Genomic DNA, 144,179 nt, shown 5'->3' with positions numbered 1-144,179 from the left:
GTGTTTAGAAGAGGACGTGGAACCAGGGATATCACTGTTGATGTTGTATAGATCCTGGCTGAAAGCAGAGAATACCAGAAAGATGTTTACCTGTGTTTTATTGACTACACTAAGGTATTCGACTGTGTGGATCCTAACAAATTATGGATAACATTGAGGAGAATGGGAATTCAGGAACAGTTAATATTGCCCATGAGGAATCTGTACATGGATCAAGAGGCAGTCATTAGAAGAGAACAAGGGGATACTACAGGTTTTAAAGTCCTTTCACCGTACCTATTCAATCTGTATGCTGAGGAAATAATCTGAAAAATCTGTATGCTGAGGAAATAATCTGAGAAACTGGACAGTGTGAAGAAGAAATGGGACATCAGGATTGGTGAATGGCATGGACTAGATTGTGTCTCCCCAAAATATCTCTCAACCTGGCTAGGTCATGATTTCCTTGTATGATTGTTAGCATTGTCTATCATTTTATCTTCTGATGTGATTTCCCTATATGTTGTAAATCGTAACGCTATGGTGTGATAAGATGAATTAGCTGCAGTTATGTTGATGAGGCCTACAAGATTAGGTAGTGTCTTAAAACAATGTCTTTTGAGGTATAAAAGAGAGAAGCAAGCAGAGAGACGGGAAATTCATACCCCCAAGAAAGCAGCACTGGGAGCACAGCGCATCTTTTGGGCTGAGGTTCCTGTGCTGAGATGCTCCCAGATCAAGGGAAGACTGGTGCATCCCAAGGACCTTCTTTCAGAGCCAACAGAGAGAGAGAAAGCTTTCTCCTGGAGCTGATGCCCTGAATTTGAACTTTTTGCCTACTGGACTGCTAGAGAATAAACTTCTCTTTGTTAAAGCCATTGGGATCTGGCATTTCTGTTATAGCAGCACTAGATGACTAAGACTGGGGAAGACTCATTAACAACCTGCATTATGCAGATGATACAACCTTGCTTGCTGAAAGTGAAGAGGACTTGAAGCATGTACCGATGAAGATCAACATAAAGAAAACAAAAATCCTCACAACTGGACCAGTAAGGAACATCATGATTAAGGGAGAAAAGATTGAGGGTGTCAAGGATTTCATTTTACTTGGAGTCACAATCAACACAGGTGGAAGCTGCAGTCAGGAAGTCACAAGATGCATTGCACTGGGCAACTCTGCTGAAACAGAGCTCTTTGAATTGTTGAAAAGTGAAGATGTCACCTTGAAGACTAAGGTGTGCCTGACCCAAGCCATGGTGTTTTCAATTACCTCATATGCATGTGAAAGCTGGAGAATGAATAAGGAAGACTGAAGAAGAATGGATGCCTTTGAATTGTGGTGATGGTGAAGAATGCTGAATATACCTGTGTTGTGTGTTGTCTGTCGAGTCTTCTAAAGTAGTTGTTATGCATTTTCTAATTAGTGAATACCCCTCTCCCACTCCCCCTCCCTCCCACCTCCTGTAACCATCAAAGGATATTTTACTCTCTGTTTAAACTGTTTCTCGAGTTCTTGTAATAGTTGTCTTGTATAATATTCGTCCTTTTGCATCTGACTAATTTCACTCAGCATAATGCCCAACAGATTCCTCCATGTTATGAAATGTTTCACAGATTCATCACTGTTCTTTATCGATGTGTAGTATTCCATTGTGTGAATATACCATAATTTATTGATCCATTCATCTGTTGATGGGCACCTTGCTTGCTTCCCTCTTTTTGCTATTGTAAAGGGTGCTGCAATGGACATGGATGTGCATATATCTGGTCCCATAAAGGCTCTTATTTCTCTAGGATATATTCCAAGGAGTGGGATTGCTGGATTATATGGTAATTGTATTTCTAGCTTTTTAAGGAAGCACCAAATCGATTTCCAAAGTGGTTGTACCATTTGACATCCCCCCGGCAATGTATAAGTGTCCCAATCTCTCCACAGCCTGTCCAACACTTACTGTTTTGTGGTTTTTGGTTTAATGCCAGGCTTGTTGGAGTGCGATGAAATCTCAGTGTAATTTTGATTTGCGTTTCTGCAATGGCTAATGATCATGAACAGTTCCTCGTGTATGTGTTAGCTACCTGAGTGTCTTCTTTAGTGAAGTGTCTGTTCATATCTTTTGCCTTTTTTAAAATTGGATTATTTGTCTTTTTGTAGTTGAGTTTTTGCAGTATCATGTAGATTTTAGAGATCAGGCACTGATCGGAAATGTCATAGCTAAAATGTTTTTCCCAGTCTGTAGGTAATCTTTTGACTCTATTGTTGAAGTCTTTGGATGAACATAGGTGTTTGATTTTTAGGAGCTCCCAGTTATCTAGATTTTCATCTGGGTTGTTAGCAATGTTTTGCATACTGTTTATGCTATGTAGTAGGTCTCCTAATGTTGTCCCTATTTTTCTTCCATGATGTTTATCGTTTTAGGTTTTATATTAGGCCTTTGACCCATTTTGAGTTCTTTTTTGAGCATGGTGTGAGGTATAGGTCTTATTTTATCTTTTGGAGATGGATTTCCCGTTATGCCAGCACCACTTGTTAAAAAGACTGCCTTTTCCCCAATTAACTGACTTTGGGCATTTGTCAAATACCAGCTGCTCATATGTGGATCAATTTATGTCCGGATTCTCAATTCTGTTCCACTGGTCTATGTATCTGTTGTACCAGTGCCAGGTTGTTTTGACTACTGTGGTAGTACAATAGGTTCTAAAATCAGGTAGAGTGAGGCCTCCCACTTTGTTCTTCTTTTTCAATGTTGCTTTACTTATCCAGGGCCTCTTTCCCTTCCATATGAAGTTGGTGATTTGTTTCTCCATTTCATTTAAAAATATTGCCGGAATTCAGATCAGAATTGTATTGTATCTATAGATGGCTTTTGGTAGAATAGACATTTTTACAAAATTAAGTCTTCCTATCTATGAGCAGAGTATGTTTTTCCAGTTTTGTAGTTCTGTTTTGGTTTCTTGCAGTAGAGTCTTGTAGTTTTCTTTGTATAAGTCTTTCACATCTTTGGTAAGATTTATTCCTATGTCTTTTATGTTCTTGGTGGGTACTGTAAATGGTATTGATTTGGTTTTTTCTTCCTCAATGTTCTTTTTGCTGGTGTAGAGGAATCCAACTGATTTTTGTATGATTACCTTGTATCCTGATACTCTGCTGAACTCCTCTATGAGTTTCAGTTGCTTCCTTGAGGATTCTTTAGGGTTTTCTGTGTATAAGATCATGTCATGTGCAAATAGAGATACTTTTACTTCTTCCTTGCCAATCTGGTTGCCCTTTATTTCTTTATCTAGCCTAATTGCTCTGGCTAGGACCTCCAGCACAATGTTGAATAACAACGGTGATAACGGGCATCCGTTTCTGGCTCCGGATCTCAAGGGGAATACTTTCAGGCTCTCTGTGTTTAGGATGATGTTTTCTATTAGCTTTGTATAAATGCCCTTTTTATGTTGAGGAATTTTCCTTCTATTCCTATTTTGCTGAGAGTTTTTATTATGAATGGGTGTTGAACTTTGCTAGAGGCCTTTTCTGCATCAATTGATAAAATCGTGATTCTTGTCTTCGGTTTTATTTACATGATAAAAAAAAAAGATTAATTGTTTTTCTGATGTTGAACCATCCCTGCAGAGCTGGTATGAATCCCATTTGGTCACGGTGAATTATTTGTTTGATATGTTGTTGAATTCTATTGGCTAGAATTTTGTTGTGGATTTTTGCAGACTTTCTTGATTTTGATTTTGGCCTTTTCTTCTTTTTGTATGTGTGCATTTATTGATATAAATCGACCTTGAGCACAGCTTTCGCTGTGTCCCAAAGATTCTATAGGAAATGTTTCATTCTCATTGGATTCTATGAATTTCTTTATTCCATCCTTAATGTCTTCTATAATCCAGTCTTTTTTGAGCAGGATATTGTTGAGTTTCCAAGTGTTTGATTTCTTTTCCCTGCTTTTTCTGTTATCAATTTCCAATTTAAGGCCTTATGGTCAGAGAAGGTGCTTTGTAGAATTTCAATGTTTTGGATTCTGCTAAGGCTTGTTTTATGCCCTAATATGTGCTCTATTCTGGAGAATGTTCCATGTGCACTAGAGAAGAAAGTGTACTCGGTTGTTGTTGGATGGAGTGTTCTGTATACGCCTCTGACATTGCTGATAGAAAGAAATTTTTGTTATTGATAGTTTAGAAAAGTCTTTGTTTTTTGAGCATCACAGCTTGATATTGGACATTGGTGGGTACATTCATAAGATGATATACCCTATACCCCAAAAAAATGAAATCCACATGCTGGTGACCCAGTCAAGGAAGATATTCCAGACCCTATTGCGATGTTGTAGGACAGAGGATGCTGTTTTCTTCCATTAGCTGGAGTTTGAATGCAGCCTCTGCTTCAACTCAATGTATTCTATCACCCCAACTCAGGTCCTGGGACTTGGGAGGCATCGGAAGGCTCAGAAAACACAGGTAGGTACCAGGGTTCTTGTGGATCCCGGGACTCTGTTGGGAATCCCTGGGACTGGGCACTAGACCCCTGGCAGCATATCTGGTCTGGGCACTGGCCAGCTCTGAGATATGGAGATGGTTCTGTTCTTTACAACTTGTCCTTCTCCTCGGTGAGGCATCACGGAGTTCGTATCAGCCCCCTTTATTCCTTCAGGTGTAAAGTCCAATGTGCAATATCTGAAGAGCACGGTAAGCTGCCTTTAAGTGGTTATCAATTCTCCAGCTAGACCATATGAACTTGGGTTATTCACTCCTTCGCTGGGCTTCAGTGTTTCTATGTATAAAATCAGGATATTGGGCCAAAATCATTCCAGCTCTGAAGTTGACACTATGAGTCTCCAGTCATGGTGGATGACTTGGGAAAATGGCTCCAATGTCAGCTGAGGACAAAGGCATCCCCAGGATAACCAGTGTCCACTTTATCCCATTGGCCACTAACTCTCCTTCGTCCTTGAATTTTATCAGCAATCTGGGCTTGAGGCTTCTCAAAATGTTCCCAGTGAAATACTTCAGGGATAAACCAATTAATCTTATATTCTGTCTTGCCTCTAGTTCTGGGTCTTTCTTACTCTTTTGCCTTGGCTACATTCGGCCTTGCTGAGAAGGATGGGGCCAGTCCACAGGCCTTTGAGGGCAAAGGCCCATTGCCCTATAAGCACAGATCTTCACTGTCCCCAGTGATCAAACCAGTCACATCACAATAGGGTCTGGAATGTCCTCCCTGACTGGGTTACCAGCATGTGAATTTCATTGTCTTTGGGTAGAAACATTTAGCTTGTTATCAACTGCCTACATTCATGACCTAGGTGAAGAGGGATTGCTATTTTAGTGAGGAGTTCTTGGTGATAAAGATGCCATTGTTCTTTTGCTTCAGTCCGGTGCCCAGTCCAGCACAAACCCTAAGCATCACTATGTGGCATAACTATGTGGGTACAGCTGTGTACCAACCCGCTTTCCTGAGTCCAGACATCGGTGACCAACTTGTTCCGGTTTGCTTGGGACTTTCCTGGGTTTAGCGCTGTATCCAGGAATTCCCTCAGTCCTTGGAAAACCATTACATGTTGCTTAACCTAGACTAGACCTTTTCAGGGCAGCTTAGGTATTGATTGGTTTGATTGAGAGGGGATCAGGGGTCAACAACCCACAACCCTGGATAATCCGAAGACCTCCTAACCTGCCACCAAATCAAGGAACTTGGCATGCATTTCTCCTGGTTTTCTACCTGGAGATATAACCTGTTTTTGTGAATGCTTCAGTGGATTTTTATTCCTGCTCACGCTTATCAATAGGAAGTGGCCTCTAAGTGCCCATTTTGTCAGTGTGGAGGCTGTACCAGAGTGTACTTTATGGCCATCGAGAGCCATCATCCTGGTGTGTGTGCATGTGTGCTGCTGGGGGGATGGGAAAGGATCCAGGACTCTGAGGGAGTCCTAGCTCCTGGACCTGTCCAGAGTGAAGCAAAATCAGATTCTTCAGGACTGCTTTCCTGCTGTGGACATCAGATCTTGGGCTGCCAACACACATGCCCTGATTTTCTATACCCTTTGTAAGGTTTTTTTTTTTTTTTTTAATAACTTTTATTAAGCTTCAAGTGAACGTTTACAAATCCAATCAGTCTGTCACATATAAGTTTACATACATCTCACTCTCTACTCCCACTTGCTCTCCCCCTCTTGAGTCAGCCCTTTCAGTCTCTCCTTTCTTGACAATTTTGCCGGCTTCCCTCTCTCTCTATCCTCCCATCCCCCCTCCAGACAAGAGTTGCCAACACAATCTCAAGTGTCCACCTGATATAATTAGCTCACTCTTCATCAGCGTCTCTCTCCCACCCGCTGACCAGTCCCTTTCATGTCTGATGAGTTGTCTTTGGGTATGGTTCCTGTCCTGTGTCAACAGAAGGTCTGGAGAGCATGGCCGCCGGGATTCCTCCAGTCTCAGTCAGACCATTAAGTTTGGTCTTTTTATGAGAATTTGGGGTCTGTATCCCACTGATCTCCTGCTCCCTCAGGGGTCCTCTGCTGTGCTCCCTGTCAGGGCAGTCATCGATTGTGGCCGGGCACCAACTAGTTCTTCTGGTCTCAGGATGATGTAGGTCTCTGGTTCATGTGGCCCTTTCTGTCTCTTGGACTCTTAGTTGTCGTGTGGCCTTGGTGTTCTTCATTTTCCTTTGCTCCAGGTGGGTTGAGACCAATTGATGCATCTTAGATGGCCACTTGTTAGCATTTAAGACCCCAGACGCCACATTTCAAAGTGGGATGCAGAATGATTTCATAATAGAATTATTTTGCCAATTGACTTAGAAGTCCCCGCAAACCATGTTCCCCAGACCCCCGCCCCTGCTCTGCTGACCTTTGAAGCATTCATTTTATCCCGGAACTTCTTTGCTTTTGGTCCAGTCCAATTGAGGTGACCTTCCATGTATTGAGTGTTGTCTTTCCCTTCACCTAAAGCAGTTCTTATCTACTGATTAATCAATAAAAAACCCTCTCCCATGCTCCCTCCCTCCCCGCCTCTTAACCACAAAAGTATGTGTTCTTCTCAGGTTTACTATTTCTCAAGATCTTAGAATAGTGGTCTTATACAATATTTGTCCTTTTGCCTCTGACTAATTTCGCTCAGCATAATGCCTTCCAGGTTCCTCCATGTTATGAAATGTTTCAGAGATTCGTCACTGTTCTTTATCGATGCGTAGTATTCCATTGTGTGAATATACCACAATTTATTTACCCATTCATCCGTTGATGGACACCTTGCTTGCTTCCAACTTTTTGCTATTGTAAACAGAGCTGCAATAAACATGGGTGTGCATATATCTGTTTGTATGAAGGCTCTTGTATCTCTAGGGTATATTCCGAGGAGTGGGATTTCTGGGTTGTATGGTAGTTCTATTTCTAACTGTTTAAGATAACGCCAGATAGATTTCCAAAGTGGTTGTACCATTTTACATTCCCACCAGCAGTGTATAAACGTTCCAATCTCTCCGCAGCCTCTCCAACATTTATTATTTTGTGTTTTTTGGATTAATGCCAGCCTTGCTGGTGTGAGATGGAATCTCATCGTACTTTTAATTTGCATTTCTCTAATGGCTAATGATCGAGAGCATTTTCTCATGTATCTGTTGGCTGCCTGAATATCTTCTTTAGTGAAATGTGTGTTCATATCCTTTGCCCACTTCTTGATTGGGTTGTTTGTCTTTTTGTGGTTGAGTTTTGACAGAACCATGTAGATTTTAGAGATCAGGCGCTGGTCGGAGATGTCATAGCTGAAAATTCTTTCCCAGTCTGTAGGTGGTCTTTTTACTCTTTTGGAGAACTCTTTAGATGAGCATAGGTGTTTGATTTTTAGGAGCTCCCAGTTATCGGGTTTCTCTTCATCATTTTTGGTAATGTTTTGTATTCTGTTTATACCTTGTATTAGGGCTCCTAACGTTGTCCCAATTTTTTCTTCCATGATCTTTATCGTTTTAGTCTTTATGTTTAGGTCTTTGATCCACTTGGAGTTAGTTTTTGTGCATGGTGTGAGGTATGGGTCCTGTTTCATTTTTTTGCAAATGGATATCCAGTTATGCCAGCACCATTTGTTAAAAAGGCTATCTTTTCCCCAGTTAATTGACACTGGTCCTTTGTCAAATATTAGCTGCTCATACGTGGATGGATCTATGTCTGGGTTCTCAATTCTGTTCCATTGGTCTATGTGTCTGTTGTTGTACCAATACCAGGCTGTTTTGACTACTGTGGCTGTATAATAGGTTCTGAAGTCAGGTAAAGTGAGGCCTCCCACTTTCTTCTTCTTTTTCAGTAGTGCTTTGCTTATCTGGGGCTTCTTTCCCTTCCATATGAAATTGGTGATTTGTTTCTCTATCTCCTTAAAATATGACATTGGAATTTGGATCGGAAGTGCGTTAAATGTATAGATGGCTTTTGGTAGAATAGATATTTTTACTATGTTAAGTCTTCCTATCCATGAGCAGGGTATGTTTTTCCACTTTAGCATGTCCTTTTGAATTTCTTGTAGTAGAGCTTTGTAGTTTTCTTTGTATAGGTCTTTTACATCCTTGGTAAGATTTATTCCTAAGTATCTTATCTTCTTGGGGGCTACTGTGAATGGTATTGATTTGGTTATTTCCTCTTCAGTGTTCTTTTTGTTGATGTAGAGGAATCCAAGTGATTTTTGTAGGTTTATTTTATAACCTGAGACTCTGCCAAACTCTTCTATTAGTTTCAGTAGTTTTCTGGAGGATTCCTTAGGGTTTTCTGTGTATATAATCATGTCATCTGCAAATAGTGATAACTTTACTTCTTCCTTGCCAATCCGGATACCTTTTATTTCTTTGTCTAGCCTAATTGCCCTGGCTAAGACTTCCAACTCGATGTTGAATAAGAGCGGTGATAAAGGGCATCCTTGTCTGGTTCCCGTTCTCAAGGGAAATGCTTTCAGGTTCTCTCCATTTAGAGTGATATTGGCTGTTGGCTTTGCATAGATGCCCTTTATTATGTTGAGGAATTTTCCTTCAATTCCTATTTTGGTAAGAGTTTTTATCATGAATGGGTGTTGGACTTTGTCAAATGCCTTTTCTGCATCAATTGATAAGATCATGTGGTTTTTGTCTTTTGTTTAATTTATGTGATGGATTACATTAATGGTTTTTCTGATATTAAACCAGCCTTGCATACCTGGTATAAATCCCACTTGATCAGGGTGAATTATTTTTTTGATGTGTTGTTGGATTCTATTGGCTAGAATTTTGTTGAGGATTTTTGCATCAATGTTCATGAGGGATATAGGTCTATAATTTTCTTTTTTTGTAATGTCTTTACCTGGTTTTGGTATCAGGGAGATGTTGTCTTCATAGAATGAGTTGGGTAGTATTCCGTCATTTTCTATGCTTTGGAATACCTTTAGTAGTAGTAGTGTTAATTCTTCTCTGAAAGTTTGGTAGAACTCTGCAGTGAAGCCATCCGGGCCAGGGCTTTTTTTTGTTGGGAGTTTCTTGATTACCGTTTCAATCTCTTTTTTTGTTATGGGTCTATGTAGTTGTTCTACTTCTAAATGTGTTAGTTCAGGTAGGTAGTGTTTTTCCAGGAATTCATCCATTTCTTCTAGGTTTTCAAATTTGTTAGAGTACAATTTTTCGTAATAATCTGAAATGATTCTTTTAATTTCATTTGGTTCTGTTGTGATGTGGTCCTTCTCATTTCTTATTCGGGTTATTTGTTTCCTTTCCTGTATTTCTTTAGTCAGTCTAGCCAATGGTTTATCAATTTTGTTAATTTTTTCAAAGAAGCAGCTTTTGGCTTTGTTAATTCTTTCAATTGTTTTTCTGTTCTCTAATTCATTTAGTTCAGCTCTAATTTTTATTATTTGTTTTCTTCTGGTGCCTGATGGATTCTTTTGTTGCTCAGTTTCTATTTGTTCAAGTTGTAGGGACAGTTCTCTGATTTTGGCTCTTTCTTCTTTTTGTATGTGTGCATTTATTGATATAAATTGGCCTCTGAGCCCTGCTTTTGCTGTGTCCCAGAGGTTTTGATAGGAAGTGTTTTCGTTCTCGTTGCATTCTATGAATTTCCTTATTCCCTCCTTGATGTCTTCTATAACCCAGTCTTTTTTCAGGAGGGTATTGTTCATTTTCCAAGTATTTGATTTCTTTTCCCTAGTTTTTCTGTTATTGATTTCTAGCTTCATTGCCTTGTGGTCTGAGAAGATGCTTTGTAATATTTCGATGTTTTGGATTCTGCAAAGGTTTGTTTTATGACCTAATATGTGGTCTATTCTAGAGAATGTTCCATGTGCGCTAGAAAAAAAAAGTATATTTTGCAGCAGTTGGGTGGAGAGTTCTGTATAAGTCAATGAGGTCAAGTTGGTTGATTGTTGTAATTAGATCTTCCGTGTCTCTGTTGAGCTTCTTACTGGATGTCCTGTCCTTCTCCGAAAGTGGTGTGTTGAAGTCTCCTACTATAATTGTGGAGGTATCTATCTCACTTTTCAATTCTGTTAAAATTTGATTTATGTATCTTGCAGCCCTGTCATTGGGTGCATAAATATTTAATATGGTTATGTCTTCCTGATCAATTGTCCCTTTTATCATTATGTAGTGTCCTTCTTTATCCTTTGTGGTGGATTTAAGTTTAAAGTCTATTTTCTCAGAAATTAATATTGCTACTCCTCTTCTTTTTTGCTTATTGTTTGCTTGATATACTTTTTTCCATCCTTTGAGTTTTAGTTTGTTTGTGTCTCTAAGTCTAAGGTGTGTCTCTTGTAGGCAGCATATAGATGGATCGTGTTTCTTTATCCAGTCTGTGACTCTCTGTCTCTTTATTGGTGCATTTAGTCCATTTACATTCAGGGTAATTATAGATAAATAAGTGTTTAGTGCTGTCATTTTGATGCCTTTTTATGTGTGTTGTTGACAATTTCATTTTTCCACATACTTTTTTGTGCTGAGGCGTTTTTCTTAGTAAATTGTGAGATCCTCATTTTCATAGTGCTTGACTTTATGTTAGTTGAGTCGTTACATTTTTCTTGGTTTTTATCTTGAGTTATAGAGTTGTTATACCTTTTTGTGGTTACCTTATTATTTACCCCTGTTTTTCTAAGTAAAAACCTAACTTGTATTGTTCTGTATCGCCTTGTATCACTTTCCATATGGCAGTTCAATGCCTCCTGTATTTAGTCCCTCTTTTTGATATTGTGATCTTTTACCTATTGACTTCCATGATTCCCTGTTATGTGTATTTTTTTTTAATTAATCTTAATTTGTTTGTTTTTGTGATTTCCCTATTTGAGTTGATATCAGGATGTTCTGTTCTGTGACCCTGTGTTGTGCTGATATCTGGTATTATTGGTTCTATGACCAAACAATATCCTTTAGTATTTCTTGTAGCTTTGGTTTGGTTTTTGCAAATTCTCTAAACTTGTGTTTGTCTGTAAATATCTTAATTTCGCCTTCATATTTCAGAGAGAGTTTTGCTGGATATATGATCCTTGGCTGGCAGTTTTTCTCCTTCAGTGTTCTGTATATGTCGTCCCATTCCCTTCTTGCCTGCATGGTTTCTGCTGAGTAGTCTGAACTGATTCTTATTGATTCTCCCTTGAAGGAAACCTTTCTTTTCTCCCTGGCTGCTTTTAAAATTTTCTGTTTATCTTTGGTTTTGGCGAGTTTGATGATAATATGTCTTGGTGTTTTTCTTTTTGGATCAGTCTTAAATGGGGTTCGATGAGCACCTTGGATAGATATCCTTTCGTCTTTCATGATGTCAGGGAAGTTTTGTGTCAGGAGTTCTTCAACTATTTTCTCTGTGTTTTCTGTCCCCCCTCCCTGTTCTGGGACTCCAATCACCCGCAGGTTATCCTTCTTGATAGAGTCCCACATAATTCTTAGGGTTTCTTCATTTTTTTAAATTCTTTTATCTGATTTTTTTTCAGCTATGTTGGTGTTGATTCCCTGGTCCTCCAGATGTCCCAGTCTGCATTCTAATTGCTCGAGTCTGCTCCTCTGACTTCCTAGTGTGTTGTCTAATTCTGTTATTTTATTGTTAATCTTTTGGATTTCTACATGCTGTCTCTCTATGGATTCTTGCAACTTATTAATTTTTCCAGTATGTTCTTGAATAATCTTTTTGAGTTCTTCAACAGTTTTATCAGTGTGTTCCTTGGCTTTTTTTGCAGTTATCCTAATTTCATTTGTGATATCATTAAGCATTATGTAAATTAGTTTTTTATATTCTGTATCTGATAATTCCAAGATTGTATCGTCATTTGGGAAAGATTTTGATTCTTTTGTTTGGGGGGTTGGAGAAGCTGTCACGGTATGCTTCTTTAAGTGGTTTGATATGGATTGTTGTCTCCGAGCCATCACTGGGAAACTAGTTTTTCCAGAAAATCCGCTAAAAAAAAATGCAATCAGATCCCTATTAGACTTCTCCCTCTGGCTCAGGCTATTCAGATGTTAATGAAGCCGCCTGGGGAGGGTGGGGGAGGGAACAGAGAGATAGGAGAGTAGCACCTCAGAATATAGCCAGAGTTGCTTGTCTTGCTTGGAATGACTATTATATCTGAGATTCCCGCGGGCGCGTCGCCTATGTGTGCTGGCTGTGTGGAGATTGCCCAGGGGGTCTGGCCCGCTGGAGTCACGGTCAGATCCTCCACTTCCAGCCCCACGCCCAACGTCAAGGCTCCCCTACTGGGACGGTGCACTCTCGACTCCAAAATCTGTCGCTGCCTCCCGGGGACTTCTCATCTCTCCAGCCGCGTGGCCGTGCCGCCTCCGAGAACCAGATAGGCCTCCTCCCGGGGTTAGTTCAGATGGGTGAAGCAGCTCCCTGTGCTTGTGCCGTGACCGAGTGTCCCGGCTGGGACGCTGTTCTCCCCACTCCAATACCAGTCGCTGCCTCCCGGGGACTTCTCCTACCAGCTGAGTCCCATGCTGCCCGCGCGACCCGGCTGGTCCCCTTCCCAGGGTTAGTTCAAGGGGGTGGAGCAACTCTCTGTGTTTATGCCGTACCTGCGTCCAGTCCAAATCCCTGCGGTACGGTTCCCCAGCTCGGATGCTGCTCTTTCTGCTCCAAGACCAGTCACTGCCTCCCGGGGACTTCTCCTACCGGCTGCATCCCACGCCGCCCGTGGAACCGGCTGGTCCCCCTCCCGGGGTTAGTTCAGGGGGGTGGAGCAGCTCTCTGTGCTTGTGCCGTACCTGACTGGTAAGCTGGCTCCAGGCTCTGGAAACAATGGCTGCTTCCCCGTATTAGTTCATTCTCCATCTCTAAATCTGTGTTTGTTGTTCAGGGTTCGTAGATTGTTATGTATGTGATCGATTCACTTGTTTTTCCGTGTCTTTGTTGTAAGAGGGATCCGAGGTAGCGTCTGCCTAGTCGGCCATCTTGGCTCCTCCCTCCCCTTGGTAAGGTTTTATGGCAAAGCTTGGGAGTTGAGGCAAAGAATATATGCAATGTTTGGCTGGAGAGCTTTGCAATGAGTGTGGTGCCCTTTATTGTTCACCCCTGTAATCTTCCAATAACCAGTATTTAGGGGTAGGCAGGCTCCTGAGAATGGAAGCTCAGCCCCCTCCCTTCTCTGTGTATAGCAAGCATCACAGCATTTCCCTGCATGGTCTCAGGGACCTCTCACGGCATGAGTGGTCCTAAATTCCAGAACACTGTCCTGCTGTTATGCCTCTCATGGAAGTATCTCATCCAAAGCTGACCATTACACAACTCCAGGGACACCACTCTGATTATATTCTCTGTGGAGTAGTCATAGAATACAACGTGAATGATGCTGTCTGTAATTTCACAATTACTTCATTTGGATCAGAATTAAAAATAAATTTAATTCTGCTCCAGTATAGCACTGCCTTCGCACTTTTTATATCCTCTTTCGTTCAGATCCTCTTCAACCCATCTTATCATCCATCAATCTTATTCCTCCCCTACAAATGCACACCTTGTGAGAAAGCACACAGCTTATTTTTTTCCAGCAGTCCTTCACAAACAAGGATGAGTAACACTGATGCTGTTAAGTTTGTAAGAGCCCAATGGATGTATTTTACAACAACACCCACGAGGTGGTGCACTGGCTAAGTCAGGTCTGGGGAAGATGATGTGGAATTTTCAAAAACCCTTGTGGGCTTTGTGATGCGACACTTGTTTGGTCTGAGAAGGGTGGTAGGAGGGGAAGAATCCATGGGTCCTGGTGTGGTTGAGAATGTACTTCAACAGACAACTCTGTGAGTAGATCCTAGTGGGCTGATCCTGAACTTCGTCCTCCTTTTATCACTTACCACCCTTCCTATGACATTATGTTGATGAACAAGAAGTGGCTATTATTCTGGAGATATTGGTGAGATACGTGCACTCCAGAGGGTGGGAGATAAACCCCACAAAGATTCAGGGACCTACTGCTTCAGTGAAGTTTTTAAATGTCCAGGGATCAGGTGTGACCTCGGAATTCTATCCAAAGTAAAAGGCAAATTGCTGTATCTTGTATCCCTACCACAAAGAAGGAAACAGAGCACCTGGTGGGCCTCACTGGGTTCTGGAAAGAATGTGTTCAACACCTAGGAATACTGCTCAGGCCTGTGCACTGGGTGACATCTCTGAGTCGGCAGGGGGTGGGAAAAGGCTGTGCAAGCAGGTTGAAGCTACACTGCTAGCAGCCCTCCTCCTTGGGCTATATGATCAGACCTGTGATGGTGGAAGGGTCAGTGGTGGGAAAACTCCAGTGGGAGAATCACAATGCAGATTTCTGGTATTCTGCAGCAAGACCATGTCCTCCACACCAGAGAATTAAATGCCTTTTGGGAAATAGCTCCTGATATGTAATTGGGCCGTGGTGGAGATGGAATATTTGACTAGGGGGCGTCAAGTGATTCCACATCTGTAGCTGTCCATTGTGAACTGGGTTTTGCGGGCCCTGTCAATTCATAAAATTATATGGGTCCAGAAATTCATCATATGATAGAAATGAGTCCTCTGGGAGTAAGCCTGAGCACAAATGGAGGGTGTGAGTAAGTTGCATGGACGCACAGCCCAGAACAATGTGTCACCTGTGGAAATTACACCAGCACCTCTCCCCCAGTTCAAATCTATTATTGTATGGGGATTATGAGCTGAAGGAGAAGGAAAATACCTGAGCTTTTTTTGTGGATAGTCAGCTTGGTAAAAATTGGAAATGGACAGCAGCTGTATTACAGCCACATTCTGAAAAGACAGTCAGAGGAAAATTCCTTCCCAGTGGATAAACTTTTGAGCACGTTGTCATTCCCTTTACTTGGAAGATAATTATCCTGAGGTGAGAATATATACAGATTCCCGGCAGAAGCTGATGACCTGGCTGTCTGGTCAGAGGCCTGGAGGGAAAGGAACTGGAAGATCAGATATAAGGAAGTAAGGGGTAGAGGCATGTGGGTTGATATACGGAGGTTAGCATGGAGTGTGAAGATTTTTATTTTACACTTTATCACTCACCAGAAAGCACCCTGTTCAAAAAAGTCACTGAACAACCAAGTAGACAAAATGATTTGGCCAACTGACATTAACTAGCTTTGCTTTGGCCACCCTGAACTGGATGGAGTGGCCAGAGTGGCAGAGATAGAGGCTAGAAGTGAATCCCACAACAAGGACTCTAACTTACCAAGACTTACCTAGCTACTGCTGTCTCTGAATATCCAACTTTTCATCAGCAGAAACCAGTGATGAGCTCCTGATCAGGAACTATTCCTTGAGGAGGCAAGCAGATACTTGGAGGCAAATGGACTACATACTGCCCCTTCTATCCTGAAAAGACAGGTGGTTTGTTCTCACAGGGATATACGTATTTTCTAGGTATGAATTTTTCTTTCCTGTCAACAGAGCCTCAACCAGGACTGCTATGTAGGGGTTTATGGAATGCCTGACCCATAGGGATGGATTCCATTCAGGGAACTAACATTACAGTGAAATAGGTGCAGGAGTGGGTCTAGAACATTGTAGTATCACACGCCACACTATCCCGAAAATCCAAGTTCACAGAGCACTGAAACAACCTTCCAAAGGCACAGCTGAAGCACCAGCTCAGAGACAATAATTTGAGTGAATGGAGTAGCACACTTCAGGTTGCAAAATATGCATTGAATCTTTCTCTTCCCTCAGCTAAGATTCATGGTTGTCCTTATCTGTCATCACTCCCAATGACCCATTTAGGTAGTTTGTGCTTCTTATTCCTGTAACTCTGGTTTCCTCAGGGTTAAACGTCCTGGTCCCAGAGGTGGAACGTACTTGCCATGGGACACAGCAAAGATTTCATTCAACTAAAAGCTAAAGCTGCCACCAAAGAAGCTCCTTGTGTTCGGGGACCAACAGGGAGAAGATAAGTCACCATCATGCAGAAGTAATTGATCCTGAGAAGCAGGAGGAAATAGGGCTGCTGTTGTACAAGAAAGGCAGGGAGGAGTTTGTGTAGAACCCAGGTGACTCACCTGGTCACCTCCTAGCCCCACTGTGAGCGTAAAGAGACATATGTAGCAACTCTAGACTGAGAACAATATGGTAGCCTAGGGCTCACACTCCTCAGAAATAAGGATTTGGGTCACACCATTAGGAAAGCCATCAAGACCTGCCAAGGTGATAAGTAAAGATAAGGAGAATTTAGAATGCATAGTGGAGAAATAAGAGAATATGTGTACAATCTGTGTCCCTGAGACTAGATACAGTGATGGGGGCTGTAATTCATTCACTCTTCTGAGTTTGTGCTTCAGGAAAAGAGGCCCATGGGAACCATGGAGGTCTTCTCCATTGACCAGTATGGAAGAGTAAATCTGTGTAGAGCAAGGGGTGGACTGTGGAGGTCATAACAAATATGCCAATTGGATCTCCTGCATAGTTGATTGACAATCCCAGCTGCTGCCCCTCCAAAACCACCAGTAAACTTGCACTGAGGCCATGCTTCCTGAAGGCTTTTCTCAGCCAATGACTGAGTGTGGCAAACATACTAAGGCAGGGCTTCGTGAAATATGTGGAATTCCTCACTGGACAGCTTTGGCTTGTGGACTCCCAATAGGCTTAGCTGAGCCTTTCTTGGAACTGTACTGCAGCCTGAGACCCTTCCTACCCAATCCTATTTCCTTCCCCCTTTCCTTCACAGGTGTCAAATCTGTATTGCAGTCTGAAGGATCTCCCTGCCTTCTCTTGATCACTCGCTGTGGAAATTTTGACTCTTACTACATTCAATGTGTAAATGAATTTGAAGAGAAATGTCATTTTTATAAGATAGAATCTTTAAAAAATTCATGAATATGGCATATTTCTTTATTTATCTAGGCCCTCTCTAACTTCTCTGAATAAAATTTGTCATTTTTAATATAGAGGTGTTGCACATACTTCATTGGATTCATACCTATATATTTATTGTTTTGGTATGATATTTAAAAATTACAGTGAAAAATAAAAACAGTTGTATTTTAAAATTATATTTCTCTGTTGCTTATATAGAGAAATACAATTTATGTGTATTGATCTTGTATTCAGTGTCTTTGCTAAATTAATTATGAATTCCGATAGTTTGCCTGTAGATTCTTTTAGATTTCCTTGTAGTCAGTTCACCTGAAAATAATGTCAGTTCTATTTTTCCCTTTCCAATGAATACACTTTAATTTTTCATCTTATTGCACTTTAAGACTCCTTCTCCCTCCCTCTCATATAAAATGGAATAAAGGTGCTCATAACATACACTCTCGAATCATGCTTGATCTCAGAGGGAAAGATTTGTTTGGTATAGGTTCTTTGTAGGTACTTTACATCAGATTAAAACAGTGTCCTTCTGTTTATAGTTTGTGTCTTAGTTATCCAGTGCTGCTACAATAGAAATACCACAAGTGGATGGTTTTAACAAAGAGATATTTATTTTCTCACAGTCTAGTAGGCTAGAAGCCCAAATTCAGTGCTTCAGGTCCAGAGGAAGGCTTTCTCTCTCTGTTGGCTCTCAAGGAAAGTCCTTCTCCTCAAACTTCCCCTGGTCAAGGAGCTTCTCTGCTCAGGGACCCTGGGTCCAAAGGACACAGTCTGCTTTCTTGGTGGTATGAGGTCCCCCAACTCTCTGCTTGCTTCCGTTTCATTTATCTCTTGTAAGATAAAAGGTGATGCAGGCCACACCCCAGGGAAACTCCCTTTACACTGGATCCGGGATGTGATTTGAGTGAGGGTGTTACATCCCACCCTGATCCTCTTTAGCCACAGACAGAGATTTACATAGGTAAATCACAAAATGAAAGACAACCACACAATACTGGAAATCATGGCCTAACCAAGTTGACATATATGTTTTGGGGGTCACAACTGAATCCATGACATTTTGCAAAGGTTTTTGTTAACATGATCAGATGTCGAATTTTTTTCAAATGCATATTTTGCATCTTTTGAGATGATCTTCTTTTTTTTTTTACTTCATTCTGTTGGTGTGGTGAATTACTCTGATTTGAAGATATTAAACTACTTCGAATTCCTGGAATAAACTCCACTTGGTCATGATAAGTTATCTTTTCTGTATATCTATGGACTCCGTTTTGTTCAGAGTTGCATCTAAGTTCATTAGAGAGATTATTTATTGCCGGTAATTTTCCATCACATCAACTTTGGTAGGAGGGAGCTGATGCTGTTGGGTCATACATATCCATTTGTGCCTTTAAAAAAAAAAAAAAAAGAAATATCAAAACAAAAAAACAAACTCTTTGCCATCTAGCCGATTCCGACTCATAGCAACCATGTAGAACAGAGTAGGACTGATCCATAGGGTTTCCAAGGGGTGGCTGGTGGATTTGAACTGCAAACTTTTGGTTATCAGTCGAGCTCTTAACCATTGCAGCACCAGGGCTGCATCTACCATGTTAACCACTACTTATTATGTCCCCCTTGATGGTTAAATTTTCCTTCCTGTCCTCTGCCATTCAGGAATTCCATCATCCACACTGATATTAAGAAGCCCAGTTCCATAGTAGCATTCTTCACTATTATTCCCAATTTGCAGTGGATAGCTCCCATTGAACTTGTCAAAGATGCTGTTGTCTCTCTCGAGTGTATTTCTTGTGGCCTTATGAGGGGAGTGTCCTCTGGCTCTCCTAAGGAACACGGTCAGGTGATGGGCTCTCAGTTATTGCCTGGTAAATTCATTCTAACCGAGCCTTCCAAGTCATTCTTGAATACTGTGCCCAGGAAGTTCTGACAACTCTAACTCATTTCTGAAGGTCATCAGTGTGTAGTAACCAAACATCAAGGAATCATTTTGGCAAACTGTTTGGACCAGCTCCAGATGTCCTTGCCTAAAATTGAATCCCAAGTCATGGACTAGTGCCCCCATGTCAGTGAAATCTCTTTTATTCAACCCTTTATCTCAGCTGCCTCGTCTAACGCTCCCCAAAGCCCCAGCGCCATCGAGTCGATTCCGACTCATAGTGACCCTACAGGATAGAGTAAAATCCTCAAATTCTCCATTTCTTCCTGCTGGTTCATGGTAATTAGGTTCTGAAATTCCTTTGGCATGCAAACTTTTTTTTTTTTTTTCAACCAGAGCAGGGCTTGTACTTCCAATTGTGTTCAGGCCTGCCTCTTGTTACTGTCTTGTAGCAACAAGGTGTAGTAAGATAAATTTCCTGGGGAACAAGCTTCTGGGAGGCACCTGCTTTAGATGAGGTCATTGCCTGGTTTTCAGGGAAGAGGAGGCTGTTCTTTTCTGGCAACAAGAAAAGCTAAGAGTAATTTGGGGGATACTAGTTTTTTTTTTTTTTTTTATCATCCAAATACCCAAGCCATGGTATTTTCAATCACATCATAAGCATGTGAAAGCTGGACAATGAATAAGGAAGACTGGAGAAGAATTCACGTCCTTGAATTGTGGTGTTGGTGGAGAATAGTGAACATACCATGGACTGCCAAAAGAACGAACCAATCTGTCTTGGAAGAAGTGTGGCCAGAATGCTCCTTAGAAGCAAGGATGGCGAGACTGCGTCTTACATACTTTGGACATGTTGTCAGGAGGGATTAGCTCCTGGAGAAGGACATTATGGTTGACAGAGTACAGGGTCAGTGGAAAAGAGGAGGACACTCAACCAGGTGGATTGACACAGTGGCTGGATCAATGAGCTCAAGCATAACAATGATTTTAAGGATGGCTCAGGACCACACAGTGTTTCGTTATGTTGTGCATAGGGTCGCTATGAGTTGGAACGAACACCACATCACCTAAGGAAAACAACATCATGCAAATGTCCCCATCCCAGCTCTCAGGTTCTAATCTTCCCTAATTAGGCCTCTGACCTTGGTAGAGAAGTCAAACACTATGCATTTAGTCTCCTTTACAGCTCTGTCACCATTATAATCAGGTACTGGGCCTCAGTTTTGTGCACAGTATGCCGTGGAGTTGTAGGAGATTAAAGTCTCCTTAAATGTTACCCTAGAAATGCTGTCTTTTGCTGCATGCCCATTATTTTCTTTTTTCAAAACCTCCAGTTATGTGGAAAGAAGCCTCCCCATGCTACTGTCTTTATAAGCATCATCGCCTCCATAGGGAGCGACTGTTGTAGCACTTGATCTCCCAGTGCTTTTCCTTCCACCTGCGTCTAATCCAGGTTGCCAGAGGGAGAACTTCAGTAATTATGCAGCCCCTGTATGCCAGAGGTTTGATCGCTTCATTTACCCCTGGTAATGGGGTTTCTATAGCCTTGAGAGAAGAGGAAGATCTATTCTAGATGCCATTTTGAGACTCTGATTTCAAGAGTCATTCCTGATACCAATTGTCTTAGTTCAGGGTTCTTGGAAAACAGAGTCTAAGGCAAAGCATATGTACCAATCCTTCATTTTGGTGTGTGGTGTGTGTGCATGCTTGTGTGTGTGTATGTATAATTCCAGGGAAACAAGGGAGAAGAGAACTGAAGTAAGGAGGTAAGAAGGGACAGCATAAATAGTGTAGTGCGTTACTGAGCTGACCACTGCTTCTTAAGAAAACAGAGCTGGGTGCTTGGTCACAGAGGATGTCTCCAGAGAGGTCATATGGGAGCACTACATCTTGGAACAATCTGTCAGGGATGGGTATGGGGAGGAAAGGTGAGCGAATTATCTGCCGATTCCTTCCTTCTCGTCTTTTGTCAGTTTATGTCTGCCCCGTAGGACTTTAACCCCCCCACACACACTTGCGCTTTGCAGAGATGGCTGCAAAGTCCCAACACACTTGAGTGTTTGCAGTACCTGGACCCCCGGCAACACTGCCCAGCCATCTGCTTTGTGGGCATGGGAGCTGTGGTTGTGCCAGGGTGGTAGCCGTCATAGAACCAGTTTCCTAAATTCTGGGTCACAACCAGGAGGCTTCACCTTGCAAGCAACAGTCTTGCAGTGGGTCTCTAACTTCCTCTCCTCCGGCCTTCGAAAGAGTTATAAGCCCTTGAGTCCCTTGATTCATTGTCCTTTTGCCTAAAATATAGGGAGTGGTTTCTCTCTTCTGCACTAAACCCTGACAGTTGCCAATATTGACTGCAGACTCCCAGGCTCTTAAATGCACCTGGAGACATGGGACTGGATGAGGTGACCTCCCAGCCCTGTGACTCTTGGGTCCATATGACGGAGAAGAGTGAAGAGAAGTCATAGAGTCTATAGCATCTCTCTCTCTTCCTCTATGCAAAGCATTTCCATGAGAGTCTGTGCAATGCCCTTGGGTCTGATGCGCTCCAGCCTGGTGCAGAAGAGCTGGAGCTGGAAGCAGGAGCTGGAGGTCAGGAGAGTCCCTGGGGGCACAGTAAGGAACAGCTGTGCTGAATCACTGCAGTTTACCTTTCTCCTGTTTGCAGTTCTACTTTTTCCCCTCCTGGGGTGACCACAGGAAACCCTGGTAGTATAGTGTTTAAGTGCTAACCAAAGGGTTGGTGGTTTGTAGCTGCCAGGTGCTCCTTGGAAGCCTATGGGGCAGTTCTACTCTGTCTTATAGGGTCGCTATGAGTTGGAATTGACTCAATGTCAGTGCGTTTGTGTTTTTTTGGTTTTGGGGCCACCACTAAGAAAACCAGAGCCTCTGTAGATCCAGCCTGGTCATACCTGGGCACTGAGGTTGGTGCAGCTCCCACCACATAGAGCATGATCAAGGCCATATTGAAAACCTGGCCACTGTGTTTCCAGGAGGCTGAGAAAATCAGTGCAGTTGCAAGAAGACCCAACAGTGGTAGCTGGGCTCTGGCAATGGCGTGAGCCCTCACTAGTACCATCCGGGCAAGGAAGAAAGGCACGCAGCCAAGGTGCGGCAGATGGGCATGGTTGAGGGGAGCTGTGTTGAAACATAACTTCTGTCTCATACAGTCTACAAGTGGCAACAGGGTGTATTAAAAAGAAACTATTGGGTGAATGAAAATAGAAACCAGAAAGATATAAAACACATCAGATATAATTTTCTTAATTTCATGCCAACTGAAATTCACACACAAAACAATACACATTAAGAAAACATGCAGAGAAATAGATACGTATTAAACATGATAAGTGTGTAGTGAGAGAGGGAATTGGGAATGGAGAAAAATTTAAAAAATAACGAAAACGAAGAACTTTCCTGTAGCAATATTGATAATACGCCCTAAACCAAGGGTGATTATCGGTCCATTCCTCCGTACCTGTGATTCAAAAAGAGCAAATGGCAATTAAAGTACAATGAAATCATATTGGTTATAACACAGTACTCAAGAAGCACAAAAGGTTTTTCAATGTAAAATTCAATCGTTTTTCCTCTTGTCCCCACCTACTCAGCCCTTCTCCCCATGGGCAACGATTATAACTAATTCTTGCATGTCCTTAAGTGATGGATTTAAAAACCCTAATTACTGGCTTTAACCGGTGATCAAGAGAGATCTGACATCAGTGGGAGGGTGGGTGGAGATGGAGGCAGAGACCAGACTGCAGCTGGTGGGGCTGGTGGGCCAGGCTGGCGAGAGATCCTGCTTGGGGTAGTAGCAGAAATGTGTAGGTACATTTTCAAGGAACGTTGTGGGGAATTTTTGGGTATGAGACAAGTGCGTGAGAGAAAGGGGTAAGTCCAGAAAGCTGGTAAGTTTCACTGAGGACTGAAAGAGGGGCTGACTGGGAAATGTGAAGAGCCTGGGAATAAGCCCTATCCTGAAACAAAAACAAACCTATTGTCATTGAGTGGATTGTGACTCATAGCAAGTAGAACTGCCCCACAGGGTTTCCAAGGAGTGCCTGGTGGATTTGAACTGCCCACCTTTTGGTTAGCAGCCATAGCTCTTAACCAGTACAACACTAGGGTTTCCTAGGAGCAGTATCAAGAGTCTCAGGGTGGCTCAAATGGTTAAGTTCTTGGCCACTAACTGAAGGATTGGAGATTAGAACCTTCCCAGAGAAACCTTGGAAGAAAAGTCTGGAGATCTTGCTCCAAACGGTCATAGCCATGAAACCGTACGGAGCAGTTCTACTCTGATGGACACGGGCTTGCCATGAGTCTGACTGAACTCGATGGAGCTTGTTTGTTTTTTCTGTGATGGTATTAGGAACAGTTGTGGGGAACAGTCTGAATGGTCTACGATCTCCTGTGGGGAATTTTAGGGGCAAGGGTAACAGGCAAAGAGCAAAGTTCAGTGATTTCACGCAGCTGTACCTCAGTGTGCCCCCAGGGACTCTCCTTCTGACCGCCAGCTCCTGCTTCCCACTCCAGCTCTTCTGTAGCTGGTAGGAACACATCAGGGCCAAAGGCGTTGCAGAGACATTCATGGGAATGTTTTGCATAAAGGAAAGAGGACAGATGCCAAAGACGCTATGACTTGTCTTCACTCCCTTCCTCCATAAGAAGCCAAGAGTCACAGGGTTGGGAGGCCACCTCTCTCAATGCCATGTCTCCAGGTGCATTTCAGGGCCTCGAAGCCTGCAGTCACCAGTGGCATCCGCCAGGGTATAGTGCAGAAGACAGAAATCATTCCCTACTGGTCTGGGTTTAAATATATATATTTATAATCAATTTTTATTTTGCTTTAATTGAAAGTCTACCAATCGAGTCAGTCTCTCACACAAGAATTTGTATACACCTTGCTTTACATTTCTAATTGCTCTCTCCCTATTGAGACAGCATGCTCCTTCCTTCTACTCTCTCTCCTTGTGTCCATTTGTCCAGCCTCTGGCCTCCTCTGGCCTCTCATCTCTCCTCCAGACAGGAGATGCCAGCATTGTCTCATGTGTCTACTTGATCCAAGAAGCTCATTGTTTACCAGCATCATTTTCTATCCCACAGTCCAGTCCAATCCCCATCTGAAGAGTTGGCTCTGGGAATGGTTCCTGTCTTGGGCTAACAGAAGGTCTGTGGACGATGACCTTTCGGATCCTTCTAATCTCAATCTGACCATTAAGCCCGGTCTTTTTACAAGAATTTGGAGTCTGCATCCCACTGCTCTTCTGCTCCCTCAGGGGTTCTCCGTTGTGTTTCCTATAGCAGTAGTTATTGGTTGTGGCTGGGCACCATCTATTTCCTCTGGCCTCAGGCTGATGTAGTCTCTGATTTATGTGGCCATTCCTCTCTCTTGGGCTCATAATTACCTCGTGTCTTTGGTGTTCTTCATTCTTCCTTGTTCCAGGTGGGTTGGCAATAATTGATGCATCTTAGATGGCTGCTTACTAGCGTTTAAGTCCCCAGATGCCACCCTCTAAAGTGGGATGCAGAATGTTCTCATAATAGATTGTGTTATGCCAATTGACTTAGACGTCCCCTGAAACCATGGTCCCAAAACCCCTGTCCCTGCTACGCTGGCCTTTGAGGTGTGCAGTTTATTCCGGAAACTTCTTTGCTTTTGGCTTAGTCCAGTTGTGTTGACCTCTCCTGTATTGTGTGTTGTTTTTCCCTTCACCTAAATTAAACTTATTATCTAATTAGTGAAAACCTCTCTCCCTTCTTCCCTCACTACGTCCTCTCGTAACCATCGAAGAATATTTTCTTCTGTGTTTAAACTATCTCCCCAGTTCTTATAATACTAGTGGTATACAATATTTGTACTTTTGCAACTGCTGGGTTTTTTTTTGTTTGTTTGTTTGTTTAATTTCACTCAGCATAATGTCTTCCAGGTTCCTCCATGTTATGAAATGTTTCATGGATTCCTCATTGTTCTTTACTGATCATAGCATTTCATTGAGTGAATATATCATAATTTTTTTATCCATTGATCTGTTGATGGGCACCTTGGTTGCTTCCGTCTTTTTGCTAATGTGAACAGTGCTGCAATGAACATGGGTGTGCATATATCTGTTCGTGTAAAGGCTCTTATTTCTCTAGGATATATTCCAAGGAGTGGAATTGCTGGTTCGTATGGTAGATCTATTTCTAGCTTTAAGGATAGGCCAAATCGTTTTCCAAAGTGGCTGTAGCATTTTACATTCCCACCTGCAGTGTATAAGTGTTCCAGTCTCTTCACAGTCTCTCCAACATTTATTATTTTGTGCTTTTTGAATTAATGCCAGCCTTTTTTATGTTGGAGTGAGATGGAATCTCCTTGTAGTTTTGATTTGCATTTCTCTAGTGGCTAATGATCATGAGCATTTCTTCATGTATCTGTTACCTACCTGAATGTCTTCTTTAGTGAAGTGCCTATTCATATCCTTTGTCCATTTTTTAATTAGGTTGTCTTTTTGTAGTTGAGTTTTTGCAGTATCATGTAGATTTTGGAGATCAGGCGCTGATCGGATATGTCACAGCTAAAAGCTTTTTTCCAGTCTTAGGTAGTCTTTTTGCTCTTTTGGTGAAGTCTTTGGATGAGCACAGGTGTTTGATTTTTAGGAGCTCCCAGTTTTCTAGTTATTCTTCTGCACTGTTATTAATGTTTTGTACAGTGTTTATGTCAGAACCGACTCACCAGCACTGGGTCTTGGAATACTGTTTATGCCATGTATTAGGATACCTAGCATTGTCCCTATTTTTTGTTCCACGATCTATCATTTTAGATTTTATATTTATGTCTTTGATCCAATTTGAGTCCTTTTCTGTGCATGGTGTGAGGTATGGGTCTTGTTTCAGTTTTTTGCAGATAGATATCCAGTTATGCCAGCATCACTTGTTAAAAAGACTGCCTTTTCCCTAATTAGCTGACTTTGGGCCTTCATCAAATATCAGCTGCTCATATGTGGAAGGATTTATGTTTGGATTCTCAATTCTGTCCCATTGGTCTATGGCAGTACCAGTACTAGGCTGTTTTGAGTACTGTGGCAGTATAATAGGTTCTAAAATCAGGTAGAGTGAGGCCTCCCACTTTGTTCTTCTTTTTCAGTGTTGCTTTATTTATCCAGGGCCTCTTTCCCTTCCCTAGGAAATTGGTGATTGTTTCTCCATTTCATTAAAAAATGCTTTTGGAATTTGGATCAGAATTGCATTGTATCTATAGATGCCTTTTGGTAGAAGAGACATTTTTACAACGTTAAGTCTTTCTATCCATGAGCAGAGTATGTTTTTCCACTTACGTAGGTCTCTTTTAGTTTCTTGCAGCAGAGCCTTGTAGTTTTCTTCATATAGGTCTTTTACATGTCTGGTAAGATTTATTCCTAAGTATTTTATCTTCTTGGGGGCTACTGTAAATTGTGTTGATTTGGTGATTTCCTCCTCAATGTTCTTTTTGTTGGTGTAGAGGAATCCAACTGATTTTTGTATGTTTATCTCGTATCATGATACTCTGCTGAACTCTTCTATTAGTTTCAGTAGCTTCCTTGAGGATTCTTAAGGGTTTTCTGCATATAAGATCATGTCATCTGCAAACAGAGATACTTTTACTTCTTTCTTGCCAATCTGGATGACCTTTATTTCTTTACGTAGCTTAATTTCTCTGGCTAGGATTCCAGCACAATGTTGAATATGAGTGGTGCTTAACGGCATCCTTCTCTGCTTCCCGATCTCAAGGGGAATGCTTTCAGAATCTCTGCATTTAGGGTGACGTTGTCTGTTTTTTTTTTTTTTTTTTTTTGCCCTTCTTTATGTTGAGGAATTTTCCTTCTATTTCTATTTTGCTGAGAGTTTTTATCATGAATGGATGTCGAACTTTGTGAAATGCATTTTCTGCATCACTTGATAAAATCATGTGGTTTTTGTCTTTTGTTTCATTTACATGATGAATTACATTAATTGTTTTTCTAATGTTGAACCACCGCTGGTATGAATCCCACTTGGTCATGGTGAATTATTTTTTTTGATAAGTTGTTAAATTCTATTAGCTAGAATTTTTTGAGGATGTTTGCATGTAAGTTCATGAGGGATATAGGTCTGTAATTTTCTTTTTTTGTGGTCTGTACCTTGTTTTGGTATCAGGGATATGCTGGCCTCCTAGAACGAGTTTGGCAGCATTCCATCCTTTCCTATGCTCTGAAATACCTATAGTAGTAGTGGTGTTAATTCTTCTCTGAATGTTTGGTAGAACTCTGCAGTGAAGCCCTCAGGGCCAGGGCTTTCTCTGTTGGCAGTTATTTGATTTCCTTTTCAATTTCCTATTTTGCTATGGGTGTATTTACTTGTTCTAATGCTGTTCATGTTAGTTTAGGTAGGTAGTGTGTTTCTAGGAATTCATCCATTTCTTCCTGGTTTTCCAATTTGTTAGAGTACAATTTTTCATAGTAATCTGATATGATTCTTTTAATTTCAGTTGGGTCTGCTGTGATATCACCCATCTCATTTCTTATTTGGGTTATTTCGTTCATCTCTTGTTTTTCTTTTTTCAGTCTGGCCAAAGGTTATCAGTTTTGTTAATTTTTTTCAAAGAAGAAGCTTTTGTCTTGATAACTCTTTCTATTGTTTTTCTCTTCTGTAATTCATTTAATTCTTCTCTAATTTTTATTATTTGTTTTCTTCTTGTGCCTGAGGGTTCACTCCCTCTATTTTCAGCAGAAAGACAATTAACCAAGAGTGTCAAGGGCTTATAACTCTTTGGAGGGTTATATCTGGGCCCTAGATGCAAAAAATCTCAGATGTGATTTTCCACTTTCAATCTCCAAGTAGGAGAGATTGAGAGAGTGATTACCATACTGACAACAGAGCTGAATCTGGATCTCGATAGTGGCTCCTGGTGTATACCTGGGGTACCCACGTGGTGTGTGGGAGAAGATACTGAAGTGTCTCACTGAGCATCATCTCTGGCTGAGTGTCAGTCCTTTCTCTGTTAGTAATCGCAGTCTCCGTCTGGGGATTCCTCTGAAGATCTGGCAAGATTATGTCAGTGAAGGTGTTTCTTAAAACATAGTGATCTTCCCTGATGGGAAAGGTATTGTTCCCAGGGATTGGTGGCCACAGACAGCTCTCACAGAGGGGCTCATAGCCTGAACAGTGTGACAACCAAGGCTTTGTGAATCACAGAGGCCCCACTCACTGCTGTCGTTACCCTGAAGCCCACATTTTCCTGGATGGAGGTACCTGTGGGATTCTTCTGTGCAGGGTCATCTGTCCTGGAGTGCGGGCTTCTGCAGGGCAGGCAATGGTATGACCCCTTGCCCAGTCCAGATGTTAACACCATCAGAGGCTCAGCAAGCTGTCAGTATGATTAGGAGAGGGCTTTGAAGTCTGAGAGATCTGGATTTGAATCCTGACTTTGTCATATTCTATCTGAGTAAGCTTGAGAAACCCAGACTTGGTCCCAATTTGCTCATCTGTAAATATAAAGAAAAAAAAAATCTGTAAGAAGGGAAAATACCTACCTCACAGTGGTAGAGAGCCCTATGTGAACTCACAGGGCTCTCAGGGACTCTGAGGTGATGTACATAAAAGAGTAACCCACTGCGTGGCTATCTACAGTACTTGGAAATTGAGGCAGTTATTACTAGCCATTGATAGAATGTTGTGGAATGACTGAATGAACAAACATGTGTTTCTTCCCTCCCAGATCCCTAGATTCCATCATCCTTGAGCTATGGCAATGTACTCAACTCTGTCCACACCTCTCTTGCATGGGGCCTCCTCCCACTGGCCAGGAGCCTGGGCTGGGCAGTATTGTGGTGATGTGGCCTGATAGTGGTAGGCACTGGAGACCCAGCATATCTAGAAGGAAGTTTTGAGGATAGCTTCTTCTGTGTATCTCCCCACCCAAAGTGGTGCAATGTTTGGAGAAACTAATGAAGACTGCCACAGGGCATCCAGCCTCTGTGACAATCTGAGGCCGAGCTGCATAAAGGGCCTGTGTTGTGCCCAGATGCACAATCTCACTAATTCTGCCCTCTGTGATTATCCTCAGCTCCAGTAAGTTTGCACCTGTCTCTGTTCTTTCCTAGGAGTCATGCCTGGTGCCCACCTGCTCTGCTGCCTGTAGCTGTGGGGGAATACTAACCTGGCCTGGGAGTCAGTGTGTGTGGGTTCTGCAACTAATAGAGTGGGACCTTGTGCTTCTCCGGGCAAATCCCATATCCCTTCTTCTCCACTGGTCTCAGTGGGGGGCTGGTGTGGCTAGATGATCTTGTTATTCCTTTTGGCTCAGTATTAGGTGCTTTTCTGAGAACTGTCAGGTAAAAAATATCTTCCTTCTGTAGCCCTTGGTTTTTTTACTCCCTGGTTTCAGTGCACTCTATTGGCACGAGGTCTTCCGAAATAACTCTGGGAAGGTCTTGGAGGGTGGAGGGGTCAGAATTGGTGGTGGCTGTGTACGAAGGTACATTGGTGGGGAATTGAATTTGGGTTTCCTGTTTGGAAGGTGGGAATTCTACCACTGAACTACCACTGCCTGTGGAAGCAGAGGTTAACATAGTGAGAATTATGCACCCTATAGACACGGCCACCATTCACATGGGCAAAGTGCATTCATAGCCCTAATTTCATTTAACTGTGAGAAGGAATCATTAGCACAGATTGAGACTAAGGAATAGAATAAATGGGGCTGAACTGATAGGTGTTGTTGGGAAAGAATTTAAGTGTGAAGAGCATTAGAGAATGAGGAGAGTAACTGGCTGGGTTGTATTGGTCCACTGGGGGAAGAATGAAGATAGTGCATCTGAAGTTAAGGTGGTGGACGAGCCTGAGTCCACTTGTCATTTACCAGTGTACTGCCCATGCAAGTTGCCATTTTTGGCTAGAAATCTCCAGTGAAGAGTGAGGGCTTGACTGCTTGACTCCAACTCCCCATCCCTTTAGCCTCTCCTGGCCACCACACCTTTGTTTCAGCCCTAGGTGTTGTCTCTTCATGTGTCTCTATTCTCTTCTTCCCCCTGGATAATATTTTTATGTTTGTTTGTATGTTTTTTAACCCCACAGGAAAGAAGGGGCAAAAAGTACTTATGCAATGTCTTTGATGAAAAAGACAAGAATAAGGATAAGAAGATTGACTTTTCCGAGTTTCTCTGTGTAGTGGGGGACATAGCCACTGACTACCACAAACAGAGCCATGGTGCACCACCCTGTTCCGGGGGATGCCAGTGATCCCTGGCCAGTCCAGCCTACAGGCCTCCAGACACCCCCAAAACAATAAATATCTCCTTTCACCTGATACTTGCATTACTCCTTCCTTCTCTTTTGGTGGTATTAGTGGACAAATGGACAAATACTGACTCTCGGCTTTGTAGACTTTCCACAAGGGGGGTCAACCCAGCTGACATTTGGTGCAGAGAGGCCTTCCTGGTCTTTCCCCAGGCCCACTTCTGCTCCTCAGGGCCCCAATGTAGCCCAACTGCTGGCATCGCAGGAGGGCCCTGCTAGTATGGCACATGTTCTTTTTTCTCCTGGGATAGAGCTGGGATCCTGGGATGTCCCTTTGTCTCCCAAGTGGTGCCTGCCTGTGCTTGAGTGTATAGGGGGTGGGGCATCTCAGGTGTGGCACTGAGATGTCCATCTCCCACCTGGCTGTTCAGGAAAGAGCAAGGAGGAGGAGCAGATGCTTATTTCTTAGTCCTTCAGTGAAGTTGCTTTTAAGAGCCATGGAGGAGTTGGATCTCTCCTTTGAGGTCAAAAGGACATCCTGGGCCAAAGTCATGCCATACCCTTGAGCCTGAGCGCCAGTGGGCATTTTCTTTATGGGTCATTGTCATGAACGGGAAGAGGCAGCAGGGTCCTGAGAAGCAGCTCCTCCTCCAGAAGTCCATGGATCTGATTTTTTTGTGCTTGTGTGTGTTAATCTGCAGAAAGTGTGTGTGTTTGTGTGTGTTTATGCATGTGTGTGTGTGTGTGTGAACGAGTGGGTACTTCTGCTCTGAGGTGTTTCTCCTTACTGCGGCATGAGACATGTGCACTGTGGAGACAGAAGTGAGGGAACAGTGAAGGTTTGAAGAGCTTGTTGTATAGTGGGGCAGTCCCACAGGAAGCAGGTAAAAGAATAGGGCTGGTTAAAGTCCACACTTGTTCTGTGTTCCCTTATAGGTGCTGGAAGGAGTCTTCCCTCAGTGGGATACTTGAAAAAGAAACTAACCTTTTGACCAGATAAAGTGGGAAGGGAGAAACCAACTCCCAGTGTGGATCCTCTGCTTGGATTCACACACTGCTGGGCACTTCGGACTCAGAAACCAACATGGCACAGGGGCTGCCTTTCCAGCCCTGGCTCTCTGGAGGACACCAATCCCCTTGTGACCTCTTCCCTGGGATGGCAGGGTCTGCTCACTCTGGACTTGCACAAGCCTGAAAGAGACAGGAGGCAGGAGGGGTCAGTATTTACTTCCATCTCCAGTGCCACTTCCAGGCCATGTCCCCTACATCTCCTCCTTGAGGTTCACTCCATCTCGTTCCTTCACTCCTATCTGCTTGGTCACAGTCGCCTATTAACGTATTGGTCACGCCCCTCTTTCAACCTGACCTGCTGTTTCCTTCTCTATCCTCACCCAGAGGGTACCCTTGAGATAAGATAATAATCCTTTACTAATTAACTATCTCACAAGTCCCTCCTCATCTATTGCTCCTCTCTAATTTGGGTCCCCTTCCTCTCTGGGCTTTGTCACAAATTGGCTGTACTCCTTTCTGACATTCTCCTCTCCACCTACTTCTGCTTAGCCTTTCTGTTCCTTTTCTCCCTCGCTTTCATTTCCCCTACTTTTCAAACAAATCAGGACCTTGGGTCTCTAAGCCTCTTCTTCTTCTCTCTACCTGTCAACCTTGACTGTTTTCACCTCCTTCCCTCAGCCTACCCTCCATGATTCACCGCGACAACTCAACGTGGCTTTTGTCTTTTCTTTACCCACACCTGTCTTGCAACATCCCAGTCTAGAATCATTCTCAACTTTCACCTCCTCTCTTCTTCTACTCGGGATGCTGATCTGTGATGGTTAATTTTGTGCCATGGCCCTGAAGCTGGTCTCCTGCCTCCCTCGTTGACAGCGTTTTTCTCTGAACTCGTCCTAACAGCTATGCTCTGGGTATAGATCCAAGTACTTGTGAATCCCCACAGCACTCCATGCTATTTCTTGCTTTCATTACATTTGCTGTCTCTGTTTCCTGTGCCTCTAATTTCTTTCTTAGTCTTGCCTGCCTTGGAACATCTTATCTTAATTCTGAGTTTAAGCGTCATCTTCTCTATAGTGGTTATACTCGGAGGTGACCCCAAAGATGTAATAACTTCCCCTTTTTTGTCTCTATTGTCCATTGTGCTTGTTTTTCCTTCTAGCATCCACAACACCTACTTCATTTATGTGATCTATTGTATAATATGAGCTTGTAGAGGGCAGAGAGTGTTGGCACCTCTGGATCCTCAACACCTGGCAGTGTACCTGGCACAGAGTAGATGTTTATAAACATTTGTTGACACAAAACTCCTCGGAAAATTGATTGAATTGAACCCCGAAGTTCTTCTGCCCTTTGTGATAAGGGCAGACTGCAAAGTGGCTCTGGCACCTGTCAGAATATTTACAGACCCTAGTAGGTAAGAATATTGTGTCAGGGTAATCAAGAGTCCAAACAGCTGTTGGGGTCATCTATAGAATCATGAAAATGGATTCTTGCAAAGGCAGGCATTGGAACCTGGGTGGTGTCTTAGGCTGGGGACTCTAGAGAAGTTTATGTGTTGCCGTCGAGTTGATTCCAAGTCATAGTGGCCCTATAGGATGGAGTAGAACTGCCCCATAGGATTTCCAAGGAGCACCTGGTGGATTTGACCTGAAAGCCTTTTGGTTAGTTGCGATAGCTGTTAGCCACAGTGCCATCAAAGAGGGGGTGTGGAGAGAGAGAGAGACTGGGAGAGAGGGAGGGAGAGAGATATTTATCTCAAGGAAATCGCTCATGCATTTGTAAGAGGCTTTGAAGTCCCCAGCCTGTGTGTCAGGTGTCAGGTGTCAGGTTGGAGAATTCTCCTGGCTCACACAGCAGCAGGGGCTGATGAATTGAAGATTGGCAAGTCAGAAGGCAGGCTGCTAGAGGTGGGTGAACCCAAGAGCAGAGGTGAGACAGCAGGCTGCTGCCTCACAGCCTGGAGAGGCCTACAACCCCCAAGATTGGCAGTCAATATGGCAGTCCGCTGGCTCAAATCCGAAGAACCAGAGTTCGGATGATGATGAGTGGGATGCAAGGTCAAGAGTGAGCAAAAGCCAGACAGCTTTGCCAGAACGTCTGCATATATTGGATGCAGGCCACACCCTTGAGGGGACCCCCTTCCAACAGGTTGGCTGATCATATCAGATCACATCATGGAAGTGATTACATTATATCACAAAATGAAGGATAAATACATGATTACATAACTGCCAAAACTATATCATTACACAATTGCCAAACTACATCATTACCTAACAGTCAAATCACTGAGGATCATGGCCCAGCCAAGTTGAAAATCAACCTTACCAATCACACTCCACCCCTTGTCAACCTGGCACCTGTACACATCTCATTAAACCATACATAATCTCTGAATAAAGACAATTATGGAGTCATACTTGCACCCAACATAACTATCATGCAAATAATCAAAAACCAGTTTACATCTATATTTTATAAATGACGAAAACAAAAATATTCAATTCACAAATGCTAAGAAGGAATACATATAACAATTAGAATCCTTGTTTCTGCAGCTGGGTATGTGGTTGTAACTGGTATTTAGAACTACCTTCTTCCACCACCTATTTTGCATTCCCTTTGCCCTCAGCAAGCACTTTAGCTGGTTGTGGTTCTTTGCTTGGTGGGGTGATGCAACCTTCATTCTTGAAGGATCTGGCCATTAGTAGTCATGTCTGAATTGGGCTGCCATAGTTTTCCATTGACTGTAATCACAGATAATGGCAGTACTTAGAGATGTCCTAAGGGATCTCGTGTATTCCAGACATACTCTTCATTACCTCCATTATGTAATATGAATTTTATTTCCACATGGTAAGCTGGGTCAATCACACCAGCCAATGTAGTAACTGTCTTATTCTTCTGTTGATCCAGAAACATGAGGAGTGGCCAGGAGGCATTCTTAACTTCCAGTTCAATGGAATAAGTGCTGTGTCTTCTCGTGGTTGCATTACTTCCTTTGGAACTAAGACCACTAGACCCACAAAGCATAGGGCACAGGAAACCAAAATTTCATGAGTGGGTGGCTAGGGGTAATAGTGAGTGGTGCCATTCCCATTTCCACCCCTTGATTCCTGGATCCATGAATCCTGGCTATGGGAGAAACAAAATCATATATCAGACCTTGGTTCAGAGTATATACAACTTTCTGGAGAACATTGCCCCAACCCTGCAAGGTATTGCCACCTACTTTGTGTTTTAATTGTCTTTAGAAGACCATTTCACTGCTTCAGAATGATGGAGAACATGGTAATACCAGTGAATTCCATGAGGGTGGGCCCATTGTTGCACTTCATTTGCTGTGAAGTGAGTGCCTTGTTTTGAGGCGATGCTGTGGGATACCATGATAGTGGAAAAAGCATTCTGTCAGCCCAAGGATGGTAGCTTTGGCAGAAACCTTGCATGTAGGGAAGGGAAATCTATATCGAGATTAAGTATCTGTCCTAGAAAGAACAAAACGCTGCCCTTTCCATGATGGAAGCAGTCCAATGTAATCAACCTGCTACCAGGCTGCTGGTTGATCACCTTGAGGAATGGTGTCATATCAGGGACTCAATGTTGGTCTCTTGTATTGGCAGATTGGGCACTCAGCAGTGGCTGTAGCCAAGTCAGCCGTGGTCAGTGGAAGTCCATTTTACTGAGCTCAAGGATAACCTCCATCCCTGCCACCATGGCCACTTCATTCATGAGCCCACTGAGCAATGGCCCGAGTGGCTGAGAGAGAGGATGACTTTTTTCGATGGAATGTGTCTTCCTATCCACTTGATTGTTAAAATACTCTTCTGCCAAGGGCATCCTTCAGTGCACATTCACATCAGAAACAAATATATTCGCTTCTCTAGTGCATTCAGAGAGGCCTATCCACATACTTCTTCCCTGTACCCCCTTATCTCCTATTTTCCAATTAAGTTCCTCCCAAGTCCCTCACCAATCAGCCAAAGCCCTGGCCACAGTCCGTGAATCAGTACAGAATTGCACATCTGGCCACTTCTCCTTCCAAACAAAATGAAGTGCCTGGTGCACTGCTTGAAATTCTGCCCATTGGGAGAATTGTCCCTCAGCACTGACCTTCAGGAAGAAAGGGCCTATAGTGCTGTCACTGTCCACTTTTGAGTGGTGCCTGCATATCGTGCAGAACCATCTGTAAGCCAGGCATGATTGTTTTCTTCCTGAGTCACCTGATCATAAGGAACTCCCCATGAGGCCTTAGTTGCATACTGGGAGAGGGTAGGTAATGTGACAGGAGTTGAGACCCTAGGTATTTGGGACTCTTCCTCATTCAACTTACTTGTACCTTTGGGCCCAGCTTGGGCCCAGTCTTATCCATGCCACTTCTGTTTAATGACGGAGTGCTGCTGTGCACGTCTGACTTTATGGTTCTGTCAGTCACACAACACCCAGTTACTGATAGGAACTTCAGGCCACACAGTCACTTGGTGGTCTATGACTATGACTAAGCACGGTTAAGTGTTCAGTCTCTACTAAGGCTCAGTAACAAGCGAAAAGCTGTTTTTCAAAAGGAGAGCAGTTATCTTCAGAGGATGACAGGGTTTTGCTCCAAAATCCTAAGGGCCTGCACTATGATTTACCAATAGTGGCTTGCCAAAGACTCCAAACAACATCTCTATCTGCCACTGACACTTCAAATACCATTGGATTATATGGGCCAAGTGGCAGAGCAGCTTGCAGAGCAGCCTGAAGGTGTTGAAGATCCTTCTGTTGTCCTGGGCCCCAATTCAAACTAGCAGTTTTCAAGTCACTTGATACACAGGCCAGAGTAACACAGCCAAATGATGGATATGTTGCCTCCAAAATGCAAAGAGATTCACAAGTCATTGTGTATCCTTTTTAGTTGTGAGAGGAGCCAGATGCAAGAACTTCTCTTTCATTTTAGAAGAAATGTCTCCACATGCCCCACACCACAAGACCCCTAGATATTTCACTGAGGTGGAAGGTGCCTAAATTTTTGTTGCTTTAATTTCCCACTTTCTAGCATGCAAATGTTTTACCTCTAAGTCCGGAGTCATTGACACTGCTTCCTTACTAAGTCCAATCAGCATAATGTCAGCAATGTAATGGAGGAGTGTGACATCTTGTGGAAAGTAAGGGTGATCAAGTACCCTGCAGACTAAATTAGGACATAGGGTTGGAGAGCTGAAATAGCTCTGATCTTGGACAGTGAAGATGTACTGCTGGCCTTGCTAGCTGGACTCAAAGTGCTTCTGGTGTGCATTCATAAACTAGAATTGAGAATAATGCATTGGCCAAATCACTAACTGAATACCTGGTACCAGGAGATGTATTAATTTGCTGATGCAGCGAAACCACATCTGGCATAGTAGCTGCAATTTTGGTCAGCACCTGGTGAAGTTTATGATGATGCACTCTTCTTTTCCAAGATCCATCTATTTTTTGCACAGGCCAAATAGGCAAGTTCAATAGGAATGTGGTAAGAATCACCACCTGTGGCTCCTTCAAGTCCTTGATTGTGGCAGTAATGTCTGCAATCCCTCCATGAATGTGGTATTGCTTTTGGCTTCCTATTTTCTTAGGTAGGGGTAGTTTTAATGGCTTCCATTTGGGTTTTCCTACCATAATAGCCTTTACTCCACTTCGGGGATCCAATGTGGGGGTGCTGAGTGTTGTTGGGTATATCTTTTCCAGTTAGGCATTCGGGATATGGGGAAATCACTAAAGAATGGATTTGGGGACCCAGTGTAACCTGAACCTGAGCTAAGACTCCATTAATACCTTGATCTCCCTATGCCCTCACTCTGACTGATGGGCCACAGTGTCATTTTTGGTTCTCCTGAAATTAGTGTCAGTTCAGAGCCACTATCCGGTAATACCCAGAAATTCTGATTATTTCCTTTTCCCCAGGGAACAGTTAGTGTCGTAAAAGGCTGTAGATCTCTTTGGGGATGGCTGGGAGAAAGATAAATAGTATAGATTTTTGGCAGTGCAGTGGGGTCCTTCATCAAGGGACTTGGCCTCCTCTTCATCCAGTGGATTTTCGGCCTGTAAACTCCCTGAAGTCTGGGATCATTGAGGGGCCGTGACTCTCTATCCTGGCAATTTGAGTTAGACTGCTGTTCATTTGACCTAGAATTTTTCTGCTTGTACATATCAAGTAAATATTTAGTAGATTTCCCATCTATTTCAGTCCTAGGGACACCATGACTAAGTTCCAACTCCATAAGTCCATATGAGTCAGACTGTTCTGATTACTGCTTTGACTCCACTGGCCATTATGGTAACCAAGCCCACCTTGTCTTTGTTGATTGAGTGCTACCACTTGGCCTCTACCACCACAGCGTTCAGTTAGCTGCATTGTATTTAGGTGTCTTAATTCAACAGAATTTTGGGGCTCAGTATCCACAGCTTCGTAATTATCTACCCATGTGTCCCCACCTCACGTTTAAGGGTCCTATATCTTCCCAAACCATACTCTCACTTTAACTTCAGAAACCATTAGAGGTTGGGAATTCAGCCACTCTTATGAGACTCTGGGTTTGTTTTTTGGCAATATCAGCTCATTTACCACAAGAATAAGTTTTTCTTTCAGGGCACAAGTGGCAACCTTGAGGTCATTTGTGTGGCACTTGAGCTGTGACTCTGAAGTTCTGAGCTCACCTCTTTCTTTTACCACTTTGTGTAGCAAAAGTATGACCAACAAGCCAGCTTCCTTATACTTCTCATTTTGACAAAATTGTGGAAAAATATGATACATACAATCATTACGAGCTTTGCTTCTCACCAATACTTCATCTATTGGTGGTGGCATTTTGAGTATTTCTATTGCCACCTCATGCCATGGATTAGCAATGCCCTCTTTACTACTGGAGGCTGAGTCATCAACATCTTTAAGATTAAGCAGACTTGAGAGCCAGTTTAGAAAACTCATCCTTTTAATTTTCTTTCCCTAGAACCACTCTTGGTATGAAATATATTAGCCTGGGTTCCCTAGAGAAGCAAAACCACGAAACAGGTGTATATCTCTCTGTATAAGTATCTCTCTCTCTCTATATATATATATGGAGAGAGATTTATCTCAAAGAAATGGCTCATGCAATTGCAGAGGCTGCAGATCCTTGGGTTAAGAATCAGGCTGGAGGCTTCTTCTGTCTCATGTAGCCACAAGGGCTGACAAATCCAAGACCAGGAGGTAAGACAGCAGGCTGCTGGCTCACAGGCTGTGGAGCCTGATGAATCCCAAGATCAACATGCAATGTGATAGGCTGCTGGCTCACGTGCCAAGACCCAGAAGTCAGATGATTATGAGTGTGATGCAGGATCCAGAGTGAGCAAAAGCCAGAGAGCCTTGCCAGAAAGTCCATAACCATTGGATGTAGGCCACAGCCCTGAGGCAACTCTTCTTACAACTGATTGGCTGCTCACATCAGATCCCATCATGGAGGTGATTACATTATATTACAAAATGGAAGATAACTACATAATTACATCACTGCCACATTACATCATTACATAACTGTCAGGCTATATCATTACATAATTGTCAAACGACTCAGAACCATGGCCCAGCCAAGTTGACACACAACCTTTAAATTCTCCACTTTCTGCATGGACCCACAATTGTTGCTTCAATTCTGAGCAGCACAGCTGACATGACGCTGGAACTTTAGACAGATCATTGCCAGAGGAGGGCCCCTAGATTTTGAACTTTCTACTCCCTTAACTCCACCTTCTAGCTTCAGTGCTGAGCTTCCTTCCACAAGCTGTGTTCACTTTCTACCTTCTGCTCAGACAGGTTTTAGGACTCAACAGTCTGTATTATGTTTTCTGTTTTTGTTTGTTTGTCTGCATCCAGAGATGTGAGCTTCTTGAAGCCAGGACCTTTGGAATTGACATATAACTAATGTGCGTTGGTCTGTAAATATTCTGACAGGTGTCAGAGGCACTTGGCTGTCTGTGTTATTCACTAGGGGAGAGGAGTTTGGGGCTAAATTGATTTAATTTTCAGAAGAGTTTAGTGTCAAGTCCATGGCTCAACTGTGAACAAGACAACTGGCACAGTGAACTCAGCCACATCCCTGAGCTCAAAATTTTAATTAGACAGTTCAACAAAAATTTCTTTGAAAAGGATCAGCATTGAGCTGGATCCTATGACGCAGAGGTTGAAGATGTCCTAAATGTCCAACTTTTCCAAACTGCTGTACCACTCCATCATCTCTAACATCAGCTAATCCCTCTCCCTTCAATACTCTCCCTCCCTTCTTTGGGTTCTGTAATTCACTGCATCTCACAGAACTCACGAACCATATAAACCATATAAATGGCTCATGAAGTTGTGGAGGCTGGCAAGTCCCAAATCTGAGTCAGGTGGAAGCTTCTGACCCACTTGGCTACAGGGGCTGATGAACCCCAACTGGCAGTTCAGACCACAGGCTGCGGGCTCACAAGGGTGCAGAATCAGGTCAGATGATAAGCTGCTAGCCCATGGGGTTTTGGAGGTCTGCGAATCCCATAATTGGTACGTCAGACAGCAGGCCTCTGGCTCAAGTCCCAAGAACTGGAGGTCAATTGATCATGAACTAGATTTCGGATTCAGATTCAGAGAGAGAGTATCCTGCCAGTTTATCCACACGGATACCTTACATGTAGGCCACACTGCAGGCAAGGGCTTAACTTGAGTAAGGGTGGGACTTGAGTCAAGCTCTCCTGCAAGGCTGCAATCCAAGACATACCCTACACCAATCCTGCCTCATCAACATTAGAGGTCAGGACCTGTGACCCAAAAAATGGAGGAAAACCATATAATATTGGGAATCGTGGTCTAACCAAGTGGGCACATAACCCTAACCATCACATGATCCATATACCTGATTTGCATAGTCCCACTCCATCATTGTGTCTGTCACAAAGACCATGGCTAGAAGGGGCATAGGAAGTAATTCATTACACCACACCTGTGTTTTAATTTTCATGGAATTCCAAGGAATTGGATGGGAACCTAATGTTACTGTTTGGACTGGTGAGGAAAGGGCAATACAGAGTAGTGTTTAAGAGTTTGAGTTTTGGAGTCAGAGTCATGTATGTTTGGGTGTTGTTTATGCCTTTGCTGCTGTATGAAGTCTTTCACTCAAAAGCAATTGGTAATTATTTCTGTTATTATTACTTTTTCTGTTGTTATTGTATTGGTTTGGAGATCTTCTTGGATAATTACCAATTCTCCCAAACTCAGGTCATAGTTGCTTTTCAGGGAGATGTTGCCACACCAAGAAGAACTAAAGAATCCTGTGTTCACACGAGATGCCATTACCTCTTGCCCAGAGGCATAAGCATGACCTGTTGGGGAATACTTTGTTTGAGACACTGAATGCTCCTGCCTTTCTCCTACCACCCACTCTGCCTCCTGCTTCCCATCTCTGGCTCACATCAGTAGACAATCCTTTGTAGGAATCCTTTCTTCTTGCCTTGAGGCAGTGGGACTTAGAGCTCTTTCGTGCTTATGATGATCCTTCTTTTTGTACAACCATTTTCCTAGCCATTCCTCCTGTGGTTTTTACAAAGATATACAAACAACAAAAGGATTTTTTTTAAAGATAATTTTTATTGTGCTTTAAGTGAAAATTTACAGATAAAGTTAGTCTCTTACACAAAAACCCATATACACCTTGCTACACACTCCCATTTACTCTCCCCCAAATGAGGCAGCCGGCTGTCTCCTTCCGCTCTCTCTTTTCATGCCCACTTCGCCAGCTTCTAACCCCCTGTACCCCCTCATCTCCCCTCCAGGAGGAGATGACAGCATAGTCTCAAGTGTCCACCTGATCCAAGAAGCTCACTCCTTAGCGACATCCTTCTCCAACCCATTGTCAAGTCCAATCCCTGTGTGAAGAGTTCGCTTTGGGAATGGTTCCTGTCCTGGGCTAACAGAAGGTCTAGGGGCCATGACCACTGGGGTCTTTCTAGTCTCAGTCAGACAATAAGTCTGGTCTTTTACGAGAATTTGGTGTCTGCATCCCACTGCTCTCCTGATCCCTCAGGGGTTCTCTGTTGTGTTCCCTGTCAGGGCAGTCATCGGTTGTATCCAGCCCCCATCTAGTTCTTCTGGTCTCAGGATGATGTAGTCGCTGGGTCATGTGGCCCTTTCTGTCTCTTGGTGTTGTAGTCGCCTTTTCTCCTTGGTGTTTTTCATTTTCCTTTGTTTCAGGTGGGTTGAGACCAATTGATGCATCTTAGATGGCTGCTTGCTAGCGTTTAAGACCCTAGACGCCACTCGTCAAAGTGGGATGCAGAATGTTTTCTTAATAGATTTTATTATGCCAATTGATTAGATGTCCCCTGAAACCATGGTCCCCAGACCCCTGCCCCTGCTATGGTGGCCTTTGAAGAATTCAGTTTATTCGGGAATTTTCTTTGCTTTTGGTTCAGTCCAATTGTGCTGACCTCCCCTGTATTGTGTACTGTCTTCCCTTCACCTAAATAGTTCTTATTATCTAATTAGTGAATGCCCCTCTCCTACCCTTTCTCCCTCCTCCCTCTCATAACCACAAAAGAATGTTTTCTTCTCAGTTTAAACTATTTATCAAGTTCTTATACTAGTGGTGCTATACAATAATTGTTCTTTGGGAACTAATTTCACTCAGCATAATGCCTTCCAGATTCCTCCATGTTATGAAATGTTTCAGATTCCTCACTGTTCTTTATCGATGCCTAGTATTTCATTGTGTGAATATACCATAATTTATCCATTCATCCGTTGATGGGCACCTTGGTTTCTTGCATGTTTTTGCCATTGTAATCAGTGCTGCAAGAAACATGGGTGTGCATATATTTGTTAGCATAAAGGCTCTTATTTCTCTAGGACATATTCCAAGGATTAGATTGCTGGATCATATAGTAGTTCTATTTCTAGCTTTTTAAGGAAGTGCCAAATTGATTTCCAAAGTGGTTGTACCACTTGACATTCCCACCACCAGTGTATAAATGTTCCAGTCTCTCCACAGCCTCTCCAACATTTATTATTTTGTGTTTTTTGGATTAATGCCAGCCTTGTTGGAGTGAGATGAAATCTCATTGTAGTTTTGATCTGCATTTCTCTAATGACTAATGATCGTGAACATTTCCTCATATATCTGTTAGCTATCTGAATGTCTTCTTTAGTGAAGTGTTTATTCATATCTTTTGCCCATTTTTTAATTGGGCTATTTGCCTTTGCAGTTGAGTTTTTGCAGTATCATGTAGATTTTAGAGATCAGGCGCTGATCAGAAATGTCATAGCTAAAACTTTTTCCCAGTCTGTAGGTAGTCTTTTTACTCTTTTGGTGAAGTCTTTGGATGAGCATAGGTGTTTGATTTTCAGGAGCTCCCAGTTATCTAGTTTTTTCTTGTACATTCTTTATAATATTTTGTATACTATGGGGCTCCTAATGTTGTCCCTCTTTTTCCTTCCATGAACTTTATCGTTTCAGGTTTTAATTTAGGTCTTTAACCCATTTTGAGTTAGTTTTTGTGCATGGAGTGAAGTATAGGGTCTCAACAAAAGGATTTTATTGCAGCATTTTTTTGTTCTAATAAAAAAGTCAGGAAATAAATGTTCGAGTTGAATAGATTTCAAAGAGCTGCTCGAAAAAACAAAGTAAAGTATTATGCTGACATGTGTAAAAACTGGAGATTGAAAACCAAAGGGGAAGGACATGGTCAGGATTTCTTGAGCTGAAAGAGCTGAAGAAAAAATTCAAGTCTTGAGTTGCAATACTCAAGGATTCTAGGGGGAAAATATTAAAAGATATAGAAAGCATACAAAGAAGATGGAAGGAATACACGGAGTCTCTATACCATAAAGAATTGGTCAGTGTTCACCCATTTCAGGAGGTAGCATATGATCAGGAACCAGTGGTACTGAAGGAAGAAGTCCAAGGTGCACTGAAGTGATTGGCAAAAAACAAGGCTCCAGGAATTGACGGAATATCAATTGAGATGTTTCAACAAATGGACACTGTGCTGGAACTGCTCACTCATCTATGCTAAGAAATTTGGACAGCAGCTACCTGGGCAATCAACTGGAAGACATCCATATTTATGCCTATTACCGAGAAAGTTGATCCAACTGAATGTGGAAATTATTGAACAATAGCATTAATATCACATGCAAGCAATATTTTGCTGGAGGTCATTCAAAAGTGGCTGCATAAGTATATCAACAGGAAACTGCCAGAAATTCAAGCTGTGTTTAGAAGAGGATGTGGAACCAGGGATATTATTGTTGATGTCATATGGATCCTGGCTGAAAGCAGAGAATACCAGAAAGATGTTTACCTGTGTTTTATTGACTACACTGAGGCATTCGACTGTGTGGATCACAACAAATTATGGATAACATTGCGGAGAATGGGATTTCAGGAATACTTAATATTGCTCATGAGGAATCTGTACATGGATCAAGAGGTAGTCAATATGAAACAGGCTGCTCAGCCATATTGAAAACCCCAATCAACACCCGTTCCCCCTCTCTTTGTCTTGCTCACCACAAGCTTGTTCTGAGCACCAAGTCTCAGCAGGTAGTGGCTCAGTCCACTGCCTAGCCCTAGTTACACCTTGAAGCATGCACAGATTGAAATCACATCCTTCAACTGACCCCCCCAAACTCCCAAATATAGGCACCAGAGGGCTAAAGGCAGAAAATTCCGGGTACCAATCCCAACCCCCTGACACCATTGGAAACAAAATTCCCCAGCCCCCTTAGTCAGCGAGCACGTGGCATTTAGGTCACTAGACCCCACGCGCTCCTTGTATGCGCGGACAATAAACTTTCCACTTTCTGTTTCGGTTGCTATCAGTGACCATCTTATTTCAATTGGCTAATAAGACACAAGAACTCCAGTGACCTTCAGTTACAAATTCTGGCGACTTCCGCCTGGACGGCTGACTGTGAAACCCGGGCGGTGAGTATCCGGACCCCTGATACCCCTTCAGGCGCGCCCACATCTCATTTGATCCGTAAGGGGTCTTGAGCGGCTACCGTGATTCCCGCTGGGGACAAAGTCCGCCAGGTCCCCACCTCAGCTCAGGAACAGTAACTGGACGGGAGAGGCCTCTAACTTCAGGTAAGCGCGCTCGACCAGGTTGTTCCACCGGTTTGGGGAATTAGGCAAGAATAGGTGGCCAAGTAGAGTCCTAAGACCAGGTCCCATAAAAACGAGGGAAATAGGGGTTGTGGCCCCCTGGGACCCACTCTCACCTAATTAAGGGGCCCTCGCCACATTGGCGGTTTGAGGGGTTCAAGTCCCTCTGCGGTTTTTCGGAACATTCTTCTCCTCTTTCTCATTTTAGTATCCACTCTGCTCTTTTCGCTCTCCGTGTTTTATTTTCTCTTTCTTTCTTTTCCATGTAGAAAAGGGTGGGTTTTTTTTTTTTTTTTTTTTTTTTTTTTTCCACCCCTGAGAAGACTGTAATCCCATGAATTACCAACCCTAGCTGTGGTTTGTAGATGCAGTTCTGGGTTTGAGAATAGCCTAAGAAAATAAGCTCGAGAGTCCCTCCGTGGCCTTAAAGTCTTTTTTTTTTCCCCTGTTTCTTAAACAAAAAAAAAAAAAAGGGAGAGATACTGGGCGAAAACAGATTTTCAACTAGACTGGGATCTGAATCACAATACAGAGAACACCCTGGGCACAGCGTTAAGATTTTCAAAAGAGGTTCTCTCCCAGAGCTGAGAAAACTCTTGGCTGCAGTGCATGAGACAAATAAATTCCTATTACGCTAAAAGAAAAGCTTCAAAAACTGAAAGAAGTATAGGGTTAAAAATCTCTTGGCTAATAGAACTGAGCTGCCAAGTTTATTCTGAGATACAAAGAAATAGTTTTGCCTTTCAAAATGCCTAGGTGCACCTAAACATATGGAAATGAATCAGGAGGACCTAATCTTGTCTTCAACCTGGATTTAAAAGGTAGGTAGGGCAGAACAAAATCAGGCTTCCTCAGCCCCCAACCCTCAGCCACCACCGTCAAATAAAAATCAGAATAACACACTCAAATTGGCCTAGAAAAATGTTTCCAACCCTAGCCAGAGATGTAAAGGTTATATCCATATCAATGAATTGGTCAATTAAACAGAGACTTTGTGATTTCCAAAGCCAGTTGATGAAATCTTTAAGGGCTAAAATTAGATTGGAAAATATATATATATATGAAACAGTAAAAGTTAAATGAAAACTTGGAATATTTAAAGGAACTTTATTTCAATTTTTTATGTTTTATGGTATACAGGCTTAAAATAATTTCTAATACCTTTTAGGTAACTTATTGATGTTGAATTGAGTTAATAGATATTTGTCGTAATTTAAGCTTATATACTTTTGCTTTTTATACCACAAGAGAAAGGATATATGTGTGTGTATATTTTGGGTCAGCTCATATGTGAGTTCATTTTTGCCATTTAAAGGGGTGTAGTACAACTTTTAAGACGTTCATTAAAAAGAAATTTATTTGATATGGTCAAAAGTTTTATCTGTCTGACTTAAGTTTAATGGTTTAATTTATGAGATTTTTAAGAGCTTTTATAGCACAGAAAACAAAGAATTAGGTTTCTCGCTGTTGAAATAACAAAATTTTCCTTCATTTCTGAGTTAAAGAGTTAATTTATTGATGTAACCTGCCACTAAAACAAAGGTTCGGTCTCATTAGAATAAGATACCTGAGTCAGAAACCAAGCCACATGGCTTTAAGAAGAAAAAAGGCTAAGGTTTTTATTTTGAGATCTTTGGTGAAATAACTTAAGTATTGTTTCACGGTAACTTCTGATAAACTGTTGACAAGTTTGAAACTTCATGGGAAGCCTCCAAATTTTTATAAAAGTGCTGAAAAGGTTTATTTAACATGTTATAAAATACATGGAACCTGTTGTTAAAAATCAAGAGAAGTGCTGATTCTTTCTCATTAGGTTAAAGTTTATATGTTAGTATTTCCTCTTATGTTTTTGCCTAATATTAGACAACAAATGCATAATATTATGTCATAATTTTATTATTTCTTTATTGGTAAGTTGGCTCAAACTTTAGTTTTTGAATCTAACATCATCAAAGCCAATAGTTTACTGGAGAATTCAAATCATTTTCCTATGAAGTTATTATTTTTTTTTATTACTATTTAGATATTTAGAGACTTGATAATCTTGGTATATTCTTAGACTCTACTGACTATATAGTTTTATGTCTCAAGATTATTATGTGTTATGTCTGAAGTTCTTTAAAAATATGGTTATTAGTGGGTATATTTAAAAATATTTTTATCTAAAGTGTTTTTTTAACTGATTTTACTTGGCCTTTACATTATGCTTGTAATTAATTTCTATCAGGTCCTTGACTATTAAGAGTTATGCTTATAAATTAATCGGGACCATAATAAGTTTTGTCATCTACAGATAAATTTTTACCTTGGCAATTTTCTGAAAACATTTGACCAGAATATCTCAACAAAAAATATGGACTGTATTGAACTTGCGAAAAGAGACTGTGACCAGACTCAATCAAGATTTCCAGAACTCTATACAGAAGCTGCTGGGTTTGCAAACTGCAGTCGATCCAGAATCATCTGCAACAGAAGTTAACTACATAAGACTGAGTAAATGAAATGATAGTATGGGTTTTATGTAAAAATATTTCTGATATTTTGAAGTCTTTCTTTCTGGAAATAATGCTTTAAGGTCCTACATTGTAGATATAAAAGATCATTTTCCTCTTTTCTCCTAAATTATCTACCTAATGGGTCTAATTATTTTAACTCTTGAATTAGAAGCTCCTTTTGGTAAACTTAGCAAAGTTGTAAATATCATAACCAGAAAGGTGCCGAAAATTTGGAGTATGATATTACAAATTAGAATAACATCAGATTTTCTATCTGTTCTCTCAAAGAATAGTTTGTTCCTTAACAGATAATTGTTGCTGTGTTTATATTAATACACAATCTTAGGTTTGAGAGAATGTAGTTGTTACTGAGACACATGAAAAACAGTTACTGATGCTACTTATGTGTAAACAAACACCTCATGAGATTTGTTTCCTTGGTTCAAAGACCTTGGAGTCATGGTTTCATTGATTATTTCAGACAATTAGCCTAGTGTTAGTGTTTCTATTCTACCTCCTGATTTACTGTATGGTGTCTGAGATCTTAAAAACCATAAAGTGACCCATGACTTAATAAGTAAACCAGTGGGACACAGCTTGCCCTCAGGGAAAACACTTAATATGCTTCAGACAGATTAACTAGAGAGCTCCAACAGGAGAAGTCCATCCTGTATTATCTTGCTAATCACATATTCTTTGATAGAAACTTGTTTGTCATATATAAATTCTTCTATGCCTTCTGTTTTCTCTAGACAAATTTTGTGTACTTTATAAATATGTTTTTGTGTGGTAGATCCAACTAAACAAATTTAGATGATCCCTTTCCAACTAATAGTGAGTTTACATAGACAATCTCTTGTTTAGATTCCTAGCTAATCTGGGCAATGAATACACTTTGAGAACTTTAAGATTATCTTCAGATATTCGTAGTAAATACTAGAAAGGTAATGTTAATTTGTTATCCTTTGTAAAACGAGAGTCAGAAGAAAGCCCATTGGTCTAACACTCAAGGTATGGTTGGTAAATTTAATTCCTACTTATGGTATATTTGAATTGGGGAAATCTTTTTAAGAAATTTATCAATCGCTATGTGAGAAATAACAAACACAGTGATGTTGCTAGTGACATAGATACACCACAGGGATCGCTACCTCATTAAGCCAAGGTGACATGAGATAACAAAATAGCCTTAGATTTTTTTTTTATTGGTCCAAGAAAGTGTAATATGTGCTGTAGCAAATACCTCTTGTTACTTTTAGATAAATAACATAGGAGAAATAGAACAGGATATACATAACATTGGATAGCAAGCTACTTGGTCACACACTGTAACACCCTTACAAACACCAGATTTATTTGTACTACTACAAGTAATATTCTTAGTCTACATCCTGGTAGTATTAGGTGTAATAAAAATTTATCCTATTGTCTTACACACCTAAAAGACAAAAGAAGGCCTCGGGCTAAAATGTTGATGTACATTGAGTCTGCTCACTTCAACAATACAATTAATGAGAACTTCGGTCTTAAGATCCTGGTGAAAAACCAGATGGTATCTGGTGGAAAACCAGCACCATGAGTTTAAAGAACCTGCCATGGTCGCCATCTAGGAGCTTGACAAAGTCCAGGTATTGATCACTGATGTGGTTTCTCCAATCTCCGACCAAAAAGAAGAAATGATTTAAGAAATAATATTAGAGTCATTATTACCTGTCCTTGAGCATAGAGAATGTGACCCAGCTAGAGCTGGACTCACAAGGACACCTCAACTGGGCCCTGAGGTGTAAAGACAATAGAAAGAATCATCTTAGAAAAGGTCTTGTAGGGAAACTTTCACATAAGCCAGAACAGAAAAGACTTTCCACTCTTATCTTTTTCTATTAACACCTAGTAAATAGAAATTTGTTGGACCAATGAAGACCCTCCTGACTGTCATTACTGACGCCTGTACCAATGGTCATTAAAAAAGACAATTCAGAATATAAGATCACAGGTTCTAGCCAATTTGTGAAAAGGTGAAGCTTTCAATGGCTTTGCTCATTTTATACTGCGTAAAAATTAATATTCTTAAGACTTGAAAAGACATGACTCTAACAACATGCTTGTCTACTTCCCACTTTTGCCTTTTTTAAAAAATGTGAGCCAGTGAAAAGACTTAAGTGGCTATTTAAGAGGTGAAACAAAGACCAGTAAATAAGTATCATAAAAATAAGTCCTATAAAAGTATTAAGAATTGTTTTTGCTCTAGCCATTTTACTGATTTCTATTTTAACCTTTGCTTGTGTTGTTTCTCTCTCTAGATAAGCTTATGTGTCTTGGTGTATGCCTTAATGAGTTGATGCCTTCTCCCCTGAAGAGTAGAGTCATTTCAAGTGATTCAAAAGTTCCAGGTCCAAATGATGGTTGCCCAGAAATTTTGACCCATCCCCCTATCAAGAAGCCTAAGAAAGGGCCACTATAGACACAAGAGAGATAAAACAGTTTAACTCAGACAACACAAAAGCTCCACTTTTCTAGCCCTTAGACCTCTACGCCCCCATCCAACAAGAAGCAGCTAGAGAGACATGGTGCTCTGTTTGCCAAAATTGAGAAACCTACAACAAAAACGGGGGATTGAAACAGGCTACTCAGCCATATTGAAAACCCCAATCAACACCCCTTCCCCCCTCTCTTTGTCTTGCTAACCAGAAGCTTGTCTTGAGCATGACATCCCAGCAGGTAGTGGCTCCCTCCAATGACAAGCCCTAGTTACACCTTGAAGCATACACAGACAGAAATCACATCCTTCAACTGACCCCTCCCACCCCCAAATATAGGCACGGGAGGGCTAAAGGCAGAATATTCCAGGTACCGAACCCAACCCCCTGACGCCATTGGAAACTAAAAGCTCCCCAGTCCCCTTAGTCAGCGAGCACGTGGCCTTAAGGTCACTAGGCCCCACGCGGTCCTTGTATGGGCAGACAATAAACTTTCCACTTTCTGTTTCCATTGCAATCAGTGCCTGTCTTATTTCTATTGGCTAATAGGACAAGAACCCAAGTGGCATTCAGGTACAATTAGAACAGAACAAGGGGATACTACATGGTTTAAAGACAGGAATGGTGTGCATCAGGGTTGTATCCTTTCAGCATGCCTGTTCAATCTGTATGCCGAGGAAATAATCCGAGAAGCTGGACTGTATGAAGAAGAATGGAAACTTCTTTGCTCTTGGTTTAGTCCAGTTGTGCTGACCTCACATGTATTGCGTGTTGTCTGTCCTGTCACCTAAAGTAGTTCTTATGTATTTTCTTAATTAGTGACTACCCCTCTCTGACTCTCCCTCCCTCCCCCCTCTTGTAACCATCAAAGAATATTTTATTCTCTGCTTAAACTATTTCTTGAATTCTTATGATAGTGTTCTTGTACAGTATTTGTCCTTTTGCATCTGACTAATTTCACTCTGCATAACGCCTTCCAGATTTCTCCATGTTATGAAATGTTTCTCAGATTCATCACTGTTCTTTATCGATGTGTAGTATTCTGTTGTGTGAATATACCATAATTTCTTTACCCATTCATCTGTTGATGGGCACCTTGTTTGCTTCCGTCTTTTTGCTATTGTAAAGGGTGCTGCAGTGGACATGGATGTGCATAGATCTGTTTGCGTAAAGGCTCTTATTTCTCTAGAATATACCCCAGGTAGTGGGATTGCTGGTTCTTATGGTAATTCTATTTCTAGGTTTTTTTTTTTTTTAATTATTTTTATTGTGCTTTAAGTGAAAGTTTACAAATCAAGTCAGTCTGTCACACAAAAACCCATATACACCTTGATACACACTCCCAATTACTCTCCCCATGATGAGACAGCCTGCTCTCTCCCTCTGCTCTCTCCTTTCGTGTCCACTTCACCGGCTTCTAACCCCCTCCACCTTTTCATCTCCCCTCTAGGCAGGAGATGCCAACATAGCCTCAAGTGTCCCCCTGATTCAAGAAGCTTACTCCTCATCAGCATCCCTCTCCAAGCCATTGTCCAGTCCAATCCATGTCTGAACAGTTGGCTTTGGGAATGGTTCCTGTCCTGGGCCAACAGAAGGTCTGGGGGCCATGACCACAGGGGTCCTTCCAGTCTCAGTGAGACCATTAAGTCTGGTCGTATGAGAATTTGGTGTCTGCATCCCACTGCTCTCCTGCTCCCTCAGGGGTTCTCTGTTATGTTCCCTGTCAGGGCACTCATCGGTTGTAGCCTGGCACCATCTAGTTCTTCTGGTCTCAGGATGGTGTAGTCACTGGTTCATGTGGCCCTTTCTATCTCTTAGGCTCGTAATCACCTTGTGTCCTTGGTGTTCTTCATTGTCCTTTGATCCAGGTGCGTTGAGACCAATTGATGCATATTAGATGGCTGCTTTCTAGCATTTAAGACCCTAGAGGCCAGTCTTCAAAGTGGGATGCAGAATGTTTTCTTAGTAGCTTTTATTATGCCAATTGACTTAGATGTCACTTGAGACCATGGTCCCCAGACCCCTGCCCCTGCTAAGCTGGCCTTCGAAGCATTCAGGTTATTCAGGAAACTTTGCTTTTGGTTCAGTCCAGTTGTGCTGACCTCCCCTGTATTGTGTGCTATCTTTCCCTTCACCTAAAGTAGTTCTTATCTACTATCTAACAGTGAATACTTCTGTCCCACCCTCCCTCCCTCCCTCCCCCCTCTTGTAACCACAAAAGAATGCTTTCTTCTCCGTTTAAACTATTTCTCAAGTTCTTATAATAGTGGTCTTATACAATATTTGTCCTTTTGCAACTGACTAATTTCACTCAGCATAATGCCTTCCAGGTTTCTCCATGTTATGAAATGTTTCAGATTCCTCACTGTTCTTTATTGATGTCTAGTATTCCATTGTGTGAATATAGCATAATTTCTTTATCCATTTATCCTATGATGGGCACCTTGGTTTCTTGCATGTTTTTGCTATTTTAAACAGTGCTGCAATAAACATGGGTGTGCATATATCTGTTCCTGTAAAGGCTCTTTTTTCTCTAGGATATATTCCATGGAGTGGGATTGCTGGATCTTATGGTCATTCTATTTCTAGCTTTTTAAGGAAGCCCCAAATCAATTTCCAAAGTGGTTGTACCATTTGACATTCCCCCCAGCAATGTATAAGTGTCCCAATCTCTCCACAGCCTCTCCGACATTTATTATTTTGTGTTTTTTGGTTTAATGCCAGGCTTGTTGGAGTGCGATGAAATCTCAGTGTAATTTTGATTTGCATTTCTCTAATGGCTAATGACCGTGAACATTTCCTCATGTATCTGTTAGGTACCTGAATGTCTTGTTTAGTGAAGTGTCTGTTCATATCTTTTGCCTTTTTTTAAATTGGGTTATTTGTCTTTTTGTAGTTGAGTTTTTGCAGTATCATGTAGATTTTAGAGATCAGGCACTGATTGGAAATGTCATAGCTAAAATGTTTTTCTCAGTCTGTAGGTAATAATTTTACTCTTTGTTGAAGTCTTTGGATGAGCATAGGTGTTTGATTTTTAGGAGCTTTTCAGTTATCTAGTTTTTCTTCTGCATTGTTAGTAATGTTTTGTATACCGTTTCTGCTATGTAGTAGGTTTCCTAATGTTTTCCCTATTTGTCTTCCATGATCTTTATTGTTTTAGATTTTATATTTATGTCTTTGATCCATTTTGAGTTTTTTTTTGTGCATGGTGTAAGGTATAGGTCTTGTTTTATTTTTTTTTTGCACATGGATATGCCGTTATGTCAGCACCAGTTGTTAAAAAGACTGCCTTTTGCCCAATTAACTGACTTTGGGCCTTTGTCAAATATCAGCTGCTCATATGTGGATCGATTTATGTCTGGATTCTCAATTCTGTTCCATTGGTCTATGTATCTGTTGTACCAGTGCCGCTGTTTTGACTCCTATGGCAGTATAATAGGTTCTGAAATCAGGTAGAGTGAGGCCTCCCATGTTGTTCTTCTTTTTATTGTTGCCTTACTTATCCAGGACCTCTTTTCCTTCCGTATGAAGTTGGTGATTTGTTTCTCCATCTCATTAAAAAATGTTGTTGGAATTTGGATCAGAATTGTATTGTATCTGCAGATGGCTTTGGCAGAATAGACTTTTTTACAAAGTTAAGTCTTCCTATCTATGAGCACAGTATGTTTTTCCACTTCTGTAGGTCTGTTTTGGTTTCTTGCAGTAGAGTCTTGTAGTTTTCTTTGTATAGGTCTTTTACATCTCTGGTAAGATTTATTCCTATGTATTTTATCTTCTTGGTGGGTACTGTAAATGGTATTGATTTGGTTTTTTTCCTCCTCAATGTTCTTTTTGCTGGTGTAGAGGAATCCAACTGATTTTTGTATGATTATCTTGTATCGTGTTACTCTGCTGAACTCCTCTATGAGTTTCAGTAGCTTCCTCGAGGATTCTTTAGCGTTTTCTGTGTGTAAGATCATGTCATGTGCAAATAGAGATACTTTTACTTCTTCCGTGCCAATCTGGTTGCCCTTTATTTCTTTAGCTAGCCTAATTGCTCTGGCTAGGACCTCCAGCCCAATGTTGAATAAGAACAGTGATAACTGGCATCTTTTTCTGGCTTCTGATCTCAAGGGGAATGCTTTCAGGCTCTCTCCATACAGGATGATGTTTTCTGTTAGCTTTGTATAAATGCCCTTTATTATGTTGAGGAATTTTCCTTCTATTCCTATTTTCTTGAGAGTTTTTATTATGAATGGGTGTTGAACTTTGCTAGAGGTGTTTTCTGCATCAATTGATAAGATCGTGATTCTTGTCTTTGGTTTTATTTATGTGATTTGATTTATGATAGAATACATTAATTGTTTTTCTGATGTTGAACCATTCCTGCATAGCTGGTATGAATCCCATTTGGTCACGGTGAATTATTTGTTTGATATGTTGTTGAATTCTATTGGCTAGAATGTTGTTGCGGATTTTTGCATCTAATTTCATAACAGATATAGGTCTGTAATTTTCTTTTTTGTGGTGTCTTTTACCTGGTGTTCGTATCAGGGATATGCTGGCTTCCTAGAATGAGTTTGGGAGTATTCCGTCCTTTTCTATGCTCAGAAATACCTTTAGTAGGAGTGGTGTTAACTCTTTTCTGAAAGTTTGGTAGAACTCTGCAGTGCAGTGGACCAGGCCAGGGCTTTATTTTTTGATTACCTTTTCAGTCTCTTCTTTTGTTATGGGTCTATTTAGTTGTTCTAGCTCTGTTTGTGTTAGTTTAAGTAGGTAGTGTGTTTCTAGGAATTCATCCATTTTCTAGGTTTTCAAATTTGTTAGAGGATATTTTTCATAGTAATCTGATATGATTGCTTTAATTTCAGTTGGGTCTGTTGTAATAGCCCCCATCTCATTTCTTATTTGGGGTATTTGCTTCCTCTCTTGTTTTTCTTTTGTCAGTTTGGCCAAGAGTTTATCAATTTTGTTGATTTTTTCAGAGAACGAGCTTTTGGTCTTGTTAATTCTTTCAATTGTTTTTCCATTTTCTATTTCTTTTAGTTCAGCTCTTTGTTAGTCCCTCTTTATTGCTCTAATGTTGTCTTCCTTCACCCAGTAACATTGCGGTTATCCTGTTTTGAGTGTTTTTTTTTAATTTTGATTTAGTTTTTTCATTTCCTTGTCTGGGTTGACTTCTGGTTGCTCTGCCAAGTGTTCTAGTCTTGGGTGATACCCAGTATTAGTGATTTTCTAACCAAAGAACTCCCTTTAGTATTTCTTGCAGTTTTGGTTTGGTTTTTACGAATTCCCTAAACTTCTGTTTATCTGGAAATGTCCTAATTACACATTCATATCTGAGAGACAGTTTTGCTGGATATAAGATTCTTGGTTGGCAATTTTTTTCCTTCAATTTCTTATATAAGTCATCCCACTGCCTTCTTGCCTGCATGGTTTCTGCTGAGTAGTCCGAGCTTATTCTTACTGGCTCTCCTTTATAGGTGACTTTTCATTTATCCCAAGCTGCTCTTAAAATTCTCTTGTTATCTTTGGTTTTGGCTAGTTTGATTATAATATGTCTTGGTGACTTTCTTTTAACGTCTACCTTATGTGGAGTTCAGTGAGCTTATTGGGTTAATATCTTCTCATCTTTCATGATATCAGGGAAATTTTCTGAGAAGAAATCTTCAACTGTTCTCTCTGTCTTTTCTGTTATCCCCGGATATGTCATCAGAAAACACCAATTGCTTGAAAAGGACATCATGTTTGGCAAAGTAGAGGGTCAGTGAGTATGAGGGAAACCCTTCACAAGGTGTATTGACATAATAGGTGCACTAGTGGGCTGAAGTATACCAGGGATTGTGAGGATGGCACAGGGCCAGACAAAGCTTTTCTGTGTTATACATAAGGTTGCCATGAATCAGAGCCAACTTGATGGCAACTAACAAGAACAACAACAACACAAACATGTTCCCTGGGAGCTACTGTTTCGGCATGGCAACATGGTAAGGAGATGATTAAGTCCAGTGTCTGTTGCTGGGAGCTTGCTGCCTAGCTGGGGGGAGGCTTCTGTACAGAGTAATTAGAGTGTCATGAGAGAGTGTTGAAAGAGTGGTAAGAAAGTGCTAAGGTATCCTGGAGACAGGAAGGAGAAGTCTACTTTCTTAAGCCTTCTGGGAAGGCTTTCTAGAAGAGGTGACCTTTGAGTCCAATCTCGAAGAACATTTAAGTTTTTTTTACGCAGAGAAGAGGCAGAAGGGGGTGCCAGGCAGAGATGTGGTGTGGGCAAATTTATGGGCAAAACGGACATGCATGCGAAGGCAGGATTCAGGTTTTGTGAGCCCTGAGACTTCAACTGTTTTGATTTCCTTTAAGAAAAAGTGTATAAACTTACAACAGCAAATTTTTATTTAGGAGGAAAGAAATCACTGCAAATTACAACATTACACAAGCCAGAAGAATGGCATAGTATTTTTTATTAACTGGTGACTCAACTGTACACTTTTTATTTGCCTGTGTTTTTTGGGTCTGTGATCTTTGATTGCATCATGTGACAGGTGTTTTGTAAAATCATTTACTATATAGAGATTGGAAAGATAATACAGTCTTTCCTCTGATATTGTTGATTGAAACAAATTATTGGTTGTTGACAGTTTAGAAAAGTTTTTGTTTTCAGCATTACAGCTTGATATTGGACATTGGTGGGTAGAATCATATGATGATATAACCTCTGACCCTGCACCTTTGTTTCGTGATGCTGGGTGAGTCAACACAGTGAGTGGTAGGAGTCCTAGAAGCCACTCCTTTACTGGAATGGCTAGCAATTACTTAACTATATACACGGAAGTGACCTTCAGTATACTAGTTTTCTATTGCTGCATAACAAATCAGCATAAATTTAGCAGCTTAAAACAAAACCTATTTGTTATCTCAGAGTTCTGTAGGTCAGAAATGTGGGCAGGGGCCTTGGATGAGTTCTTGGCTTAGGGTGTCACAAGACTGCAATCAAGGTGTGAGCCAGGTGGACTCTTGTGTGGAGACTCTGGGAAAGAATCTGCTTCCAGGATCAACCAGGTTGTGATAGAATTCACTTCTTTGATGTTGTAGGACTGAGGAGGCTGTTTTTTCTTTTTTTTATTAGCTGGAGTTTGAATGTAGCCTGTGCTTCAACTCAATGTATTCTATCACCCCCACCTCAGGTCCTGGGACTTGGGATGGATCAGAAGGCTCAGAAGACACACATAGGGCCCAGGGTTCTTCTGGATCCGAGGACTGTGTTGGGAATCCCTGGGACTGGGCACTAGACCCCTGCCAGCATGTCTGGTGTGGGCACTGGCCAGCTCTGAGAGATAGAGATTGTTCTGTTCTTTACAAGTTGTCCTTCACCTCAGTGATGCATCATGGAGTTCGCATCAGCCCCCTTTATTTCTTCAGGTGTAAAGCCCCAGGTGCAATATCTGGAGAGCAGGGTAAGCTGCCTTTAACTGGTTATCAATTCGCCAGCGAGACCACATGAACTTGGGTTAGTCACTTCTTCACTGGGCTTCAGTGTTTTTATTTATAAAATCAGGATATTATTCTTGAACGATTCCATCTCTGAAGTTGACACTATGACTCTCCAGTCATGGGGAACAACTGGGGAAAATGCCTCCAATGAGAGCTGAGGAAAAAGGCATCCCCAGGATAACCAGAGTCCACTTTATCCCCATGGCCACTACCTCTCCTTCCTCCTTGAATTTTATCAGCAATCTGGGCTTGAGGCTTTTCAAAATGTTCCTAGTGAAATACTTCCGGGATAAATGAATCAATCTTATATTCTGTCTTGCCTCTAGTTCTGGGTCTCTCATACTCTATTGCCTTGGGCATGTTCAGCCTTGCCTAGAAGACGAGATCAGTCCACAGGCTTATGAGGACAAAGCCCCATTGCCCTATAAGCACAGATCTTCACTGTCCCCAGTGACCAAACCAGTCACATCTCAATAGGATGTCTGGAATGTCTTCCCTGACTGGGTCACCAGCATATGGATTTCATTCTCTTTGGGTAGAAACGTTTAGCCTAATATCAACTGCCTACATTCATGACCTAGGTGAAGAGTGATTGATATTTTAGTGAGGAGTTCTTGGTGACAAAGATGCCATTGTTCTTTTGCTTCAGTCCTGTGCCCAGTCCAGCTCAAACCCTAAGCATCACTATGTGGCATAACCATGTGCGTACATCTGTGTAACAACCTGCTTTCCTGAGTCCAGACATTGGTGACCAACTTGTCCCTATTTGCTTGGCACTTTCCTGGGTTTAGCGCTATATCCAGGAATTCCCTCAGTCCAGGGCAAAGTAGGACTCGTTGCTTAACCTAGTCAAGATGTTTTTAAGACAGTTTTGGTATTGATTTGTTTGATTGAGAGGGGATCAGGGTCAACAACCCACAACTGTGGATAATCTAAAGACCTCCTATCCTGCCACCAAATCATGAAAGTTGGCATACATTTCTCCTGATTTCAACTTGGAGATATAACCTGTTTTTGCAAAGGCTTATCAGCAGGAAGTGGCCTCTTAGTGCCCATTTTTTCAGTGTGGAGGCGGCACCAGGGTGTACTCTATGACCATCAAGAGCCATCATCCTGGTGTGTGTGCATGTGTGTTGGTGGGGAGATTTGAAAAGGTTCAGGACTCTGAGGGGGTCCTAGCTCCGGGACCTGTCCAGAGTGAACCAAAATCATATTCTTCTGGACTGCTTTCCTGCTGTGGACATTAGGCCTTGGGCTGTCAGCAAACATGCCCTGATTTTCTATTCTCTTGGGAACATTTTGCAGCAAAGCCTGGGAGTTGAGGCAAAGAGAATATGCAATGCTTGACTGGAGAGCCTTGCAATGAGTGTGGTGCCGTTTATTGTTCACCACTGGAATCTCGCATTAACCAGCATTTAGGGGCAGGCAGCCTCCTGAGAATGGAAGCTCAGCCATCTCCCTTCCCTGTGCATAGCAAGCATCACACCATTTCCCTGCACGTTCTCAGGGACCTCACAGGGGCTGAGTGGTCCCAGCTTCCAGAACAGTATCCTGCTGTTATGCCTCTGATGGAGGTATCTCACCCAAAGCTGGACATTACACAACTCCAGGGATACCACTCAGATTTTATTCTCTGTGGAGTACTCATAGAATATACCGTGAATGATGTTGTCTGTAATTGTACAATTGCTTCATTTGGATCAGAATTAAAAATAAATTGAATTCTGCTCCAATATTGCATTGCCCTCACACTTTTTACATCCTCTTTCTTTCAGATCTTCTTCAACCCATCTTATCATCATCTATCAACCTAATTCCTCCCCCACAGATCCACGGCCTGTGACAAAACACACACCTTATTTTTTTTTTTCAAACAGTCCTTTGCAAACAAAGATCAGTAACACTTATGCTGGTAAGTTTATAATAACCCAATGGATGTATTTTACAACAATTCCCACGAGGTGGTGCACAGGTTAAGTCAGGTGTGTTGAAGATGATGGGGAATTTTCAAAAACCCTTGTGGGCTTTGTGAGGAGACGTTTGTTGGGTCTGAGGCTGGGAGGGTGGTAGGAGGGGAAGAATCCATGGGCCCTGGTGTGGGTGAGAATGTAATTCAACAGAGATCTCTGTATGTAGATCCTGGTGGGCTGATCCTGAACTTTGTCCTCTTTCTATCACTTACCACCCTCACTATGACATCATGTTGATGAACAAGAGGTGGCTATTACTCTGGAGATATTGGTGAGATACTAGCACTCCAGGGGGTGGGAGATAAGCCCCACAAAGATTCAGGGGCCTACTGCTTTAGTGACGTTTTTAGATGTTCATTGATCAAGGGTGACCTGGGAATTGTATCCAAAGTAAAAAGCAAATTGCTGTATCTTGTATTCCTACCACAAAGAAGGAAACAGAGCACTTGGTAGGCCTCACTGGGTTCTGGAAAGAACACGTTTAACACCTAGGAACACTGCTTAGGCCTATGCACTGGGGGACATCTTTGAGTCAGCAGGGGGTAGGGAAGGGCTGTGCAAGCAGCTCCAGGCTACACTGCTAGCAGCTCTGCTGCTTGGGCCATATGATCAGACCTATGATGTTGGAAAGGTCAATGATGGGAATGCCCCAGTGGGAGAATCACAGTGCAGAATTCTGGGATGCTGGAGCAAGGGTATGCCCTCCACACCAGAGAATTATATGCCTTTTGAGAATCAGCTCCTGATATGTTATTGGGCCGTGGTGGAGACTGAATGTTTGACCTGGGAGCATCAAGTGATTCCACAACTGTAGATGTGAACTGGTTTCTTCTGGACTTGTGAATTCATAAAATCATATGAGCTCAGAAGTTCATCATAAGATAGAAATGATACCTGCGGGATTATGCCTGAGCACAAATGGAGGGTGTGAGTAAGTTGCATGGATGCACAGCCCAGAACAATGTGTCACCTATCCAAGTTGCACCAGCATCTCTCCCCTAGCTCAAATCTATTGTTATATGGGGATTATCAATTGAAGGAGAAGGAAAATACCTGAGCTAGGTTTGTGGCTAGGTCAGCTTGGTGAAAACTGGAAATGGACAGCAGCTGTATTACAGCCACATTCTGAAAAGACAGAGCGAAATTCCTTCCCAGTGGATGAACTTTTGCGCACCTTCTCATTCACTTTACTTGGAAGATAATTATCCTGAGGTGAGAATATATACAGATTCCTAGCAGAAGCTGATGATCTGGCTGCCTGGTCAGAGGCCTGGAAGGAAAAGAACTACAAGATCAGATATAAGGAAGTATGGGGTAGAGGCATGTGGGTCGATATACGGAGGTCAGCACGGAGTGTGAAGATTTTTATAATACACTTTATTGCTCACCAGAAATCACCCAGTACAGAAAAGTCACTGAACAACCAAGGAGACAAAATGACTTGGCCAACTAACATTAACTAGCTTTGCCTTCGCCTCCCCCTGAACTGGATGGAGTGGCCAGAGTGGCAGAGATAGAGGCTACAAGTGAATCCCAGAACAAGGACTCTAACTTACCAAGACTTATCTAGCTTCTGCTGTCTCTGAATATCCAACTTTTCATCAGCAGAAACCAGTGATGAGCTCCTGATGAGGTGATATTCCTTGAGGAGACCAGCCAGCCACGTGGAGGCAAATGGAGTATATTGTGTCCCTTCTATCATGAAAGGGCCAGTGGTTCACTCTCAGAGGGATATACATATTTTCTAGGTATGACTTTTCCCTTCCTGTCTACAGAGTCTCAACCAGCACCACTATCTAGGGGCTTATGATAGGGATGGAATCCATTCAGGGGACTCAACATTACAGTGAAATAGGTGCAGGAGTGGGTCCAGAGCATGGCAGTATCACACGCCACACCATCCAGAAAATCCAGGTTCACAGAACACTGAAACAACCTTCTAAAGGCACAGCTGAAGCACCAGCTCAGAGACAAGAATCTGAAAGAATGGAGTACCATACTTCAGGATGGGAAAGATGCATTAAATCTCTGTCTTCCCTCAGCTACGATTCATGGTTCTCCCCAATGGTAATCACTCCCGATGACCCATTTAGAGAGTTTGTGCTTCGTATTCTTGTACCTCTGGGTTCTACAGGGTTAAAGGCCCTGGTTCCAGAGGTGGCACATGCTTGCCAGAGGACACAGCAAGGGTCTCATTCAACTACAAGCTAAAGCTGCCACCAAAGAAGATCCTTATGTCCAGGGACCAACAAGGGAGAAGATAAGTCACCACCATGGCAGGATTAGTTGATCCTGAGCAGCAGGAGGAAATAGGGATGCTGTTGTACAAGAAAGGCAGGGAGGAGTATGTGTGGAACCCAGGTGATTCACTTGGCCAGCTCCTAGCCCCAGTGTAGCTGTGAAGAGCCATATGTAGCAAGTCTAGTCTGAGAACAATGTCATAGCCTAGGGCTCACATTCGTCTGAAATAAGGATTTGGGTCACAGCATTAGGAAAACCACCAAGACCTGCCAAGGTAAGAACTAAAGATAAGGGGAATTCAGAATGCGTAGTGGAGAATTAAGAGAATATGTGTGCAATTTGTGTCCCTGAGACTAGATACAGTGATGGGGGCTGTAATTCACTCAATCTTCTGCGTTTGTGCTTTAGGAAAAGAGGCCTATGGGAACCATGGAGGTCTTCTCCATTGACCAGTATGGAAGAGTAAATCTGTGTAGGGCAAGGGGTGGACTGTGGAGGTCATAACAAATATGCCAATTTGATGTCCTGGATAGTTGATTGACAGTCCCAGCTGCTGCCCCTCCAAAACCACCACTACGCTTGCACTGAGGCTATGCTTCCTGAAGGCTTTTCTCAGCCAATGACTGAGTATGGCAAGCATACTAAGGCAGGGCTTTGTGAAAGATGTGGAATTCCTCACTGGATAGCTTTGGGTTGTGGACTCACAATAGGCTTGGCTAAGCCTTTATTGGAACTGTACTGGAGGCTGAGACCCTTTCTACCCAATCCTCCTTCCTTCCCCCTTTTCTTCACAGGTGTCAAATCTGTATTCCAGTCTGAAGGACCTCCCTGCCTTCTCTTGCTCCCTCCCTGTTGAAATTTTGACTGGTACTACATTCAATCTGCAAATCAATTTGAAGGGAACTGTCTTTTTTATAGAATCTTTAATCACTACAATGTATCTTTACTTATCGAGGTCCTCTCTAACTTCTTTGAATAAAATTTGTAGCTTTTAGTGTAGAGGAGTTTCATATATTTCATTGGATTTGTACCTATATATTTACTGTTTTGGTATCATATTTAAAAATTACAGTAAAAAATAAAACAGTGGTATTTAAAAATTATATTTCTCTATTTGTTGATTATTTAGAGAAATATAATTTATGTGTATTGATCTTGTATTTTGTGTCCTTGCTAAATTTAGTTATCAATTCTGGCAGTTTGTCTGTAGATTCTTTTAGGATTCCTTGCAAACAATCAGATCACCTGAAAATAATGTCAGTTCTATTTTTTTGCTTTCCAATAATTACACTTTAATTTTTCATCGTATTTCACTTTAAGACTCCTCCCCCCCCCACGTATAAAATGGAATAAATGTGCTGATAACATGCATTCTCAAATCACGCCTGATCTCAGAGGGAAAGATGTGTTTGCTATAGGTTCTTGTAGGTGCTTTGGATCAGATTAAAACAGTGTCCTTTTGTTTATAGTTTGTGTCTTAGTTATCTAGTGCTGCTACAACAGAAATACCACAAGTGGTGGGTTTAACAAAGAGATATTTATTTTCTCACAGTCTAGTAGGCTAGAAGCCCAAATTCAGTGATTTAGCTCCAGAGGAAGGCTTTCTCTCTCTGTTGGCTCTGGAGGAAGATCCTTCTCCTCAATCTTCCCTTGGTTTCCGTGCAGGGGTCCCAGGTCCAAAGGACTCGCTCTGCTTCCTTGGTGGTAGGAGGTCCCCCAACTCTCTGCTTGCTTCCCTTTCCTTTTAACTCTTGTAAGATAAGAGGTGATGCAGGCCACACCCCAGGGAAACTCCCTTTACACTGGATCAGGCATGTGACCTGAGCAAAGATGTTATATCTCACCCTAATCCTCTTTAACTACAGGCAGAGATTTACATAGGTAAATCACAAAATGGAGGACAATCACACAATACTGAAATCATGGCCTAACCAAGTTGACATGTATTTTTGGGGGGTCACAACTGAATCCATGACTGCAAAGGTGTTTATTTACATGATCAGATGATGAATTTTTTTCAAATGCATGATTTGTATCTATTGAGATAATCTTTTTTTTCTTTTACTTCATTCTGTTCATGTGGTGAATTACTTTGATTTAAAGATATTAAACTAACTTTGAATTACTGGAATAAACTCCACTTAGTCATGATGAGTTACCTTTTCCGTATTTCAGCAGACTCCATTTTTTTTAGAGTTGCATCTGTGCTCATTAGAGAGATTATTTATTGTCTGTAAGTTTCCATCAGATCAGCTTTGGTGAGAGGGAGCTGATGATTTTGAGTCCTTACATAGCCATTTCTGCCTTGGTAAAAAAAAAAAAAAAGGAAACCCCAAAACAAAAAAACAAACTCATTGCCATCTAGTCGATTCCAACTCATAGCAACCATGTAGAACAGAGTAGGACAGCTCCATATGGTTTCCAAGGAGTGGCTGGTGGATTTGAACCGCCGAACTTTTGGTTATCAGCCGAGCTCTTAACCATTGCGCCACCAGGGCTCCATGTACCCTGCTAACCACTACTTATTATGTCCCCCTTGATGGTTGAATTTTCCCTCCTTCCCTCTGCCATTCAGGAATTCCATCATCCACACTGATATTAAGAAGCCCAGTTCCATAGTAGCATTCTTCACTATTACTATTATTCCCAGTTTGCAGTGGATAGCTCCCATTGAACTTGTCAAAGATGCTGTTGTCTCTCTCGAGTGTATTTCTTGTGGCCTTATGAGGGGAGTGTCCTCTGGCTCTCCTAAGGAACACGGTCAGGTGATGGGTTCTCAGTTATTGCCTGGTAAATTCATTCTAACCGAGCCTTCCAAGTCATTCTTGAATACTGTGCCCAGGAAGTTCTGACAACTCTACCTCATTTTTGAAGGTCATCACTGCATTGTAACCAAACATCAAGGATTCATTCTAGCAAACTGTTTGGACCAGCTCCAGATGTCCTTGCCTAAATATTGAATCCCAGATCATAGACTAGTGACCCCATGTGAGTGAAACATCTTTTATTCAACCCTTTATCTCACCTGCCTCGTCTAACACTGTCAAGATCCTCATATGCTCCATTTCTTCCTGCTGGTTCTTGGTAATCAGGTTCCGAAATTCCTTTGGCATGCAGACTATTTTTTTTTAACCAGAGCAGGGCTTGTACTTCAGATTGTGTTTAGACCTGCCTCTGGTTATTGGCTTGCAGCACTGAAGTGTAGTAAGATAAATTTCCTGGGGAACAAGCGTCTGGGAGGCATCTGCTTTAGATGAGATCATTGCCTGGTTTTCAGGGAAGGGAAAGCAGTTCTCTTCTGGCAACAAGAAAGGCTCAGAGTAATTTGGGAGATCTATCATCCAAATACCCAAACCATGGTATTTTCAATCACATCATAAGCATATGAAAGCTGGACAATGAATAAAGAAGACAGAAGAAGAATTGATGTCTTTGAATTGTGGTGTTGGCGAAGAATATTGAACATACCACGGACTGGCAAAAGAACGAATAAACCTGTCTTGGAAGAAGTCCAATCAGAATGCTCCTTAGAAGCAAGGATGGCGAGACTGTGTCTTACATACTTTGGCCATGTTGTCAGGAGGAATCAGTTCCTGGAGAAGGACATTATGCTTGGCAGAGTACAGGGTCAGCGGAAAAGAAGACACTCAGTGAGGTGGATTGACACAAGGCTGCAACAATGAGCTCAAACATAACAACAATCCTATGGATGGCTCAGGACTGGGTGGTGTTTCGTTTTGTTGTACATACAGTCGGTATGAGTCAGAACCAACTCGATGGCACCTAAGAACAACAGAATCGTCACCCAAATGCCCCCATCCCAGCTCTCAGGGTTTTAATCTTCCCTAATCAGGCCCCTAATCTTCCCTAATCAGGCCTGTGACCTTGGTATAGAGGTCAAAGAGTTTGCATTTTGTCTCCTTTACAGCTCTGTCACCATTATAATCAGGTACTGGGCCTCAGTTTTGTGCACAGTATGCCCTGCAGTTTTAGGAGATTAAAGTCTATTTAAATGTTACCCCTAGCGGTGTTTGTCTTTTGCTGCATGCCTATTATTTTCTTTTATCAAACCCTCAATTATGTAAAAAGAAGCCTCCCCATGCTACTGTCTTTATAAGCATCATCACCTCCACACGGAGCAACTGTTGTAGCACTTGAACTCCCAGTGTGTGTGCGTGTGTGTGTATGTATCATTCCAGGGAAACAAGAGAGAAGAGAATAGAAGTAAGGAGGCAAGAAGGGACAGCATAAATAGTGTGGTGCATTACTGAGCTGACCACTCCTTCTAAGAAGACAGGGCTGGGTGCTTGGTCACAGAGGATGTCTCCAAAGAGGTCATATGGGAGCAGTGCATCTTGGAACCGTCTGTCAGGGATGGGTATGGGGAGGAAAAGTGAACCATTTATCTCCCAATTCCTTCCTTCTTGTCTCTTCTCGGTTTATGTCTGCCTTATAGGACTTTAACTCCCCCACATTCTGATTTGCAGAGGTGGTTGCAAAGCCCCAACACACATGAGTGTTTGCAGTATGTGGACCCCCAGCAACACTGCCCGGTCGTCTGCTTTGCGGGCATGGGAGCTTTGGTGATGCCATGGTGGTAGTCATCGTAGAACCAGTTTTCTAAATTCTGGGTCACAACCCAGAAGCTTCACCTTGCAAGCAACAGTCCTGCAGTGGGTCTCTAACTTCCTCACCTCCAGCCCTCCAAAGAGTTATAAGCCCTTGAGTCCCTTGTTTAATTGTCTTTCTGCTTAAGGTATAGGCAGTGGTTTCTGTCTTCTGCACTAAACCTGACAGTTGCCAGTGGTGACTGCAGACTCCCAGGCTCTTAAGTGCCCCTGGAGACATGGGACTGGATGAGGTGACCTCCCAGCTCTGTGACTCTTGGGTCCCTATGATGGAGAGGAGTGAAGAGAAGTCATAGTATCTATAGCATCCGTCCTTCTTCCTCTATACAAAGGATCCCCATGAGAGTCTGTGTAATGCCTTTTGGCTCTGAGGTGTTCCAGCCTGCTGTAGAAGAACTGGAGCTGGAAGCAGGAGCTGGCGGTCAGAAGGAGAGTCCCTGGGGGCACAGTGAGGAACAGCTGTGCTGAATCACTGCAGTTTACCTTTCTCCTGTACGCAGTTCTACTTTTTCCCCTCTTGGGGTGACCACAGGAAACCCTGGTGGCGTAGTGGTTAAGTGCTATGGCTGCTAACCAAAGGGTCGGCAGTTCGAATCTGCCAGGCGCTCCTTGGAAACTCTATGGGGCAGTTCTGCTCAGTTCCATAGGGTCACTGTGAGTCGGAATCGACTGGACGGTACTGGGTGTGTTTTTTTTTTTTTGGTTTGGGAGCAACCACTAAGAAAACCAGAGCCTTCGAAGATCCAGCCTGGTCATACCTGGGTACTGGGGTTGGTGCAGCTCCCACCACATAGAGCATGATCGAGGCCATATCGAATACCTGGCCATTGCCTTTCAGGGAGGCTGAGAAAATCAGTGCAGTTGCAAGAGGACGCAACAGTGGTAGCTGGGGTTTGGGAATGGTGTGAGCCATCACTAGTACCATCCAGGCCAGGAAGAAAGGCATGCGGCCATGGTGTGAGGGACGGGCATGGCTGAGGGGAGCTGGGTTGACACATAACTTGTGTCTCGTACGGTGTACAAGTGACAACAGGATGTATTAACAAGAAGCTCTTGGGTGAAAGAAAATAGAAACCAGAAAGATATAAAACACATTGGATATAATTTTCTTAATTTCACGCCAAATGGAATTCACCCATGAAACAACCATACACATTAAGTAAACATGCAGACAGATACATATTAAACGTGATAAGTGTGTAGTGAGAGAGGGAATTGGGAATGGAGAAAAATTTAAAAAATAACCAAAAGGTGGAGCTTTCGTATAGCGATATTGATAATACGCCAGAAACCGAGGGTGATTATCACTCCATTGCTCCGCACTTGTGATTCAAAAAGAGCAAATGTCAATTAAAATACAATGAAATCATATTGGTTATGATACAGCATTTAAAGAGCACAAAGAGTTTTTCAATGTAAAATTCAATCATTTTTTCTCTTGTCCCCACCTACTCAGCCCTTCTCCCCATGGGCAACGATTATAACTAATTCTTCCACGTCCTTAAATGATGGATTAAAAAGCCATAATGACTGGATTTAAGCAGAGATCAAGGGAGATCTGATGTCAGTCGGAGGGTGGGTGGAGATGGAGGCAGAGACCCAGAGTGCAGCTGGTGGGGCTGGTGGGCCAGGCTGCTGAGAGGTCCTGCTCGGGGCAGCAGCAGAAAGGTATAGGTACATTTTCAAGGAACGCCGTGGGGAATTTTTAGGTATGAGACAAGTGCATGAGAGAAAGGGGTAAGTCCAGAAAGCTGGTAAGTTTCACTGAAGACTGCAAGAGGGGATGACTGGGCAATGTGAAAAGCCTGGGAATAAGCCCCATCCTAAAACAAAAACAAACACAAACCCATTGCCATGGAGTCGATTTTGACTCATACTAAGTAGAACTGCCCCACAGGGTTACCAAGGAATACCTGGTGGATTTGAACTGCCCACCGTTTGGTTAGCAGCCATAGCTCTTAACTACTACACCACCAGGGTTTCCTGGGGAAGGTGTTAAGAGTCCCAAAACCAAAAACCAAACCTACTGCTGTCGAGTCGATTCCAACTCATAGCGACCCTACAGAATAGAGTAGAACTGCCCCATAGAGTTTCCAAGGAGCACCTGGCGGATTCGAACTGCTGACCCTTTGGTTAGCAGCCCTAGCACTGAACCACTACGCTGCCAGGGTTTCCATCAAGAGTCTCAGGGTGGCTCAAATGGTTAAGTTCTTGGCCACTAACTGAAGAATTGGAGATTAGAACCTTCCCAGAGACATCTTGGAAGAAAAGCCTGGAGATCTTGTTCCGAACGGTCATAGCCATGGAAACCCTACGGAGCAGTTCTACTCTGATGTACACGGGCTTGCCATGAGTCAGACTCAACTCGATGGAAACTGGTTCATTTTTTCTGCAATGGTACTAGGAACATTTGTGGGGAGCAGTCTGAATGGTCCAGGGTCTCCTGTGGGGAATTTTAGGGGCAGGGTAAGAGGCAAAGAGTAAACTTCAGTGATTTAGTGCAGCCTTTCCTCAGTGTGCCCCCAGGGACTCTCCTTCTGACCGCCAGCTCCTGCTTCCCACTCCAGCTCTTCTGCAGCAGGCAGGAGCAGATCAGTGCCAAAGGTGTTGCACAGACTTTCATGGGAATGCTTTGCATAGAGGAAGGAGGACAGGTGCTAAAGACTCTATAACTTGTCTTCACTCCCTTCCTCCATAGGAAGCCAAGAGTCACAGGGCTGGGAGGTCACCTCGATCAGTCCCATGTCTCCAGGTGCGTTGAAGAGTCTGGGAGTCTGCAGTAAGCATTGGCAACAGTCAGGGTTTAGAGGACAGAAATCACTCCCTATGTAATCAATTTTTATTGTGCTTTAAGTGAAAGGAAACCCTGGTGGTGTAGTGGTTAAGTGCTATGGCTGCTAACCAAAAGGATGGCAGTTCCAATCCGCCAAGCGCCTCTTGGAAACTCTACGGCGCAGTTCTACTCTGTCCTATAGGGTCTCTATGAGTCAGAATCGACTCTATGGCGGTGGGTTTTTAAGTGAAAGTTTGCAAATCAAGTCAGTCTCTCACACAAAAATTTGTATACACCTTGCTTTACATTCCTAATTGCTCTCTCCCTATTGAGACAGCACACTCCTTCCTTCTACTCTCTCTCCTTGTGTCCATTTGGCCACCTTCTGGCCTCCTCTGGCCTCTCATCTCTCCTCCAGACAGGAGATGCCAGCATTGTCTCAGGTGCCTGCTTGATACAAGAATCTCATTCTTTACCCACATCATTTTCCATCCCACAGTCCAGTCCAATCCCTGTCTGAAGAGTTGGCTTTTGGAAGGGTTCCTGCCTTGGGCCAACAAAAGGCCTGTGGACGATGACTTTTGGGATCCTTCTAATCTCAGTCTGACCATAAAGTCTGGTCTTTTTATGAGAATTTGGGGTCTGAATCTCACTGCTCTCCTGGTCCCGCAGGGGTTCTCTGTTGTGTTTCTTGTCAGGGCAGTCATCGGTTGTGGCTGGGCACCATCTAGTTTTTCTGGTTTATGTGGTCATTCCAGTCTCTTGGGTTCCTAATTACCCTGTGTCTTTGGTGTTCTTCATTCTTCCTTGTTCCAGGTGGGTTGAGACCAATTGATGCATCTTAGATGGCTGCTTGCTAGCGTTTAAGTCCCCAGATGCCACTCTTCAAAGCGGGATGCAGAATGTTTTCATAATGGATTTTTTTATGCCAATTGACTTAGATGTCTCCTGAAACCATGGTCCCAAACCCCCTTCCCTGCTACACTGGCCTTTGAAGTGTTCAGTTTATTCAGGAGACTTCTTTGCTTTTGGCTTAGTCTAGTTGTGTTGACCTCTCCGGTATTGTGTGTTGTCTTTCCCTTCACCTAAAATAAAACTTATCTACTGTCTAACTAGTTAAAACCTCTCTCCTCCTTCCCTCACTCCCCCCTCTCGTAACCATCAAAGAATATTTTCTCCTCTGTTTCAACTATCTCCCCAGTTCTTATAATACTGGTCTTATACAATATTTGTCCTTTTGCAACTGGCTAATTTCACTCAGCAGAATGTCTTCCAGGTTCCTCCATGTTATGAAATGTTTCATGGATTCATCATTGTTCTTTACCGATGTGTAGTATTCCATTGTGTGAATAGACCACAATTTATTCATGCATTCTTCAGTTGATGGGCACCTTGGTTGCTGCCATCCTTTTGGTATTGTAAACAGTGCTGCAATGAACATGGGTGTGAGTATATCTGTTCATGTAAAGGCTCTTATTTCTCTAGGATATATTCCAAGGAGTGGAATTGCTGGACCGTGCGGTAGTTGTATTTCTAGCTGTTTAAGGAGCCCCCAAATTGATTTCCAAAGTGGTTGTAGCATTTGACATTCCCACCAGCAGTGTATAAGTTTTCAAATCTCTATTCAGCCTCTCCAACATTTATTGTTTTGTGTTTTTTGGATTAATGCCAACCTTGTTGGAGTGAGATGGAATCTCATTGTAGTTTTGATCTGCACTTTAGAGGGGCTAATGATCATGAGCATTTCCTCATGTATCTGTTAGCTACCTGAAGGCTTTCTTTAGTGAAGTGTCTGTTCATATCTTTTGCCCACTTATTAATTGGGTTATTTGTCCTTTTGTAGTTGAGTTTTTGCAGTATCATGTAGACTTTAGAGATCAGGCGCTGATCAGAAATGTCATAGCTAAAAACTTCTTCCCAGTCTTTGGTAGTCATTTTACCCTTTTGGTGAAGTCTTTGAATGAACATAGGTGTTTGATTTTTAGGAGCTCCCAATTTTCTAGGTATTCTGCTGCATTGTTTTTAAAGTTTTGTGTACTGTTTATGCCATGTATTAGAGCTCCTAGGTTTGTACCTATTTTTTCTTCCCTGATCTTTAGTGTTTTAAATTTTATATTTTGGTCTGTGGTCCATTTTGAGTCCTTTTTTGTGCATGGTGTGAGGTATGGTTCTTGTTTCATTTTTTTGCCGATAGAGATCCAGTTATGCCAGCATCACTTGTTAAAAAGACTGCCTTTTCCCTAATCAGCTGACTTTGGGCCTTGGCCAAATATCATCTGCTCATATGTGGGCCAATTTACGTCTGGATTCTCAATTCTGTTCCATTGGTCTATATATCTGTTGTTGTACCAGTACCAGGATGTTTTGACTACTGTGGCAGTATATTAGGTTCTAAAATCAGGTAGAGTGAGGCCTCCCACTTTCTTGTTCTTTTTCAGTATTGCTTTACTTATCCAGGACCTCTTTCCCTTCCCTATGAAGTTGGTGATTTGTTTCTCTGTTTCATTAAAAAATGTCTTTGGAATTTGGATCAGAATTGCATTGTATCTATAGATGGCTCTCGGTAGCATAGACATTTTTACAATGTTAAGTCTTTCTATCCATGAGCAGAGTATGTTTTCCACTTATGTAGGTTTTTTTTTAGTTTCTTGCCGTAGAGTCCTGTAGCTTTCTTCATTAGGTCTTTTACATGTCTGGTAAGATTTATTCCTAAGTATTTTATCTTCTTGGGGGCTACTGAAAATTTATTGATTTGGTGATTTCCTCCTCAATGTTCTTTTTGTTGGTGTAGAGGAATCCAACTGTTTTTTCTTTGTTTATCTTGTATCGTGATACTCTGCTGAACTCTTCTATTAGTTCCAGTAGGTTCCTTGAGGATTCTTTAGGGTTTTCTGCATATAAGATCATGTTATCTGCAAACAGAGATACTTTTACTTCTTTCTCGCCAATCTGGATGACCTTTATTTCTTTACCTAGCTTAATTTCTCTGTGTTGAAGTCCATTACAATGTCGAATAAGAGTGGTGATAAAGGGCAAACTTGTCTGGTTCCCGTTCTCAAGGTGAATGTTTTCAGCATGTCTCCATTTAGGATGATGTTGCCTGTTGGCTTTGTATAAGTACCCTTCATTATGTTGAGGAATTTTCCTTCTATTTCTATTTTGCAGAGGGTTTTTATCATGAATGCATTTTAAAAATCATGTGGTTCTTTTGTGTTATTTACATGAGGAATTACATTAATTGTTTTTCTAATGTTGGACCATCTCTGCATACCTGATATGAATCCCACTTGGTTGTGGTGAATTATTTTTTTGATATATTGTTGAATTCTATTGGTTAGAATTTTGTGAGGATTTTTGCATGTAAGTTCATGAGGGATATAGGTCTGTAATTTTCTTTTTTGTGGTCTTTACCTGGTTTTGGTATCAGGGATATGGTGGCTTCCTGGAATGAGTTTTTCAGTATCCATCCTTTCCTATTCTCTAAAATGCCTTTAGTAGTAGTGATGTGAATTCTTCTCTGAAAGTTTGGTAGAAAACTGCAGTGAAGCCATCAGGGCCAGGGTTTTTTTTTTTTTTGGTTTGAGTTTTTAAATTTCTTTTTCAATTTCTTCTTTTGTTTTGGGTGTATTTAGTTGTTCTACCTCTGTTTCTGTTAGTTCAGGTATGCAGTATGTTTCTAGGAATTCATCCATTTCTTCTAGGTTTTCAAATTTGTTGGAGTCTAATTTTTCATAGTAATTTGATATCATTCTTTTAATTTCAGTTGGGTCTGCTGTGATAGTGCCAGTCTCATTTGTTATTTGGATTATTTGCTTCGTCTCTTTTTTTCTTTTGTCAGTCTGGCCAATGGTTTATCAGTTTTGTTATTTTTTTTCAAAGAACCAGCTTTTGGTCTTGTTAACTCTTTCAGTTGTTTTTCTGTTCTCTAATTCATTTAATTCTTCTCTAATTTTTACTATTTGCTTTCTTCTGGAGCCTGAGGGTTCACTCCCTGTATTTTAAGCAGAAAGACAATTAATCCAGGGTTTCAATGGCTTATAACTCTTTGGAGGGCTGGAGGAGAGGAAGTTAGAGAGCCACTGCAGAACTGTTGCTTGTAAGGTGAACCTTCTTTGCTATGACCCAGAATTTAGAAAACTAGTTCTAGGACGGCTACCAGCATGGCACCACCACAGCTCCCATGACTGGACAAAGCAGATGACTGGACAGTGTCACTGAGGGTACAGCTTCTGTGAACACTTACCTGTGTTGGAGCTGGCTTTGTAGCTGCCTCGGCTGCACCTTCTAAATCTCTCTGGAGATTCTCAACCTAATCATATCTGGGCCCTGGATGCAAAAGAACCTCAAAAATGTGACTTTCCACTTTCAATCTCCAAATAGGAGAGATTGAGAGAGTGATTACCGTACTGACCACATAGCCGAATTTGGAACTCGACAGTGGTCCCTGGCATACCCCCGGGATCCCCATGGGGCTGTGTGGTGAGATGATACTGAAGTGTCTAACTGACCATCTTTGGCTGAGTGTCAGTCCTTCCTCTGTCGGTAATCGCAGCCTCCCTCTGGGGATTCCTGTGAGGATCTGGCAAGATGATATCAGAGAAGGTGTTTTTTAAAACATAGTGAGCTTCCCTGACAGAAAAGGTTTTGATCCTGGGGCAATGGTGCCCACAGACAGCCCTTGCAGAGAGGCTCATGGCCTGAAAGTTGTGACAACCAGGGCTTTGGGAATCACAGAGGCCTCGCTCACTGCTGCTGTGGCCCTAGAGGCCGCAGTTTCATGGTTATAGGTGCCTGTGGGATGCTTCTGTGCAGGGCCACCTGTCCTGGAGTGTGGGCTCCTGCAGGGCAGGCAATGGTGTGACCCCTTGCCCAGTCCAGACGGTAACACCATCCGAGGCTCACCCAGAGGGTAGTATGATTAAGAGAGGGCTTTGAAGTCTGAGAGATCTGGGTTTGAATCCTGAATTTGTCAAATTTTATCTGAGAGAAACCCAGTCTTGGTCCCAATTTGCTTATCTGTAAGACGGGAAAATACCTACCTCACAGTGGTAGAAAGCCTTATGTGAACTCACAGGGCTCTCATGGGACTCTGAGGCAATGTACATAAAACGGTAACACACTGCATGGCTGTTTACCGTGCTTGGTAAAAGAGGCAGTTATTACTAGCCATTGATAGAATATTGTGGGATGACTGAATGAACAAACAGGTGTTTCTTCCCTCCCAGATCCCTAGATTCCATCATCCTTGAGCTATGGCAATGTACTCAACTCTGTCCACACCTCTCTTGCATGGGGCCTCCTCCCACTGGCCAGGAGCCTGGGCTGGGCAGAATTGTGGTGATGTGGCCTGATAGTGATAGGCACTGGAGACCCAACACATCTAGAAGGAAGTTTTGAGTATAGCTTCTTCGGTGTATCTCCCCACCCAAAGTGGTGCAATCTTTGGAGAAACTAATGCACACTGCCACAGGGCACCCAGCCTCTGGGAAGATCCCCGGCTGAACTCTATAAAGGGCCTGCTTTGTGTCCAGATGCACAATCTCACTAATTCTCTCCTCCGTGATCATCCTCAGATCCAGTAAGTCTGTACCTGTCTCTATTCTTTCCTAGGAGTCATGCCTGGTGCCCACTTGGTCTGCTGCCTGCAGCTGTGGGGGAATACTAACCTTGCCTGGAAGTCAGTGTGCATGGGTTCTGCAACTAACAGAGTGGGACCTTGTGGTTTTCCTGGCAAATCCCATGTCCCTTCTTCTCCACCGGTCTCAGTGGGGGGCTGGCTGGGCTAGATGATCTTCTTATTCCTCTTTTCTCACTATTAGGTGCTTTTCTGAGAACTGTCAGTTAAAAAATATCTTCCTCCTATAGCCCTTGGTTTTCTTTTTTCCCTGGTTTCAGTGTGCTGTTTGGGGACAAGGTCTTCCAAAATAACTTCTGGGAAGGTCTTGGAGGGTGGAGGGGTCAGAATCGGTGGTGGTTATCACCGAGGTACATTGGTGCGGAAATGAACTTGGTCCTCCTGTTTGGAAGGTGGGAGTTCTACTGCTGTGTCAGATATCCAGAAACCCAGGATTCTAGACCTGATTGCTCAGGCTGGCGGTCCTTGGTGATTTCCTAGGTGAAGTGGGGAGAATGGGGTAGACCAAAGGCTATGCTTGATGGGAATGTCTTGCCTTGGGACTTCATATTTCTCTTTGTGATCTCGCTTCCAACCGGATGAGCAAGGAGAAGTTGCATACCCACCGCCAGCAGTTCAGCCTCTGCCCCTCACTAACACAGCCTTCATCTCCACTCTTCCGCTCCCACTCATCCCAGACTCCCCCAGGAATGGTCTCAAGATCCAAGACTTGGTTCCATTCTCCACTCCCTGAGACCAATTTACCTCACCATTTGAGAAAGACAAGTTCCTTTTGTTCTGTCTTAGCTCAGCCCTCACTCACTCCTTGGCCTTGTCCTTCAAACTCTCTTCCACCCAGGTCATTCTCATTGATTTCTTTTCTGTAGACTCTTGTCTTGGACTAAAAGGCAAGATGAGCAACATTGCAGCTGAGAAAGTCAAGATATGTCACACTTCATCTGAGAATTTGGTCCTGAGCTTGGTTGAACTATTTCATCAATACACCGGGTATGATGATAAGATCAACAGGGAAAACCTGCTGAAGCTGCTGAAGGAGAACTTCCCCAACTTCCTCAATGACTGTGTGAGTAGGGGTCTGGCTTTCCTGGGGCAGGAAGAGGCTGTGTTATGTGTTCAGGGAGGGGATATGGTGGGTGGACGGTGTCCATGGGCTTTGGCATGTCTTTGGACCCCCTTTCTACGTGCATACACTGTTTATGATTGGCTGATCTGGATTCTGGCCCTTCCCTGGATAACTCTCCACACCTCCTCTCTCTCTTCATTTTACCTCTAGGCCCGAGGTAGGGCCAGTCCCATGTGGAGGCAGAATGGAAGATTCTAGGAGCTCAGGACAGAGTCATGCTCTTTTTTCTCCTGGGTACCTGTCCTGCCACTGGGGCTCCGTTGCTGTGTGAATCTGGACAAATCACCAACAATTTGATCCTTAGTTTTCTCATCTACAAAAGGAGATAAAGGAACTTAATTTCCTGTGTTGGCGTTGTTGAAATGAAATGACTTATGTGAAAATGCTTTGAAAAGGAGAAAAAGTGGTGGACATATTAGAGGCTCAAGAAAGTGTTATGATTTCAAAACCAGTGAATAGACTAAAGCTTCTGCCCTCCCACTGGTCACTGAGAGTCTCCCCAAGGGTCTGGTTGCCTTGGGTTAAAAGGTTGCCTCCTAAAGGCTCTTCTTCACATTTTCCTGAGAGAAGGGGTTATTGTTAGGTGCTTTTCAGCATCATAGCAACACGCAAGCCTCCACTGGCAGGTGAGTGGTGGCTGTGCACCAAGGTACATTGGCGGTGAATTGAACCCGAGCATCCTGTTTGGAAGGTGGGAATTCTACCACTGTGGGAATTCTACCACTGAACTAGCACTGCCGTGGAAGGAGAGGTAACACGGTGGGAATCATGAACCCAAAGACACGGCCACCATCTTTTGTATGGGCAAAGCACATTCATAGTCCTAATTTCATCTAACTGTTAGAAGGAATCATTAGCACAGATTGAGACTAAGGAACAGAATAAATGGAGCCAAACCGATAGGCATTGATGGGAAAGAATTTAAGTGTGAAGAGCATTAGAGAATGAGGAGAGTAACTGGCTGGGCTGTAATGGTCCCGTGGGGGAAGTATGAAGACAGTGCACCTGAAGGGGAGGTGGTAGATGAGCCTGAGTCCCCTTGTCATTTAACAGTGTACTCCCCACGCAAGTTGCAATTTTTGACCAGAAATCTCCAGTGATGAGTCAGGGCTTGACTTTGCTTGACCCCAACTCTCCATCTCCATAGCCTCACGGGACCAACCACACCTTTGTTTCAGCCCTAAGTGTTGTCTCTTCTTCTGTCTCTATTGTCCTCTTCTCCCTTGATAATGTTTTTATGTTTGTTTGTATGTTTTTTTTACCCCACAGGAAAGAAGGGGCAAAGATTACTTATGCAATGTCTTTGAGAAAAAAGACAAGAATAAGGATAAGAAGATTGACTTTTCCGAGTTTCTCTGTGTAGTGGGGGACATAGCCACTGACTACCACAAACAGAGCCATGGTGCCCCACCCTGTTCTGGGGGATGCCAGTGATCCCTGGCCAGTCCAGCCTACAGGCCTCCAGACACCCCCAAAACAATAAATATCTCCTTTCACCTGATACTTGCATTACTCCTTCCTTCTCTTTTGGTGGTATTAGTGGACAAATGGACAAATACTGACTCTCGGCTTTGTAGACTCTCCACAAGCAGGGGGTCAACCCAGCTGACATTTAGTGCAGAGAGGCCTTCCTGGTCTTATCCCAGGCCCACTTCTGCTCCTCAGGGCCCCAATGTAGCCCAACTGCTGGTATCACAGGAGGGCCCTGCTAGTATGGCACATGCTCTTTTTTCTCCTGGGATAGAGCTGGGATCCTGGGATGTCTCTTTGTCTCCCAAGTGGTGCCTGTCTGTGAGTAAGTGTGTAGGGGGTGGGATATCTCAGGTGTGGCACTGAGATATCCATCACTCACCTGGCTGTTTAGGAAAGAACAGGGAGGAGGAGCAGATGCTTTATTTCCTAGCCCTTCACTGCAGTTGCTTCTAAGGGCCATAGAGGAGTTGGATCTCTCCTCTGAGGACAAAAGTACATTCTCGACCAAAGTCATGCCTTTCTGTGACCCTGAGGGCCAGTGGGCATTTTCTCTATGGGTCATTGTCATGAACGGGGAGAGACAGCAGGGTCCTGAGAACCAGCTCTGCCTGCAGAAGTCCATGGATATGGTTTTTTGGGGCTTGTATATGATGTGTTAACCTGCAGAATGTGTGTGTGTGTTTGTGTGTGTTTATGCATGTGTGTGTGTGAATGAGAGGGAGCTTCTGCTCTGAGGTGTCTCTCCTCACTGCAGTGTGAGACATGGGCACTGTGGAGACAGAAGTGCAGATCTGAAGAGCTTGTTCTCCAGTGAGGAAGTCCCAGAGGAAACAGGTGAAAGAATAGGGCTGCTTAAGGTCCACAGTAGTTATGTGTTCCCTTATGGGTGCTGGAGGAGTCTTCTTTCAGTGTGATACTTGAAAAGTAAACTAACCTTTTGGCCAGATAAAGTGGAGAGGGAGAAACAAACTCCCAGTGTGGGATCCTCTACTTGGGGTCACACACTGCTGGGCACTTAGGACTCAGAAACCAACATGGCACAAGGGCTGCCTTCCCAGCCCTGGCTCTCTGGAGGACACCAATCCCCTTGTGGCTTCTTCCCTGGGAAGGCAGGGGGCTGCTCATTCTCAACTTACTCAAGCCTGAAAGAGACAGGAGGCAGGAGGGGTCAGTAATCACTTCCATCCCCAGTATCACTTCCAGGCCATGTCCCCTACACCTCCTCCTTGAGGTTCAGTCCATCGCGTTCCTTCACTCCTATCCGCTTGGTTACAGTTGCCTATTAACCTACTGGTCACACCCATCTTTCAACCTGACCTGCTGTTTCCTTCTCTATCCCACGCACAGGATATGCTTGGGAGAAAATAATAATCATTTACTAATTAACTAACTAACAAGTCCCTCCTCACCTATTGGTCCTCTTTACTTGGGGTCCTCTTCCACTCTGGGCTTTGTCAGAAGTTGGCTCTACTCCTTTCTGATATTCTCCTTTCCGCCTTCCTCTGCTTAGCCTTGCTGCTCCTTCTCTCCCTTGCTTTCATTTCCCCTACTTTTCAAACTAATCAGAACCTTGGGTCTCTAAGCCTCTTCTTCTTCTCTCTTCCTGTCAACCTTGGCTGGTGTCACCTCCTTCCTTCAGCCTACCCTACATGATCCACCACCACGACTCAACTTGGCTTTTATCTTTTCTTTACACACACCTGTCTTGGAACATCCCAGTCTGGAATCATTCTCAACTTTTGCCTCCTCTCTTCTGCTACCTAGGGTGTTGATCCTTGTTGATTATTTTTGTGCCATGGCTCTGAAGTTGGTCTTCTGCCTGCCTACTTGACCGCATTTTTCTCCAAACTCCTCCTAACAGTTATGCTCTGTATAGATCCAAGTACTTGCAAATCCCCCAACACTCCATGCTGCTTCCTGCTATCATTACATTTGCTGCCTCTGTTTCCTCTGCCTGAAACTTCTTTCTTAGTCTTGCCTGCCTTGGAACATCTTGTCTTAATTCTGAGTTTAAGTGCCATCTTCTCTGTAGTGATTGTACTCACAGGTGACCCCAAGGATGTGATAAGTTCCCCTTTTCTGTCTCTATTGTACATTATGCTGATTTTTGTTTCTAGCATCCACAACACCTACTTCATTTATCTGATCTCTTGTATAATATGAGTTTGTAGAGGGCAGAGACTGCACCCCTGAGTCCTCAACACCTAGCAGTATACCTGGCACAGAGTATGTGTTTATAAACACTTGTTGACACAAATCTCCTCTGAAAATTGATTGAATTGAACCCCCAAGTTCTTCTGCCCTAGTGATAATGGCAGACTGCAAAGTGGCTCTGGCACCTGTCAGAATATTTATAAACCCTAGTAGGACAGAACTCTGCTTCAGGCTAATGAAGAGTCCAAAGAGCTGTTGGTGTCATCCATAGAATCATGAAAATGGATTCTTGCAAAGGCAGGCATTGGAACCTGGACGGTGTCTTAGGCTGGGTTCTCTAAAGAAGTAAACCTGTTGCTGTTGAGTTGATTCCAAGTCATAGTGGCCCTATAGGATGGAGTAGACCTGCCCCATAGAATTTCCAAGGAATGGCTGGTGGATTTGACCTGCCAGCCTTTTGGTTAGCTGCAATAGCTCTTAACCACAGTGCTACCAAGGAGAGAGAGAGAGTCAAAAAGAGAGAGGGAGAGATTTATCTCAAGGAAATGGCTCACGCCACTGTAGGAGGGTGGCAAGTCCCCAGCCTGTGGGTCAGGTGTGAGGTTGGAGACTTCTCCTGGCTCACATAGCAGCAGGGGCTGATGAATTCAAGATTGAGAAGTCAGATGGTAGGCTGCTTGCTCATAGACTGTGGAAGTTGATGAATCCAAGATCAGAGGTAAGACAGCAGGCTGCTGGCTCAGAGCATGGAGAGGTCTACAACCCGAAGATTGGCAGTCAATATGGCAGTCCGCTGGCTCAAGTCCCAAGAACCAGGGTTCGGATGATGACAAGTGGGATGCAGATTCAGGAGTGAGCAAAAACCAGAGAGCTTTGCCAGAGTGTCCATATATATTGGATGCAGGCTGCATCCTTGAGGAAACCACCTTACAACAGGTTGACTGATCATATCAGATCATATCATGGTAGTGATTACATTATATCACAAAATAAAGGATAAATGCATGATTACATAACTGCCAAATAATATCGTTACATAACTGCGAAAACTACATCATTACATGATCGCCAGACTACATCATTAGAGAACTGCCAAATCACTGAGAATCATGGCCCAGCCAAGTTGAAAAACAACCTTACCAATCACAGTCCACCCATTGTCAACTTGGCATCTGTACTTATCTCCTTAAACCATACACATTCTCTGAATAAAGACCATTACAGAGTTGTACTTGCACCGAACATAACTAACATGCATATAATCAAAAACCCGTTTACATCTTATAGCTTATAAATGAGGAAAACAAAAATATTTGATGCACAAATACAAAGAAGGAATGTTCATAACAATTACAATCCTTGTTTCTGCAACTGGGTATGTGATTGTAACTGGTATTTAGAACTACCTTCTTCCACCACCCATTTTGCATTCCCTTTGCCCTCAGCAAGCACTTTAGCTGGTTGTGGTTCTTTGCTTGGTGGGGTGATGCAACCTTCATTCTTGAAGGGTCTGGGGCATTAGTAATCATGTCCGAATTGGGCTGCCATAGTTTTCCATTGACTGTAATCACAGATAATGGCAGAACTTAGAGATGTCCTAAGGGATCTCGTGTATTCCAGACATACTCTTCATTACCTCCATTATGTAATATGAATCTTATTTCCACATGGTAATCAGGGTCAATTAAAGCAGCCAATGTAGTAACTCTCTTATTTGTCTGTTGATCCAGAAACATGAGGAGTGGCCAGGAGGCATTCTTAACTTCCAGTTCAATGGAATCAGTGCTGTGTCTTATGGTGGGTGCATTTCTCCCTTTGGAACTAAGACCGCTAAACCCACAAAGCACAGGGGACAGGAAACAAAAATTGCATGAGTGGGTCGCTAGGGGTAAAAGTGAGTGGTGCCATTCCCATTTCCACCTCTTGATTCCTGGGCCCCTGAATCCTGGCTATGGGAGAAACAAAATCATATATTGGACTCTGGTTTAGAGTATACACACCTTTCTGGAGAACATTGCCCCAGCTCTGCAAGGTATTGGCACCTAGCTGGTGCTTTAATTGTCTTTAGAAGACCATTCCATTATTCTATTAAGCCAGCTGCTTCAGAATGATGGAGAACATGGTAATACCAGTGAATTCCATGAGGGTGGGCCCATTGCTGCACTTCATTTGCTGTGAAGTCAATCCATTGATATGAGATGATGCTGTGAGATACCATGATGGTGGAAAAAGCATTCTGTCAGCCCACGGGTGGTAGTTTTGGCAGAAACATGGCATGCAGGGAAGGCAAATCCATATCCAGATTAAGTCTTTTCTAGTAAGAACAAAACGCTGTCCTTTGCAGGATGGAAGCAGTCGAATGTAGTCAACGTGCTACCAGGCTTCTGGTTGGTCACCTTGAGGAATGCTGCCATATCAAGGACTCAATGTTGGTCTCTGCTGCTGGCAGATTGGGCACTCAGCGGTCGCTGTAGCCAAGTCAGCCTTGGTCAGTGGTTGTCTATGTCGCTGAGCCCAGGGATAACCTCCATCTCTGCCACCAAGGCACCTTCATTCATGAGCCCACTGGGAAATGACCCAAGTGGCTTAGAAAGATGATGACCTGTTTGCATGGAGTGTGTCTTCCTATGCACTTGATTTTTAAAATACTCTTCTGCCAAGGGCACCCTTTGGTGAACATTCACATCGGAAAAAAATATATTCTCTTCTTTGGTCCATTCGGAGAGGTTTATCCACATACTTCTTCCCCGTACCTCCTTATCTCCTACTTTCCAATCAAGTTCCTCCCAAGTTCCTGACTGATCAGCCAAACCACTGACCACAGTTTGTGAATCAGTACAGAATCGCACATCTGGCCATTTCTCCTTCCAAACAAAATGAAGTGTCTGGTGCACTGCTTGAAATTCTGCCCATTGGGAGAATTGTTCTTCAGCACTGACCTTCAGGAAGAAAGGGCCTATAGTGCTGTCACTGTCCCTTTTTGGGTGGTGCCTGCATATCGTGCAGAACCATCTGTAAGCCAGACATGATTGTTTTCTTCCTGAGTCACCTGATTGTAAGGAAGTCCCCGTGAGTGCTTAGTTGCATACTGGGAGAGGGTAGGTAACGTGACAGGAGTTGAGACCCTAGGCATTTGGGTCACTTCCTCATTCAAATTACTTGTACCTTTAGGCTCTGCTTGGGCCCAGTCTCATATATAACACTTCTGTTTAATAACGGAGTGCTGCTGTGCACATCTGACTTTATGGTTCTGTCAGTCAGACAACACCCAGTTCCTGATGGGCACTTCAGGCCACATGGTCACTTGGTGGTCTATGGCTAAGCACGGTTAAGTGTTCAGTCTCTACTAAGGCTCAGTAACAAGGCAAAAGCTGTTTCTGAAAAGGAGAGCAGTTATCTTCAGAGGATGACAGGGTTTTGCTCCAAAATCCTAAGGGTTTACACTGTGATTCACCAATAGTGGCTTGCCAAAGACTCCAAAGAACATATCTATCTGGTAGTGGCATTTCAAATACCAATGGATCAGCTGGATTATATGGCCCAAGTGGCAGAGCAGCCTGCAGAGCCGCCTGAAGCTGCTGAAGATCCTTCTGTTGTCCTGGGCCCCAATTCAAACTAGCAGTTTTCAAGTCACTTGATACATAGGCCAGAGTAACACACACAGATGAGGGATATGTTGCCTCCAAAATGCAAAGAGATTCACAAGTCGTTGTGCATCCTTTTTAGTTGTGGGAGGTGACAGATGCAAGAACTTATTTCCACTTTTAAAGAAATCTCTCAACATGCCCCACACCACAAGACCCCTAGATATTGCACTGAGGTGGAAGGGGCTGAAATTTTTGTTGAATTAATTCCCACCTTCTAGCACTCAAGTGTTTTACCTATATGTCCAGAGTCATTGACACTGCTTTACTAGGTCCAATCAGCATAATGTCATCAATTTAATGGAACAGTGTGACATCTTGTGGAAAATAAAGGTGATCAAGTTCCCTGCGGAATCAATTATGGCATACGGCTGGGGAGTTGATCTACCTCTGATCTAGGACAGTGAAGATGTACTGCTGGCCTTACTAGCTGAAGTCAAACTGCCTCTGGTGTGCACTCATCAACCAGAACTGAGAAAAATGCATTGGCCAGATCACTAACTGCATACAAGGTACCAGGAGATGTATTAATTTGCTCAAGCAATGAAACCACATCGGAAGAGCAGCTGCAATTATGTTCAGCACCTGGCGAAGTTTATGATGATGCACTCTTCTTTTCCAAGATCCATCTATTTTTTGCACAGGCCAAATAGGCAAGTTGAAGAGGAATGTGGTAAGAATCACCACCTGTGGCTCCTTCAAGTCCTTGATTGTGGCAGTAATGTCTGCAATCCCTCCATGAATGTGGTACTGCTTTTAGCTTCCTATTTTCTTAGGTAAGGGTAGTTTTAATGGCTTCCATTTGGGTTTTCCTACCATAATAGTCTTTACTCCACTTCGGGGATCCAATGTGGGGGTGCTGAGTGTTGTTGAGTATATCTTTTTCAGTTAGGCATTCGGGATATGGGGAAATCACTAAAGAATGGATTTGGGAACCCAGTGCAACGTGAACTTGAGCTAAGACTCCATTAATACCTTGATCTCCCTATGCCCTCACTCTGACTGGTGGGCCACCGTGTCATTTGGGGTCTCCTGAAATTAGTGTCAGTTCAGAGCCACTATCCCATGATTCCCAGAAATTCTGATTATTTCCTTTTCCCCAGTGAACAGTCAGTGTCGTAAAAGGCTGTAGATCTCTTTGGGGAAGGCTGGCAGAAAGATTAACAGTATAGTTTTTGTTGATGCAGTGGGATCCTTCATCAAGGGACATGGCCTCCTTTTCATCCAGTGGATTTTGGGCCTGCAAACTGCGTCAAGTCTGGGAACTGATTGAGGGGCCGTGACTCTCTATTCTGGCAATTTGAGTTAGGCTGCTGTTCCTTTAACCTAGAATTCTTCTACTTGTACAGATCAAGTAAATATTTAGTAGATTTCCCATCCATTTCACTCCTAGGGGCACCATGACTAAGTTCCAACTCCATAAATCCATATGAGTCAGACTGTTCTGATTACTGCTTTGAATCCACTGGCCATTATGGTAACCAAGGCCACCTTGTCTTTGTTGATTGAGCGCTACCACTTGGCCTCTACCACCACAGGGTTCAAATGGCTTCATTTTGTTTAGGTGTCTTAATTCAGTTAGGAAAGTTCCCATTGTCAAATCTAAAATAGCAATCACAGCGGGCCTTAAGGGTGGTGGAGCTCCCTTCGCAAATGTGTTCCCTGCTTTTGTGGTAAGGGTGTGTCCTCTGGGCACTCCATGGGTGGGTCTGTGGGTCCACTCTACCATTTCCCTAAGGCTTTGGACACATTCTTCTATCGTATACCTGGGCAGCTCTGGTGCTTCAACTTGATTTAGTATAGGCCACCATGGAACCCATGCTTCAATGAACCAACCAAATAAGCTATTGGATTATTTTCTAACCTCTTGAGCTGAAACATTGAATGAAGAATCTGAGCTTAGTGGGCCCATAGCAATAATCTCAGACCGATCCAACTTTATGTTCCTTGTACTATTCTCCTTTAAAAGCCTTTCTCACACATATTCCCATTTCTGTTTGTACATATTAGAAAAGCCAAGGAGTTATTTTGGAATGTAGAGTACCTTTTCCTGGGTCACAATTTGTACTTCACCTTTTGGGACTCCCTGGGACTTACATCTAGAAGGTGGAAGGAATAGACAGACTCTGTATACTAAAAAGAATTGGTCAGTATTCACCGATTTCAGGAGGTAACATATGATCTGGAACCAATGCAACTGAAGGAAGAAGTCCAAGCTGCACTGAAGTGATTGGCCAAAAACAAGGCTCCAAGAACTGACTGAAGATCAATTGAGATGTTTCAACAAATGGACACAGTGCTGCAACTGCTCACTCATCTATGCCAAGAAATCCGGACTGCAGCTACCTGGGCAATCAACTGGAAGATACCCATATTTATGCCTATTACCAAGAGAGGTGATCCAACTGAATGTGGAAACTATTGAGCAATATCTTTAATATCACATGTAAGCAATATTTTGCTGGAGGTCATTCAAAAGTGGCTGCAGAAGTATATCAGTAGGAAACTGCAAGAAATTCAAGCTGTGATTAGAAGAGGACGTGGAACCAGGGATATCATTGTTGATGTCATATGGGTCCTGGCTGAAAGCAGAGACTACCAGAAAGATGTTTACCTGTGTTTTATTACCTACACTAAGGTATTCGACTGCGTGGATCATAACAAATTATGGATAACATTGCGGAGAATGGCAATTCAGGAATACTTAATATTGCTTATGAGGAATCTGTACATGGATCAAGAAGCAGTCATTAGGACAGAACAAGGTGATATGGCATGGTTTAAAGTCAGGAAGGGTGTGTACCAGGGTTGTATCCTTTCAGCATGCCTGTTCAATCTGTATGCTGAGGAAATAATCGGAGAAGCTGGAGTGTATGAAGAAGAATGGGAACTCAGGATTGGAGGATGGCATGGACTGGATTGTGTCTCCCCAGAATATCTCTCAACCTGGCTAGGTCATGATTCCCTTGTATGATTGTTACCATTGTCTTCCATTTTATCTTCTGATGTGATTTCTCTCTGTGTTGTAAATCCTAACACTATGGTGTAATAAGATGGATTAGCTGCAGTTATATTGATGAGGCTTACAAGATTAGGTAGTGTCTTAAACCAATCTCTTTTGAGATATAAAAGAGAGAAACAAGCAGAGAGACGGGAAAGTCATACCACCAAGAACTCAGCACTGGGAGCAGAGCACATCCTTTGGACCCGAGGTTCCTTTGCTGAGAAGCTCCCAGATCAAGAGAAGGCTGATGCATCACAAGGACCTTCTTTCAGAGCCAACAGAGAGAGAGAAAACCTTCTCCTGGAGCTGGTGCCCTGAATTTGAACTTTTAGATTACTGGACTGTGAGAGAATAAACTTCTCCTTGTTAAAGCCATCCAGATGTGGTATTTCTGTTATAGCAGCACTAGATGACTAAGGCAGAGGACGGGTCATTAATGACCTGCATTATGCAGATAATACAACCTTGCTTGCTGAAAGTGAAGAGAACTTGAAGCACTTACTGGCGAAGATCAAAGACCACAGCCTTTAGTATGGATTTCAGCTCAACATAAAGAAAACAAAAATCCTCACAAAAAGCAACATCATGATTAAGGGAGAAAAGATTGAGGGTGTCAAGGATTTCATTTTCCTTGGATCCACAATCAGCACAGGTGGAAGCTGCAGTCAAGAAATCACAAGATGCATTGCACTGGGCAAATCTGCTGAAAAAGAGCTGTTTAAAGTGGTGGAAAGCATAGATGTCACCTTGAAGACTAAGGTGCGCCTGACCCAAGCCATGGTGTTTTCAATTGCCTCATATGAATGTGAAAGCTGGAGAATGAATAAGGAAGACTGAGGAAGAATGGATGCCTTGGAATTGTGGTGATGGTGAGGAATGTTAACTGTACATGCATACCATGGACTGCCAGAAGAAGGAACAAATCTGTTTGGGAAGAGGTACAAGCAGAATGCTCCATAGAAGCAAGGATGGTGAGACTACATCTCACATGCTTTGAACTTGTTATCAGGAGGGATCAGTCCCTGGAGAAGGACATCATGCTTTGGTAAAATAGAGGGTCAGCAAAAAAAGGAAGCCCCTCAATGAGATGAACTGGTGCAGTGGCTGCAACAATGGGCTCAAGCATAGCAACAGTTGTGAGGATGGGGTCACTATGGGTCGCTATGGGTAGCATGGGTTTGCTATTGGTTGGAATTAACTTGAGGGCACCTAAGAGCAAAAAATAAATGTTCAGTCAGAAAGTATTGGCTAAAGAAATTCTGGAAAGGCTGTATTATGGAATAGTGTGTATCCTTGAAAAGAATGAAATAAGCCCATGCTGTTTTTTTTTTGTTGTTGTTGTTGTTGTCCTGGGAATGTTCAGCAAGTAGAACAGTGCCTGATACATCAGAACAAAGAAAGACACAAAAAGCCATTGCCGTGGAGTCGATTTTGACTCACAGCCCTGGTGGTGGAGTGGTTGCCAACCAAAAGCTCAGCAGTTCGGATCCACCAGCCATGCCTTGGAAACCCTATGGGGAGCTCCACTCTGTCTTATAGGGTTGTCATAAGCCTGACTCATAGTAGGCTTTTAATAAACATTTGTTAAATGAATGTTATGAATGACATAATGTCAAGTGAAGAATGAATTTGCAGAATGCAAGCGTAGTGGATTTATTTTTTGTTAAATCACCCGCCCCCCCGCAGGTGGAAAAACATTGAAAATAATTCTGCACGGTAAGTCTTTGGATGATGAAAATGTTCTGGGCTAGCTTCTGTTTTTTTTTGTTTTTTTCAGGAGAATTTCATTGTCTCCTATCTCATACAATAAAAACTAATCTCCATCTACAGATTGTAGTGTGAAATTACGCTGTATAATTAAATTATATTTAATATTAAAGAGTTTTCAAATAGTAGTTCGTAATGCATCAAATATTTACCTCAATTATTATTTTCAATATTTCCTTAAATTTGATATCAAATTATTGTTTCTTAGAAGTCACGAGTCTTAATGTGTCAGCATCTTTAGATAGCATTGCGGGACTTTTGAAAAACTTGAGTATTTACAAACATATAATAAGTTGCATATAGATTTTTTTTTTAACATAAAGCTCTTCCCGGTTTGAAGTAACTGTTTTAGTAACCCAATAGTTTTTTTTTTTATTGTGCTTTAAGTGAAAGTTTACAGAACAAATTAATTTGCTATTCAGTGATTAATTCACAAGTTTTTTTGTGACACTGGATGCCAACTTGCTATGTGCCAACATTCTCCCTTTCTCTCCCCCAGAGTTCCTGTTTCTATTCATCAGTTTTCCAATCCCTTCCTGCTTTTTTGTCTTTGCTTTTGTTCTGCTGCACCCATTTAGTCTTGTATATATGATTACACTTCCAAGCACATTCTTCAGGTATGTTATTGTTTGCCGTTATACACTCATCTGATCTTTGGCTGAAGGGTGAACCTCAGAAGTGACTTCAGTACTGAGTTCAAAGGTGTCCAGGGGCCACACTTTTGAGGTTTCTCAATTCTCTTAGACCAACAAGTCTGGTGTTTTTGTTGTGAATTCAAATTTTGTTCTACATTTTTCTTCCACTCTGTCCAGGACCCCTCTATTGTGATCCCTGTCAGAGCAGTCAGGGGTGGTAGCCAGGCACCATCGAGTTGTTTTGGACTCAATCTGGTGGAGGTTGTGGTAGTTGTGGTCCATTAGTCCTTCAGACTAATTTTTCCCATGTGACTTTTGTTTTGTTCATTCTGTTTTGCTCCAGTGGGGATGGGACCCGCAGATGTTGAAGGCTTTTAAGATCTCAGATGCTACTCACCACAGTCAGAAGTAGAACATTTTCTTTATAAATTATATTATTTCTTTTGAGCTAGTTGTTCCCTGAGACCATGGCCCCCAGCCCTCAGCCCAGTAACTCAGTCCCTCAGGGAGTTTCGATGTGTCTGTGATAGCTTCTGTTTCCTGCTGTATTTTTCAATGAGTGTGTATTACTTTAAAAAACATACATATTATATTCATATTAAAGTTGGTTTCATTTTGGGAAGCCGAAGATAGGGGAAGAGGACATGGTTATATGGAGGCACTGAGTATGGTGAAAGTGGCAAGACTGATGAGTTAAGCATTAGGGAAGTGCTGGGGAAGATCAGTAGGCTCTGGTTAGGGCTGGGGGAGGCAATGAAAAAGGCCCCAGGGTGGAAGATAAGGTCAGATAGTCCTGGGACAAATATCTGAGAGTCCTAATCAGAGTGAATTCTGAGGAACAGATGTGAATGGACTGAAGACCTGGATGGTTTCTTGCTGCTGTCCCCAGGGGCTGGGCAAGGCTGGGGTGGAACCCTCAGAAAGTTGTCTTATTCAAGTGTTAGGTTTCTTAGGATTCCTATTATTTATTCCTGCCAGTCTTAGTGGTGAGCTTTAATTCCTCAGAGACCCTTTGGTGATTAATTAGTAAAGGTAGTTTGCCATCAGTTCCAGGACAGTTTAACTAATTGGCATCTTTAAAATATAACTTAAAACCAGAGCAGAAACTAGACAAGGTGAGTTGGACATCTTGTTGGGCCATGAATCAAGAATGCTGTCAAGGACAAATGGGATCCTGTAATAAAGCAAGGGAACCAGCTATTTAGTTAAATATATTGAATATGTAAAAGCCATGAGGTCTTAATGATCGTGAAAGAAAAGGAAGAAGGTAAGGAGTGAGTGAGGATGAGGAGGAGGTTGTTAGGTACCAACTTAATACTGTGACAAGGGATAATTAAAGATAGAATTTATTTTCTTTTCTGGTGTAAAGTGTATTTCAGTATAACCAAAAAGCTCTACTGGATGAGAGAAAGTCCTTTTGTTAGAAGCACCTAGCTAATAAAAGCAAAAGGAATGATATAATTAGAAAATCATCATTTGGAAACTCCAAATGGAAAAAACAAAACAAAAACAATTCAGGCAATGATCATTAGTGGATGGTAAAATCTTTTGGTGAAGGATTGATGGAGAATTTTTTTTTAAATAATTTTTATTTGGTTTAAATGAAAGTTTACAAATCAAGTCAGTCTCACACAAAAAAATTTATACACCTTGCTACATACTCCCAATTGCTCTCCCCCTAATGAGACAGCCTGCTCCCTAACTCCACTCTTTTCATGTCGATTTCACGAGCTTCTAACCCCCTCTACCCCCTCATCTCCCCTCCAGGAGGAGATGACAGCATAGTCTCAAGTGTCCACCTGATCCAAGAAGCTCACTCCTCAGCTACATCCTTCTCAAGTCCAATTGTCAAGTCCAATCCCCGTGTGAAGACTTGGCTTAGGGAATGGTTCCTGTCCTGGGTTAACAGAAGGTCTGGCGGCCATGACCAAGGGGGTCTTTCTAGTCTCAGTCAGACCATTAAGCCTGGTTTTTTTTACAAGAATTTGGTGTCTGCATCCCACTGCTCTCCTGCTCCCTCAGGGGTTCTCTGTTGTGTTCCCTGTCAGGGGAATCATAAGTTGTAGCTGGGCACCATCTAGTTCTTCTGGTCTCAGGCTGATATAGTCTCTGGTTTTTGTGGAACTTTCTGTCTCTTGGGGCCGTAATTACCTTGAGTCCTTGGTGTTCTTCATTGTCCTTTGATCCAGGTGGGTTGGGACCAATTGATGCATCTTAGATGGCCACTTGTGAGTGTTTAAGACCCCAGGCGTCACTCTGCAAAATGGGATGCAGAATGTTTTCATATTAGATTGTATTACATCAATTAACTTAGATGTCCCCTGAAACCATGGTCCCCAAATCCCCGCCCCTGCTACGCTGACCTTCAAAGTGTTCAGTTTATTCAGGAAACTTCTTTGTTTTTGGTTTAGTCCAGTTGTGCTGACCTCACCTGTATTGTGTGTTGTCTGTCCTGTCACCTAAAGTAGTTCTTATGTATTTTCTAATTAGAGAATACTGCTCTCCCACTCTCCCTTGGTCTCCCCTTTTGTAACCATCAAAAAATATTTTATTCTGGAGAGGGCGGAGCCAAGATGGCGGACTAGGCAGACGTTACCTCGGATCCCTCTTACAACAAAGACACGGAAAAACAAGTGAATCGATCACATACATAACAATCTACGAACCCTGAACAACAAACACAGATTTAGAGACGGAGAACGAACTAATACGGGGAAGCAGCGATTGTTTCCAGAGCCTGGAGCCAGCGTACCAGTCAGGTACGGCACAAGCACAGAGACCTGCTCCACCCCCCTGAACTAACCCCGGGAGGGGGACCAGCCGGTTCCACGGGCGGCGTGGGACGCAGCCGGTAGGAGAAGTCCCCGGGAGGCAGTGACTGATCTTGGAGCAGAAAGAGCAGCATCCGAGCCGGGGAACCGTCCCGCAGGGATTTGGACTGCACGCAGGTACGCCATAAACACGGAGAGTTGCTCCACCCCCTGAACTAACCCCGGGAAGGGGACCAGCCGGGTCGCGCGGGCGGCGTGGGACGCAGCCGGTAGGAGAAGTCCCCGGGAGGCAGCGACTGGTATTGGAGTGGGGAGAACAGCGTTCCAGCCAGGACACTCGGTCGCGGCACAAGCACAGGGAGCTACTCCACCCATCTGAACTAACCCCGGGAGGGGGCCCACCTAGTTCACGGGGGCGGCACGGCCACGCGGCTGGAGAGACAAGAAGTCCCCGGGAGGCAGCGACTGATTTTGGAGTTGAGAGTGCACCGTCCCAGTAGGGGAGCCTTGACGCTGGGCGTGGGGCTGGAAGCAGAGGATCTGACCGTGACTCCAGCGGGCCAGACCCCCTGGGGGCAATCTCCACACAGCCAGCACACATAGGCGACGCGCCCGCGGGAATCTCAGATATAACAGTCATTCCAAGCAAGACAAGCAACTCTGGCTATATTCTGAGGTGCTACTCTCCTATCTCTCTGTTCCCTCCCCCACCCTTCCCAGGCGGCTTCATTAACATCTGAATAGCCTGAGCCAAAGGGAGAACTCTGATAGGGATCTGACTGCAGTTTTTTTTTAGCGGATTTTCTGGAAAAACTAGTTTCCCAGTGATGGCTCGGAGACAACAATCCATATCAAACCACTTAAAGAAGCAGACCGGGACAGCTTCTCCAACCCCCCAAACAAAAGAATCAAAATCTTTCCCAAATGAAGATACAATTTTGGAATTATCAGATACAGAATATAAAAAACTAATTTACAGAATGCTTAATGATATCACAAATGAAATTAGGATATCTGCAGAAAAAGCCAAGGAACACACTGATAAAACTGTTGAAGAACTCAAAAAGATTATTCAAGAACATACTGGAAAAATTAATAAGTTGCAAGAATCCATAGAGAGACAACATGTAGAAATCCAAAAGATTAACAATAAAATAACAGAATTAGACAACACACTAGGAAGTCAGAGGAGCAGACTCGAGCAATTAGAATGCAGACTGGGACATCTGGAGGACCAGGGAATCAACACCAACATAGCTGGAAAAAAATCAGATAAAAGAATTAAAAAAAATGAAGAAACCCTAAGAATTATGTGGGACTCTATCAAGAAGGATAACCTGCGGGTGATTGGAGTCCCAGAACAGGGAGGGGGGACAGAAAACACAGAGAAAATAGTTGAAGAACTTCTGACAGAAAACTTCCCTGACATCATGAAAGACGAAAGGATATCTATCCAAGATGCTCATCGAACCCCATTTAAGATTGATCCAAAAAGAAAAACACCAAGACATATTATCATCAAACTCACCAAAACCAAAGATAAACAGAAAATTTTAAAAGCAGCCAGGGAGAAAAGAAAGGTTTCCTTCAAGGGAGAATCAATAAGAATATGTTCTGACTACTCAGCAGAAACCATGCAGGCAAGAAGGGAATGGGACGACATATACAGAACACTGAAGGAGAAAAACTGCCAGCCAAGGATCATATATCCAGCAAAACTCTCTCTGAAATATGAAGGCGAAATTAAGATATTTACAGACAAACACAAGTTTAGAGAATTTGCAAAAACCAAACCAAAGCTACAAGAAATACTAAAGGATATTGTTTGGTCAGAGAACCAATAATATCAGATATCAGCACAACACAAGGTCACAAAACAGAACGTCCTGATATCAACTCAAACAGGGAAATCACAAAAACAAACAAATTAAGGTTAATTAAAAAAAAAAAAATACACATAACAGGGAATCATGGAAGTCAATAGGTAAAAGATCACAATAATCAAAAAGAGGGACTAAATACAGGAGGCATTGAACTGCCATATGGAGAGTGATACAAGGTGATATAGAACAATACAAGTTAGGTTTTTACTTAGAAAAATAGGGGTATATAATGAGGTAACCACAAAAAGGTATAACAACTCTATAACTCAAGACAAAAACCAAGAAAAACGTAACGACTCAACTAACATAAAGTCAAACACTATGAAAATGAGGATCTCACAATTTACTAAGAAAAACGCCTCAGCACAAAAAAGTATGTGGAAAAATGAAATTGTCAACAACACACATAAAAAGGCATCAAAATGACAGCACTAAAAACTTATCTATAATTACCCTGAATGTAAATGGACTAAATGCACCAATAAAGAGACAGAGAGTCACAGACTGGATAAAGAAACACGATCCATCTATATGCTGCCTACAAGAGACACACCGTAGACTTAGAGACTCAAACAAACTAAAACTCAAAGGATGGAAAAAAGTATATCAAGCAAACAATAAGCAAAAAAGAAGAGGAGTAGCAATATTAATTTCTGACAAAATAGACTTTAGACTTAAATCCACCACAAAGGATAAAGAAGGACACTATATAATGATAAAAGGGACAATTGATCAGGAAGACATAACCATATTAAATATTTACGCACCCAATGACAGGGCTGCAAGATACATAAATCAAATTTTAACAGAACTGAAAAGCGAGATAGATACCTCCACAATTATAGTAGGAGACTTCAACACACCACTTTCGGAGAAGGACAGGACATCCAGTAAGAAGCTCAACAGAGACACGGAAGATCTAATTACAACAATCAACCAACTTGACCTCATTGACTTATACAGAACTCTCCACCCAACTGCTGCAAAATATACTTTTTTTTCCAGCGCACATGGAACATTCTCTAGAATAGACCACATATTAGGTCATAAAACAAACCTTTGCAGAGTCCAAAACATCGAAATATTACAAAGCATCTTCTCAGATCACAAGGCAATAAAACTAGAGATCAATAACAGAAAAACGAGGGAAAAGAAATCAAATACTTGGAAAATGAACAATACCCTCCTGAAAAAAGACTGGGTTATAGAAGACATCAAGGAGGGAATAAGGAAATTCATAGAAAGCAACGAGAATGAAAATACTTCCTATCAAAACCTCTGGGACACAGCAAAAGCAGTGCTCAGAGGCCAATTTATATCAATAAATGCACACATACAAAAAGAAGAAAGAGCCAAAATCAGAGAACTGTCCCTACAACTTGAACAAATAGAAAGTGAGCAACAAAAGAATCCATCAGGCACCAGAAGAAAACAAATAATAAAAATTAGAGCTGAACTAAATGAATTAGAGAACAGAAAAACAATTGAAAGAATTAACAAAGCCAAAAGCTGGTTCTTTGAAAAAATTAACAAAATTGATAAACCATTGGCTAGACTGACTAAAGAAATACAGGAAAGGAAACAAATAACCCGAATAAGAAATGAGAAGGACCACATCACAACAGAACCAAATGAAATTAAAAGAATCATTTCAGATTATTATGAAAAATTGTACTCTAACAAATTTGAAAACCTAGAAGAAATGGATGAATTCCTGGAAAAACACTACCTACCTAAACTAACACATTCAGAAGTAGAACAACTAAATAGACCCATAACAAAAAAAGAGATTGAAACGGTAATCAAAAAACTCCCAACAAAAAAAAGTCCTGGCCCGGACGGCTTCACTGCAGAGTTCTACCAAATTTTCAGAGAAGAGTTAACACCACTACTACTAAAGGTATTCCAAAGCATAGAAAATGACGGAATACTACCCAACTCATTCTATGAAGCCACCATCTCCCTGATACCAAAACCAGGTAAAGACATTACAGAAAAAGAAAATTATAGACCTATATCCCTCATGAACATTGATGCAAAAATCCTCAACAAAATTCTAGCCAATAGAATCCAACAACACATCAAAAAAATAATTCACCCTGATCAAGTGGGATTTATACCAGGTATGCAAGGCTGGTTTAATATCAGAAAAACCATTAATGTAATCCATCACATAAATAAAACAAAAGACAAAAACCACATGATCTTATCAATTGATGCAGAAAAGGCATTTGACAAAGTCCAACACCCATTTATGATAAAAACTCTTACCAAAATAGGAATTGAAGGAAAATTCCTCAACATAATAAAGGGCATCTATGCAAAGCCAACAGCCAATGTCACTCTAAATGGAGAGAACCTGAAAGCATTTCCCTTGAGAACGGGAACCAGACAAGGATGCCCTTTATCACCGCTCTTATTCAACATCGTGTTGGAAGTCTTAGCCAGGGCAATCAGGCTAGACAAAGAAATAAAAGGTATCCGGATTGGCAAGGAAGAAGTAAAGTTATCACTATTTGCAGATGACATGATTATATACACAGAAAACCCTAAGGAATCCTCCAGAAAACTACTGAAACTAATAGAAGAGTTTGGCAGAGTCTCAGGTTATAAAATAAACATACAAAAATCACTTGGATTCCTCTACATCAACAAAAAGAACACCGAAGAGGAAATAACCAAATCAATACCATTCACAATAGCCCCCAAGAAGATAAGATACTTAGGAATAAATCTTACCAAGGATGTAAAAGACCTATACAAAGAAAACTACAAAGCTCTACTACAAGAAATTCAAAAGGACATACTTAAGTGGAAAAACATACCTTGCTCATGGATAGGAAGACTTAACATAGTAAAAATGTCTATTCTACCAAAAGCCATCTATACATTTAACGCACTTCCGATCCAAATTCCAATGTCATATTTTAAGGGGATAGAGAAACAAATCACCAATTTCATATGGAACGGAAAGAAGCCCCGGATAAGCAAAGCACTACTGAAAAAGAAGAAGAAAGTGGGAGGCCTCACCTTTCCTGACTTCAGAAACTATTATACAGCCACAGTAGTCAAAACAGCCTGGTATTGGCACAACAACAGACAAATAGACCAATGGAACAGAATTGAGAACCCAGACATAGATCCATCCACGTATGAGCAGCTGATATTTGACAAAGGACCAGTGTCAATTAACTGGGGAAAAGATAGCCTTTTTAACAAATGGTGCTGGCATAACTGGATATCCATTTGCAAAAAAATGAAACAGGACCCATACCTCACACCATGCACAAAAACTAACTCCAAGGGGATCAAAGACCTAAACATAAAGACTAAAACGATAAAGATCATGGAAGAAAAAATTGGGACAACCCTAGGAGCCCTAATACAAGGTATAAACAGAATACAAAACATTACCAAAAATGATGAAGAGAAACCCGATAACTGGGAGCTCCTAAAAATCAAACACCTATGCTCATCTAAAGACTTCACCAAAAGAATAAAAAGACCACCTACAGATTGGGAAAGAATTTTCAGCTATGACATCTCCGACCAGCGCCTGATCTCTAAAATCTACATGATTCTGTCAAAACTCAACCACAAAAAGACAAACAACCCAATCAAGAAGTGGGCAAAGGATATGAACACACATTTCTCTAAAGAAGATATTCAGGCAGCCAACAGATACATGAGAAAATGTTCTCGATCATTAGCCATTAGAGAAATGCAAATTAAAACTACGATGAGATTCCATCTCACACCAGCAAGGCTGGCATTAACCCAAAAAACACAAAATAATAAATGTTGGAGAGGCTGCGGAGAGATTGGAACTCTCATACACTGCTGGTGGGAATGTAAAATGGTACAACCACTTTGGAAATCTATCTGGCGTTATCTTAAACAGTTAGAAATAGAACTACCATACAACCCAGAAATCCCACTCCTAGGAATATACCCTAGAGATACAAGAGCCTTCATACAAACAGATATATGCACACCCATGTTTATTGCAGCTCTGTTTACAATAGCAAAAAGTTGGAAGCAACCAAGGTGTCCATCAACGGATGAATGGGTAAATAAATTGTGGTATATTCACACAATGGAATACTACGCATCGATAAAGAACAGTGACGAATCTCTGAAACATTTCATAACATGGAGGAACCTGGAAGGCATTATGCTGAGCGAAATTAGTCAGAGGCAAAAGGACAAATATTGTATAAGACCACTATTATAAGATCTTGAGAAATAGTAAACCTGAGAAGAACACATACTTTTGTGGTTACGAGGGGGGGAGGGAGGGAGGGTGGGAGAGGGTTTTTTATTGATCAATCAGTAGATAAGAACTGCTTTAGGTGAAGGGAAAGACAACACTCAATACATGGAAGGTCAGCTCAATTGGACTGGACCAAAAGCAAAGAAGTTTCCGGGATAAAATGAATGCTTCAAAGGTCAGCGGAGCAAGCGCGGGGGTCTGGGGAGCATGGTTTGCGGGGACTTCTAAGTCAATTGGCAAAATAATTCTATTATGAAATCATTCTGCATCCCACTTTGAAATGTGGCGTCTGGGGTCTTAAATGCTAACAAGCAGCCATCTAAGATGCAGCAATTGGTCTCAACCCACCTGGAGCAAAGGAAAATGAAGAACACCAAGCCCACATGACAACTAAGAGCCCAAGAGACAGAAAGGGCCACATGAACCAGAGACCTACATCATCCTGAGACCAGAAGAACTAGTTGGTGCCCGGCCACAATCGATGACTGCCCTGACAGGGAGCTCAGCAGAGGACCCCTGAGGGAGCAGGAGATCAGTGGGATGCAGACCCCAAATTCTCATAACAAGACCAAACTTAATGGTCTGACTGAGACTGGAGGAATCCCGGCGGCCATGCTCCCCAGACCTTCAGTTGACACAGGACAGGAACCATCCCCGAAGACAACTCATCAGAAATGAAAGGGACTGGTCAGCGGGTGGGAGAGAGATGCTGATGAAGAGTGAGCTAATTATATCAGGTGGACACTTGAGATTGTGTTGGCAACTCTTGCCTGGAGGGGGGATGGGAGGATAGAGAGAGAGGGAAGCCGGCAAAATGGTCAAGAAAGGAGAGACTGAAAGGGCTGACTCAAGACGGGGAGAGTAAGTGGGAGTAGGGAGTGAGATGTATGTAAACTTATATGTGACAGACTGATTGGATTTGTAAACGTTCACTTGAAGCTTAATAAAAGTTATTATAAAAAAAAAAAAATATTTTATTCTCTGTTTAAACTATTTCTCGAATTCTTATAATAGTGGTCTTGTACAATATTTGTCCTTTTCCATCTGACTAATTTCACTCAGCATAATACCTTCCAGATTCCTCCATGTTATGAAATGTTTCACAGGTTCCTCACTGTTCTTTATGAATGTGTAGTATTCTATTGTTTGAATATGCCATTATTTCTTCATTCATTAATCTGTTGATGGTCACCTCTGCTTGCTTCCCTCTTTTTCCTATTTTTTTTTTTCTTAAAGGGTGCTGCAGTGGCGTTGGATCTGCATATATCCATTTGTTTAAAGGCCGCTATTTCTCTAGGATATATTCCAAGGAGTGGGATTGCTGGATCTTATGGTCGTTCAACTTCTGGGTTTTTAAGGAAGCGCCAAATCGATTTCCAAGTGGCTGTACCATTTGACATTCCCACCAGCATTGTATAAGTGTTCCAATCTCTCCACAGCCTCTCCAACATTTATAGTTTTGCCTTTTTTTGTATTAATGCCCACCTTTTTGGAGTGAGTACAGGGCCAGACAATACTTTACTCTGTTATGCATAAGGTTGCCATGAATCAGAGCCAACTTCATGGCAACTAACAAGAACAACAACAGCAACACAAACGTGTTCCCTGGGAGCTCCTTTTTCCTTCTGGGAACATGCTACGGAGATGATTAAGTCCAGTGTCTGTTGCTGGGAGCTTGCTGCCTAGCTAGGGGGAGGCTTCTGTACAGAGTAATTAGAGTGCCATGACAGAGAGTTGAAAGAGAGGTAAGAAAGTGCTATGGGGTCCTGGAAACAGGAAGGAGAAGCCTATTTTCTTAAGTTTTCTGGGAAAGCTTCCCAGGAGAGTTGACTTTTGAGTCAAGCCTTGAAGGATGTTTAAGAGTTTTCTAGCAGAGAAGAGGCAGACGGTGTTGCCAGGCAGACAGGTGGTGTGGGCAAATTCAAGGACAAAATGGACAAGCATGTGAAGGCCGGATTCAGGTTTTGTGAGCCCTGAGACTTCAACTGTTTTGATTTCCTTTAAGAAAAGAAGTATAACATTACAAAAGCAAATTTTTATTTAGAATGAGAAAAGAAATCATAGCAAATTACAAATGTCACACAAGCCAGAAGAATGGCATAATATTTTTTATGAACTGGTGACTCAACTGTACACTTTTTATTTGCCTGTGTTTTTTGGCTCTGTGACCTGTGATTGCTTCATGTGACAATTGTTTTGTAAAATCATTTACTATATACTGATTGCAAAGATAATTCGGTCTTTCTTCTGATATTGTTGATTGAACCAAATTTTTGTTATTGATAGTGTAGAAAAGTTTTTGTTTTCAGCATCACAGCTTGATATTGGACATTGGTGGGTACTTTCATAAGATGATATAACCTCTGGCCCTGCACCTTCTTTTCGTGATGCTGGGTGAGTCAACACAGTGAGTGGTAGGAGTCCTAGAAGCCATTCCTTTACTGGAATGGCTAACAATTACTTAACTATGTACATGGAAGTGACCTTCAGTATACTACTTTTTTATTGCTGCATAACAAATTAGCATAAATTTAGCAGCATAAAACAACACCTACTTGTCATCTCAGAGTTCCGTAGATCAGAAATGTGGGCAGGGGCCTTGGATGAGTTCTTGGCTTAGGGTGTCACAAGATTGCAATCAAGGTGTGAGCCAGCTGGACTCTTGTCAGGAGACTCTGGGAAAGAATCTGCTTCCAGGATCAATCAGGTTGTGACAGAATTCACTTGTGTGATGTTGTAGGACTGAGGATGCGGTTTTCTTCCTGACTATTAGCTGGAGTTTGAATGCATCCTCTGCTTCAACTCAATGTATTCTATTACCCCACCTCATGTCCTGGGACTTGGGATGGATCAGAAGGCTCAGAAGACACAGATAGGTCCCAGGGTTCTTGTGGATCCTGGGACTCTGTTGGGAATGGCTAGGTCTGGACACTAGACCCCTGCCAGCATGTCTGGTCTGGGCACTGGCCAGCTTTGACATATAGAGATGGTTCTGTTCTTTACAACTTGTCTTTCTCCTCAGTGATGAATCACGGAGTTTGCATCAGCCCCCTTTATTCCTTCAGGTGTAAAGCCCAAGGTGCAATATCTGAAAAGAAGGGTACACTGCCTTTAACTGGTTATGAATTCACCAGCTAGAGCATATGAACTTTGGTGAGTCACTCCTTTGCTGGGGTTCAGTGTTTTTATGTATAAAATTAGGATATTAGTCTAGAACGATTCCAGCTCTGAAGTTGACACTATGAGTTTCCAGTCATGGGGGACCTCTGGGGAAAATACCTCCAATGGCAGCTGAGGATAAAGCCATCCCCAGGATAACCAGAGTCCACTTTATCCCTTTGGCCACTAACTCTTCTTCCTCCTCAACTTTTATCAGCAATCTGGGCTTGAGACTTCTCAAAATGTTCCCAGTGAAATACTTCAGGGATAAACCAATTAATCTTATATTCTGTCTTCACTCGAGCTCTGGGTCTCTCATACTGTATTGCCTTGGCCAAGTTCAGGCTTGGCATAGAAGAGCAGGTCAGTCCACAGGCTTGTGAGGACAAAGCCCCATTGCCCTGTAAGCATGGATCTTCACTTTCCCCAGTGACCAAACCAGTCACATCGCAATAGGGTATGCAATGTCTTCCTTGACTGGGTCACCAGCATGTGGATTTCATTCTGTTTGGGTAGAAACATTTAGCCTATTATCAAGTACCTACATTCCTGACCTAGGTGAAGAGGGATTGCTATTTTAGTGAGAAGTTCTTGGTGTTAAAGATGCCATTGTTCTTTTGCTTCAGTCCTGTGCCCAGTGCAGCCCAAACCCTAAGCATCACTATGTGGCATAATCACATGGATATATCTGTGTAACAATCTTCTTTCCTAAGTCCAGACAACGGTGACCAACTTGTTCCGGTTTGCTTGGGATTTTCCTGGGTTTAGCGCTGTATCCAGGAATTCCCTCAGTCCTGGGCAAAGCAGGACACGTTGCTTAACCTAGTCCAGATCTTTTTAAGGCAGCTTAGGTATTGATTTGTTTGATTGAGAGGGGATCAGGGGTCAACAACCCACAACTCTGGATAATCTAAAGACCTCCTAACCTGCCACCAAATCACGAAACTTGGCATGCATTGCTCCTGATTTTCAACCTGGTGGTATAACCTGTTTTTGCAAATGCTTCAGTGGATTTTTCTTCCTGCTCATGCTTATCAGTAGGAAGTGGCGTCTGAGCACCCATTTTGTCAGTGTGGAGGCTGTACCAGAGTGTAATCTATGGCCATCGAGAGCCATCATCCAGGTGTGTGTGCATGTGTGCTGGTGGGGGGATTGGAAAAAGGTCCGGGACTCTGAGGGGGTCCTAGCTCCTGGACCTGTCCAGGGTGAAGCAAAATTAGATTCTTCAGAACTGCTTTCCTGCTGTGGACATCAGATCTTGTGCTGCCACCACACATGGCCTGATTTTCTGCACTCTTGGGAAGATTTTGTGGTGAAGTCTCGGAGTTAAGGCAAAGCTGATACGCAATGCTTGGCTGAAGAGCCTTGCAAACAGTGTGGTGCCCTTTATGGTTCACCACTGGAATCTCCCAATAACCAGCATTTAAGGGTAGGCAGACTCTTGAGAATGGAAGCTTAGCCCCCTCCCTTCTCTGTGCATAGCAAGCATCACAGCACTTCCCTGCATTTTCTCAGGGACACACAGGGCCTGAGTGGTCCTAGCTTCCAGAACAGTGTCCTGCCATTGTGCCTCTCCTGGAAGTATATCATCCAAAGCTGAACATTACACAACTCCAGGGAGACCACTCAGATTTTATTCTGTGTGGAGTACTCATAGAATACAACGTGAATGATGCTGTTTGTAATTGCACAATCACTTCATTTGGATTAGAATTATAAACAAATTTAATTTTGCTCCAATATAGCACTGCCTTCATACTTTTTACATCCTCTTTCTTTCAGATCCTCTTCAACCCATCTTATCATCCATTAACTTTATTCCTCCCCCACAGATCCACGCCCTGTGACAAAACACACAGCTTATTATTTTTTCCAACAGTCCTTCACAAACAAGGAAGAGTAACACTTATTCTGGTAAGTTCGTAATAGCCCATTGGGTGTATTTTACAACAACCCCCACGATGTGGTACACAGGCTAAGTCAGGTCTGTTGAAGAGGATGGGGAATTTTCAAAATACCTTGTGGGCTTTGTGAGGAGACACGTGATGGGTCTGCGGCTGGGAGGGTGGTAGGAGGGGAAGAATCCATGGGCCCTGGTGTGGTTGAGAACCTAGTTCAACAGAGAACTCTGTATGTAGATCCTGGTGGGCTGATCCTGAACTTTGTCCTCCTTCTAGCAGTTATCACCCTCACTGTGACATCATGTTGATGAAGAAGAGGTGGCTATTACTCTGGAGATATTGGTGAGATACGTGCATTCCAGAGGGTGGGAGATGAGCCTCACAAGGATTCAGAAGCCTACTGCTTCAGTGAAGTTTTTAGATGTCCATTGATCAGGGGTGACCTGGGAATTCTATCCAAAGTTAAAGGCAAATTACTGTATCTTGTATCCCTACCACAAAGAAGGACACACAGCACCTGGTAGGCCTCACTGGGTTCTGGAAACAACATGTTCAACTCCTAGGTATACTGTTCAGGCCTCTGCACTGGGTGACATCTTTGAGTTGGCAGGGGGTGGGAAAGGGCTCTTCAAGCAGTTTCAGGCTACACTGCTAGCAACCCTACTGCTTGGGCCATATGGTAAGACTTATGATGTTGGAAGGGTCAATGGTGGGAAAGCCCCAGTGGGAGAACCACAATGCAGAATTCTGGGATTCTGGAGCAACGCTATGCCCTCTACACCAGAGAATTATATGCCTTTTGGGAAATAGCTCCTGATATGTTATTGGGCCCTGGTGGAGATGGAATATTTGACCGGGGGCATCAAGTGATTCCACATCTGTAGCTATCCATCGTGAAATGGGTTCTGCTGGACTTGTCAACTCATAAAATCATATGGGCCCAGAAGTTCATCATAAGATAGAAATGATACCTCTAGGGTTAAGCCTGAGCACAAATGGATGTTGCGAGTAAGCTGCAGGAGTGCACAGCCCAGAATAATGTGTCACCTGTCGAAATAGCACCAGCATCTCTCCCCCAGCTCAAATCTGTTGTTATATGGGGATCATCATGTGAAGGAGAAGGAAAAAACCTCAGCTTGGTTTGTGGATAGGTGAGCTTCGCGAAAACTGGAGAAGGATAGCAGGTGTATTACAGCCACATTCTTAAAAGACATTCAGAGTCAAATTCCTTCCCAGTGGATAAACTTTTGAGCACCTTGTCATTCACTTCACTTGGAAGAGAATTATCCTGAAGTGAGAGTATATTCAGATTCCTGGCAGAAGCTGATGACCTGGCTGTCTGGTCAGTGGCCTGGAAGGAAAAGAATTAGAAGATCAGAGAAAAGGAATTATGGAATAGAAGCCTGTGGGTTGATATATGGAGGCTGGCATGGAATGTGAAGATTTTTATATTACACTTTTTCACTCACCAGAAAGCACCCAGTACAGAAAAGTCACTGAACAACCAAGTAGACAAAATGACTTGCCCAACTGACATTAACTAGCTTTGCCTTTGACTATCCCTGAACTTGATGGTGTGGCCAGAGTGGCAGAGATAGAGGCTAGAAGTGAGTCCAACAAAAGGACTCTCGGTTACCAAGACTTACCTAGCTACTGCTGCCTCTGAATATCTAACTTTTTATCAGCAGAAACCAGTGACGAGCTCCTGATAAGGACCTGTTCCTTGAGGAGACTAGTATGTAGCCACTTGGAGGCAAATGGACTAGAGAGTGCCCCTTCTATCCTGAAAGGACCAGTGTTTGTTCTCACAGGCACACGCATATTTTTTTCTGTACGAATTTTCCTTTTCTGTCTACAGAGCCTCAACCAGCACCACTATCTACGGGTTTATGGAATGCCTGACCCATAGGGATGGAGTCCATTCAGGGCACACAACATTACAGTGAAATAGGTACAAGAGTGAATCCAGAACATGGTAGTATCACACGCCACACCATCCAGAAATTCCAGGGTCACAGAGCACTGAAAAAACCTTCTAAAGGCACAGCTGAAGCACCAGCTCAGAGACAAGAATCTGAAAGGACAGGATGGAAAATATGCATTAAATCTTTCTCTCCCCTTAGCTAAGATTCATGGTTGTCCCCAGTTGTCATCACTCCCAATGACCCATTTAGGGAGTTTGTGCTTCTTATTCCTGTAACTCTGAATTCTGTAGGGTTAAAGGCCCTGGTCCCAGAGGTGGCACATGCTTGCCAGAAGACACCGCAAAGGTCTCATTCAACTACAAGCTACAGCTGCCGCCAAAGAAGCTCCTTGTGCCCAGGGACCAACAGGGGAGAAGATAAGTCACCATCATAGCAGGCTTAATTGATCCTGATCAGCAGGAGAAAATGGGGCTGCTGTTATACAAGAAAGGAAGGGAGGAGTATGTGTGGAACCCAGGTGATTCACTTGGTCACCTCCTAGCCCCAGTGTAGCTGTGAAGAGGCATATGTAGCAAGTCTAGTCTGAGGACAATATAATAGCCTAGGGCTCACACTCCTCTGAAATTAGGATTTGAGCCACACCATTAGGAAACCCATCAAGACCTGCCAAGGTAATAACTAAAGATAAGGAGAATTCAGAATGCGTAGTGAAGAATTAAGAGAATATGTGTACACTTTGTGTCCCTGAGACTAGAGACAGTGATGGGGGCTGTAATTCATTCATTCTTCTGAGTTTTTTCTTCAGGAAAAGGGGCCCATGGGAACCATGGAGGTCTTCTCCATTGACCAGTATGGAAGAGTAAATCTGTGTAGGGCAAGGGGTGGACTGTGGAGGTCATAAAAAATATGCCAGTTGGATCTCCTGCATAGTTGTTTGACAGCCCCAGCTGCTGCCCCTCCAAAACCACCACTACACTTGCACTGAGGCCATGCTTCCTGAAGGCTTTTCTCAGCCAATGACTGAGTGTGGAAAACACACTAAGGCAGGGCTATCGTGAAATATGTGGAACTCCTCACTGGACAGCTTTGGGTTGTGAACTCCCCATAGGCTTGGCTGAGCCTTTCTTGCACTACAGGCTGAGACCCTTCTACCCAATCCTTCTTCCTTCCCCCTTTCCTTCGCAGGTGTCAAATCTGTATTGCAGTCTGAAGGATCCCCCTGCTTTCTCTTGCTCCCTCCCTGTTGGAATTTTGACTGGTACTACATTCAATCTGTAAATTAATTTGAAGAGGACTGTCATTTTTATTAGATATAATCTTTAAAAATTCATGAATATATTTCTTTTTTTATCTATGCCCTCTCTGACTTCTCTGAATAGAATTTGCTGTTTTTAATATAGAGGTCTTGCGTATATTTCATTGGATTTGTACCTATATATTTACTGTATTGTAGCCAAATATCAAGCATTCATTCTAGCAAACTGGACCAACTACAGATGTCCTTGCCTAAATATTGAATCCCATGTCATGGACTAGTGCCCCCATGTGAGTGAAATCTCTTTTATTCAACCCTTTATCTCACCTGCCTTGTCTAACACTGTCAAGATCCTCATATGCTCCATTTCTTCCTGCTGGTTCGTGGTAATCAGGTTCTGAAATTCCTTTGGCATTCAGAGTATTTTTTTTCAACCAGAGCAGGGGTTGTACTTCAGATTGTGTTTAGGCCTGGCTCTGGTTATTGGCTTGCAGCAAAGAGGTGTAGTAAGATAAATTTCTTGGGAAACAAGCGTCTGGGAGGCACCTGCTTTAGATGAGGTCATTACCTGGTCTTCAGGGAAGGGAAGGCAGTTCTTTTCTGGCAATAAGAAAGGATCAGAGTAGTTTGGGAGGATCTGGGGCAGTTGTACTCCGTCCTATAGGGTCGCTATGAGTTGGAATCTACTCGAGGGCACTGGGTGGGATCATCCAAATACTCAAACCATGGCATTTTCAATTGCATCATAAACATATGAAAGCTGGACAAGGAATAAGGTAGAGTGAAGAAGAATTGACGTCTCTGAATTGTGGTGTTGGCGAAGAATATTGAATATACCATGGACTGGCAAAAGAACGAACAAATCTGTCTTGGAAGAAGTACAAACAGAATGTTCCTTAGAAACAAGGATGGCGAGACTGTGTCTTACGTACTTTGGTCATGTTGTCAGGAGGGATCAGTTCCTGGAGAAGGACATTATGCTTGGCAGAGTAGAGGGTTAGTGGAAAAGATGAAAACACTGAACGAGGTGGGTTGGCACAGTGGCTGCAACAATGAGTTCAAGCATAACAACGATTGTAAGGAAGGTTCAGGACTGGGCAGTGTTTCGTTCTGTTGTGCATACGGTTGCTATGAGTTGGAACCAACTCTAGGGCACCTAACAACAACAACATCATCATCCAAATGCCCTATCCCAGCTCTCAGGGTTCTTATCTTTCCTAATCAGGCCTCTGAGCTTGGTGTAGAAGTCAAACACTATGCATTTAGTCTCCTTACAGCTCTGTCACCATTATAATCAGGTACTGGGCCTCAGTTTTGCACACAGTATGCCCTGCAGTTGTAGGAGAATAAAGTCTTCTTTTTTTTTTTTTTAAATGGTACCCTAGAGGTACTTGTCTTTTGCTGCATGCATATTATTTTCTTTAATCAAAACCTCCAATGAAACTCCCAACAAAAAAAAAGCTCTGGCCCGGACAGCTTCACTGCAGAGTTCTACCAAACTTTCAGAGAAGAGTTAACACCACTACTACTAAAGGTACTCCAAAGCATGGAAAATGACGGAGTACTACCCAACTCATTCTATGAAGCCACCATCTCCCTGATACCAAAACCAGGTAAAGACATTACAAAAAAAGAACATTACAGACCTATATCCCTTATGAACATAGATGCAAAATCCTCAACAAAATTCTAGCGAATAGGATTCAACAACATATCAAAAAAATAATTCACCACGACCAAGTGGGATTTATACCAGGTATGCAAGGCTGGTTTAATATTAGAAAAACCATTAATGTAATCTACCACATAAATAAAACAAAAGACAAAAGCCACATGATCTTATCAATCGATGCAGAAAAAGCATTTGACAAAGTCCAACACCGATTTATGATAAAAACTCTCACCAAAATAGGAATTGAAGGAAAATTCCTCAACATAATAAAGGGCATCTATGCAAAGCCAACAGCCAACATCACTCTAAATGGAGAGAGCCTGAAAGCATTTCCCTTGAGAACTGGAACCAGACAAGGATGCCCTTTATCACCGCTCTTATTCAACATTACGCTAGAAGTCCTAGCCAGAGCAATAAGGCTAGACAAAGAAATACAGGGCATCCGGATTGGCAAAGAGGAAGTAAAATGATCTCTATTTGCAGATGACATGATCTTATACACAGAAAACCCTAAGGAATCCTCCAGAAAACTACTGAAACTAATAGAAGAGTTTGGCAGAGTCTCAGGTTATAAGATAAACATACAAAAATCACTTGGATTCCTCTACATCAAAAAAAGAACATCGAAGAGGAAATAACCAAATCAATACCATTCAGAGTAGCCCCCAAGAAGATAAAAAACTTAGGAATAAATCTCACCAAGGATGTAAAAGACCTATACAAAGAAAACTACAAAGCTCTACTACAAGAAATTCAAAAGGACATACTTAAGTGGAAAAACATACCTTGCTCATGGATAGGAAGACTTAACATAGTAAAAATGTCTATTCTACCAAAAGCCATCTATACATACAATGCACTTCCGATCCAAATTCCAATGTCACTTTTTAATGTGTTGGAGAAACAAATCACCAACTTCATATGGAAGGGAAAGAAGCCTTGGATAAGCAAAGCATTACTGAAAAAGAAGAAGAAAGTGGGAAGCCTCACTCTACCTGATTTCAGAACCTATTATACAGCCACAGTAGTCAAAACAGCCTGGTACTGGTACAACAACAGGTACGTAGACCAGTAGAATAGAATTTAGAACCCATATATAAGTCCATCCACATATGAGCAGCTGATATTTGACAAAGGCTCAGAGTCAGTTAATTTGGGAAAAGATAGTCTTTTTAACAAATGGTGCTGGGATAACTGGATTTCCATTTGCAAAAAAATGAAACAGGACCCATACCTCACACCAAGCGCAAAAACTAACTCCAAGTGGATCAAAGACCTAAACTTAAAGACTAAAACGATAAAGATCATGGAAGAAAAGATATGGACAACTTTAGGAGCCCTAATACAAGGCATAAACAGAATACAAAATATTACCAAAAATGACAAAGAGAAATCAGATAACTGGGAGCTCCTAAAAATCAAACACCTATGCTCATCTAAAGACTTCACCAAAAGAATAAAAAGACCACCTACAGACTGGGAAAGAATTTTCAGCTATAACATCTCCGACCAGCGCCTGATCTCTAAAATCTATATGATTCTGTCAAAACTCAACCACAAAAAGACAAACAACCCAATCAAGAAGTGGGCAAAGGATATGAACACACGCTTCACTAAAGAAGATATTCAGGTGGCTAACAGATACATGAGAAAATGCTCTCGATCATTAGCCATTAGAGAAATGCAAATTAAAACTACGATGAGATTCCATCTCACTCCAACAAGGCTGACATTAATCCAAAAAACACAAAATAATAAATGTTGGAGAGGCTGCGGAGAGAATGGAACTCTTATATACTGCTGGTGGGAATGTAAAATGGTACAACCACTTTGGAAATCTATCTGGCGTTATCTTAAACAGTTAGAAATAGAACTACCATACAACCCAGAAATCCCACTCCTCGGAATATACCCTAGAGAAATAAGAGCCTTCATACAAACAGATATATGCACACCCATGTTTATTGCAGTTCTGTTTACAATAGCAAAAAGCTGGAAGCAACCAAGGTGTCCATCAATGGATGAATGGGTAAATAAATTGTGGTATATTCACACAATGGAATACTACGCATCGATAAAGAACAGTGACAAATCTGTGAAACATTTCATAACATGGAGGGACCTGGAAGGCATTATGCTGAGCGAAATTAGTCAGAGGCAAAAGGACAAATATTGGATAAGACCACTATTATAAGATCTTGAGAAATAGTATAAACTGAGAAGAACACATACTTTTGTGGTTACGGAGGGGGAGGGAGGGAGGGTTGGAGAGGGTTTTTTACTGATTATTTAGTAGATAAGAACTGCTTTAGGTGAAGGGAAGGACAATACTCAATACATGGAAGGTCAGCTCAACTGGACTGGACCAAAAGCGAAGAATTTTCCGGGATAAAATGAATGCTTCAAAGGTCAGCGGAGCAAGGGCGAGGGTTTGGGGAACATGGTTTAAGGGGACTTCTAAGTTAATTGGCAAAATAATTCTATTATGAAAACATTCGGCATCCCACTTTGAAATGTGGCATCTGGGGTCTTAAATGCTAACAAGTGGCCATCTACGATGCATCAGTTGGTCTCAACCCACCTGGAGCAAAGGAGAATGAAGGACACCAAGGTCACACGATAACTAAGAGCCCAAGAGACAGAAAGGGCCACATGAACCAGAGACCTACATCATCCTGAGACCAGAAGAACTAGTTGGTGCCCGGCCACAATCGATGAGTGCCCTGACAGGGAGCACAACAGAGAACCCCTGAGGGAGCAGAAGATCAGTGGGATGCAGGCCCCAAATTCTCGTAAAAAGACCATACTTAATGGTCTGACTGAGACTAGAGGAATCCCGGGGGTCATGGTCCCCAAACCTTCTGTTGGCACAGGACAGGAACCATCCCCGAAGACAACTCATCAGATATGAAAGGGACTGAACAGTGTGTAGATGAGAGATGCGGATGAAGATTGAGCTAATTATATCAAGTGGTCACTTGAGACTGTGTTGGCATCTCCTGTCTGGAGGGGGGATGGGAGGATAGAGAGAGTTGGAAGCTGGCAAAATTGTCACGAAAGGAGAGACTGGAAGGGTTGACTCATTAGGGGGAGAGCAAGTGGGAGTACGGAGTAAGGTGTATATAAACTTATATGTGACAGTCTGACTTGATTTGTAAACGTTCACTTGAAGCTCAATAAAAGTTAATTAAAAAAAAAAACCTCCAATTATGTAAAAAGAAGCCTCTCCATGCTACTGTCTTTATAAGTATCATCACCTGCATATGGAGCAACTGTTGTAGCATTTGAACTCCCAGTGTGTGTGTGCGTCTTTGTGTATGTATCATTCTAGGGAAACAAGAGAGAAGGGAATAGAAGTAAGAAGGCAAGAAGGGACAGCATAAATAGTGTAGTGCATTACTGAGCTAACCACTGCTTCTTTAGAAAACAGGGCTGGGTGCTTGGTCACAGAGGATGTTTCCAGAGAGGCCATATGTGAGCACTACATCTTGGAACAGTCTGTCAGGGATGGGTATGGGAAGGAAAAGTGAGCGATTTATCCGCCAATTCCTTCCTTTTTGTCTCTTGTCAGTTTATGTCTGCCTCATAGGACTTTAACTCCCCCACACTTCGGCTTTGCACAGGTGGTTGCAAAGCCCCAACACATGTGCGTGTTTGCCGTAGGTGGACCCCCAGCAACACTGCCCAGCCATCTGCTTTGTGGGCATGGGAGCTGTGGTGGTGCCATGATGGTAGCCATCATAGAACCAGTTTTCTAAATTCTGCGTAACAACCAGGAAGCTTCACCTTGCAAGCAATAGTCCTGCAGTGGATCTCTAATTTCCTCTCCTCCAGCCCTCCAAAGAGTTATAAGCCCTTGAGTCCCTTGATTCATTGTCCTTCAGCTTAAAATATAGGCAGTGGTGTCTGTCTTCTGCACGAAGCCTGACAGTTGCCAATGGTGACTGCAGACTCCCAGGCTCTTAAATGCCCCTGGAGACATGGAACTGGACGTGGTGACCTCCCAGTCCTGTGACTCTTGGGCCCATATGATGGAAAGGAGTAAAGAGCAGTCATAGAGTCTATAGCATCTGTCCCTCTTCCTGTATGCAAAGCATTCCCATGAGAGTCTGTGCAATGCCCTTGGCTGTGATGCATTGCAGCCTGGTGCAGAAAGCTGGAGTGGGGAGCGGGAGCTGGAGGTCAGAAGGAGAGTCCCTGGGGGCACAGTGAGGAACAGCTGTGCTGAATCACTGCAGTTTACCTTTCTCCTGTTCGCAATTCTACTTTTTCCCCTCCTGGGGTGGCCACAGGAAACCCCGGTGGTGTAGTGGTTAAGTGCTAACCAAAGGGTCGGCAGTTTGAATCTGCGAGGCGCTCCTTGGAAATTATATCAGGAAGTTCTACTCTGTTCTATAGGGTCACTGTGAGTCGGAATCGAATGGACGGCACTGGGTTTGGTTTTTTTTTTTTTTTTTTTTTGGTTTTGGGACAACCACTAAGAAAACCAGGACCTTTGTAGTTCCAGCCTGGTCATACCTGGGCACTGGAGTTGGTGCAACTCCCATCACATAGACCATGATCGAGGCCATATTGAAAACCTGGCCATTGCCTTTCATGGAGGCTGAGAAAAGTAGTGTAGTTACAAGAGGACCCAACAATGGTAGTTGGGGTTTGGGAATGGCACGAGCCATCACTAGTACCATCCAGGCCGGAAAGAAAGGCACGCGGCCATGGTGTGGGGGACGGGCAGGGCTGAGGGGAGCTGGGTTGACACATAACTTGTGTCTTTTACAGTGTACAAGTGGCAACCGGATGTATTAAAAAGAATCTATTGGGTGAAAGAAAATAGAAACCAGAAAGATATAAAACACACTGGATATAATTTTCTTAATTTCATGCCAACTGTAATTCACACACGAAACAGCCATACATATTAAGTAAACATGCAGACAAATAGATACATATTAAACATGATAAGTGTATAGTGAGAGAGGGAATTGGGAATGGAGAAAAATTTAAAAAATAACCAAAAGGAGGAACTGTCGTGTAGCAATGTTGGTAATACGTCAGAAACCAATGGTGATTATCACTCCATTGCTCCGCACTTATGATTCAAAATGAGCAAATGTCAATTAAAATACAATGAAATCATATTGGTTATGATACAGCATTCAAAATGCACAAAAAGTTTTTCAAAGTAAAATTCAATTGTTTTTCCCCTTGTCCCCACCTACTCAGTCCTTCTCCCCATGGGCAAAGATTAAAACTAATTTTTGCATGTCTTTAACTGATGGATTTAAAAACCATAATGACTGGCTTTAAACAGGGATTAAGAGAGATCTGAAGTCAGTGGGAGGGTGGATGGAGATGGAGGCAGAGACCCAGACTGCAGCTGGTGGGGGTGGTGGGCCAGGCTGGCGAGAGGTCCTGCTTGGGGTAGTAGCAGAAAGGTGTAGATACATTTTCAAGGAACGCTGTGCCGAATTTTTGGGTATGAGACAAGTGCATGAGAGAAAGGGGTAAGTCTAGAAAGCTGGTAAGTTTCACTGAGGACTGAAAGAGGGGCTGACTGGGGAATGTGAAGAGCCTGGGAATAAGCCCCATCCTAAAACAAAAACAAAAGCAAACCCATTGCCATTGAGTGGATTGTGACTCATAGCGAGTAGAACTGCCCCACAGGGTTTCCAAGGAGCGCCTGTCGGATTTGAACTGCCGACCTTTTAGTTAGCAGCCATAGTTCTTAGCCACTACACCACCAGGGTTTCCTAGGAGTGGTATTAAGAGTCCCAGGGTGGCTCAAATGGTTAAGTTCTTGGCCACTAACTGAAGGATTGGAGATTAGAACCTTCCCAGAGACATTTTGGAAGAAAAACCTGGAGATCTTGTTCCGAACGGTCATAGCCATGAAAACCCTACGGAGCAGTTCTACTCTGATGTACACAGGCTTGCCATGAGTCAGAATCAACTCGATGGCAACTGGTTTGTTTTTTCTATGATGATATTAGGAACAGCTGCAGGAAACAGTCTGAATGGTCCAGGATTTCCTGTGGGGAATTTTAGGGGCAGGGGTTACAGGCAAAGAGTAAACTTCAATGATTTAGCACAGCTGTTCCTCAGTGTGCCCCCAGGGACTCTCCTTCTGACTGCCAGCTCCTGCTTCCCACTCCAGCTCTTTTGCAGCAGGCAGGAACACATCAGTGCCAAGGGAGTTGCACAGACTTTCATGGGAATGTTTTGCGTAGAGGAAGGAGGACAAATGTTAAAGACTCTATGACTTGTCTTCACTCCCTTCCTCCATAGGAAGCCAAGAGTCACAGGGCTGGGAGGTCACCTCGCTCAGTCCCATGTCTCCATGTGCATTTAAGCGCCTCGGAGTCTACAGTTACCATTGGCAACAGTCAGGGTTTAGTGCAGAAGACAGAAATCACTCCCTATGTACATATATATATATATTAGATATATATATATAATATATATTATATTTTAAATCAATTAAAAAAATTTTTTTAATTGAAAGTTTACCAATGGAGTCAGTCTCTCACACAAAAATTTGTTTACACTTTGCTTTACATTCCTAATTGCTCTCTCCCTAATGAGTCAGCACACTGCTTCCTTCTAGTCTCTCTGCTTGTGTTCATTTGGCCACCTTCTGGCCTCCTCTGGCCTCTCATGTCTCCTCCAGACAGGAGATGCCAGCATTGTCTCACGTGTCTACTTGATCCAAGAAGCTCATTCTTTATCAGTATAATTTTCTATCCCACAGTCCAGTCCAATCCCTGTCTGAAGAGTTGGCTTTGGGAATGGTTCCTGCCTTGGGCTAACAAAAGGTCTGTGGATGAGGACCTTTGGGATCCTTCTAATCTCAGTCTGACCATGAAGTCTGGCCTTTTTATGAGAATTTGGGGTCTTCATCCCACTGCTCTCCTGCTCCCTCAGGGGTTCTCTGTTGTTTTTCTTGTCAGGGCAGTCATTGGTTGTGGCTGGGCACCATCTAGTTCTTCTGGTCTCAGGCTGATGTAGTCTCTGGTTTGTGTGGTCATTCTTGTCTCTTGGGTTCATAATTACCTTGTGTCTTTGGTGTTCTTCATTCTTCCTTGTTCCAGGTGGGTTGAGACCAATTGATGCTTCTTAGATGGCCACTTACTACCGTTTAAGTCCCCAGACACCACTCTGCAAAGTGGGATGCAGAATGTTTTCATAATAGATTGTATTATGTCAATTGACTTAGATGTCCCTTGAAACCATGGTCCCAAAACCCTCGTCCCTGCTACGCTGGCCTTTGAAGTGTTCAGTTTATTCAGGAAAAGTCTTTGTTTTTGGCTTAGTCTAGTTGTGTTGACCTGTCCTGTATTGTGTGGTGTCTTTCCCTTCACCTAAAATAAAACTTATCTACAGTCTAACTAGTGAAAACCTCTCTCCTCCTTCCCTTACTCCCCCCTCTCGTAACCATGAAAGAATATTTTCTTCTCTGTTTCAACTATCTCCCGAGTTCTTATAATACTGGTCTTTTACAATATTTATCCTTTTGCAACTGGCTAATTTCACTCAGCAGAATTCTTCCAGGTTCCTTCATGTTATGAAATGTTTCATGGACTCATCATTGTCCTTTACGGATGTGTAGAATTCCATTGTTTGAATAGACCATAATTTTTTCATGCATTCCTCAGTTGATGGGCACCTTGGTTGCTTCCACCTTTTTACTATTGTAAACAGTGCTGCAATGAATATGGGTGTGCATATATCCGCTCGTGTAAAGGCTCTTACTTCTCTAGGATATATTCCAAGGAGTGGAATTGCTGGATCGTGGGGTAGTTGTATTTCTAGCTGTTTAAGGAGCCCCCGAATTGATTTCCAAAGTGGTTGTAGCATTTGACATTCCCACCAGCAGTGTATAAGTGTTCCAATCTCTCCACAGCCTCTCCAACATTTATTGTTTTGTGTTTTCTGGATTAATGCCAACCTTTTTCGAGTGAGATGAAATCTCATTGTAGTTTTGATTTGCATTTCTCTAGTGGGTAATGATCATGAGCATTTTTTCATGTATCTGTTAGCTACCTGAATGTCTTCTTTAGTGAAGTGTCTGTTTATATCTTTTGACCATTTTTTAATTGCGGTATTTGTCTTTTTGTAGTTGAGTTTTTGCAGTATCATGTAGACTTTAGAGATCAGGTGCAGATCAGAAATGTCATAGCTAAAAAGTTTTTCCCAGTCTGTCGGTAGTCTTCTTACTCTTTTGTTGCAGTCTTTGGATGAACAAAGGTGTTTGATTTTTAGGCGCTCCCAGTTTTCTAGTTATTCTTCTGCATTGTTAGTAATGTTTTGTGTACTGTTTATGCATGTATTAGAGCTGCTAGGTTTGTACCTATTTTTTCTTTCATGATCTTTATTGTTTTAGATTTTATGTTTAGGTCTTTGATCCATTTTGAGTCCTTTTCTGTGCATGGTGTGAGGTGTGGGTCTTGTTTCATTTTTTTTGCAGATAGATATCCAGTTATGCCAGCATCACTTGTTAAAAAGACTGCCTTTTCCCTAATTAGCTGACTCTGGGCCTTTGTTAAATATCAGCTGCTCATATGTGGAAGGATTTATGTCTGGATTCTCAGTCCTGTTCCTTTGGTCTATGTATCTGTTGTTGTACCAGTCCCAGGCTGTTTTGACTACTGTAGCAGTACAACAGGTTCTAAAATCAGGTAGAATGAGGCCTCCCACTTTGTTCTTCTTTTTCAGTCTTGCTTTACTTATCCAGGACCTCTTTCCGTTCCATATGAAGTTGGTGATTCGTTTCTCCGTTTCATTAAAAAATGTCTTTGGACAACACGCAATACAGGGGAGGTCAGCACAACTGGACTGAACCAAAAGGAAAGAAGTTTCCTGAATAAACGGAATGCTTCAAAGGCCACTGTAGCAGGGGCAGGGGTTTGGGAACCATGGTTTCAGGGGACATCTAAGTCAACTGGCATAATAAAATCTATTAAGAAAACATTCTGCATCCCACTTTGAAGAGTGGCGTCTGGGGTTGTAAACACTAGCAAGCAGCCATCTAAGATGCATCAATGGGTCTCAATCCACCTGGATCAAAAGAGAATGAAGAACACCAAGGACACAAGGTAATTACGAGGCCAAGAGACAGAAAGGGACACATAAACCAGAGACTACATCATCCTGAGACCAGAAGAACTAGATGGTGCCCGGCTACAATGGATGACTGCCCTGACAGGGAACCCAACAGAGAACCCCTGAGGTAGCAGGAGAGCAGTGGGATGCAGACCCCAAATTCTTGTAAAAAGACCACACTTAAAGGTCTGACTGAGACTAGAAGGACCCCGATGGTCATGGCCCCTAGACCTTCTGTTGGCCCAGGACAGGAACCATTCCTGAAGCCAACTCTTCAGATATGGATTGAAATGAACAATGGGTTCAAGAGGGATGTTGGTGAGGAGTGAGCTTCTTGAATCAGGTGGACACTTGAGACTATGTTGGCACCTCCTGGCTGGAGGGGAGATGAGAGGGTAAATGGGGTTAAAAGCTGGTAAAATGGACATGAAAAGAGAGAGTGGAGGGAGAAAGTGGGCTGTCTCTTTAGGGGGAGAGTAATTGGGGGTATGTAGCAAGGTGTATATAAGTTTTTGTGTGAGAAATTGGCTTGATTTATAAACTTTCACTTAAAGCACAATAAAAAGAACAACAAAAAAAAATTTTCAAGGCCTGTCCAGAAGTCAACAGTGTCAGTGACAGAATAGTATCCATACTCCTATAAGGAAGACCAGTTAATATGATTATTACTCAAATTTATCCACCAACAACTTACACCAAAGATGAAGAAACTGAAGAATTTTACCAACTCCTGCTGTCTGAAATTGAACATGAAATCAAGATGCATTGATAATTACTGGTGATTGGAAAGAGAAAGGAAGGATCGTTAGTTGTATAATATGCCCTTGGTGATAGAAACGATGCTGGAGATCTCAGGATAGAATTTTACAAGACCAATGACTTTTTCATTGCAAATACCTTTTTGCCACAACATAAATGGGGACTATACACATGGACCTTGTCAGATGGAATACACAGGATTCAAATTGATGACAACTGTGGAAAGAGATGATGGAAAAGCTCAATATCATCAGTCAGAACAAGGCGAGGGGCCAAATGTGGAAGAGACCATCAATTGCACATATGTAAGTTCAAATTGAAACTGAAGAAAATCAGAAAAAGACCATAAGAGCCAAAGTATGACCTTGAATACATCTCACCTGAATTCAGAGACCATCTCAAAACCAGATTTGACATGTTGAACACTAATGATGGAAGACCAAATGAGTTGTGCAAGGACATCATACATGAAGAGGCAAGAGGTCATTAAAAAAGGCAAGAAAGAAAGAAAAGATCAAAATGGATGTCAGAAGAGACTCTGAAACTTGCTCTTGAACATCTTGAACAATGAGCTCAAGCATAACAATGAGTGTGAGGATGGCACAGGGCCAGGCAGTGTTTCATTCTGTTGTACAGATGGTGGCTAAGAGTGGAAACCGACTCAATGGCACTTAACAACAACAACGCCGGCTCCACACACCCATGTACTTTCAACTGAGCCAATTCTTCCGCATGGACATGATGCTGGTTTTCACCATTGTGCCCAAAATGGCTACTAACTACTTCACTGGAGAGAAGTCCACCTCCCCTGCAGATTGTGGGTTACAGACCTTCTTCCTCACCTTGGGTGGTAAAGAGTGCTCTTAGTACCCATGTCCTATTCAGCCATGACTGCTATATGACAGTGTGTCACCAACTGTGAAATCCCATCCTCATCTGAATTACCATGAAGTCTTGGTTTTGGGGGGGCACCTGATGGTCTCATGCAGGCATGCAGTTGCTACCCTGAACTTCTCATTTTGCAGAACACATGAGATCAATCACTTCTGTGAGGCCCTCAGACAGGAGTATTTGGCTTGTGCTGACACCACTCACCGACTTTGAGTATGTTATGTACGTCTGCTGCGTATTAATGCTTCTGGTACCATTCTCCCTCATTCTGACCTCCTACAGTTTCATCCTAGCTACTGTTCACCTCATGTGTTGTACAGATGCCTGGAAGAAGGCCTTTGCCATGTGATCGTACACTTGGCTGTGATGGGACTCTTATGGGGCTGTCCTTTCTATATACATGAGATCAAAATCATACAGGTCAGCTAACCATGATAAAGTTGTGTCAGCTTTCTATACTGCTTTCACCCCTGTGCTGAAACCCCTCATCTATAGCCTGAGGAACAGTGAGATCAAGGGAGCTCTGAGAAAGTGTATGGGTCAGGGTGTTGCCCTAAATCATGACTAAGGTTACACTGATTTTCCCCAATATTTAAGGTTATCCAAAGTGATCATGTGAAATTTCCTAGAGAGAAGGCATAATCTTATACATATTTTTATCTACTTATATACTTTTTCTGTTTTACTTTGAAATGTGGACCATTATCCTCATTATGGGTTCATTTGTTAATATGTCATCATCAAATCAAATTGCGGATTGTTAAAATTCTGTGAATTACAAATACTTAGTAAATTTTTATAATTTAATTATTACCATAACCTTATGACATAGGTGCAGTGTTACCATTTTTGAAATGTGGAGACCACCTTATAGGTGCAAAACTTATTGTCCACCATCACAAAGATTTGAACACAGTTGCCTAACTTTAAAAAGCTTTCAATTAGCAAGTTATAATAGTAGGGCTGGACCCCTAACCCCATGCCCAAGTAAAACAGCCATCCATTTCTTTCCTAAAGAGTAAGGTGTGCCTTTAACAAGAGAATCCCGGAATCCCTATGTTGAGCAAGATAGAGGGAGGATTGTGGGGAAACTGCTGTTACTATAGAATGTGAGTTTTTGACATCAGGTCACCTCAGTTTGGAGCTTTTTTTAAGCTGAGTAAATTTGAGGATGTCACCTAATCTTTGAGGTCATCATGCAATTAACAATTGCGGTGTATTAATTACTTTTGTGTATGGCCTTTCTAGTCATGGTCTTGTAACTCCCACCCAGGTGATTGTGTGATAGGGTAAATGTAGCCTACCAAAGGGATTGGTCAGTTTTGCCTTAAAAAAGAGCCAATCCAGAGCACAGAGGAAGGAGAGGCCATCACCAGGGAATCAGAGACCAGCAGGAGAGACCCAGCAGCAGAAACCCACCAGCAGAACACTGCACGGTGGGCTTCCTGGCCTACAGAGAGAGAAAGCTGAGTGCTTTGGGCAGAAACTGAGGGCCAGGGAGAGGTATGCCTGTGAGCACAGCTGGGGAGAGGCTATCCTGATGGAAAAACTGTACCCTTGAGTGTTCCTGAGCCTGAATTGTAACTGTTACTTCCCTAATAAACCCCATAATCTTGAAAAAAAAAAATGTCTTTGGAATTTGGATCAGAATTGCATTGTATCTATAGATGGCTTTTGGTAGAATAGACATTTTTACAATGTTAAGTTTTTCAATCCATGAGCAGAGTATGTTTTTCCACTTATTTAGGTCTCTTTTGGTTTCTTGCAGCAGAGTATTGTAGTTTTCTTTGTATAGGTCTTTCACATCTCTGGTAAGATTTATTCCTATGTATTTTATCTTCATGGGGGCTACTGTAAATTGTATTGATTTGGTAATTTCCTCCTTCATGTTCCTTTTGTTGGTGTTCAGGAATCCATCTGATTTTTTAATATTTATCTTGTATCATGACACTCTGCTGAACTTTTCCCTCAGTTCCAGTAGCTTCCTTGAAGATTCTTTAGGGTTTTCTGTGAATAAGATCATGTTATCTGCAAATAGAGATACTTTTTCTTCTTTCTTACCTGTCTGGATGACCTTTATTTCTTTACTTAGCTTAATTTCTCTGTCTTGAACTCTGCTCAATGTTGAATAAGAGTGTTGATAAACAAACCACATAATAGAAGCAGAGCATGATTGCTTCTACACCTCCCCAAATTAAAGAATCAAAATCTTAACCAGACGAAGATACAATCCTGGCATTGCCAGAAGGAGAATACAAAAAACTAATTTACAGAATGCTTGAAGACGTCAGGAATGACCTTATAAATGAAATAAGGCAATCTACAGTAAAAGCCAAGGAACACACTGATAAAGCAGTTGAAGAAATCAAAAAGATTATTCAAGAACATAGAGGAAAAACTAATAAGTTGAAAGAATCCATAGAGAGACAGCATTCAGAAATACAAAAGATTAACAGTAAAATTACAGAATTAGGCAACTCAATAGGAAACCAGATTAGCAGAATCGAGCAATTGGAATGCAGAGTGGGGGACCTGGAGGATAAGGGAATTGACACCAATATAGCTAAAAAAAATCAGATAAAAGAATTAACAAAAATGAAGAAACCCTAAGAGTCATGGGGGACTCTCTCAAGAATAGCTTGTGTGTGATTGGAGTTCTAGAACAGATAGGGAAAACAGAAAACACAGAGAGAATAGTTGAAGATATGTTAGTAGAAAACTTCACTGACATCATGAAAGATGAAAGGATATCTATCCAAGATGCTCATCAAAACCCATATAAGATTGATTCAAAAAGAAAACCACCAAGACATATTATCATCAAACTTGCCAAAACTAAAGATAAAGAGAAAAGTTTAAAAGCAGCCAGGGTTAAAAGAAAGGTCTCCTACAAAGGAGAATCAATAAGTTCAGACTACTCAGCAGAAACCATGCAGGCAAGAAGGCAATGGGATGACATATATAGAGCACTGAAGGAGAAAAACTGCCAGCCAAGGATCATATATCCAGCAAAACTCTCTCTGAAATATAAAGGTGAAATTAAAACATTTACTGATAAACACAAGCTTAGAGAATTTGCAAAAACCAAAGCAAAGCTACAAGAAATACTAAAGGAAATTGGTCAGAAAACGAATAATATCAGATACCAGCACAACACAAGGTCGCAGAACAGAACATCCTGATATCAACTCAAATAGGGAAATCACAAAAACAAATTAAGATTAATTAAAAAAAAACTGCTCAAAACAGGGAATCATTGAAGTCAATATGTAAAAGATCACAATAATCAAAAAGAGGGACTAAATACAGGTGGCACAGAACTGCCATATGGAGCGGTATACAAGGCGATATAGGACAATACAAGTTAGGTTTTTACTTAGGAAAATAGGGGTAAATATTAAGGTAACCACAAAGAGGTATGACAATTCCATAACTCAAAATAAAAACCAAGAAAAACATAATGACTCAGCAAACATAAAGTCAACTACTATGAAAATGAGGAACACACAATTTACAAAGAAAAACATCTCAGCACAAAAATTAAGTGGAAAAATGAAATTGTCAAGAACACACACAAAAAGGCATCAAAACGACAGCACTAAACACATACTTATCTATAATTACGCTGAATATAAACGGACTAAATACACCAATAAAGAGACAGAGAGTCTCAGACTGGATAAAGAAACACGATCCGTCTATATGCTGACTACAAGAGACACACCTTAGACTTACAGACACAAACAAACTAAAACTCAAAGGATGGAAAAAAATATATCAAGCAAACAAGAAGCAAAAAAGAGCAGGAGTAGTAATATTAATTTCTGACAAAATAGACTTTAAACTTAAATCCACCACAAAGGATAAAGAAAGACACTACATAATGATTAAAGGGACAATGGACCAGGAAGATATAACCATATCAAATATTTATGCACCCAATGACAGGGCTGCAAGATACATAAAACAAATTTTAACAGAGCTGAAAAGTGAGATAGACACCTCCACAATTATAGTAGGAGACTTCAACACACCACTTTTGGAGAAGGACAGGACTTCCAGTAAGAAGCTCAATAGAGACACGGAAGACCGAATTGCTACAATCAACCAACTTGACCTCATTGCCTTATACAGAACACTCCACACAACTGATGCAAAATATACTTTTTTTTCTAGTGCACATGGAACATTCTCTAGAATAGACCACATATTAGGTCATAAAACAAACCTTTGCAGAATCCAAAACACCGAAATATTACAAAGCATCTTCTCAGACCACAAGGCCATAAAAGTGGAAATCAATAACAGAATAATTAGGGAAAAGAAATCAAATACTTGGAAACTGAACAATACCCTGCTCAAAAAAGACTGGGTTATAGAAGACATTAAGGAGGGAATAAAGAAATTCATAGAATGCAATGAGAATGAAAACACTTCCTATCAAAACCTCTGGGACACAGCAAAAGCAGTGCTCAGAGGTCAATTTCTATCGATAAAAGCACACATACAACAAGAAGAAAGAGCCGAAATCAGAGAACTGTCACTACAACTTCAACAAATAGAAAACGAGCAACAAAAGAATCCATCAGGCACCAGAAGCAAACACATAATAAAAATCAGAGCTGAACTAAATGAATTAGAGAACAGAAAAACAATTGAAAGAATTAACAAAGCCAAAAGCTGGTTCTTGGAAAAAAATTAACAAAATTGATAAACCATTGGCCAGACTGACTAAAGAAATACAGGAAAGGAAACAAATAACCCAAATAAGAAACGAGATGGGCCATATCACAACAGACCCAACTGAAATTAAAAGAATCATATCAGATTATTATGAAAAATTGTACTCTAACAAATCTGCAAACCTAGAAGAAATGGATGAATTCCTAGAAAAACACTACCTACCTAAACTAACACAATCAGAAGTAGAACAACTAAATAGACCCATAACAAGAAAAGAGATTGAAAAGGTAATCAAAAAACTCCCAACAAAAAAAAGCCCTGGCCCTGATGGCTTCACTGCAGAGCTCTACCAAATTTTCAGAGAAGAGTTAATACCACTACTTCAGTTGGATTCCTCTACATCAACCACTACTGCTAAAGGTATTTCAAAGCATAGAAAATGATGGAATACTACCTAACTCATTCTATAAAGCCACCATATCCCTGATACCAGAACCAGGTAAAGACACCACAAAAAAAGAAAATTACAGACCTATATCCCTCATGAACACGGATGCAAAAATCCTCAGCAAAATTGTAGCCAAAAGAATTCAACAACATATCAAAAAAATAATCCACCACGACCAAGTGGGATTTATACCAGGTATGCAAGGCTGGTTTAATATTAGAAAAACCATTAATGTAATCCACCACAGAAATAAAACAAAAGACAAAAACCACATGATCATATCAATTGATGCAGAAAAGGCATTTGACAAAGTCCAACACCCATTCATGATAAAAACTCTCAGCAAAATAGGAATCGAAGGAAAATTCCTCAACATGATAAAGGGCATCTATACAAAGCCAACAGCCAACATCACTCTAAATGGAGAGAGCCTGAAAGCATTTCCCTTGAGAACGGGAACCAGACAAGGATGCCCTTTATCACCGCTCTTATTCCACATTGTGCTAGAGGTCCTCGCCAGAGGAATTAGGCTAGACAAAGAAATAAAGGGCATCCGGATTGGCAAGGAAGAATTAAAATGATCTCCATTGGCAGATGACCTGATCTTATACACAGAAAACCCTAAGGAATCCTCCAGAAAACTACTGAAACTAATAGAAGAGTTTGGCAGAGTCTCAGGTTACAAGATAAACATACAAAAATCAGTTGGATTCCTCTACATCAACAAAAAGAACATCGAAAAGGGAATCAACAAATCTATACCATTCATAGTAGCCTCCAAGAAGATAAAATACTTAGGCATAAATCTTACCAAAGATGTAAAAGACCTATACAAAGAAAACTACAAACTGCTAGTGCAAGAAACTAAAAAGGACCTATATAAGGGGAAAAACATACCTTGCTCATGGACAGGAAGACTTAACATGCTAAAAATGTCTATTCTACCAAAAGCCATCTATACATACAATGCACTTCCGACCCAAATTCCAATGACATTTTTTAAAGTGATGGAGAAACGAATCACCAACTTCATATGGAAGGGTAAGAATCCCCAGATAAGTAAAGCATTACTGAAAAAGAAGAAGAAAGTGGGAGGCCTCTCTCTACCTGATTTTAGAACCTATTATACAGCCACAGTAGTCAAAACAGGGTGGTACTGGTAAAACAATGGAAGCATAGACCAATGGAAAAGAATTGAGAACCCAGATATAAATCCATCCACATATGAGCAGCTGATATTTGACAAAGGCCCAGTGTCAGTTAATTGGGGAAAAGATAGCCTTTTTAACAAATGGTGCTGGTATAACTGGATATCCATTTGCAAAAAAATGAAACAGGACCCATACCTCACACCATGCACAAAAACTAACTGCAAGTGGATCAGAGACCTAAACATAAAGACTAAAACAGTAAAGATCATGGAAGAAAAAATAGGGACAATGTTAGGAGCCCTAATACAAGGTATAAACAGAATACAAAACATTATCAAAAATGATTAAGGAAAGCCAGAAAACTGGGAGCTTCTAAAAATCAAACAGCTATGCACAGCTAAAGACTTCATCAAAAGAGTGAAAAGACCACCTACATATTGGGAAAAAATTTTCAGCTATGACATCTCCGACCAGCGCCTGATCTCTAAAATCTATATGATTCTGTTAAAACTCAACCACAAAAAGACAAACAACCCAATCAAAAAGTGGGCAAAGGATATGAACACGCACTTCACTAAAGAAGATATTCAGGCAGCTAACAGATACATGAGAAAATGCTCTCAATAATTAGCCATTAGAGAAATGCAAATTAAAACTACAATGGGATTCCATCTCACTCCAACAAGGCTGACATTAATCCAAAAAACACAAAATAATAAATGTTGGAGAGGCTGCGGAGAGATTGGAACTCTTATACACTGCTGGTGGGAATGTAAAACGGTACAACCACTTTGGAAATCTATCTGTTGTTTTCTTAAAAAGTTAGAAATAGAACTACCATACAACTCAGAAGTCCCACTCCTCGGAATATACCCTAGAGAAATAAGAGCCTTTACACGAACAGATATACGCACACCCATGTTTATTGCAGCACTGTTTACAATAGCAAAAAGCTGGAAGCAACCAAGGTGTCCATCAACGGATGAATGGGTAAATAAATTGTGGTATATTCACACAATGGAATACTATGCATCGATAAAGAATAGTGACAAATCTGTGAAACATTTCGTAACATGGAGGAACCTGGAAGGCATTATGCTGAGCGAAATTAGTCAGAGGCAAAAGGACAAATATTGTATAAGACCACTATTCTAAGATCTTGAGAAATAGTATAAACTGAGAAGAACACATACTTTTGTGTTTAGGAGGAGGGGAGGGAGGGAGGGTGGGAGAGGGTTATTTACTGATTTGTTAGTAGATAAGAACTACTTTAGGTGAAGGGAAGGACAATACTCAATACACGGAAGGTCAGCTCAACTGGACTGGACAAAAGGAAAGAAGTATCTGGGATAAACTGAATGCTTCAAAGGTCAGCAGAGCAAGAGCGGGAGTTTGGGGACTTGGCTTAAGGGGACTTCTAAGTCAATTGGCAAAATAATTCTGTTATGAAAGCATTCTGCATCCCACTTTGAACTGTGGCGTCTGGGGTCTTAAATGCTAACAAGCGGCCATCTAAGATGCATCCATTGGTCTCAACCCACCTGGATCAAATGAGAATGAAGAACACCAAGGTCACATGATAACTATGAGCCCAAGAGACAGAAAGGGCCACATGAGCCAGAGACTTACATCATCCTGAGACCAGAAGAACTAGATGGTGCCCGGCCACAACCAATGACTGCCCTGCAGGGTGTACAACCGAGAACCCCTGAGGGGGCAGGAGATCAGTGGGATGCAGACCCCAAATTCTCAGAAAAAGACCAGACTTAATGGTCTGACTGAGACTAGAAGAATCCTGACGGTCATGGTCCCCACACCTTCTGTTGGCCCAGGACAGGAACCATTCCCAAAGACAGCTCATCAGACATGGAAGGGACTGGACAATGGGCTGGAGAGAGATGCTGATGAAGAGTGAGCTACTTGTATCAGGTGGACACTTGAGACTGTGTTGGCGTCTCCTGTCTGGAGGGGAGATGGGAGGGTAGAGAGGGTTAGGAACTGGTAAAAACGTCACGAAAGGAGAGACTGGAAGGAGGGAGTGGGCTGACTCATTAGGGGGAGAGTAGGTGAGAGTATTGAGTAAGGTGTATATAATAAGCGTATATGGGACAGACTGACTTGACTTGTAAACTTTCACTTAAAGCACAATAAAAATTATTAGAAAAAAAGTGTTGATAAAGGGCATCCTTGTGTGGTTCCCATTGTCAAGGGGAATGCTTTCAGAATCTCTCCATTTAGGATGATGTCTGTTGGGTTTGTATAAAAGCCCTTTATTATGTTGAGGAATTTTCCTTCTATTTCTATTTTGCTAAGAGTTTTTATCATGAATGGGTGTTGAACTTTGTCAAATGCCTTTTCTGCATCAATTGGTAAATTCAAGTGGTTTTTATCTTTTGTTTTATTTATATGATGAATTACATTGTTTTTCCAATGTTGAACCATCTCTGCATACCTGGTATGAATCCCACTTGGTCACGGTGAATTATTTTTTTGATATGTTGTTGAATTCTATTGGCCAGAATTTTGTTGAGAATTTTTGCATGTAAGTTCATGAGGGATATAAGTCTGTAATTTTCTTTTTTGTGGTCTTTACCTGGTTTTGGTATCAGGGATATGCTGGCTTCCTAGAATGAGTTTTTAAGTATTCCATCTTTTTCTATGCTCTAAAATAGCTTTAGTAGTAGCGGTGTGAATTCTTCTCTGAAAGTTTGGTAGAACTCTGCAGTGAAACCATCAGGGTCAGGGTTTTTTTTTGTTTTGTTTTGAGTTTTTAAATTTCTTTTTCAATTTCTTCTTTTTTTATGTGTGTATTTAGTTGTTCTTCCTCTGTTTTAGTTTAGATAGGTAGTATGTTTCTAGAAATTGATCCATTTCTTCTAGGTTTTCAAATTTGTTGTAGTATAATTTTTCATAGTAATCTGATAGCATTCTTTTAATTTCAGTTGGGTCTGCTGTGATATTGGCCATCTCATTTGTTATTTGGATTATTTGCTTTGTCTCTTTTTTCTTTTGTCAGTCTGGCCAATGGTTTATCAGTTTTGTTAATTTTTTTCAAAGAACCAGCTTTTGGTCTTGTTAATTCTTTCAGTTGTTTTTCTGGTCTTTAATTCATTTAATTCTTCTCTAATTTTTATTATTTGCTTTCTTCCGGTGCCTGAGGGTTCACTCCCTGAATTTTAAGCAGAAAAACAATTAATCCGGGGTTTCAATGGCTTATAACTCTTTGGAGGGCTGGAGGAGAGAAAGTTAGAGAGCCACTGCAGAACTGTTGCTTGCAAGGTGAACCTTCTCGGCTGTGACCCAGAATTTAGAAAACTAGTTCTAGGACGGCTACCACCATGGCACCACCACAGCTCACATGACTGGACAAAGCAGATGACTGGACAGTGTCACTGAGGGTACAGCTTCTGTGAACACTTACCTGTATTGGAGCTGGCTTTGCAGCTGCCTCTGCTGGACCTTCTAAATCTTTCTGGAGATTCTCAACCTAATCATGTCTGGGCCCTGGATGCAAAAGAACCTCAAAAATGTGACTTTCCACTTTCAATCTCCAAATAGGAGAGACTGAGAGAGTGACTACTGTACTGAACACACAGCCGAATTTGGATCTTGACAGTGGTTCCTGGCATACCCCCGGGGTCCCCACGAGGCTGTGTGGTGAGATGATACTGAAGTGTCTCACTGACCATCTCTGTCTGAGTGTCAGTCCCTTCTCTGTCAGTAATCGCAGTCTCCTTCTGGGGATTCCTATGAGGATCTGGCAAGATGATGTCAGTGAAGGTGTTTTTTAAAACGTAGTGAGCTTCCCTGACGGAAAAGGTTTTGTTCCTGTGGCAATGGTGCCCACAGACAGCCCTTGCAGAGAGGCTCATGGCCCTAACGTTGTGACAACCAGGGCTTTGTGAATCACAGAGGCCCCACTCACTGCCACCGTGGCCCTGAAGCCCACAGTTTTGTGGATATAGGTACCTGTGGGATGCTTCTGAGCAGGGTCACCTGTGCTGGAGTGTGGGTTCCTGCAGGGCAGGCAATGGTGTGACCCCTTGCCCAGTCCAGAAGGTAACACCATCAGAGGCTCAGCAAAAGGGCAGTAAGATTAGGAGAGGGCTTTGAAGTCTGAGAGATCTGGGTTTGAATCCTGCCTTTGTCATATTCTATCTCAGTAACCTTGAGAAACCCAGCCTTCGTCACAATTTGCATATCTTTAAGAAGGGAAAATACCTACCTCACAGTGGTTGAGACACTTATGTGAACTCACAGGGCTCTCATGGGACTCTGAGGCGAGGTACATAAAACAGTAACCCACTGCGTGGCTATTTACCGTACTTGGAAGAGGAGGCAGTTATTACTAACCATAGATAGAATGTTGTGGAATGACTGAATGAACAAACAGGTGTTTCTTCCTTCCCAGATCCCTAGATTCCATCATCCTTGAGCTATGGCAATGTACTCAACTCTGTCCACACCTTTCTTGCATGGGGCCTCCTCCCACTGGCCAGGAGCCTGGGCTGGGCAGAATTGTGGTGATGTTGCCTGATAGTGGTAGGCACTGGAGACCCAGCATAACTAGAAGGAAGTTTTGAGGATAGCTTCTTCGGTGAGTCTCCCTACGCAAAGTGGTGGTATGTTTGGGGAAACTAATGAACACTGCCACAGGGCACCCAGCCTCTGTGACAATCTGAGGCCGAGCTGCATAAAGGGCCTGCTTTGTGTCCAGATGCACAATCTCACTAATTCTGTCCTCTGTGATCATCCTCAGCTCCAGTAAGTTTGCACCTGTCTCTGTTCTTTCCTAGGAGTCATGCCTGGTGCCCACCTGCTCTGCTGCCTGTAGCTGTAGGGGAATACTAACCTTGCCTGAAAGTCAGTATGCGTGGGTTCTGCAACTAATAGAGTGGGACCTTGTGGTTGTCCTGAGAAGTCCCATATCTCTTCTCCTCCACCAGTCTCAGTGGGGGGTTGGCTGGCCTAGATGATCTTGTTATTCCTCTTGGCTCATTATTAGGTGCTATTCTGAGAACTGTCAGTTAAGAAATGTCTTCCTTCTGTAGCCCTTGGTTTTCTTTACTCCCTGGTTTCAGTGCACTCTTTTGGCACAAGGTCTTCCAAAATAACTCTGGGAAGGTCTTGGAGGGTGGAGGGGTCAGAATTGGTGTTGGCTGTGTACTGAGGTACATTGGTGAGGAATTGATCTTGGGCCTCCTGTTGGGAAGGTGGGTGTTCTACCACTGTGTCGGAAAGCCAGAATCCCAGGATTCTAGACCTGATTGCTCAGGCTGGTGGTCCTTGGTAATTTCCTAAGTGGAAGTGGGGAGAATGGGGTAGACCAAAAGCTCTGCTTGATGGGAATGTCTTGCCTTGGGATTTGATGCTTCTCTTTGTTATCTCGCTCCCAACTGGGTGAGCCAGAAGACATTGTATACTCATCCCCTGCCGGTCAGCCCCTGCCCCTCACTAACACAGCCTTGATCTCCACAGTTCCCCACACTCTCCTCCCAGACTCCCCCAGAAACGGTCTCAGGATTGAGGACTCAGTTCCACTCTCCCCTCCCTGAGACCAATTTACCTCACCATTTGAGAAATAAAGTTCCTTTTTTTCTGTCTTAGCTCAGGCCTCAATCACTCCTTGGCCTTGTCCTTCAAACTCTCTTCCCTCCAGGTCATTCTCATTGATTTCTTGTGTGTAGATTCTTGGAATAAAAGGCAAGATAAGCAACATTGTAGCTGAGAAAGTCAAGATATGCCACACTTCAGCTGAGAATTTGGTAGTGAGCTTGGTCGAACTATTTCATCGATGCACTGAGTGTGATGATAAGATCAATAGGGAAAACTTGCTGAAGCTGCTGAAGGAGAACTTCCCCAACTTCCTCAATGACTGTGTGAATAGGAGTCTGGCTTGTCTGTGGCAGGAAGAGGCTGTGTATTTGTGTACAGGGAAGAGACGGGGTGGGTGGATGGAGTCCATGGGCTTTGGCATGTCGGCGGGCCCAGCTTTGAAGTGGATGCACTGTTTGTGATTGGCCGATCTGGAGTCTGGCCCTTCCTTGATTCACTCTTCACACTTCCTTTCTCTTCTCATTTTACCTCCAGGCCTGAGGCAGGGCCAGTCCCATGTGGAGACAGAATGAAAGATTCCAGGAGCTCAGGACAAAGAGTCATGCTCTTTTTTCTCCTGGGCACCTGTCCTGCCACTAGGGTTCCCTGCTGCATGACCCTGGACAAATCACCCACAATCTGACCCTTAGTTTTCTCATTTGCAAATGTGGATAATAGAACTTAATTTCCTGAGGTGGCGTTGTTGAAATGAAATGATTTATTGGAAAATGAGAAAAAGTGGTGGCCATATTAGAGACTCAAGAAAGTGTTATAATTTGAAAGTCAGTGAATAGACTAAAGCATCTGCCCTCCCACTGGTCACTGAGAGTTCCTCCAAGGGTCTGGTACCTTGGGATAAAACGTTGCCTCCTAAAGCCTCCTCTTTACATTTTCCTGGGAGAAGGGGTTATTGTTAGCTGCTTTTCAGCATCATAGCAACATGGAAGCCTCCACTGCCAGGAGAGTGGTGGCTGTGCACCAAGGTACATTGGTGGGGAATTGAACTCGGGTCTCCTATTTGGAAGATGGGAATTCTTCCACTGTGGGAGTTCTACCACTGAACTACCACTGCCCGTGGAAGCAGAGGTAACACAGTGGGAATCATGAACCCTTCAGACACGGCCACCATCTTTTATATGAGCAAAGTGCATTCATAGCCCTAATTTCATTTAACTGTTAGAAGGAATCATTAGCACAGATTGAGACTAAGGAACAGAATAAATGTGGCCGAACCGATAGGTGTTGATGGGAAAGAATTTAAGTGTGAAGAGCATTAGAGAATGAGGAGAGTAACTGGCTGGGCTGTATTGGTCCCCTGGGGGAAGAATGAAGACGGTGCATCTGAAAGGGAGGTGGTGGATGAGCCTGAGTCCCCTTGTCATTTAACCGTGTACTTCCCATGCAAGTTTTCATTTTTGGCCAGAAATCTCCAGTGATGGTTCAGGGCTTGACTTTGCTTGACCCCAACTTTCCATCTCCATAGCCTCACCAGATGAACCACACCTTTGATTCAGCCCTAGGTGTTGTCTCTTCATCTGTCTCCATTCTCCTCTTCTCCCTGGACAATGTTTTTATGTTTTTTAACCCCACAGGAAAGAAGGGGCAAAAATTACTTATGCAATGTCTTTGATGAAAAAGACAAGAATAAGGATAAGAGGATTGACTTTTCCGATTTTCTCTGTGTAGTGGGGGACATAGCCACTGACTACCATAAACAGAGCCATGGTGCGCCTTCCTGTTCCGGGGGATGCCAGTGATCCCTGGCCAGTCCAGCCCAGAGGCCTCCAGACACCCCCAAAACAATAAAGTATCTCCTTGCACCTGATACTTGCATTACTCCTTCCTTCTCTTTTGGTGGTATGAGTGGACAAATAGACAAATATTGACCCTCAGCTTTGTAGACTCTCCACAAGGGGGGTCAACCCAGCTGACATTTACTCTAGAGAAGCCTTCCTGGTTTTACCCCAGGTCCACTTCTACTCCTCAGGGCCCCAATGTAGCCCAACTGCTGGTATCAGAGGAGGGCCCTATTAGTACAGCACATGCTCTTTTTTCTCCTTGGATAGAGTTGGCATCCTGGGGTGTCTCTTTGTCTCCCAAGTGGTGTCAGTTTGTGTGTGAGTGTGTAGGGGTTGGAGCACCTCAGGTGTGGCACTGAGATGTGCATCACCCACCTGGCTGTTTAGGAAAGAACAGGGAGGAGGAACAGATGCTTTATTTCCTAGCCCTTCACTGCAGTTGCTTCTAAGGGCCATGGAGGAGTTGGATCTCTCCTCTGAGGTCAAAAGTACTTCCTGGGCCAAAGTCGTGCCTTCCCCTGAGCCTGAGGGCCAGTGGGCATTTTCTCTATGGGTCATTGTCATGAATGGGAAGAGGCCAAAGAGTCCTGAGAACCAGCTCCACCTTCAAAAGTCCATGGATATGATTTTTTTGTGCTTGTATGTGTAAACCTGCAAAACGTGTGTATGTGTTTGTGTGCGTTTATGCATGTGTGTGCATGTGTGAATGAGAGAACTTCTGCTCTGAGGTGACTCTCTTCACTGCGGTGTGAGACATGTGCACTGTGGAGACGGAAGTGAGGGAACAGTGACGACTTGAAGAGCTTGTTGTCTAGTGGTGAAGTCCCACAGGAAGCAGGTGAAGGAATAGGGCTGGTTAAGGCCCACAGTAGTTATGTGTTCCCTTATGGGTGCTGGAAGGAGTCTTGCCTCAGTGGGATACTTGAAAAACAAACTAACGTTTTGGCCAGATAAAGTGGGAAGGGAGAAACATACACCCAGTGTGGGATCCTCCACTTGGGGTCGCACACTGCTGGGCATTTAGGACTCAGAAACCAGCATGGCACAGGGGCTGCCTTCCCAGCCCTGGCTCTCTGGAGGACACCAATCCCCTCGTGGCCTCTTCCATGGGAAGGCAAGCGAGCTGCTCACTCTTGACACACTGAAGCCTGAAAGATACAGGAGGCAGGAGGGGTCAGTATTCACTTCCATCCCCAGTACCGCTTCCAGGCCATGTCCCCTACACCTCCTCCTTGAGTTTCACTCCATCACGTTCCTTTACTCCTATCCACTTGGTCACAGTCGCCTACTAACCTACTGGTCACACCCATCTGTCAACCTGACCTGCTGTTTCCTTCTCTCTCCCACCAACAGGATATGCTTGAGATAAGATAATAATCATTTACTAATTAACTAGCTAACAAGTCCCTTCTCACCTATTCCTCCTCTCTACTTGGGGTCCCCTTCCACTCTGGGCTTTGTCAGAAGTGGGCTGTACTCCTTTCTGACATTCTCCTCTCCACCTACTTCTGCTTGGCCTTGCTGTTCCTTCTCTCCCTGGCTTTCGTTTCCCCTACTTTTCAAACTAATCAGGACCTTGGGTCTCTAAGCTTCTTCTTCTTCTCTCTTCCTGTAATCCTTGGCTGGTATCACCTCCTTCCTTCAGCCTACCCTCCATGATTCACCGCCAAGACACAACTTGGCTTTTGTCTTTTCTTTACCCACACCTTTCTTGCAACATCCCAGTCTACAATCATTCTCAACTTTTGCCTCCTCTCTTCTGCTCCCCAGGGTGCTGATCTGTGATGGTTAATATTGTGCCATGGCCCTGAAGCTGGTCTCCTGCTTCCCTCCTTGACTGCATTTTTCTCTGAACTCGTCCTAACAGCTATGCTCTGGGTAGAGATCCAAGTGCTTGCAAATCCCCACAACACTCCATGCTGTTTCCTGCTTTCATTACATTTGCTGTTTCTGTTTCCTCTGCCTGAAATTTCTTTCTTAGACTTGTCTGCATTGGAACATCTTGTCTTAATTCTGAGTTTAAGTGTCATCTTCTCTGTAGTGCTTGTACTCGGAGGTGAACTCAAGGATGTTATAACTTGCCCTTTTGTGTCTCTATTGTACATTATGCTTGTTTTTACTTCTAGCATCCACAACACCTACTTCATTTATCTGATCTCTTGTAAAATATGAGCTTGTAGAGGGCAGAGACTCTTTGCACCTCTGGATTCTCAACACCTAGCAGTATACCTGGCACACAGTACGTGCTTATAAACATTTGTTGACACAAAATTCCTCTGAAAATTGATTGAATTTAACCCCCAAGTTCTTGTGCCCTAGTCATAAGAGCAGACTGCAAAGTGGCTCTGGCACCTGTTGAAATATTTATAAACCCTAGTAGGTCAGAGCCCTGCGTCAGGCTAATGAAGAGTCCAAAGAGCTGTTGGTGTCATCCATAGAATCATGAAAATGGATTCTTGCAAAGGTAGGCATTGGAACCTGGGTGGTGTCTTAGGCTGGGCTCTCTGGAGAAGTAAACCTGTTGCTGTTGAGTTGATTCCAAGTCATAGCGGCCCCATAGGATAGAGTAGTTGTGCCCCATAGGATTTCCAAGGAGCGGCTGGTGGATTTGACCTGCCGGCCTTTTTGTTAGTTGCCATAGCTGTTAACCACTGTGCCACCAAGCGGGGGGTTTGAGAGAGAGAGAGAGATTGATTCATTTCAAGGAAATGGCTCATGCAGTTGTAAGAGGCTGGCAAATCCCAAGCCTGCGGGTCAGGTGTCAGGTTGGAGACTTCTCCTGGCTCACATAGCAACATGGGCTAATGAATTCAAGATTGGCAAGTCAGATGGCAGGCTGCTGGCTCACAGGCTGTGGAGGTTGATGAATCCAAGATGGGAGGTAAGACAGTAGTCTGCTGGCTCACAGCCTGCAGAGGCTGACAACCCCCAAGTTTGGCAGGCAATATGGCAGGCTGCTGGCTCAAGTCCCAAGAATCAGAGGTCAGATGATGAGGAGCGGGATGCAGGGTCAAGATTGAGCAAAAGCCAGAGAGCTTTGCCAGAACGTCTATATATATTGAATGCAGGCCACATCCTTGAGGAAACACCCTCACATTGGGTTGACTGATCATATCAGATCACATCATGGAAGTGATTACGTTATATCACAAAATGAAGGATGTATACATAATTATATAACTGCCAAATTATATCATTACCTAAGTGCCAAAACTACATCATTACATAACTGCCAAATCACTGAGAATCATGGCCCAGCCAAGTTGAAAAACAACCTTACCAATCACAGTCCAACCATTGTCAACTTGGCACCTGTACACATTTCCTTAAACCATACACAATTTCTGAATAAAGACAATTACAGTGTCATACGTGTACCTAACATAACTAACATGCATAGAATCAAAAACCGGTTTACATCCTATGTTTTATAAATGAAAAAAACAAAAAAAATTGCTATACAGTTAGAAAGAAGGAATCTTCATAACAATTACAATCCTTGTTTGTGCAACTGTGTATGTGGTTGCAGGTGGTATTTAGAACTACCTTCTTCCACCACCTATTTTGTATTTCCTTTACCCTCAGCAAGCACTTTAGCTGATTGTGGTTCTTTGCTTGGTGGGGTGGCCCAACCTTCATTCCTGAAGGGTCTGGGCCATTAGTAGTCATGTCCAAATTGGGTTGCTGTACTTTTTCATTGACTTTAATCACAGGGCATGGTAGTACTTAGAGATGTCCTAAGGGATCTCTTGTATTCCAGACATACTCTTCATTACCTCCACTATGTAATATCAATCTTATTTCCACATGGTAATCAGGGTCAATCACACCAGCCAATATAGTAACTCTCTTATTTGTCTGTTGATCCAGAAACATGAGGAGTGGCCAGGAGGCATTGTTAACTTACAGTTCACTGGAATCAGTGCTGTGTCTTCTCGTGGGTGCATTCCTCCCTTTGGAAATAAGACTGCTAGACCCACAAAGCTTAGGTTGAGGAGACAGGAAACAAAAATTTCATGAGTGGGTCGCTAGGGGTAATAGTGAGCTGTGCCATTCCCATTTCCATCCTTTGATTCCTGGACCCATGAATCCTGGCTATGGGAGAAACAAAACCATATATTTGTCCCTGGTTTAGAGTATATACAACTTTCTAGAGAACATTGTCCCAACCCTGCAAGATACTGCCACCTAGCTGGTGCTTTAATTGTTTTTAGAAGACTATTCCGTTATTCACTTAAGCCAGCTACTTTAGAATGATGGAGAACACCCTAAGGTCAGTGAATTCCATGAGAAAAGGCCCATTTTTGTACTTCATCTGCTGTGAAGTGAGTCCCTTGATTTGAGGCAATGGTGTGGGATACCATGATGGTGGAAAAAGCCTTCTGTAGGCCCATGGATGGTAGTTTTGGCAGAAACATTGGATGCAGGGAAGGCAAATCCATATTCAGATTAAGTGTCTATTCTAGTAAGAACAAAGTGCTGCCCTTTCCATGATGGAAGCAGTCCAATGTAATCAACATGCTACCAGGGTGCTGGTTGATCACCTTGAGGAATGGTGGCATATCACGGGCTCAGTGTTGGTCTCTGCTGCTGGCAGATTGTGCACTCAGCAGTGGCTGTAGCCAAGTTAGCCTTGGTCAGTGGAAGTCTATATTGCTGAGCCCACGGATAACCTCCATTCCTGCCACCATGGCCACTTCATTCATGAGCCCACTGGGCAATAACCCGAGAGGATAGAGAAAGAGGGTGACTTGTTTCCACAAAACGTGTATTCCTATCCACTTGATTGTTAAAATATTCTTCTGCCAAGGGCACCCTTTGCTGAACATTCACATCAGAAACAAATATATGCGTTTCTTTGCTCCATTCAGAGAGATCTATCCACATACCTGTTCCCTGTACCTCCTTATCTCCTATGTTCCAATCAAGTTCCTCCCAAGTCCCTGACCAATCAGCCAAACCACTGGCCACAGTCCATGAATCAGTACAGAATCACACATCTGGCTATTTCTCCTTCCAAACAAAAAGAACTGCCTGGTGCACCCCTTGAAGTTCTGCCCTTTGGGAGAATTACCCTTTACCACCAACCTTCAGGAAGAAAGGGCATATAGTGCTGCCAGCTGTCCACTTTTGAGTGGTGCCTGCATATTCTGCAGAACCACCTGTAAACCAGGCATGAGTTTTCTGTTCCTTAGTTACCTGGTCGTAAAGAACTCCCCATGAGTCCGTAGGTGCAGACTGGGAGAAGGTAGGTAACGTGACAGAAGTGGAGACCCTGGGCGTTTGGGCCACTTCTTCATTCAACTTACTTGTACCTTCGAGTCCTGTTTGTGCCCAGTCCCATATATACCCCTTCCATTTAATGGCAGACTGCTGCTGTGCATGTCTGACATTATGGTTCTGTTGTTCAGACAACATCCAGTTCATGATGGGCACTTCAGGCCACATGGTCACTTGGTGGCCTATGGCTTGTTGTTGTTGTTAGGTGCCGCTGAGTCGTTTCCAACTCATAGCGACCCTATGCACAACAGAACGAAACACTGCCTGGTCCTGCGGCATCCTTACAATCGTTGTTATGCTTGAGCTCATTGTTGGAGCCACTGTGTCAATCCACCTTCTTGAGGGTCTTCCTCCTTTTCGCTGACCCTGTACTCTGCGAAGCATGATGTCCTTCTCCAGGGACTCATTCCTCCTGATGACATGTCCAAAATATATAAGACACACTCTCGCCATCCTTGCCTCTAAGGAGCATTCTTGCCGCACTTCTTCCAAGACAGATTTGTTCGTTCTTTTGGCAGTCCATTGTATATTCAATATTCGGTCTATGGCTAAGCATGGTTAAATGTTCAGTTCCTATTAAGGCCCAGTAACAGGTCAAAAGCTGTTTCTGAAAAGGAGAGCAGCTATCTTCAGAAGATGACAGGGTTTTGTTTCAGAATCCTAAGGGTGTGCACTGTGATTCACCAATAGTGGCTTGCCAAAGACTACAAATGACATCTCTATCTGCCACTGACATTTCAAATACCATTGAATCAACTGGATTATATGGCCCAAGTGGCAGTGCAGCTTGCAGAGCTGCCTGAACCTGTTGAAGATCCTTCTTTTGTCCTCGGCCCCAATTCAAACCAGCAGTTTTCAGGTCACTTGATACATAGGCCAGAGTAACACACCCAAATGAGGGATATGTTGCCTCCAAAATACAAAGAGATTCACAAGTCGTTGTGTATTCTTTTTAGTTGTGAGAGGAACCAGATGCAAGAACTTATCTTTCACTTTAGAAGAAATGTCTCCACATGCCCCACACCACAAGACCCCTAGATATTTCACTGAGGTGGAAGGTGCCTAAATTTTTGTTGCATTAATTTCCCACCTTCTAGCATGCAAATGTTTTACCTCTAAGTCCAGAGTTATTGACAGTGCTTCCTTACTAGGTCCAATGAGCATAAGGTCATCAATGTAATGGAGCAGTGGGACATCTTGTGGAAAGTAAGGGTGATAAAGTTTCCTGCAGACTCAAATATGCCATAGGTCTGGCGAGTTGATATACCTCTGATCTAGGACAGTGCAGGTGTATTGCTGGCCTTACTAGCTGGATGCAAACTGCTTCTGGCGTTCATTCAAAACCAGAGCTGAGTAAAATGCATTGGCCAGATCACTAACTGCATACCAAGTACCTGGAGAAGTATTAGTTTGCTCAAGCAATGAAACCACATGTGGAACAGCAGCTGCAATTATGGTCACAACCTAGTTAAGTTTCTGATGATCCACTCTTATTCTCCAAGATCCATCTATTTTTTGCACAGGCTAAATAGGCAAGTTGAACAGGAATGTGGTAAGAATTACCACCTGAGCATCCTTGAAGTCTTTGATAGTGGCAATAATGTCTGCAATCCCTCCATGAATGTGGTAATACTTTTGGCTTACTATTTTCCTAGGTAGGTGTAGTTCTAATGGCTTCCATTTTTCTTTGTCCTACCATAGTAGCCTTTACTCCACTTCAGGTTTCCAATATGGGTGTGCTGAATGTTGTCGAGTATATCTATTCCAATTATGTATTCTGGAACTGGTGAAATCACCACAGGATGGATTTGGGGACCCACTGTAGCATGAAGCTGAGCTAAGACTCCATTACTATCTTGATCTCCCTATGCCTTCACTCTGACTGGTGGGCCACAGTGGCATTTTGAGTCTCCTGAAAATAGTTGCAGTTCGGAGCCACTATCTGGTAATTCCCAGGAATTCTGATTATTTCCTTTTCCCCAGTGAACAGTCAGTGTTGTAAAAGTCTGTAGATCTCTTTGGGGAAGGCTGGGAGAAAGATTAACAGTATAGATTTTCAGCAGTGCAGTGGGATCCTTCATCAAGGGACCTGGCCTCCTCTTCACCTAGTGGATTGTGGGTCTGTAAAGTCCCACAAGTCTGGGAATTGATTGAGGGGCCATGCGTCTGTACTCTGGCAATTTGAGGTAGACTGCTGTTCATTTGACCTAGAATTCTTCTGCTTGTACAGATCAAGTAAATATTTAGTAGATATCCCATCCATTTCACTCCTAGGGAGATCATGATTAAGTTCCAACTCCATAAGTCCATATGAGTCAGACTGTTCTGATTACTGCTTTGACTTCACTGGCCATTATGGTAACCAATCCCACCTTGTCTTTGTTGATTGAGTGCTACCACTTGGCCTCTACCACCACGGGGTCCAATCGGCTCCATTGTATTTCTGTGCCTTAATTTAGTTAGGAAAATTCCCATTGTCAAGTCTTACTTACGTAAAATAGCAATCACAGTAGTCTTTAAGGATGGTGGGGCTCCCTCCACAAATTTGTTCCACACTGTTGTGGCAAAAATTGTGTCCTCTGGGCACTCCATGTTTGGGTCTGTGGGTCCACTCTACCATTTCCCTAAGGCTTTGGATACCTTCTTTTACAGTATACCAAGGCAGATCTGGTGCTTCAAGTTCATTTAGCATAGGCCACCATGTAATCCATGGTTCAATGAACCATCAAAATAAACCATTAGATTATTTTCTAACCTCTTGAGCTGAAACATTGAACGAAGAATCTGAGCTTAGTGGGCCCATAGCAATAATCTCAGACTGATCCAACTTTACGTTCCTTGCACTATTCTCCCTGAAAAGCCTTTCTCACACTTATCCCCATTTCTATTTGTACATATTAGAAAAGCCAAGCAGTTATTTTGGAATGTGGAGTACCTCTTCCTGGGTCACGCTTTTTACTCCACTTTTTGGGACTCCCTGGGACTGACACATAGTTATAGGTCTGAAAGCAAAAATGGGTGTTGGGGACGTGTTCTGAGAACATTCAGCAATGTCCTGTAAGGCATCTGTCTCAGCTTATGCCCTAAGCAATGAGTCAGATGCAGGGCCAGGCAATATCTTAGACAAAGGCTCTTCAGACACAGCTGGGTTAATCTCATCAGATGGGGGTGGAGAGGCTAATGAGTTTACTGGCGATTGTGATTTAGCAGACAAAGATGCAGTAATCTATTCAGATGGGAGTGAGAGGAATGGTTCTGTTGGCAGTAGTGATTCAACAGAACTTTGGGGCTCAGTATCCACAGCTTCCTGATTATCTACCCTTATGTCCCCATCCCACTCTTAAGGGTGCTATATCTTCCCAACCTATGCAATCACTTTAACTTCAGAAACCATTAGAGGTTGAAAATTCAATTGGTTTTGTAATTCAGCCACTCTTATGAGACTCTGGGTTTGTTTTTGGCAATATCAGCTCATTTTCTAGAAGAATAAGGTTTTCTTTCAGTGCACAAGTGGCAACTTTGAAGTGATTTGTGTGGCACTTGAGCTGTGACTCTGAAGCTCTGAGCTCACCTCTTTCTTTTACCACTTTGTCTAGCGAAAGTATGACCAACAAACCAGCTTCCTTATGCTTCTCATTCTGACAAAATCGTAGAAAAGTATGAAACATACAATCATTCTGACTTTCGCCTCGCACGAATACTTCATCTATTGGTTGTGATATTTTGTGTGTTTCTACTGCCACCTCATGCCATGGATTAGCAATGCCCTCCTTCCTACTGGAAGCAGAGCCATCAACATTTTTGAGACTAAGCAGACTTGAGAGCCAGTTTAGAAAACTCATCCTTTTAATTTTCTTTCCCTAGACCCACTCTAGGTATGAAATGTCTTAGGCTGGGTTCTCGAGAGAGGGAAAACCATGAAGCGTGTATATATCTCTCTATATACCTATATATCTATATTTTTTCTATCATCTATCTATCTATCTATCTATCTATCTATCTATCTATCTATCTATCTATCTATCTATCTATCTATCTATCTATCTATCTATCTATCTATCTATCTATCTATCTATCTATCTATCTATCTATCTATCTATCTATCTAATCTATCTATCTATCTATCTATCTATCTATCTATCTATCTATCTATCTATCTATCATCTATCTATCATCTATCTATCTATCTATCTATCATCTATCGATCGATCGATCTATCAATCATCTATCTATCTATCTATCTATCTATCTATCTATCTATCTATCTATCTATCTATCTATCTATCTATCTATCTATCATCTATCTATCTATCTATCTATCTACCATCTATCTATCTATCATCTATCTATCTACCTATCTATCATCTATCTGTCTGTCTGTCTGTCTGTCTGTCTCTGTCTATCTTTCATCTATCAATCATCTATCTGTCTGTCTGTTCACCTGTCCATCCGTCTGTCCATCCATCTGTCCCTCTGCCTGTCCGTCTGCCTGTCCATCTGTCTGTCCGTCTGTCTGTCCTTCTATCTGTCCGTCTATCTATCGATCTATCTATCCATCTATCTATCTGTCTGTCTGTCTGTCGGTCGATCTGTCTGTCTATCATCTTTCTATCATCTATCTATACATCTTTATCTATATATATATCTATAGAGAGAGATTTATCTTAAAGAAATGGGTCATGCAATTGTAGAAGCTTCAAATCCGTGGGTTAAGCATCAGCCTGGAGGCTTCTTCTGTCTCATGTAGCTTCAGGGGCTAACTAATCCAAGATCGGGAGGTAAGAGAGCAGGCTGCTGGTTGATAGGCTGTGGAGGCTAATGAATCCCAAGAACCGCATGCAATATGGTAGGCTGCTGGCTCAGGTCCCAAGACCCAGAGGTCAGATGATGATGAGTGGAATGCAGGATCCAGAGTGAGCAAAAGCCAGAGAGCTTTGCCAGAATGTCCATATCCATTGGATTTAGGCCACATCCCTGAGGAAATTCCTCTTACAACTGTTTGGCTGATCACATCAGATCTCATCATGGAGGTAATTACATTATATCACAAAATGGAAGATAGGTACATAATTACCTAACTGCCAAATTGCATCATTACATAACTGTCAGAGTATATCATTACATAACTGTCAAACCACTGAGAACCATGGCCCAGCCAAGTTGACACACAACCTTTTAATTCTCCACTTTCTGCATGGACAAACAATTGTTGCTTCAGTTCTGAACAGCACGGCTGACATGAGGCTGGAACTTTCGGCTGACATGAGGCTGGAACTTTAGATAAATCTTTGCCAGAGGAGGGCCTCTAGATTTTGAACCTCCCACTCTCTTACTCCTCCTTCTAGCTTCAGGGCTGAGTTTCCCTCCACAAGCTCTGTTCACTTTATAACTTCTGCTCGGACTGATTTTAGGACTCACCAGTCTGTATTATGTTTTTATTTGTTTGTCTACACTCAGAGATGTGAGCTTCTTAAAGCCAGGACCTTTGGAGCTGACATATAGTTCAAGTGTGTTGGTCTGTAAATATTCTGACAGGTGCCAGAGGCACTTGGCAGTCTGCTTATTCACTAGGGGAGATGAGCTTGGGGTTAAATTGAGTTAATTTTCAGAGGAGTTTATTGTCAAGTCCACGGCTCAGCTGTGAACGAGGCAACTGGGACAGTGAACTCAGCCACATCCCTGAGCTCAAAATTTTAATTAGACAGTTCAACAAAAATTTCTTTTAAAAGGATCAGCACTGAGCTGGATCCTATGACACCAAGTTTGAAGATGTCCTAAATGTCCAACTTTTCCAAACTGCTATACCACTCCATCATCAGCTAATCCCTCTTCCTTCAGCACTCTCCCTCCCTTCTTTGGGTTCTGTAATTCACTGAAACTTCTCACAGAACTCACAAACCATATAAAGGAAATGGTTCACGAATTTGTAGAGGCTGGCAAGTCCCAAATCTGAGTCAGGTGGAAGCTTCTCTTGACCCATGTGGCTACAGGGGCTGATGAACCCCAACTGGCAATTCAAACCACAGGCTGCTGGCTCACAAGGCTGCAGAATGAGGTCAGATGATAAGCTGCTGACCCTTGGGGCTATGGAGGTCTGTGAATCCCATAATCGGCATGTCAGACAGCAGGCCTCTGGCTCAAGTCCCAAGAACTGGAGGTCAATTGATCATGAACTAGATTTGGGATTCAGATGCAGAGAGAGAGAATCCTGCCAGGTCATCCACACATATACATTACATGTAGGCCACACCGCAGGGAAGGGCATAACTTGAGTAAGGGTGGGACTTGAGTCAAGCTCTCCTGCAAGGCTGCAACCCAAGACATACCCTACACCAATCCTGCCTCATCAACATTAAAGGTCAAGACCTGTGACACAAAAAATGGAGAACTATATAATATTGGGAATCGTGGTCTAGCGAAGTTGGCACATAACCCTAACCATCACATGATCCATATACCTGATTTGCACTGGGCAAATCCCCTGAAATAGAGCTCTTTAAAGTGTTGAAAAGCAAAGATGTCACCTTGAAGACTAAGGTGTGCCTGACCCAAGCCATGGTGTTTTCAATTGCCTCATATGCATATGAAAGCTGGAGAATGAATAAGGAAGACAGAAGAATGGCTGCCTTTGAATTGTAGTGATGGTGAAGAATGCTGAATATACATAACATGGACTTCCAGAAGAAGGAACAAATCTGTTTTGGAAGAGGTACAAGCAGAATGCTCCTTAGAAGTACGGATGGTGAGACTACATCTCACATGCTTTGATCTTGTTATCAGAAGGGATCAGTCCCTGGAGAAGGACATCATGCTTTGGTAAAATAGAGGGTCAGCGAAAAAAGGAAGCCCCTCAATGAGATGAACTGGTGCAGTGGCTGAACAATGGGCTCAAGCATAGCAACGGTTGTGAGGATGGGGTCACTATGGGTCGCCATGGGCAGCATGGGGTTGCTATTTGTTGGAAACGACTTGCGGACACCTAAGAACAGCAAATAAATGTTCAGTCAGAAAGTATTGGCTAAACAAATTTTGGAAAGAAATAAAGCCATGTTGTTGTCCTGGGAATGTTCAGCATGTAGAAGAATGCCTGACACATCAAAAACAAAGAAACAAACAAAAAGCCATCGCTGTTGAGTTGATTCTGTCTCACAGCCCTGGTGGTGGAGTGGTTGATTGTTTGGCTGCCAAACAAAAGGTCAGCAGTTTGAATCCAACAGCCATGCCTTGGAAACCCTATGGGGAGTTCTACTCTGTCCTATAGGGCTACTCATAAGCCTGACACATAGTAGGCTCTGAATAAATATCTGTTAAATGAATGTTAAGAATGACATACCGTCAAATGAAGAATGGATTTGCAGGATGCATGCATAGTGACTTTAGATTTTGTTAAATCACTCATCAAGGTGAAAAAAAATAGAAAATAATTCTGCACAGCATGTCTTTGGATGATGACTGTGCTGGGCTAGCTTCTGTGTTTTTTTTTTTTTTTTTGAGAATAAGTGTATTGTCTCCTATCTCATTCAATCCAAACCAATCTCCATTTACAGATTCTAATGTGAAATTAGAGTGTATAATTAAATTATGTTTAATATTAAATAGTTTTCAAATTGTAGTTTGTAATGCATCAAATATATATCTCAATTATTATATTCAATATTTTCTTAAATTTGATATC

General features: G+C 42.4%; 1 protein-coding gene across 1 annotated transcript; it reads left to right on the top strand.

The window, feature by feature from the left end:
* Positions 1 to 75,055: 75,055 nt before the first annotated feature.
* On the top strand, positions 75,056 to 76,720 carry LOC126071462 (protein S100-A7-like). Its single transcript, XM_049875655.1, has 2 exons — positions 75,056 to 75,226; positions 76,556 to 76,720. The coding sequence occupies exons 1-2, from the start codon at positions 75,056 to 75,058 to the stop codon at positions 76,718 to 76,720; spliced, it is 336 nt and encodes a 111-aa protein (XP_049731612.1).
* The last annotated feature ends 67,459 nt before the right edge of the window (positions 76,721 to 144,179 follow it).

The sequence above is a fragment of the Elephas maximus genome, chromosome 3 (genome assembly GCF_024166365.1).
Source record: "Elephas maximus indicus isolate mEleMax1 chromosome 3, mEleMax1 primary haplotype, whole genome shotgun sequence".
NCBI classification, from domain to species: Eukaryota; Metazoa; Chordata; class Mammalia; order Proboscidea; family Elephantidae; genus Elephas; species Elephas maximus.
This window is presented reverse-complemented; position numbering and strand designations above follow the sequence as displayed.

Excerpts from the sequence above, each read along its gene's own strand:
- LOC126071462 (XM_049875655.1), top strand. The coding sequence starts at position 75,056 with ATGAGCAACATTGCAGCTGAGAAAGTCAAGATATGTCACACTTCATCT. Across the intron at positions 75,227-76,555 it reads CCAACTTCCTCAATGACTGT|GAAAGAAGGGGCAAAGATTA; the intron begins GTGAGTAGGGGT and ends TTTACCCCACAG.